Source organism: Blastomyces gilchristii (assembly GCF_000003855.2).
Source record: "Blastomyces gilchristii SLH14081 genomic scaffold supercont1.21, whole genome shotgun sequence".
NCBI classification, from domain to species: Eukaryota; Fungi; Ascomycota; class Eurotiomycetes; order Onygenales; family Ajellomycetaceae; genus Blastomyces; species Blastomyces gilchristii.
Window position 1 is genome coordinate 20,917 of NW_003101662.1, and position 139,020 is coordinate 159,936.

At 37.6% G+C, this 139,020-nt stretch overlaps 24 protein-coding genes across 28 annotated transcripts; 14 read left to right on the forward strand and 10 right to left on the reverse strand.

Annotated features, from left to right (window-relative positions):
* Positions 1-6,441: 6,441 nt before the first annotated feature.
* BDBG_07831 (GTP cyclohydrolase II) lies at positions 6,442-9,337 on the forward strand. Its single transcript, XM_002621567.2, has 10 exons — positions 6,442-7,215; positions 7,292-7,702; positions 7,800-8,156; positions 8,238-8,255; positions 8,311-8,357; positions 8,431-8,460; positions 8,524-8,576; positions 8,638-8,759; positions 8,835-8,905; positions 8,973-9,337. Exons 1-10 carry the CDS (start codon positions 6,843-6,845, stop codon positions 8,976-8,978), a joined length of 1,488 nt encoding a protein of 495 aa, XP_002621613.1. The 5' UTR covers positions 6,442-6,842; the 3' UTR covers positions 8,979-9,337.
* A 63-nt stretch (positions 9,338-9,400) lies between these two features.
* On the forward strand, positions 9,401-11,309 carry BDBG_07832 (40S ribosomal protein S1). Its single transcript, XM_002621568.2, has 6 exons — positions 9,401-9,568; positions 9,682-9,766; positions 9,846-9,871; positions 9,948-10,446; positions 10,556-10,657; positions 10,754-11,309. Exons 1-6 carry the CDS (start codon positions 9,555-9,557, stop codon positions 10,793-10,795), a joined length of 768 nt encoding a protein of 255 aa, XP_002621614.1. The 5' UTR covers positions 9,401-9,554; the 3' UTR covers positions 10,796-11,309.
* On the reverse strand, positions 10,798-12,739 carry BDBG_07833 (alpha/beta hydrolase). The gene is made up of 6 exons (XM_002621569.2): positions 12,495-12,739; positions 12,395-12,434; positions 12,190-12,314; positions 11,928-12,123; positions 11,514-11,817; positions 10,798-11,423 (listed from the first exon to the last, which is right to left on the reverse strand). Exons 1-6 carry the CDS (start codon positions 12,695-12,697, stop codon positions 11,401-11,403), a joined length of 891 nt encoding a protein of 296 aa, XP_002621615.2. The 5' UTR covers positions 12,698-12,739; the 3' UTR covers positions 10,798-11,400.
* Positions 12,740-12,747: 8 nt separating this feature from the next.
* BDBG_07834 (RNase3 domain-containing protein) lies at positions 12,748-14,344 on the reverse strand. Its single transcript, XM_002621570.2, has 2 exons — positions 14,097-14,344; positions 12,748-14,004 (listed from the first exon to the last, which is right to left on the reverse strand). The coding sequence occupies exons 1-2, from the start codon at positions 14,169-14,171 to the stop codon at positions 12,931-12,933; spliced, it is 1,149 nt and encodes a 382-aa protein (XP_002621616.1). The 5' UTR covers positions 14,172-14,344; the 3' UTR covers positions 12,748-12,930.
* Positions 14,345-14,432: 88 nt separating this feature from the next.
* On the forward strand, positions 14,433-15,313 carry BDBG_07835 (mitochondrial 37S ribosomal protein RSM27). Its single transcript, XM_002621571.2, has 4 exons — positions 14,433-14,576; positions 14,626-14,834; positions 14,899-14,948; positions 15,013-15,313. Exons 1-4 carry the CDS (start codon positions 14,538-14,540, stop codon positions 15,036-15,038), a joined length of 324 nt encoding a protein of 107 aa, XP_002621617.1. The 5' UTR covers positions 14,433-14,537; the 3' UTR covers positions 15,039-15,313.
* A 287-nt stretch (positions 15,314-15,600) lies between these two features.
* Positions 15,601-17,367, forward strand: BDBG_07836 (splicing factor 3b; the record flags this gene model as incomplete). Its single annotated transcript, XM_002621572.2, has 2 exons — positions 15,601-15,672; positions 15,727-17,367. 2 exons carry the CDS (start codon positions 15,601-15,603, stop codon positions 17,365-17,367), a joined length of 1,713 nt encoding a protein of 570 aa, XP_002621618.1.
* A 490-nt stretch (positions 17,368-17,857) lies between these two features.
* On the reverse strand, positions 17,858-18,514 carry BDBG_07837 (uncharacterized protein). Its single transcript, XM_002621573.2, has one exon. It carries the CDS (start codon positions 18,375-18,377, stop codon positions 17,994-17,996), a length of 384 nt encoding a protein of 127 aa, XP_002621619.1. The 5' UTR covers positions 18,378-18,514; the 3' UTR covers positions 17,858-17,993.
* A 150-nt stretch (positions 18,515-18,664) lies between these two features.
* BDBG_07839 (uncharacterized protein) lies at positions 18,665-19,627 on the forward strand (the record flags this gene model as incomplete). Its single annotated transcript, XM_002621575.1, has 1 exon — positions 18,665-19,627. One exon carries the CDS (start codon positions 18,665-18,667, stop codon positions 19,625-19,627), a length of 963 nt encoding a protein of 320 aa, XP_002621621.1.
* A 19,212-nt stretch (positions 19,628-38,839) lies between these two features.
* On the forward strand, positions 38,840-41,026 carry BDBG_07840 (ER lumen protein retaining receptor). Its single transcript, XM_002621576.2, has 7 exons — positions 38,840-39,139; positions 39,270-39,328; positions 39,408-39,474; positions 39,548-39,753; positions 39,830-40,080; positions 40,198-40,237; positions 40,304-41,026. Exons 1-6 carry the CDS (start codon positions 39,118-39,120, stop codon positions 40,232-40,234), a joined length of 642 nt encoding a protein of 213 aa, XP_002621622.2. The 5' UTR covers positions 38,840-39,117; the 3' UTR covers positions 40,235-40,237; positions 40,304-41,026.
* On the reverse strand, positions 40,887-46,162 carry BDBG_07841. Of its 2 annotated transcripts, XM_031723277.1 has the most exons (6): positions 43,627-45,003; positions 42,906-43,386; positions 42,711-42,833; positions 42,537-42,591; positions 42,313-42,452; positions 41,034-42,168 (listed from the first exon to the last, which is right to left on the reverse strand). In XM_031723277.1, the coding sequence occupies exons 2-6, from the start codon at positions 43,325-43,327 to the stop codon at positions 41,688-41,690; spliced, it is 1,221 nt and encodes a 406-aa protein (XP_031580411.1). In that variant the 5' UTR covers positions 43,328-43,386; positions 43,627-45,003; the 3' UTR covers positions 41,034-41,687. The 2 variants fall into 2 exon arrangements, with proteins under 2 accessions (XP_002621623.1, XP_031580411.1); XM_002621577.2 differs by having other exon boundaries at positions 40,887-42,168; positions 42,906-46,162.
* A 2,671-nt stretch (positions 46,163-48,833) lies between these two features.
* Positions 48,834-56,546, reverse strand: BDBG_07842. Of its 2 annotated transcripts, XM_031723278.1 has the most exons (4): positions 53,358-56,422; positions 50,973-53,296; positions 50,630-50,829; positions 48,834-50,523 (listed from the first exon to the last, which is right to left on the reverse strand). In XM_031723278.1, exons 1-2 carry the CDS (start codon positions 55,840-55,842, stop codon positions 52,704-52,706), a joined length of 3,078 nt encoding a protein of 1,025 aa, XP_031580412.1. In that variant the 5' UTR covers positions 55,843-56,422; the 3' UTR covers positions 48,834-50,523; positions 50,630-50,829; positions 50,973-52,703. The 2 variants fall into 2 exon arrangements, with proteins under 2 accessions (XP_031580412.1, XP_031580413.1); XM_031723279.1 differs by lacking the exons at positions 48,834-50,523; positions 50,630-50,829 and having other exon boundaries at positions 50,834-53,296; positions 53,358-56,546.
* A 59-nt stretch (positions 56,547-56,605) lies between these two features.
* Positions 56,606-58,698, forward strand: BDBG_07843 (uncharacterized protein). The gene is made up of 4 exons (XM_002621579.2): positions 56,606-56,847; positions 56,909-57,132; positions 57,195-57,501; positions 57,565-58,698. The coding sequence occupies exons 1-4, from the start codon at positions 56,706-56,708 to the stop codon at positions 58,047-58,049; spliced, it is 1,158 nt and encodes a 385-aa protein (XP_002621625.1). The 5' UTR covers positions 56,606-56,705; the 3' UTR covers positions 58,050-58,698.
* Positions 58,699-58,853: 155 nt separating this feature from the next.
* BDBG_07844 (NADH-ubiquinone oxidoreductase 78 kDa subunit, mitochondrial) lies at positions 58,854-62,320 on the reverse strand. Its single transcript, XM_031723280.1, has 7 exons — positions 61,878-62,320; positions 61,741-61,764; positions 61,587-61,638; positions 61,507-61,521; positions 61,411-61,433; positions 59,455-61,342; positions 58,854-59,377 (listed from the first exon to the last, which is right to left on the reverse strand). The coding sequence occupies exons 1-7, from the start codon at positions 62,059-62,061 to the stop codon at positions 59,260-59,262; spliced, it is 2,304 nt and encodes a 767-aa protein (XP_031580414.1). The 5' UTR covers positions 62,062-62,320; the 3' UTR covers positions 58,854-59,259.
* A 463-nt stretch (positions 62,321-62,783) lies between these two features.
* On the reverse strand, positions 62,784-65,790 carry BDBG_07845 (ER to Golgi transporter). Its single transcript, XM_031723281.1, has 2 exons — positions 65,210-65,790; positions 62,784-65,128 (listed from the first exon to the last, which is right to left on the reverse strand). The coding sequence occupies exons 1-2, from the start codon at positions 65,576-65,578 to the stop codon at positions 63,806-63,808; spliced, it is 1,692 nt and encodes a 563-aa protein (XP_031580415.1). The 5' UTR covers positions 65,579-65,790; the 3' UTR covers positions 62,784-63,805.
* A 418-nt stretch (positions 65,791-66,208) lies between these two features.
* BDBG_07846 lies at positions 66,209-72,079 on the forward strand. 3 transcript variants are annotated; one of them, XM_031723283.1, is made up of 5 exons: positions 66,854-67,100; positions 67,164-67,549; positions 67,673-68,866; positions 68,970-69,179; positions 69,266-71,529. In XM_031723283.1, the coding sequence occupies exons 2-5, from the start codon at positions 67,243-67,245 to the stop codon at positions 70,627-70,629; spliced, it is 3,075 nt and encodes a 1,024-aa protein (XP_031580417.1). In that variant the 5' UTR covers positions 66,854-67,100; positions 67,164-67,242; the 3' UTR covers positions 70,630-71,529. The 3 variants fall into 3 exon arrangements, with proteins under 3 accessions (XP_031580418.1, XP_031580416.1, XP_031580417.1); XM_031723282.1 differs by having other exon boundaries at positions 66,852-67,549; positions 69,266-71,467; XM_031723284.1 differs by having other exon boundaries at positions 66,209-68,866; positions 69,266-72,079.
* Positions 72,080-72,190: 111 nt separating this feature from the next.
* BDBG_07847 (pumilio-family RNA binding repeat protein) lies at positions 72,191-76,024 on the forward strand (the record flags this gene model as incomplete). The annotated part of the gene is made up of 7 exons (XM_031723285.1): positions 72,191-72,289; positions 72,375-72,488; positions 72,576-73,724; positions 73,777-74,403; positions 74,482-74,761; positions 74,820-74,910; positions 75,005-76,024. The coding sequence occupies 7 exons, from the start codon at positions 72,191-72,193 to the stop codon at positions 75,219-75,221; spliced, it is 2,577 nt and encodes an 858-aa protein (XP_031580419.1). The 3' UTR covers positions 75,222-76,024.
* On the reverse strand, positions 75,758-77,486 carry BDBG_07848 (uncharacterized protein). The gene is made up of 2 exons (XM_002621584.2): positions 76,790-77,486; positions 75,758-76,715 (listed from the first exon to the last, which is right to left on the reverse strand). The coding sequence occupies exons 1-2, from the start codon at positions 77,218-77,220 to the stop codon at positions 76,205-76,207; spliced, it is 942 nt and encodes a 313-aa protein (XP_002621630.1). The 5' UTR covers positions 77,221-77,486; the 3' UTR covers positions 75,758-76,204.
* A 57-nt stretch (positions 77,487-77,543) lies between these two features.
* Positions 77,544-79,899, reverse strand: BDBG_07849 (transcription initiation factor TFIIH subunit 2). Its single transcript, XM_031723286.1, has 3 exons — positions 79,453-79,899; positions 79,041-79,376; positions 77,544-78,948 (listed from the first exon to the last, which is right to left on the reverse strand). The coding sequence occupies exons 1-3, from the start codon at positions 79,779-79,781 to the stop codon at positions 78,090-78,092; spliced, it is 1,524 nt and encodes a 507-aa protein (XP_031580420.1). The 5' UTR covers positions 79,782-79,899; the 3' UTR covers positions 77,544-78,089.
* Positions 79,900-80,298: 399 nt separating this feature from the next.
* BDBG_17683 (uncharacterized protein) lies at positions 80,299-80,541 on the reverse strand (the record flags this gene model as incomplete). Its single annotated transcript, XM_031725343.1, has 1 exon — positions 80,299-80,541. One exon carries the CDS (start codon positions 80,539-80,541, stop codon positions 80,299-80,301), a length of 243 nt encoding a protein of 80 aa, XP_031580421.1.
* Positions 80,542-80,826: 285 nt separating this feature from the next.
* On the forward strand, positions 80,827-84,301 carry BDBG_07850 (glutamyl aminopeptidase; the record flags this gene model as incomplete). Its single annotated transcript, XM_031723287.1, has 12 exons — positions 80,827-80,861; positions 80,928-81,097; positions 81,190-81,611; positions 81,689-81,914; positions 82,059-82,175; positions 82,235-82,351; positions 82,414-82,439; positions 82,504-82,714; positions 82,780-82,850; positions 82,915-83,348; positions 83,426-83,638; positions 83,707-84,301. The coding sequence occupies 12 exons, from the start codon at positions 80,827-80,829 to the stop codon at positions 84,299-84,301; spliced, it is 2,637 nt and encodes an 878-aa protein (XP_031580422.1).
* Positions 84,302-85,535: 1,234 nt separating this feature from the next.
* BDBG_17684 (uncharacterized protein) lies at positions 85,536-85,914 on the forward strand (the record flags this gene model as incomplete). The annotated part of the gene is made up of 2 exons (XM_031725344.1): positions 85,536-85,549; positions 85,662-85,914. 2 exons carry the CDS (start codon positions 85,536-85,538, stop codon positions 85,912-85,914), a joined length of 267 nt encoding a protein of 88 aa, XP_031580423.1.
* A 315-nt stretch (positions 85,915-86,229) lies between these two features.
* Positions 86,230-87,486, forward strand: BDBG_07851 (GTP-binding protein ypt1; the record flags this gene model as incomplete). Its single annotated transcript, XM_002621587.1, has 5 exons — positions 86,230-86,300; positions 86,489-86,612; positions 86,814-86,861; positions 86,961-87,188; positions 87,292-87,486. The coding sequence occupies 5 exons, from the start codon at positions 86,230-86,232 to the stop codon at positions 87,484-87,486; spliced, it is 666 nt and encodes a 221-aa protein (XP_002621633.1).
* A 1,718-nt stretch (positions 87,487-89,204) lies between these two features.
* Positions 89,205-91,402, forward strand: BDBG_07852 (peroxisomal membrane protein Pmp47). Its single transcript, XM_002621588.2, has 3 exons — positions 89,205-89,894; positions 89,976-90,733; positions 90,832-91,402. The coding sequence occupies exons 1-3, from the start codon at positions 89,773-89,775 to the stop codon at positions 90,942-90,944; spliced, it is 993 nt and encodes a 330-aa protein (XP_002621634.1). The 5' UTR covers positions 89,205-89,772; the 3' UTR covers positions 90,945-91,402.
* Positions 91,403-133,740: 42,338 nt separating this feature from the next.
* On the forward strand, positions 133,741-134,147 carry BDBG_07855 (uncharacterized protein; the record flags this gene model as incomplete). The annotated part of the gene is made up of 2 exons (XM_031723288.1): positions 133,741-133,773; positions 133,827-134,147. The coding sequence occupies 2 exons, from the start codon at positions 133,741-133,743 to the stop codon at positions 134,145-134,147; spliced, it is 354 nt and encodes a 117-aa protein (XP_031580424.1).
* Positions 134,148-139,020: the final 4,873 nt, after the last annotated feature.

Genomic DNA, 139,020 nt, shown 5'->3' on the forward strand with positions numbered 1-139,020 from the left:
CAATTCTCTCAAGATTGATCATCTGCTTCTAGAATCTTGATGTTGAAGTCAGAAATGAATGTTATAAAAGAAGTGTTTCTCTGTTAAGTACTCTGTAATCAATTCAATACTTTCTATTACATAGCAGTGTCTTAGAACAGAATATCAAGATGTTTGATAATATTATCAGATGTTCACAACACTGGTTCACATGCTTTTATTCATGAATGAAACTTCTGTTTTATATGATTCTTCAATTATTTATTGATATATTAATCTTAATTGATTAGTGAACTGATGACATCTTCATCTATACTTAGTTTCACAAGCATTTTCAGTCTTTATGATGAGTAGAGAGTGAGATCAGAAGTATTGAAATATACAGAAGCATCTAAGTATTTCTTCAGTACTTGTATTATATTCATATTCAATTCTATCAGTATTGAAGTTGCTTGTGCAGGAGTTTCTAGTTGAGATAATCATTGAATTTCCTTGTATTAATGTTGTTAAGTCACATGCATATCAGCTATCTGTTGCTGTTGTAATTTCAACATTACTCAGAGTCACTGTGATATTGTATGTATACTTACATTTAAGAGTTCTCTCATATTATCATTAGATATGATTATATTATTTATCAGATGTGTGATATCTGTGAAATCTGAAGAAGTGTAATTATATGAATATCTTATACATCTAGAGTGTCAGAACTCTCAGATCTTTCACTGATATTCTCTTTGTAAGATCTTATTACAGAGTCAGAGTAACTGATGAGTAAGCTTCTATCTGAGAACTCAGTGTTTACTTAACTGTTTAGTTATTTTTTCTATTTCTGACATGTTGTTATATGTTCAGATATCTTCTCAATAAGTAATCATTTTTAATGAGAAGACAATGAACATTTTTCAAGTGTAAGAGATCTACACTGAATAGATTGATATAATATATAAATCTTATAATACAAAAGTGAAAAATGTTAGAGAAGAAAAGAAAGAGAAAGTACAGAAATCAGTAATCAGAGTGAATATTTATATGCATACATAGTAAAGCTTCAGAGTGAAAGAATAGAAATTTCATGAGTTTTTCAGCTAAGAATCAGTGACTGAGAATCAGAGCTTTCAGCGGAATCTGTGAAGTGTAATAAAATAGTCTATATAATTGATTAAGCACAGCCTGTCATAATTAAAAATTTAAACATATTCTTTATCTAAGACTAGACTGACCGTGTGACCGTGTCTGAGACCAGAATCAGATTTTTTGATAGTTTTATTATCAATTTGACTAATCTCATTACACAGTTTTAACACTAGATAGTAGTCTCATACTGTCTCAGTGAAACTTACTGTCTACTCTTATTATATTTTTCAAATAAGATCATGATTTTCACTTCTCAATTTAAATTATTTTTATTGCTTTAAATGACTTTAAATCTTATTTAAGCATTATCAAAAAGCATTACTTTTTAAAAAATTAAAAATAGTCTAAAAAAAACCTTAAAATGTCGAAAAATAGTAACTTTATATCAAGAATGAGACTAAATGAGATCAAATGAGACCACTTTCTCATTTTTTTCAAGTCATGATTTCATTTTAAGATCTCATATATAGTCACTTTGCATGTTTTTTTAATGACTAGTCTCAGTGAAATTCACATCAAGAAATGTATGAGATCAGATTAAATGAGACTAAATATGAAATTTATAATTCCGGCAGTCAGTCTATCTGAGACTAGATTTTTATTTGAAAAGTGAATCTGAGATCTTTAATATTTAAAATAACATGCTTTGAAATTAATGTAATAAACATAAATTATAATCAGAAGTAATACTTTTAAATAATATAATAACTATAAAGTTTAATTCTGATCTCAGACACAGTCACACAGTCAGTCTACAGAGTACATTATCATATTATTCAGATATATTATTACAAAGACATTCAGATATATATAAAGTATTTTATTAATAAAAGACTCAAATACTGCAGAGATATGCCCCGGTGGCTGAATGATTAATGCAGTCACCTGATAGCATCTTGACATGAGAAATCAAGGCACGTGAGTTTGAAATCTGCAGAGAATACATTAAATTCAGAACTCAAGCACCTCAGGTTTCTAATAAGTATAGAGGTGTATAAATTGCTTCAATGAATCACTCTATATTTCTGAGCTGAGAAGTTATTATTGTATGTATCTAATTATCACTTCTTTGTATTTTTCTATGTTCTTGTTATCTTGATGTAATCTCAACATCTGTATTTCCTCCTGTATAATTAACACTTAACCTGTATTTAACATCATGCAAGGACTCATTATAAGCTCCGCTTGTATATAAGTATAATAAAAGAATAATAATAATAATAATAACTGCAGAGATATTAACTAAATTAAAAGACATTACTAGATATTCAAATAATCTCAGTATAGTTCTAAAGATGATCTTTTATTCATTCTCAGACTGTATTTACAGCTGTGTATATATATTAATTATATTTAGTTATATGAATATAACAGCTTCTGTGAGATGATTGATTATATTCTCAATCAGAAATAGAGAGTAGTAACTCTTTATAGTCTTAAAGTTCAGATTAGAATAGTTTATATATAATCTGAGATCTTTATTCTTCTTTTTTATAAATATTACAGAGACTTCTGCAGAGATCTGTGAAGATCAGATAAAGCTATTCTTCAGATTCTTCTTTATATAAGTCTGTAAGATCTCTATCTTATAATAAGAGAACTTATAAATTAATTCTCAGAAGAATTTCTACTCTTCTATTAAATCTATTATTAGATTCTTCTCATAGTGAGATGAAAACTTAACTATCTTAACTGAACTGAATATCTCTGTGAGATCTTGATATTTCTCTGATATCTGAAGCTCAGTTTTTATAACTATAAAGTTCTCAGATATTTATAAAGTTATTATATAGATGAACTTGTCTTCTCTAATTAACTCTATAGTATTAACTGATTCTATCTTTATAAATAAGTTTATTAACACTGATCAGAAGTATAAATCTGACTTATAAACAGCTATATATAAATTATGTCTTTAAAGTTATATAAGTTTCAAGTACATGTTATCTGTAATATCTGTAATAATCACAGTTTCTATAAATCTTCTTCAGATTTCAGAGAGATTTTATAATTCAAAGATAACTCTTATAAGTTTCTCTATTCTCAAGTCTGAGTTCTCATACTCTGCTTATTATAAGAGTAGATTCTCAGTTTTCATCACTCAGTTTATTCACTCTGTGAGCTTTAGAGATATTACAGTGATCTGAGATTTTAAGTTTATTAATACTTCTTATACTGATAAAATAGTAGTACTATAGCACAGTCTCTCTCTGTAAGTATATATTTTTATTAAGAGAGTAACAGATTCAGATGTCAGCTTCAAGACTTTTAAGAAGACTATTACTAACTCTGTTTATAATTCTTTAAATTTCTATTTTAATTTATCTGAACAGTTTGTGTGAAGATATTCTGATTTTAAATAGATAAAGTAGAGACTCTTTTTCTTAATCTCTCTGTTATATACTCTGTTTACAGAAGCTTGTAAAGCTCTTTCTCTCTACTTAGTAGTTAGATATAAATCTCTCTATATCTTATCATCTTTCTCTGATAAATCTGTTCTCTATTATTCTGACTCTTATAAGACTGATCAGTGATCTACTTTCTATAAGTCTGTGACTCTTACAGTGATCTGTAAGTGATAAATAAGAGTTATCAGTTTCTTCAGAGTTAAGAACTTAGAGTCTTACTTAATAAGTTTATTCTATATATTTTTATTCAGTCTCTTTATAAATATTATTATTCAGATCTTATTTCAGAGCTCTGTTTTCACAGATCTTAATTCATATTATAGTTTTATAAAGTACTATAAGTAGTCTTTATCAGATTTCTCATCTCTTTTTCTAATATTAATGATTATAGTTTAGATATTCTCTGTTCAGCTTGCAGAGTCTTTCAACTTATTCTTTAGATAGATCTTGAGAATGAATCAGTAGAATCTCTTATAATTATTCTTTAGATAATTCAGTCAATTCTTAACTTTAATATAGTAGAAATCTGTTATTATATAAATAACAGCTTCTTCATCTTTTATATCACACAGTCAGACTTATAAGTCAATTTCAAATACAAACTTATAAAAGCTTTTATAAATTGTAATTTAATAGATAATCTTAAGTAATCACAGCTTAAGAAAGTTTCTTTTCAGTTTATAAGTATCTCTAAAGATTAATTATATTTAGAGACTCAGTTTGAAAATGTTTATAAACAGTAAGTATTTCTTATGAAAAAATAACTTAATTTTATAGAAGATACTTAAGAATGTTCTTTACTAAGATTAATTTATTTATAAGTTTATAGAGTTTCTCTGTCACAGATATAGAGAATAGTGTCTTATAAATAATTAATAAGTTCTTTGAAACTTTTTTTATACAGATTATTCATAATTTAAGTAACTACTTCTAAGTGTCTACAATAGAGTGTATAGAAATTAAAGTATATAAGTTTCTAGTTCTTTCAGTTCTAACAGATAGTTACTGACTGACAGAGTTTGAAATGTAAGAATAAGTACTTATAGATAATTATTCAGGTATTTACAGCTTAGCATGATATATACTATTAACTACTAGAAGTATTCACAATAGAAAGATAAAATATAGAGATTAAATATATAATAGTATTCAAGCTGAGTTATAAATAGTAGTCACAAACTTTAGTCTATATAGTTATGTATAGTCAAGAGCTGCTAACTCTATTAATTATACAAGAGATAGAAATAGAGGTAAAGAATTCGCGAGAAGTAAGATTTCTTACACTGCTATTTTATAACTTACTACTTCTTCTTATTATATTACAATTATTAATAAGAGACAGTGTATCTTTTGAATCTCAGAATACTTAATATCAGACATACTTCAGTTAATATTCTTTATTACTTAAAAATGAATTCTCTCTACAATTACTACAGTCTCTCAACAATGTATATAATAAATATAATATATTAGAAAGTGACTTAACAGAGCTTGAATCTATTAATACTTCTTTAGAATTTGAGATCACTGATACTGATATCAATATTTTATAAGTTTATTTATAATTAAACTGCTGTGACTTACAGCATCTGTCTATAATATCTTATAATTAATAGAAAAGATGATTGAGATTATCTTATATTATCAGAATATTATAGTAAAATAGTTAAGAAATAAAGATTTTTATAGAGACTTAAATTCAGAGTTCTGATATCTTAACTTATTATTATTATTATTATTATTATTATTATTATTATTATTATTATTATTCTTTCATTATACTCATATGCAAGCAGAGCTTATAATGAGTTCTTGCATGATGTTAAATACAGATCAAGTGTTAATTATACAGGAGAAAATACAGGTGTTGAGATCATGTCAAGATAACAAGAACATAGAAAAATACAAAGAAGTGACAATTAAATACATGCAATAATAACTTCCCAGCTCAGGAACATAGAGTGATTCATTGAAGCAATTTATACACCTCTGTATTTATTAGAAACCTGAGATGCTTGAGTTCCGGATTTAATATATTCTCTGCGGGTTTTGAACCCACGTGTCTTGGTTAATAATATAGTATTTTTATAAAATAGTGAAATATATTATATTCAGCACTTTTTAAAGCAGAGATATTTAATAATAATTAATATTATACTATCTTATTTAAATAGAAGCTGAAATATCTTATTAATACTTTCTTCTTTATAAAATTTAATTATAATTCTGATCTAAATATTATTAACTTTCAGACTGCTTTTAAGATTATTCAGATTAATATATTAATCTGATTTAATTTACTTACTTCTATTTTAAAAAATATACTCAGTGTTTTGACTAGAGTCTCTGATAACTGAATAGATATTTTAATAGTAAGATTAAAATATTAAATAACTAGATATAATTATAATTGAAAAATTAGTAAATTATTCTTATATTTAAAATCATAGTAGCAGTTTTCAATATAATACTTTATACTCAGAATATATATATTTTTAGATAAAAATTATATTAATTAATAGAAAATAGAAAAATTAATTTTTTAAAATAATAGAGAAATAATCTATAAGTAATATTATATAGTAATTCTATCTTAAATATTATAATTAAAGTAAATCATTCTTATATTACTAATAAATAGAAACTGTTTTTTCTTAGATACTCTGTGAAGAGTTTACTGAGAATATTCTATTTAGGTTTAGTATAAGCCCTGTGACAGTTGATTGACTCAGATGTTAGCAGGACTTGGCAGAAAGTAGCAGTAGTTCAGATTGGGTTAGCTCGGAGTGGAGTGGCTGAGTTTACTGAGATAAGTAGCCTACAATATTATATATGAGATCACGTGCAGGCGGAGCGATCGCTACGGCAACGTCACTGGGGCGGGCGCTGCTACATGTCACGCGCTTTGGACGGTGTGGCGGTTGCGGGGCTTAGTCGCTGCCCGGGAACAAATGTCACCAGGTGCAAGCCTCCGCGTTCGGCCGCCGTGATGTCCATGATGCGCTGAGAGTCTGAATTTCGTTTTATTTCGAAATTCACCATATGGTAAAGGAACTCTTATATTCAAAGGTACCTCGCCTACGGGATCCTGTTGGATGATTCATGCATGCAGTGCTGTTTTTGGCTATTCCATCATACATAGTAGCTTGGTTGCTACACCGCTGCTGAGGTGGGGTTAACATTCAGGTGCCCAACCGATATTTATTTCTGTTGGAGTTCTCCGCATAGCGGGCTTGCGTTCTACCTTTTTCTCCGTATGCATCTCTATCACTTTTCACCCCCCTCACACCTTTTAAGGCTCCTAGCACACTATTCGCAATGGCAGCTTCCCTTTCCGGCCCGGGCAACGACTTGAGGGGAATCCTGGCGGCCCTCGAAAAGATACAGGTTGACAATTCCCACTTGTCCAGTTCCGTCGAGGAAATAAAGGAGAAAGTTGAGTTACTAGCTACCCATGATGATATTCCTGAGCCCGACGCAAAGGATGAAGCTCAAGTGCTCGGGTCTGCGCCAGCCCCAGCAGGAAAATATACTCCGCGTAAAACTTCTGGAACCTCTCGCATTATTCTTACCACTTACCCCGGCCAATCTGGGATAAACCCCATAGTTATGGACTGGGGGAACTCTGATCCAATCAAACGAGGACCAGTCGTAGTGAGCAGACACCCTGACACGGTGAAGAAAAGAAACGGTCAGTAAGGACAGTTTTTAGCCGACTACAAAGTCAACAAGAGAGCATCATTCATTACTGACAACGTCATTCGAAGCGATCGGTGCTCATGGTGGTTCCTATTCCATATACTACGCTCTTGCTGTAGCCAGCAAAGATCTCAATGTTGACCACCGCCCCGATTTCACTAATACGGAGCCTCCCGTCAACATTGGGCCTTTCCCCCAGTGGACAGATCCGAAAAAGATAGTTTCAATGGATCCATGGGGCCATCGTGCTCCATTCGACTTCACTGAGATGATCAAAAAGGGAGGCGTGGATATTCGGCCCACTATTGCCGTCACAAAAGCGCATATGAAATTGCCCGAATTGAAGCAGAGTGTCGAGACCGGCAGGTTGAAGGTGGACGGGAAAATATGCCTGAATGAGTCCGGGGAGCTGGCTGTGACGAAGATCGCTGTTGAACCAGTCTGGTACCTGCCAGGCGTAGCGGAAAGATTTGGCATCGGTAAGCAGATATCCTCCGTTTAACGATGGCGAATTAAATAGTAGAACGTTTACATACATACATGATTCTTACGGCTTGCTGAATTCATGACCTGTAGATGAAGGCACTCTGCGCAGATCACTTTTCGAAAATACAGGCGGTTCATACCCAGAGCTTATCACCAGGGGTGATATCAAGCTGTTCCTTCCACCCATTGGAGGCTTAACGGTGTACTGCTTCGGCGACCCTGCCAGGATGTCCGACCCAAATGTGAAATTGGCTCTTCGAGTTCATGACGAATGTAACGGCAGTGACGTTTTCGGATCTGATATCTGTACCTGCCGCCCTTACTTAATCTTCGGGATAGAAGAAGCTGTCAAGGAGGCTCAGCATGGGGGGAGTGGTGTTGTCATTTACTTTCGAAAGGAGGGTCGGGCCCTTGGAGAAGTCACAAAATACTTGGTCTACAATGCCCGTACGTTTTGTTGCTCTTGCCTACCTCCAACTTTTTCACCTGTATCTCTGATTTATCTGACCTTTTATCCTCTTTATCTAGGGAAGCGAGGATCTGATCGTAGGTGCCATCATCCTAGAATGCGAGAATAGCCCATCTAATCTAGAACATGTAGGTGCCAGTGAATATTTCAAAAGAACTGAAAATATTGCTGGAGTCAAGGTATGTTATCTATCTAGCTACAAACCCCGTTTTCTTAAATCATTTTATTTCAAAAGCTGATATTGTGACATAGGACATGCGCTTTCAAGCTCTTATGCCAGACGTACGTAGAACAGACACATGGTCGACAGTATTCGCTCTGTTAACTAACTTTGCTCATATCTAGATCTTACACTGGCTGGGTATTACCAAAATCGATCGCATGTTGAGCATGTCGAAGTGAGTGGATTCATATATGGTAACAAATCACCGCGTTGCATAGAACTAACGAGGTGCCCAGCATGAAACACGATGCAATCGTTGAACAAGGCATACCGATCCATGAGCGAGTCCCCATACCAGATGATTTGATTCCCGAAGACAGTCGGGTAGAAATCGATGCAAAAATCCACGCTGGTTACTGTATGCTAATCCCTGGAATTTTCTCTCGTTTCGATATTATTCTTAGTATTATTTTAGTCTAACATCGATGGACAGTCACTACCGGCAAGGTCTTGAGTGCGGATGAGCTTTCCAAGGTGCAAGGGCGCGCGTGGGAAGATGTTGATGTAAGTGATATTTTTTTCCCTTTCTTCATCTAGTTTGAGTATGTCTTCATACTGAGCATTAGACCAGCATTGAGAGGGAGGTTGTCGGGCCCCGTCCATCATAATGGGGATAAGCCACTTCCGGGAAGGTGTCGCAGAATGAAGTACAACGCCAGTAACGAAGCCGTGAGGCCATTTTCCTCGTTTCTTCTGTTTTCCCTTGATGATCCATATGGCGTAGTTTTACTAGAAAGTTTCAGGAATACATACTCACTATCTAATGTAACATGGAAATGTTTTATTTAAATACCTGGTCATCTGGACAATTGAACTTGCTAGCCATCATCCCCTGGGCTTAGGAACACAAATGAGTAGAGAAAAACCAAGCCTGAGCCATACGCATGCGATTGCCCCATATTTCCGCCAAGACATTCCGGGCGTAGGGTTTTCTGGCTGGAGTGGGCTGACATAATACATATAACTAACTCACTAACCTGTAGAAGCTAGCGTAAAGGGCTCGCTTAGCGGGAAATTTGTGTGGGATTCCATTTCGACATCACACTGTGGACCAACCGACTCCAAACGCTTGACCTGCTCTCTCTATTCAAGGCCTTCGGATGCGATAATCTGCCTCTCTTTCCCAGCTGCAAGATAGGCCCGAAGCGCAAATATGGCTGTCGGAAAGTACGTCGCTCCTTTTAGTCCCATCTTTATTTTCCTCCGGTTGATAGGCTGCTCGGAATGAAGCAGTTGATTGAAGCTATACATCGCCAGAATACTAACTGAACTATTAACAGGAACAAGCGTCTGTCGAAAGGTAAGAAGGGCCTGAAAAAGCGGACTCAGGACCCTTTTTCGAGGAAGGATGAATATTCCGTGAAGGCATGTTATTTCGTGCGATTGGAGGTTGGAGTTGGTTTGGTTATCCATGATTCAAATGCTAATATCTCGTTTTCCTCAGGCTCCCTCGACCTTCGCCATCAGAGAGTACGATATCTATCCACCTCAATGTGCAAAACGCGGGCTTCGGAATAGAAAAATATGCTAACTCGGGGGAAAATAGTGTGGGGAAGACATTGGTCAACCGAACGACAGGTCTCAAGAACGCCAACGACTCTTTGAAGGGCCGAATCTTCGAGGTTTCGCTCGCCGACCTGCAGAACGACGAGGACCACGCATTCCGCAAGGTCAAGCTACGGGTTGACGAGGTGCAGGGAAAGAACTGCCTGACCAACTTCCACGGTCTGGATTTCACATCGGACAAGCTTCGATCGCTGGTCCGCAAATGGCAAACTCTGATCGAGGCCAACGTAACCGTCAAGACCACCGACGACTACCTCCTCCGCCTATTCGCCATTGCTTTCACCAAGAGACGACCAAACCAGATCAAGAAGACCACCTATGCCCGCTCCTCCCAGATCCGCGCCATCCGCAAGAAGATCACCGAGATCATCCAGCGCGAGGCTTCCACCCGCACCCTCGCCCAACTCACCAAACTCATTCCTGAGGTCATTGGACGGGAGATCGAGAAGGCTACCCACGGCATCTACCCTCTGCAAAATGTTCGATTGGAACCCCGCCTTTTCCTGTCTTTTCCTCAGTTGTCCTCTTTTGTCGCTCGTTACGCTTCAGCTGTAAATTTCTTACTGACCACGCGCTTCGATTTTACAGGTCCATATCCGCAAGGTCAAACTCCTGAAATCCCCCAAGTTCGATTTGGGCGCTCTGCTCGCTCTGCACGGAGAGTCAAGCACTGATGACAAGGGCCAGAAGGTATATGTGATAGATCCACTTCCGAAACCACACTCCTTCCTACCTAACCCATGGTATATTGTATATCCTGCTAACAATTGCGTTTTTTTCCGATAGGTCGAGAGGGAGTTCAAGGAGCAGGTTCTCGAGTCCGTTTAAACGCGGCTAGGGAATGAAATGAATGGGGCGTTGGAGAAAGGGAATTAAAATCACCTCGCTTCTAGTTTTACATGTGCTGGCTTTTTATTTTAACGTGGATTATGGTTAAACTACTGTTTTTATTTTTTCTCTCTTTCCCTTTTTTGAAAACAAACCGTGTATCCCATTGAACAAGAATAGAATCTGAAAGCCACACATGTCTAGATAGCTTATATTTTCGATTTTCTCAAATGGGTAACACACGGAACTGATAGTATCTTTTTTGAACTTCAGATGCTTTCCAAATCCCTTGCTCCTTGTTTCCCCCTCCCCGAGTTAACAGCTCGATTCATTTAACTTTGCCTTTATAAGTGGGAAACAAGCAGCTGCCAGTACTTGGACGTGCGACTGCTGTATAGTTCACCAACTTACTAATAGCATGTTTCTCCCGCGTCGTCTTGCAAATTGACCAACCCTTGAAAATGTTTTATAATAATAGCATTCTTGCGAATTGAAGTGATTCTATGTTGGCATATAATCTAGGCCATCTTTAAGTGACGAAGTACTACTAATCCAGGAGGTAATCTATCAAAGCATAAGCACCCCACACCACAGGGCGGATTAAATTACCGAAGGAACTCAGTAACAGCTATGTACAGCACGCTGTCAGTTTCACTGCCAACGTTTCTTAAACGAGGGAGGAAGAGGAAGTTGGGGGGGCCCATTAGGAGAAACGAACCGTTTTTGAACGCCTCCGGATTCTCTGATATTACCCAGTGACCGGCGTCGACATCTACTAGTCGGTAATTGGGGAAGAAATGCGCAATCGTTGGCAAGGTTTTATCTTGGACATAGCGGCTTCTGGTTCCTCGTATAAAAAGCGATGGGCCTTCAAATTTGACGGTGTTAGAAGGGCTAAACGGGAACCCTGCCAGTTCACCCAAAGATTCGCCGAGCAGTTTTACAGGGACACGGAACTTGAGAACATTGCTTTCTTTGGATCGAATAAGGTTGGTGAGGAGGAATTGGCGGATTGGTAGGGACTGTATATTAGTGCGTATTTGGAATTAGCCCGTTAAGCTCCAAAGAGAAGGGAAGGGGGGTCTAGAAACAATGGGAGTATATGGGTAAGATGTATATGGGTAATACGAACCTCTTCATATTGCTGGAGGATACGATCCGCATCACTCTGCTTTGTGACATTAGCACTCTCAATTTCCTGCATGGCCTTTACATAATTTGCGAATGGGCTGCCTAGCCTCGCAGAAACGGGAGCGTTGTCGACTGCAACGAAGGAAGATATGAGGTCAGGAGACCGCAGCGCAACAGTCATCGCAGTTTTCGCGCCCCTATATTTTCCCCAGCAATGTCAGAACGGATTTCCATTTTCACATGGGTATGGGAACAGAGATTACATCGAGTGGCCAATTAGAGTAGGCTTTTCGAGCTTCAGGTCATGAACAAATTCCTCGACGTCATCCGCCATCGCAGTGTAATTGTGCTCCTGGAAATGCGGCGAGTCGCCATGGTTTCGAAGATCCTTTCCAGTGTTAAAGAAAGTTAGGCGTATGCGGGTCATATCGAGCATTGTTCGAAATGCAAAGAGGAGGGAACCCTTACAAGCGCATAGATGCGAGTTTTCAGATGGCTCCCGAGAGCTCTGCAGCCATGTCAGTGAACATGTTTCCGAAGAGAACGGAATATTTTGGCCTCTCCTTACTTACTGATACTCCTATTATTCTGTTTGGAGCCGAATAGTCCATGCATAAATATAATAGGGCTGCGGCTTTCGTCGATTGGCGCAGAGTCACCTCCAGCCGGCCAAGCTTGATAGGCCAGTTGAGCTCTGCTCCTCACAGGTGATGTTCTGAAAGATCGGTAGGAGACGCGGGATAAGCACCCACGGAAAATCGGGGAGCCCATAGTTTCTACGAGCTTCAACCAGTGGTAGCGCGCGGATCAGAGAGAAATAGAAGAGATGATTGCTAGAAATTGGGAGGCGGAGACGGGTTACGTCACGTGATGATATATAGAGTACCTAGGTAGGTAGGTATCGGGCGGCATTAAGTAGCTGTTCTAAGGAAGTTACAGGACTATTTACGCGCTTAAATGAATATGCTTGGGTATAAACTACATAATATGTGCTGTATATGCTATCACAAGGGATGTCCGGCCGCCACCTTGTCTTTGGACTTGGCTGCATGGTATGCCTGCTTTGCGGCCGCAGCCTGCTGCGTTATGGGGTTTTCCAAAGCCTTCCTGGCTGCTTCGTTTCCGGCTATAACTTTGCTAAGCCCCATCCCCGACCCTAGACATTCTTTTTTATGGCCCCAACCGGTTAAGTAAACGCCAATAAAAAACGTTTGTAAACCCCCAGGATGGTTAATGGCTTTTTTCTCATCCAAATAAGATAGTCTGATTCCTTTGTCCATGATTAGTTTCGCAAGCTCCTCCTTGTATCGAAGCACAGGCTTTTCCTTCTCTATTTGCTCAAGCTTTGGTATCCAGAGCTGCGTCAGCCAATCCTCGACCAGCTGGACGCCGTTGTCACGGTTAGACAAGATGACGGCCGCAACGTATGCTTCGAAAAGGTCTCCTTTGACTTTCGTCCATGTTTTTGCTTGATTCCGAATTTCAGGCGGCACCATCAATTTTTGATCTAGGCCATAAAGAGTGGTGTATTCAGCCAATGTTTCGTTTTTCACTAGGAGTTCCCTGATCTGGGAAAGACGCCCCGCTGGGAGACGCGGAAACGTATCCCAGACAAGCCGGGTTGCCATAATCTCGATGTAGGCATCGCCTAGGAGCTCCATCCTTTCATAATTTTTCTCAGATAAAGAAGCGGTGTTCGGATTATGGATGCCTTCGTGAGTGAGCATCGCAGTGTGTAGTTGTTTATCCAGAACAAGTGGGAGAGGCGGCAGTTTCTTCTGAGCATGTAATTGTAGCGAAGAGGAGTGCAGTCGATCCCGAGAAGATTGTGAATAATACAATGACTCCGGTGCGGAGTTTTTGGGGGATAATGCTTTGTCAAGCTCTGCCAAAGCTACTACCACGTCAGGTTCGGATCCATCTAGGAGTTCTTGAACTTGCTCCGGGCGGCTTAGAAGCTTGCTGGTGAGTTTTCTAAGTTTCTCCAGACGAGATTTGGCTTTAATTGTACGTTTCTTGGCCCCTGAAGAAGTTTGCGAGCTTGTAGAAACGTTATCGGGTTCCGGGTCGGGTAGTGTCTTGTAAGGAGTATCACTATTAGCTAACCATCAAGCGGGAACATAACGTGGAGGAGTTCGCAAAATACCGTCTGGATGGCTTTCGCACTGACCTTGCGCCTTTTCACGGCCTTTCCTACTGTAATCCCTCCGGAGCTTTCGAGCTCAAGTTTCCTCTTCGTATCCATTTTCCTTATTTTCTTTTTGATATATCCGAGAATATGGGGTGGGATGCGTTTGAATAGAGTTTTTTCTTTTCTTTTTATTCATTTACTTATTATTATTATTATTTTGTTTTTTCGAAAGGACGTTGAGCGTAAAGAACAGGACCGACGCCAGGTAGCTAGCGCAATTAATGAAGAAGCATCTTTTCCGTTCAAATATTTTGCAGAGGTAGATGTGGAAGCGCACGCAATCCTAAAAAGGACTAGCGGCAGAGCCTCCGAAACCACCGATTTGCGCTCGTCAGACGACGGATGTCACCACCAAGACTTCATCCTCGACGATACTCACGGCTCCAACGAAGACCTTGGTGACAACAAACTACGGGCAATATGTCTGTTCCTCGTTCTAGAATTCTAGACCTTGTTAAGGTTGGTCTCGGCTCTCTACACTATCATTGATCTCACTAACTTTTCAAAGGCCCAATGTCGCATTTTCTCCCACACCTACAACCCCGAGCAACAACGACTTGGGAATAAAGTTTTGCGCCAGAGATTACGAGGACCAGCACTAGCAGCATATTACCCTCAAAGAATAGGCACTTTGAATGAACTGGAGGAAGCCTACGATGCTCTTGGGCTCCGGTTTGTGGATTATCCTGAGGGAAAGCGGCTTGGTGTCATAGAAAAGTACGTAGTGCGGTGTTCTTGGATATCTGCGGACATTATTTGGTAACTCACGGCAAAAATACAGACTTCAAAGCCGTGGGAAGGGGAACCCCAAGAAGAGACGCACAGCAGCAGGTAAGAGAGGCTTCCCGTATCTTCCTCCTGCGTTTTCGCGGCTGACTGATCTGTCCCGTTACAGAGTCGAGATCGGCCAAGAGGAGATAGTTCAGCTCCCTACCTTTATCTGTACTTTTATATGCGTGTTTCAGTGGACCATTCATATACCTAGATTGGCTTCACCATGGTTTCTTTCTGGGCATTCTACCAAGGGTTTTTACGTTTGGGTGGTAAGAAGGAGTTGTTTTGGTTTTTATTGAAGCAATTGTATTCTAGAGGGTTAGCATTCATAATTATAAATAAGACCTTCATGACATCCCCTGACAAGTGTTTCCTTCACCATCGTCAATGCCAATTATCGACTCTGGTTATTCCTACTTCAGCACACCCGCGTAGCTCTTCTCTCTGTTGAGATATCTCACGTGATTTGGGTTTAGTGAGCCCTTGTCTCTCGACGTATGTTCCACGCGCCACTTTTAACAATCTTCCCTTCCCAGCCATTCCCAAATCATCGCATAGTATAGGCATGTGTTAACTTATATACTCGCTCTGTCTGCTTACCTGCTTAACTGACCTACCTATTTGCGTCGACTGAGCTGAGAGTTGAAAGGGCTCATCCGGCGCCCGAATCTCCCGGTGTCCCTGATCCTGTCAACGGTAATTCTCCAAAATGCCAGCGGTAACTACGAAACCCACTAAGAATCAACTGAAGAGAGCTAAGCGCAAAGCGAAAAAGAATGAGGTATGTTGCACATAGTTATTGCCTGGGTATATACGTCTGCTGACTTCACTACAGTTGAAATCTAGCACGAATTCTCCGGCTCCTCAAGCCGATCCGGATGTTGCTGAGACGAAGGACGAGCAAAATGGGACTCCATCAGAGGCTCCTCCTCCTCAGGAGCGTAAGAACGATGCGAGCGACCCTGAGAATCTCTATGATTCCGTCGACCCCTTATTTGAAATGTATAGAGACGTGATCGGCAAGTTCGAGAAACGCGAAAACGAAGAGTCCGCATCCAAAGAAATTGACAAACCCGAGGTCTACTTCGATGACGATGATGATATTCCTGATGAGGAAGAGGAAGCTTCCGGGCCTAAAATATCGAAAAAGAAGCGAAAGGAAATGAACAAACTGTCTGTTGCAGAGCTGAAGGCGCTGGTTCGGAAACCGGAAACAGTTGAATGGACCGATACGTCAGCATCAGATCCGCGTCTACTTGTGCACATCAAGGCCTATCGAAATGTCGTTCCTGTACCAACTCACTGGTCATTAAAACGGGAATATTTGTCGTCAAAAAGAGGTGTTGAGAAACCACCCTTTGCCTTGCCAAAATTCATACAGGAAACTGGAATCGCTGAAATGCGAGATGCAGCTTTGGAAAAGCAGGATCAAGCAACTCTCAAGCAAAAACAGCGCGAACGTGTACAGCCTAAGATGGGGAAATTGGATATTGACTATCAGAAGCTCTACGAGGCCTTTTTCAGATTTCAAACCAAACCAGAGCTGACTCGCTATGGAGAAGTCTACTACGAAGGCAAAGAGTATGAGACTAACCTACGACACCTCCGACCCGGTGAACTGAGCGATGAGCTGAAAGAAGCACTCAATATCCCCCCCGGAGCGCCCCCACCATGGCTAATAAACCAGCAACGATTCGGGCCTCCCCCGTCATACCCTGCCCTGAAAATTCCGGGTCTAAATGCTCCACCCCCGCCCGGCGCAATGTGGGGATACCACCCTGGCGGATATGGGAAGCCTCCCGTCGATGAACACAACCGGCCGTTGTACGGGGGTGATATTTTCGGTGTGTTGCAAACGCAGCAAAATGTACAACAAGGGGAGCCAGTGGAGAAAGAACTTTGGGGAGAACTACAACCTCCAGAGGACGAGTCCGAAGAAGAAGAAAGCGAAGAGGAAGAGGATGAGGGGGAAGATGAAGAAGGTGGAACTGGGTTGCAGACCCCAAGTGGGTTGGAGACTCCTAGCGGGATGGTTTCCACAGTCCCTTCAGAATTCGGAGGTGCAGAGAGTGTCGTGGGCGAATTCGATGTCCGAAAGCATCGCGGGACAGAAACTGAGGAATCAGCGCATCCTAGGTCTGCATACCAGGTCATCCCCGAGCACCAGACGCAAGTTCGGGGCTTTTTCGGTGGCGATCGGGCTTATGATCTTAAAGCTGCACAGAGTAATATTCCGGTGCTTGGTGCAGAAGATCAAAGTCGGAAAAGAAAGAAGCCTGGAGATGTGGATGTATCCGTTGACCCTGATGCGTTGCATGATGGAATAAATAAGGACAACTTGAAAGACCTCTATGAAGCCCAGCGAAAACAGGAAAACAATCCTAATTGGGGATTCCAGGAGGACCTGAGTGATATGATTGCCAGCGAGAGCCGGAAGCGATTAAAGAAAGATGAAGAGCGGCGGGCCAAGCGGTAATATCATAGTTGACTGCCCACAGCAAACATATCAAGGAGTTGGGAGTTTCATGATGGGTTTGAAAAGGCTCGGGGAAATTCTTTGTAGCAATCTCTTGCTCTTCTACTTTCTGATGTAACTATGCAATTAATCTATATGATCCAGTTTTCATTCCATTTTCCATAATTACGCGCCTAACCAACCTATAATTTTTATGTTACAAAGTCCCGTCACGTGACACAATCCAAAAATTTCCCAGCGCATTCTTTCTTGAAAGGGTTGGCGGAACACGCGCTGAGCAACCTCGCGGGGACAAGTCGAGTGAGTGGAACATGAGCTGTCAGCCAATATTTTTTTTACATTGCTACGTTGTAGCCCAACGATAGCTTTCTATTAGCATATTTCTATGCTATGGTTGGGTGATGAGTTAATCACTGCAACCCCTCGTATCTCCTTTCCTGCGACGCTTGAGATCCAGATAAGCGCCCTTTGCGAAACATCACGATGGATCGTGACAGAGATAGAAGGTTTGGGAACTCCTTTTTAATCAGTCCCATTTCTGGGCCAGTTGGATTAATAGCTATCGCTTGAGCCAGCCCAGACATATTGTGACAGCCTGGCTAATGGTTGTGGATATTTGCGACCTTTTAGATACGATGATGGGCGTCGTTTTGGAGAAAGCTACCGGCCTTCAGATCGAAACCGTCGACCTTCTCCTCGTGGTGATATCCGCTATGGTCGCTCGCCTCCGCTGAGGGCCCGCTCTCCATTAAGACCTGCGGCTGATACCTGGGCTCCTGATCGCGGGAGGGCTCGCAGCCGGTCACCGGGTGCCTTCCGGCGCCGTTCAAGAAGCCCGCTTTTTCGTGGTAGAGACCAGGTTTCCAGTTACAACCCCAGAGGCAGGAGACCGTCGCCCGGCCGTGATATTCGTCGGAGTCCCCCAAGACCCCGACGCTCTCGAACCCCACCCCGATATCCGCGGGAACGGAGTCCGTTTCCTCTAAAGCGGACTCGAGACCCTTCGCCATTCAACAGTTATCACCCGCGCTCTCCAAAAAGAGAGCGCGTCGCATCTCCTGTACGACCAAGATATGAACGACCGCGATCGCCGTCGCTCTCTGAATATGCGCGGGGGCTTCCACGTGCGCGTTCACGCAGCCTAGAACGGCGCGAACCGCGGCGAGAAGTTCCTGGTGAGCGGTCATGGCGACGCCGGTCACCCTCGCCTCCGATCGCCCTATCTGGCCACAACTCTGGTCAAATTTCGACAGTTACGTCACGAAGGTCGTCCCCACCGTTACAAACAAATGACAGAATGAGCCTGCCACGGCCCGGGCAAGTCGCACGTTCACCTGCCAACGTACCAACACGAACTCAATATGAAGCCCGACACCCGGCACCATCTCCTTCCCATCCCATCAGATCGCCACTGCGACCAGTCGAGCCGCCGCGGGGCCCTGCTGCTGGACCACCGTCTCCTCCTAAAGGGCCCGGTAGGCGCGGACCTTCGCCTAGATTACCGGATAAACCTTTGAGGCCGAGTCCCGGGGGGGATAATGAGCGTGTTGAAAGCCAATTGCAAAATATAAGGCCACAGGGCCCCTCGGGTCCCTCTTCGCCCGGGCACCAGAATGGCGCGCAAGCGTCAAGAATCCCCAGTCAACCCCAAGCTTTCAATAAGCCGCACTCTGTAACTCCGCTGTCCGCCCCTTCGCCTGTCCAGCCGCCAACCGGCCCTCAGGCTCGCGGAACGAACATGTCGTTACTTTCCGTACCAACGCGGCCCAGAGGTGGCCCTCCTCCTAGCTCTGCGAGGGACGGCCCCGGTCCCCGCGAGGGATCATGGCCAGGGCCAGTTCGACACAACTCCCCGCCGATGTATCATAAAACCCCTACTGGACCCCGTGCCAACTCTAATTATGAGTCCCATAGCCCGTCTTCGTTTCGGCATAGTAGTAGCTCATCCACCCCCTATTCCCACACCCGTCCTCCACGTTCTACCAACTATCTCTCAGGGCTACCTCCAATAGTGCCTGGTGGGAAACTGCTGCCGTCCGGCTTGGATCCCAGCCGCGAAAAGCGCCTAGCACAACTAGAACTCGATAAAGAGAAACTCCTAGAGCAGATTGAGGAAAAGCAAAAGGCCAAGCGGGCGGGACTGAGGGAATGGGAGAAGCTTAGTAGAGAAAGTTCTACGGGTGCACTGAGGAGTGAACTTGCCGAGGGCCATTTACAACGAATGACAGAGGGAGATGGGTTGGGCGGATCTGCTTTTTAATAGTGAATTTCTTTTTTTTAAATTACGATAATACTCTTCTGTGTCGTGTATTCTTTTCGGATTTTTTTTTTCCCCTTGTTTTGGCGGTATTTCATTGTTAGTCAAGGTGTTACTGAAGAAAATACATCGAGTCATGGGGATATTGTTCTGCAAGCGACGCACATTTCTCTTACGTTTATTAAGATTAGGTATTAGGATCAGGTCAATAAACATATTGTTCAATTGGATTTAACTATCAAAAGGGGTCATCTAGTGGGATAAGCAGTGGATTTGCGTCGGGACCGAGATACCAAAACAACATAATGCCAGGATTATGGATAACTGCAATGCACACCAAGCAGCGACATATATTTATTCTCCAATCTCCCGACTATATGTAAAATATCTATAGACAACCTGCTTGGTTAACTTTGTAGCGCTTTTCCCCTTACACAGACAGTCCAATAACTTATCTCAGCAAGCTCAGACGCTTCTCCAGATATTCATTGCTGTTTTAACACTGGATTGATGATTATGTCATGAGCTAACCTCAAATAAGCAATAAGCTAATCCAAATAGTAAAATCAGGTCATGTGAGTGATAATATCTTACAAAGCATCTGAGAAGAAACTGTAGAATAGTTGAAGGTTGTATTGATAGATCTATCTACAAGAACATAATATAGTGGTGGGTCACATGATCTAGTGGGATCACTAACCGCAACGGCCGTAAGAGCCAACACCTCCTCTTGAGATAACAAGAATCACATACAAAAACACCCAAATCACCAAGATAGTCTGTCAAAACCAAATACAAATGTAAAATTAAACATTCTCAACTTTTACACCTGTAAGACCTAGTAAAATCATGAATCACACAAATATCATAGTATCTAGAGATTTAGTGAGTTCATTCATCATTATCTGAGTGATGAAAATGTATTCTAAATCAATAACTCTCTGATTCAACTGTCAACATAAAAAATGAAAATATGTATTAATATACTTACTTCAGACTGTAATAACTGTTATCTTTGTAAGATCTATGACATTCTTATTATCAGTGAGAATCTATATTAGAGATGTAGTAATGAAGTCAAGCTCAATCATAAGATTCTGAATTCATGTTATCTCACAGACTGTCTTACTAAGAGTCATATATTCAATCTCATTGAAACTTAGAGATACACAAGATTACTTCACTGAATGTCATGAAATCAGATCATCTGTAAGCTTAAAAACATAGCTGAATATCAATTTTCTATTATTATTCAAGAGACTGACTCAATCAGAATTCAAGTAACTGAAGAGTAGATAGAAATCATTAGAGAAATCAGAGAGAATGAAAAGATTAATAGAAACAGATCTCTCATACAGACTGCATTCATAGAAAATACTCAGATTTATAGTCTCTTTCAAATAATATATAACATGTAATAGAGTCTTTCAACATTGAGATATTAAATCAACATTTCATTGAGTAAGTAGTAAGACAGTGTGAGTGATATCAGAATATGTTTTAACTGCAAGATATTATAAGCAATTCACATCATGTTAATATCACTGAATTGTGAAATCAGTCTCTTTCTCAGATATAGAAGAATTATTAATACAGAATTCATTCTTTATTGATATTCTGATAACAGCTGTATTATCAAGATAGAAATCTTTAATAAGATATTTAATATATTGATAATATATTAAATTAATTCTCTTGTCTGAATAATTGATCTTTATATTCAAATACTTAATTGACTGATATAGATTCTTGACTTTTAATTTCTCACTGAGTATACTTACTAGTCAATCAGTATTCTCAGAAACTTCAGATATAATATTAAGATTATTAATATAAATTGTTATATAGAGATGATATCTGAATGTATAATATCAGAGTATCAGATCATAGATATTGACTGTAAATTCAAGATTACTTAACAGAGTTATTAAGTAATCATATCAGATCTTCACTGCAGAGTTCAGACTATATAGACTACTCTTAATTATACAGACAAGTATCTTCAGTGAATCTGTCTCAAATTCAGTGAATTGTCTTATATAGATCTTCTTAGTGAGATACTCATGTAGATATATTATCACTATATTCACTTAATAAAGTATTCAATCATGTAGTACTGCTATTATAAAAAGAATATGATTAATAGTATTAATAATGATAGAAGTATAGATCTCTTCTCTAGAACTCTTCTTAAGTCAGTTATCATAAATTATTTAACATGATTTTCTAAGAATATCATCAGAATCAGTATTCAGATCTGTGAGTCTATCTTTCTCAAGAAACACTCAACAGTCTGAAGCAATCAGTTCATCTCTCAGAATATTAGATCTAGAAATCAAACTTCATATATTGCATCTCTTCAGGTCAGTAATCTCATATTGTATGAACTTCTTTCAATAATCTTCTACTCTCTCTGACTGTAATGTGACATTCTTGTAGAACTTCAGAAGATTACTCATAATAAGACTTGAAGTATATATAGTCAGTAATTTCACAGGCTGCAATCATGTGAAATTTAGATTATTAATATCAGAAGCATCTTCATCATCAATCAGATGAATATCAGATTTCAGTTTACTGATATTATTAATAAGTGTCACAGATGTGACAATCAGTTCAATAACATGATTAATAAGTTTCACAGATGTAATGACTGGTTTTTCAGTGATTGAGAATCTCACATCACTACTGACAATAATCTTGTCAGATTCAGAATGTTATAGGCAATATATTAATATGTCACTGAATTCAATGATATAATACAAATCAGTATGTGAAGAGAGCTTATCTGCGGGCCACTGAAATCCATGCAAGTGAATAAAAACCTCTACACTTAATCAGTGAAAATGCCTTATATTTGATGAGATATTCATAAGTGCACACTAAGAAATCTTATATGAACTTGAAATCACAGAGATCTCTGTAGTAGAGAGTCAAAATTTCAAGTTATAAAGAACTGTAGATGTAAGAGTATTATTAATTATTGCAATCACTGTCTCTAAAACATCTGTTCAGAACTTCTTAGAGAGATTATCTTTCAAAAGAGCAGCTCTAACTCATCTCATAATAGTGCAGATCTCATGTTCAGAAACATCATTCTGATGTGATGAATGTAATACTGTTGATTCTCATTTGATATCATATGAATTTATAACTGTGTGCATATGTGTGAATTGAAAAACATTATTAATATCAGTCTGTAGAAAAGCAGGAACTGTATACTCAAGATTATTCATGAATCTGAGTCATAACTCAAAGTATTGAACAGCCTCATTCTTGAACTTTAAAAAATATACTCAACAGTAGCAAGTTACATTACAGATAATAAGTATTCAGTATTTGATTCTCTGATGAGACTCTAAGAGATGATCAGAGAGGTCTTTCAATGTACATTCATCATCTACAAGGTTAATATGAACCTTCTCAATAAGTTAAATAGATCTAGGCATTGATGTTTTCAAATAATCTTATGTCATATCTGTCTTAACACATTCTTCATAAAAGAACTTAGTCTTAGAATCTTTAATTATGACTTCAGTATGAGAATTCTTGATCATAGTAATTATAGCATCAGTGTGAATGTGACTGAGGTCATAATATCAATTCAAAAAAGTCTTTGATATCTTTGATATCTGTGTTTTTATGTCTACAGAATTAATATTATTAACAGTAGTGACAGCAGTCACAGAAAGATCAACTTTTCAGTTAAAATTGTACTTATATGATATTGTAATATACTTGACTGCCTTGTTCAGATGATTGAGATTCTCATTGAACTCTCATTTATCAATCTTATATATGTTGTTCTGAGCAGTCTGAACTGTATGAAAAATAATACTGTTTAAGACTCTGCAAATAAAAAATGAGAGAATAGTGAAAGATAATATAAATTGAAATCTCTGATCTTTAAGCTTTATAAATGAGAGCAGATTAACTGTAATATTAAAGATATAGTGAACATTCTGCAAGTTAACATCATCACTCTCAATCTTCAAGATGACAGTCTCAATCTTCTTGACAAACTCAGTTTTCTCAGTGACAGAATCAACAGAGATGTTATTATTAAAAGATTTAATGTTTGAAAAAGAATGAAGCTCATTCATTATATTCAGGCTTGCACATGTGTTCAAATATCAAGATCTAGAGAATGATTTTCTGGTGACTGTGAAAGAGAAATAGAACTCAATCTTTGTAATTACTGCATTTACTGCTGATTGAGAACTTATCAAGTTATTCTTCTTCTCTTTCTTCTTGTCATTCTTCTTATCATCCTTCTTTTTCTTTTTATCAGAGTGTAAGATGAAACATCTGTCAACAGTATGTTCATGTCTTCTGCAGTGAATGCACTTTTATACAGATATGCTTTTATTCTCATCTTTATTCTTGTTCTTTTTCACAGTCACAGAATTGATCTGAGACTACTTTTTTCACTCAGTGATAATCTTCTTGAATGTATGATTGATCAGTTGCTTCATCAAATCATCAATATCAATGTTGACAATGAGTTTCTGATCAGTGGAGAAAAACTCATTCAAACATATCTTGACAAACAGTCTTTGATAATCTTGTAGATTGTTGAGAAAAAAATCATGATATACATTCTCAGTGCTCTGACAGAGCTTCTTATAACAGGTAACAAGATAGTGAAAATATCTCTGAAAAGTAAGATAATCATTCTTCTTAACTTATAATTTTGTCAATTTCTTGAAGATATTAACTCATTCTTCTGTCAGTGATATTATATATTTAACATTGATCTTGTCTCACAGAGCTGCAGCATTGTCAGCTTTCAAGGTTTCAATAGTGATTCAAATGTTTTCAACAAGACTCAATAGTATACACCTATATAGAGACTTGAAATGAATTCTTCACTTCTCAGAGTTGATATGATGTGTAAAAGAGAATTCTTGTTAAGTTCTCAATAGAATGTCAGTTTCATCAATAACTTTTATATCAGTCAACATATCAATACATCAGGCTTCATAATTAGAGTCATTAAATGTGGTCACTGATTTGATATCTAGTGTATATTTGACTTTCTTCTGATATTTCTGTAACTCATCTCTCATAGTGTCTCTTTATGCAGAAACAGATATAGTGAGATATTGAGTGATTTCAGCTGTAGTCATTTAATTTCATAGTATCATCTGTATAAGATTCATAAGATTGCCTGCGGTGTAATAGATAGGTTGATTCAGATCATCATTAAAAATCAGCATTTCAGAGATAAGAGATGATGAAGAATTTAATAAGTTGAAATAAACAGATTCTGCAGATGAATGTTAACTCTGCTTTTCTTTATTCTGAAGTTTCTTCATTGTCTCATCATCAAATTTCATACTCTGATAAAAACTGATCTCAGTCTCATCTTATAAGTCAGAAGTCTTCTCATAATAAGTGATCATTCTATTAATGAGTCATCTAGTGAAGTGTGTGATTCTGAGTCTTGAGCTGAACTCTGAAGTAACAGATGTATCACTCATATCAAGATATGTAAAAAAAATAAAAAAGTGATATTCTTCACAATGAAGAACACACTTTCTCAAAAATATAAAGTATATAAATCTGCTAATTAGCAGATTCAGAGAAAATGAAATATCTCTAATAAAGAGTGAGAGTCTTTCTGAAAAAGATGAACTATCTGTGTCAAAAATGTTGATACAACATTCTAAAAAGAAAAATGTGTCATTCAGACTATAATCTGTAGAATAGTTAAAGATTATATTGATAGATCTATCTACAAGAACATAATATAGTGGTGGGTCACGTGATCTAGTGGGATCGCTAACCGCAACAGCTGTAAGAGTCAACAGAAACAGTTCCTGATTGTTAATAACACAGAAATGATTTACTCAGTATTCTGAGTATGAAAGAGAATTTCAACTTAACTTCATAGATTCATCATTTCTGTATCATCTTAGAATCTTAGAATAATAATATTCTCATGATATATCTGATTTTTCTATTCATATCTCAAGTTCTTAGAATAGAAGTATCATCTCAAAGTTAATCAGTGTGTTTTTAAACACAGGAATTTTAATTCAATTTCTCATATAAAAAAAAGCTCTTAGAAATTCTGAGATTAAAAAATATGATCATTTTTAAGAGTATACATCTATTTTAAATATAGATTTTTTTAAAATATTAAAGAAATATTTCTATTCTTCTTCTTTTTAGCTATAAGCTAAGGTGATTTTCAAATCTCAAAGATATGTGAGTATATAGTAATAGAAAGTCAAAGTTGAAGAATCTGAAAAATCCTTGTAAATCTTGAAAATCTTCATTAAAGATGAAACTGTTTCTTCTCAGACTCTCTGATGAGAATTGCTCTGAGTACATGACTTGTATCAAAAGTAGGTTAGTGTCATGCTGAATTAGTTAATAATAATGCTGCAATCTGTTCAAACTGTTGATAATTACTACATCTACTCTAGTCACATGTCATCTCGATCTATTCATTTAGTGTAACTCGCATAGATAGATTACATATAATATAATATAATAACATTATTCTTCAAGAGATTATAAAGCTCTTTACAAGCAACAAATAATTATAATAATGTGCTAACTACATCTTCATATATCATTACACATGTTTAGATGTTTTTTATTAATTAATTGAACCTATGATTAATCTAAGATCTGAAGAGATGCCTGACTTAATAAAAGAATACATGTCTTCAAGATAAAGAAATGAGAAAACATCAGAGCAGTAAACACAAGATCACAGATCACTGTCAACATCAATAATAAATCAGAAGATGACTCTCAGAGTATTTAAGCTGAATAAAATCATCACAGAGAAACAGTCTGATAAGTTCAATAAATACAAAGACTCAGTTAAAGATATCAGTGAGATGTCAGATAATACAGAGAGCTTAAGTAACTGAAATAATAATAGCTCAGTAAGTGAGAAGACTTGCATGAGACTAGAAATTACAAGACTTCAGTATAAGATTGAGTAGATAAAGACTAGTAGAGATGACTCTGCAGATGATAAGATAAGAGTAAATCTAATAGAATATCTTCAATAAAAAGAGAAGACATCTGTTATAATAAAAGTTCTTAAAGAATTCAGAAGCTAAGTAAGACTCATTAAAAGATTAATAGTTCTCACTGAATTCATTAACTACTTAATGTGAAGAGAGAAAATTCTTTTAACTGTAGAACAGTCTGAAACTGATGATATTCTTGAAGATAATAATCTTGATAAGAATATTATCATGAATATACAATGTTTCTGAAAAGAATACAATCTTTGATTATATAATTACATGTGATCTGTAATTATCTTACAGATCAAGACTCATTTCACTATACTTAAGAAATTCAAGTTGTCTGCTTATACTTTATAAACTATTATAGAGAATAACTTTTCTGAGAGATCTGCTATTCACAGAATCTGTCTGTTTAAGAAACTGATTAGTATGACTACTAAGTTAAAAGACTCAGATTATACTTTAATTGAATATCTAATTATTATAAGAACTGATTATATTCATCTAGAATATAAGATCTCAGATGTTATATTTTTCAACAGACTGCTTACAGAAGTTAACAGAGATTGAGTCTCATTCATAAGAAATTAAATGAATTAAATTGACAAAGATAATACTCAACTCTTAGAGAATGATTTTATAAGCCTATGTTATGATATTCTTTTACAGCTCTCTACTGCAAATGAAGTAAATACTGATGTATCTAGAAATTCTATCAATAATATACAAGATAAGAATAAGAAAGATAAGAATAAAGAGAAAGACAATAACAAGAATAAGAACACTGAATTCAAACCTGAATGTAGAGATAATAACACAAGAACCTGCTATCATTATTAAAAGATTGATTATATTCAGACTAACTGTTGAAAGAAATATTCTGAGAAATATTCTTCAAACTTCAATATAAATAGAAATAAGAATAAAGATAAGAATGCAGAGAATACAGATACTACTTCTGTTCACAATATTATAAAGTAAGTATTTTGCATCAAAGAAAAGACCTATGTAAGTGACTAGACAGAAAAAGATATCTGAATTCTAGACTCTGAATCAGACACTCATATCACACCTCACAGAGATCTTATCATAATAAAATCTAAGAAGGTAAAAGTAATATTGAAAATGATAGATGAAATAGTAGTCTCTGCTAAAGCTATAGAAGATACAAAGATTTCAGTGAAAGAAACAGATATGCTATTAAATAATATCTGCTATATTTCAAAGTTAGAAGTGAATCTTATGAGTATGAGTAAGCTTGTATATCAGAGTTATATCTATAAGTAGTTAATATATAAGAATAATTATATTATATTGATTATATCTTCTGACTGCATGTTCTCATTTACAGCAAGATTAAATGAGAATAATATCTATGAGATGAAAAGACTGATTATATACAGAGACTTGATTCAGTTTACTATACTTAATAATGATTTTGAATCTGTAAATATATTACAGATAAAAGATGACACAATATTAATACTATCTGAAAGAAATAATATAAAGATTATAGAACTTACAATGATACAATGACATTAAAAGCTAGAACATCTAAATCTTATGAATATTATAAAAATGATAGCAGATTTATATTTAGAGATGAGAATTATTAATTAATAAGCTTTATCATTCTGCAAAGTCTGTATTCAGATAAAAATAACACATTTAATCTTTATATCTATAATATAAGCTGTTAAGTCAGTAATAAGATTCTTCATTGATCTGACAGAGAGTGAAAAAACACTTTTCAACAGAAATGACACTCTCACTAGAGAAGATATAAGCTACTGATTGAGTATAACAGACAATACAATCTGTTATAGATGAGTAATTCTTATAATGAAAAAGAAAGAATCTACTACAAGATTAATGAACTTTATCACAGATATTAAGATAATTATATAATATTAAGTTGAAACTCTACACTGAGATGATGAAGAAGAGTTTAAAAGTCAAGAACTTAAGATCTACTGTCAGAGTAAAAAAATAATGTATAAAATGACTATATCTGATATATCACAATCAAATGACTCAGTGAAATGTATGAATTGAATAGTTATAGAAAAGACACAAAGTCTACTATTTAATAGTGAATTAGAAAGAGATTTTTGAAGTAAAGTAATACAAGTTATAATCATGATAATTAACACATTCTCAATATTAATAAAGATATTTAAATGTAAGAAAGAAATATCACTTATATCTTTTAAAGTATGAACTGAGATACAATCTTCTATTCATTAAATACAGAGATGAGAGTGTAAGATCTATAAGAAGAATTTAAAAGTATTGAATAAACTCATAGATAGAATTGATAGTAAGAAATAACAGCTGATTGAATATTAAGAATTATATCAATATTATATATGAGATTCTATTACACATTGTCTTGAGATTGTATGAGATGTCATATTTGATGAAGCTCTTGACATAGATGCAAATACATCTGTGAATACAGTGAGAGAATTCAATAAATTATCTAATAAATTGAACATTCTGAATGTTAGAGAGAGATGACAGCACTACTTACTATAACACCTAGTAAAGAAAAAGTCAGATATTTTAAAGATAATTATTAATGAGAACTTAGAGAATGTAATTGATTTAATCTATCTTCTAGATAATGAGACACAGCTTGTTATGAATGAAGAGTCTGAAAATCTTATTAATAAGAATAATTATATTCTAAGTATTCTAATAGACTGATCAACTACACTGACAGAAGTTAAAAGAAGCTCAGACTAAAACTATTAACATGAGATAATGAAAAAGAAGATTAAGATATTTGAATAGAAGAAGATATATATTATTATTAAGAAGGCTCTGAAAATGAATATTCTTATAGATAAATGAGTATATAATCAGAAATTTAATAATAAGAGAGAAATTATCTGCTTTAGAGCTCACTGAGTGATTAGAGAGTTCTTACAACAGCAGAGTATTCATTATATAAGATTATATACTGCAGTGATATCAGGGTCTACATCACACAGTCTATTCACTATATCAACTGTCAAAGAATGAAAGATCAGATCAATTGACTATATATCTGCATTTTTAAATGAGATATTGTCTCAGAACAAGATAATATTTATACAACTACTCACAGAAATCAAGCACAGTTGTGATGAATTAGTAGAGCTTGTATGTCAGAGCTTATACAGAATGAAACAGACAGTAAGAACATGATATTTTCTTACAACAGAACACTTGATAAATCTAGAATTCAAGATCTTATCTTACAATGATAAATTTCTTTATCATTTAATTCATAAGTTATTCTTGACACTACATGTCAATGACTGTCAAATCACAGGGCCTGAAGAGAGTGAAATTGAGTGAATTTTAATAGAAATTAGAAAAAGGTTTGAGATAAAAGAAGTTGAACAGAATAAATCTTATCTGAGAATAAAGATCAAATGTCAGAGAAATGATGATCTAGCAGTTATACAGAGTCATTATATTGAGAAGATTCTTGAAGATTTTAACATGAATAAGATGAATTCTGCAGAGACTTCTATGATGATAGATATATAACTGAAATTTTCATCTGATGAGAATGATGAATTGAATGATAACTTTACAGCTATAAGATATTGTCAAGAATTGAAATTATTACAGTATTTGATCTCAAGCAGCTGATCAGATCTGGCATTCACAGTCAACTATCTCTCATATTTTAACTCATATTCACACAAAGCATGTCGAGTAGTGTTGAAGCATGTTCTATGTTATGTCAAGAAGATGAAAAACCATGACATATTGTATAAGAAGGAGATAGAAGATGGCCTGAGTTCTGTGATATACTGTGATTTGAACTGAGTGAGGGTGAATTCTCAATACAAATCAACTATCAGCTACATTATATTGATTAATGAGTCACTGATCTCATGGCAGTTGCAGAGACAGACATCTATTACTAAATCAATTATGAAAGCTGAGTATATTGCAGCTAGTAAGACAGCTTATGAGATAATCTGATTAAATGATATGTTATATAATACTGAATTGATAAATGATGAAAAAGTGAAAATATACTCACATCTATAAGTTGATAATAAGGGAGCAATTGATCTAGCAAAGGAAGAATTCTTAACATGAAGATTGCATCACATTAAGATTAGATATCATATTCTCTACAATTTGATTGAAAAAGGGGAAATCATGATGGAACATGTTGATTCTACAGTGAACATAGCTGATGACTGACAACGAACTGGCCAACCGCAACACCACGAACTCGCTCGATTTTTCGAATAAGAACCCGCCGATAGATCCATCGAAAAGCCCTCGATCATACGAGCATTTTGACCCCATCGCCGACTGCATACCCCGTGTGGTGGTGGAGTTATCCAGCCAAACGTGAACCAGACGTCGTTCGGAACTCCTGCGTGGGATTATCCCCCATTCTCCCCTACCACACCACAACCCCGGGCCAAATTGCCATACAAATTGTAAGGTGAAGAGACCTAGCTGCATGCACCAATCTTCTCGATTTTGGAAGATCCCCGATCTGTAGTTGTGGAGATATCTGAGGAGCGACCTCCGCGAAAACCCTGTCCATCTTTGATGTTCCAAAACACCAACGCCAAGTCCCACCCTCGTACCGCCCTTCTCAATCTGGCCCATCCCCGGCAGAAAAATACAAAACGATACCTTGACAATAATATCAAGCACATAATCAATGAACAATGAGTCAACAGCACATCAACAACTATAAAATCAGTATATCCCAAGGTCTGACTGAGCCTTTGATCCCTGCACAGTGAGATATATTAAATCTAGTTTTAATATCTCAATATTCAATAGATTCTGCAAGAGATTGAGAACAGCAACACTAGATTTCTATTGAATTTAAGAATTAACTCTATATTGATATAATCATTGACAAAGTCTTCTATTTTGAGATATAAATAATCAGTTCCTCTACATTCTGCTGACAATATTTATATTATTATATAGAAACAGACTTATATTCTCTATAATATCAAGACTCTGAAGAGAAAAAGTCTTGATAGAGAGTATACAGTAGTGTATATCTTAGCAGTTTCTATCTCATTCTTCTACAGCAGTCAATGCATAAAAAAAAAAGATCTTAGAAATAGTTTTTTACTTCTCTTGAAAAAGTAAGATGTTTTTCTCTGAGTTTTATACAATATTCTTACAAAGAATTAAAAACAGAGCTGTTTTCTATCATAATTTCATATTCTTTTAAGTAAGAATTACTTTTTCAGTGACTGAAGAGCTTTTATTAATACTTAATTCTTTTTTACACTCTTTATTAACTGATTTGAGTTGTACACTTGTTGTGTGAGAAGAATTGAATAATTTAGAATAAAATTGAATAGTTTTAATCAATTTCTCTGCAAAAAATTGATTTATTTTTTGTCAGTTTTTCTCTCAAAAACTGTCATATTATCTGATTTATTATCAATTGATATCATACTTTTTCTCACTGTATCTCAAGAAAGAGATTGTAAAGATTTTATTGATTTATCTTAAAAATCAATTTTAGTTTATTAGATTCTCTTCAAAAATCTAACCTAGTTACTGAACTAGTGTGAAAAAAATCAGATATTTTATACATAAAAGTCTTTTATTCTTCTTTTAAAACAGTCTGATCAACTTTTCAATTGAAAACAGACTTAGAAATATCTCAATTGAAACAGTCTAATCAACTTTTCATTGAGTGAAAACAATGAGTTTAAAAATACACTTAGTTGATATGAAAAAAGATGCTTTCTCAAATACTATTTCTGAGATTGAAATTCTGAAGAGAAGAAAGAAAGAAGAAATAGAGAAATAACAAGTTCTTGAAATACAGAAACTTGAAAAAGTAAGCAAGATTCTTGAAAAGCAGTGTCTGAGTGAGATGAATAAAGAAGTTCTGTTAATTCTTCATACTCAGACTAGACAACTACAGAAGATGATCAAGTTCAAACTTAGAATCTCAAACACAGTTCAAAAAACATTGAAAATTCCTAGTATAATCACTGACTCTTTATCTTACTCTTCTTTGTTCTTTTTTTCTACTTCTTCTTCTTTTTTGAATCAGAAGAAAATATATGCTCAAGCAGCTGAATCTGCTATCTCTAAATCTGCTGTCTCAAAACCTGCTCAAAATTCTGAGAAAACTGAGAAGAATACTGCTCATGCCTCTATTCATAGAAAAGTGAAAAAGAAAATGTAAAAAGAGAAAAACTTTCAAATCTTCAGAAATAGAAGACTTATTCTCAAAGTCTCAAACCAGGATATTCTGCAAAGAAACAAGCTAAACTCAAATCTCATTTTCAGAATCAGAAATAAAATTAATCAGCAGTTCTTTTCTCAGTTGATGACTGATATTGAAGTTCAAAAATCAGTTATAGCTTCAATTGAGCTATTATTCTTTGAAAACTTCATCATTCTGATTACAATGCCTGAATTCAGTACTGAATTTCTTATTCAGAATGAGAATCTCTGAAAGTCAGCAGTAGAATCTTTATTAAACACAATAATTCTATCTGAAAGAGATGAAAAGTGAAATAAATTCATTCTTTATAATATTTCAGTTGAAATTTTTGACTGTGAAGAAGAAATGCTACTTCTCAAAAATGAATTGAAAGAATATAACTCTATTCAACTGAGAAAGAAGTCTGTATGACTAAATTCAATTAAGTTCAGATAAAGCAGGAGAAATGCCTCTATTCTAGTATATATAAAAACACTTGAACAGTCAAAGATCTCTGAAGTAAGAGTAGCAGGTTTGAAAATGAGAGTTCATGAATACAAAGACTCAAGAATGAATCTCAAAGCTCAAACACAGTGTTCAAACTATCAAAGATATAAACACTTTACAATCTCATATTTTAGAGACTTAAAATGTGCATTCTGTGCCAGAGATCACAAAACTAGTGAGCATAAATATGAAACATGCTTAAAAAGAGATGAAATTTATCAATATACTCTGCTTAAGTGCTCTAATTACAAAGAAAAACATGTATCTAGTTCAAAAGAATGTATATTTACTTCTAGAACTTAAAAGAACTGAAGAAAAGATAAAGCTCAAAGTCAATCTAGAACTGAAGAGAAGAGTCAAGTCAGTAGACTTATAATTACAAGCTTAAAAAGAAGAAACTCTTAACTATCTCAATCTTCAAACTCTAATTCTTCAGCTAAATGTAAACAGAATTTGAATTCTCAAACTTCTGTTAAGATTAGAGAATTGAGAAATGACTCTGATATTAAACTAGATATAATGTAAACAGTTGAGATTTCTACTTTTAAGAATAGTTATAATCTACTATCTGATGATAGTGATTAGATTCTACTCTTCTCTCTTTTAGTATGAATATACAATAAAAACAATAAAAAAAGTTTAAAAACTCTTCAAAAATCACATTTATTTAAAATAATGTGAATAGAAACTCAAATTGTATTTATTCTTGTCTTCAAATTGTATTTGAATAAAAAGTTGATTTTATACTACTTCAGGAGCTGGATTTTGATGCTGAGTAAAAATATGTTATTTCTCATTCAAGCTACTACTGCTTTTTACCTCAAAAGTCTGAGATAAAGTCAAGAGTAGTAATCTATGAAAGAAAGAGATCAAGATATCAATTTAATCTAAGATTTAATATTATATCTGACTTTGATATTCTGGTGAGTGATATTATAGATAAAGAAAATGAGTTTAATACTATACAGCTCAAAAATATCTATAATGAAAAGTTATTAAAGAAAAATAATAATATCTGAATAATTAATAGAGAATTTCTGAACATAACTTCATCAAGAAACTCTATAATTGTAGAAGATTTCAATGCATATCATCTCTGATGAAATTCAGAATGCAAGAGAGCAGTGAGAGCTGATAATCTAGTTAAATGAATCTTTGAGTATTCAATAGATTTGATTAATAAGTCTGATTAATAAACATTCTTTAGAAAAGATATGAAACAGAAATCTATTATAGATCTAATCTTCATATCATAAAATCTAATGAAAAGAAGACTTGTAAACTGATTTATTAATTCAAATAAGACATTATGATCAGATCATGAGATTATTCAATTTGAGATTGAACTGAGTAAAAAATAAATGAGTGAAAATCCTCTTCTCTCTAATCAGTTTAACTTTGAAAAAGCTGATTGAAAAGCAGTTGAAGAAAGTATAAAACTGTTAAAATCTGAAAGACAGAATGAGCTATATTGAAATTCTGATCAAGATATCTCAAATGAAATGCTTAAGAATAGAGTGAAGCTTATTACATCTATTATTCTAATAAGTGTGAGAGATAATATTTCAAAGAGAAAATCTTCTGAGTATTTAAAACCTTGATGAAATGAGAATATCTTATCTAAAAGAAAAGAATTAGCTACTGCTAGAAGAGATTGAAAGAATGATGTAATATCTGATAAAGAGTTCAAAGCTATCAGAAATGAATATTTTTCAGATATTAAAAAAGCTAAAACAGACTGCTGAAATAAATTTCTTGAAGAAGTATAAGAAAAGAAAGTTTTTAAAACTTTTAACTATACTAAAATAAGAAGTGTAGCAAAACTTTCAACCTTAGAATATAAGTTTCAGAATGAATCATATACAGCAAACTCTTTTGAGAAAAAATGTCAAGCTTTTATAAGAACTCTCTTTCAATACTCATCAGATTCAGATTCAGAGAAAAAGAATATATTACTTTTCAACTATATTGATAAAAATAACTGAGAATGACCTGATCTTACTCAAGATAAATTAGAGTCAGTTATTTTCTCAAGTTCAGTTAAGACTGCTGCAGAGCCTGATTTAATTAATTACTTAATTATTTAAAATATATACTTCTACTTAAAGAATGAATATTTTGAGCTCTTTTTCAATCTCTTGAAAAATGAATATTATTCTGAATGCTGAAGAGAAGCTACTGAAGTGATTCTTATAAAGCCTAATAGAAAAACTTCAATTTCTAAGTCATATAAAGTAATATCTCTATTGAACTGTCTAGAAAAGGTTTTAGAAAAGATAGTAGCTACTCAACTATCTTTTATAAGCTCTGTCAGTAATTCTCTTTTATTCAGTGAATAAATGAGAGATAGAAAACAGTGTTCTGCAATTGACACTGTTCTCTCAGTTATTCATGATATTTAAATAGCAAAGTATGAAGATCTGGTCTCAACTGCAGTTTTTATTGATATAAAAGAAGCATTTGATCATATTTCAAAGTCAAAGCTAATTCAGACATTGAAGATGTTAAAACTATCACTTTCTCTAATAAAATGAGTTAACTGTTTTATATCTAAAAGAATTATATAACTTTTCTTTGATGAAATGAAATAAGATAAGACTGAGATAAAAATAGAAGTATCATAAGAATTTTCAATCTCACTTATTTTATTTATAATATACACTGCATATCTATTCAAGAATAGAAATATAAGAATAGTGAGATCTCTGAGTTATATGAATAATATTGATCTAGTTTATAGCTTAAAAACTATCAAAGAGAATTTAAAAGTGATTGAAGAAGCTGTAAAGAAAATCTTTGTTAAAGCAGATATCAATTAAATTCAATTTAATATGAATAAAACTGAGTTAATTCATTTCTTTTCTAGATTCAATGAGAAAGAACTGTCTCTATCTCTTTTAAATAGAGAGATTAAACTCAGTGTAAATATTAAATAATTAGAAGTATAATTAAACTCTAAGTTGAACTTTAAATATCATATTTAACAAAGAACTGTTAAGACAGAAAGATTATTAAACAACATAATCAGACTATTAAATACAGAGAGAGATCTATTCTTCCAGGCTATGAGATAGTTATATATAGCCTGTATTACATCAGTAGCTGATTATGAAGTTTAAGTTTAATAAAATAATTAAGAGAATTTCACTGAACTCTTTCAAAGTCTGTAAAACAGAGCCTTGAGAAGAATTCTGAAAGTATTTAAATCATCTTCTATTAAAGTAATGAAAATTGAAGCTTTAATTCCTTCTTCTACTATTAGATTTGAAAAGGTCTGTATGAACTATGCTCTGAGAGTTATAAAGATGAGCTTAAATTATATAATCAGAGAAAGAGTCTTGTCTTCATTTCTATCAATTAACTCTGAAAATGAACTGAATTGAAATAGATTTCTTGATTGAAATGAAAATAATTCTTTAAAGAAAATATCTTCTCAACTTTACAGACTATACTCTCTGATTAAAAATCAATATTCTTCTTTAAATATTGAAAAAGTGAATCATGAGAAGTTATCTCTCTGAAGAGAAAAGCTTGAATCTCTTATAGACTTATAAATAAGTGAACTATCAAAAGAGAAAGAATATAAACAGTATTTGAAGAGAATTTCTATAATCAATATAAAAGACTCTATTCTGATTTATTCAGATGACTCAAAGAATGAGAATCTGAATAGATTAGATACAGACATTGCTTATACTGAAGATAATATCAATTTTATCTCAGATTTCTGAAATCTAGACTGTGAATCTGAAGTCTTTGATACTGAACTATTTATAATAGTGAAAGCTTTCAAACTCATAGAAATAAAATCTTATAAAAGAGGAAATAGTTTGAAAGAGATATAAATATTCTCTAATAGTCAAGCTGCTTTAAAAAGACTTAGAAATAGTCAGATTTATAATAATCAAATGAATCTTGAACTGATCTTAAACTCTGTTTTGAAAATTCAAAAGAGAAGAATATCAAAGCTGATAATTCATTTACACTGAGTTCCTGCTTATATGAATATTTATGATAATGAATTGACTGATTCAGCTGTAAAAAAGAGTGCAGAATTAAGCAGATCTATGTAAAAAGTTATATTCTGATCTTTTATAAAGAGAAAAATAAAAGAATCTTATTTAGATAAGTGAAATGAAAGCTGACAGAAATAAAAGAAGAGTATACATTATTCAAGATTTAAAACAAAACCTAAGTAAAAATCTTATTCAATTAAATGTAAAAAGAAAATATTCTCATCTATAATACAGCTGAAACTAGAATATAACTATTTCAAATCTTATATACAAAGATTTAATGATAGATTTGACTCAATAGAATACTCATTCTGCAATGTAAATGAGAATTCTAAGTATATTGTAATACACTATATATTATACAATAGTCTCAGAGTCAGATTGAAAGAGAAGTATAATCTAAATCAATTAAATATAAGATTCTTATTCTTAACTGAGACAGGAATTAAATATTTAATAGACTTTCTATCAGAAACTTAAGCAGCTATAAGAAAATGACTAAATTCAGAATTATCTGAATATGAAGAGGAGAAAATTAATCAGATATAGTCTGTTAAAACAGCTATATACTATCTTTTAATAATTTGTTTTATTACAGTCTTTCTTTACTTTATCTTTTTCTTTCAATTTCTTTCTGTCTATCTATTTAATATATCTATCTTTAAGACTGTATTCTCTTTTCCTTTGTCATGATATTGTTAAATGATTTCAAAGTATCAGAAGATGTTAAAACACTGCAATTTGTAAACAGTTTTTATATTCTGAGCTGGAATTTTCTGATTTTGCATATCTGAAATTGATGAATGTATAATAGTTAACTTTACAGATATAGGAAAAACTCTGAGAACTAAAAGTTCTCAGGTAGATGTCATAGTCTCTGACTGTATACATCTATAATTGAAGAATAATAATAATAATAATAATAGCTGATGACCTCACCAAGCCACTGGCGAAGCCTGCATTTGAAGATTTTATCAAAAGGGTTGGCATTCAGGAAATTGAGAAGAAGGAATAATTGAATGATAATGATGATACAGTGAATCAATGGATTTTGCATGTATTTCTTGATTTTTACAGTTATTGCTGTACAGACACCTTTCCTAATGAGGAAATCAGGGTCTGATTCATGTAATTAATTATTATTGCATTTTTGAAAGATTTGAGGATGGGGGAGGCCCCGGGTGGCGGCTTATTATAGGCCACGGTGTAGCAAGGGGGGGTGTTGGTGATTACTACACCTACCCTAGTCACGTGCCACCCCAACCTATCCATTTAGTGTAACTCGCGTAGATAGATTACACACAACACAACACAACAACGTTATCATCCTCCAAGACAAACCGAGCCAGAGGGTCTGAGCCCGCTGAGATAACCAATAACTTCAAAAGATATGCAAGTCACGTGGTATTCGGATTAAAGAAAACCCGTTCGCCGGCTCCCTGGCGCGATCCAACCGCCGCAGCCAAACCAAAGATCGCCGTGGGTTAAGAGGCTTCGTGTCAACAAATCGAACTTCAAGAACTGCGCTCTCCGCTCCCGAAGCGCCCTCTGCACCGTCAAATGCCCAGTTTCATATGGCGTTCTCTGCCTCTATAGTCCTCCTAGAGAATCCTCAGACTCAAGAGCCTTCTTTACCTCGGTGGCCCTGTTGCCATCGCGCCATATACAATTTTTGATTAAAAGCTTACTGCCAATTCCCCCTGTATTCCCCGATCAAAACAATTAGCTCCGAAACCTTCGCTATCCCTCGCCGCCAACATGAATATCTTCAGGTTGTTAGGTATGCGCCTACCATATGTCGCAAATGCTTTTTTATTAGAGCCCTTCGACCGAAATTGTGCACCACAATTGCTCTAGACGGATATTTAATCGCGTCCGAATGGCTGACCTTTGAATTTTTATACTCGCAGCGGATTTCTCCCATCTGATCTCCATATTGATTCTTTTGCAAAAAATGAAATCATCCAGCGTACGCATACCTCTACCCCCGTGAGATTTACGGCAAATCCACGATATTGCTACCATTGCGGCGGCTGATTTGGGTTTAGAGCTGCTCTGGAATATCGTTTAAATCTCAAGCATTATATCTTTTCGTCTATATTACGCGATACTTAGGTATGTCTGGTTTTAGATTGCTCAATAACAGAAGGGGTATCGTATGGTTATTAACGTTGTTCCCATCAAACAGATCTTTTTTGGACCTTCACCGATTCCGCCTATAATACCGTTTTTAAACTCCTATTTATCTCTTCCTCAGCCTATACGCTATATCTCATGGTCAACGACTACAAACCCACTCACGACCCAAACATTGATACGTTTAAAGTGCAATACTTGTTAGGCGCAAGCGTTGTGCTCGGTGTAATATTCCCGCCAAGATATGAATTTGCTGAGGTATGACAGTCACCAGATTTATACCGCTCCGTGTATGTCAACCTCCGTTACTAAGTATTTCACTCTGCTGTTTTAGATCCTCTGGGCATTCTCAATCTGGCTCGAATCCGTAGCAATTCTCCCACAACTCTTCATGCTACAACGCACCGGGGAGGCGGAAACGATCACGACACATTACCTCTTCGCTTTGGGCATTTACCGGGCGCTATATATTCCCAACTGGATATATCGATATTTCTCGGACGGCTTCTTCGAACCCATTTCGGTGATTGCTGGTGTTATTCAGACTATTCTCTACTCGGACTTCTTCTGGATTTACTATACCAAGTTCGTTTTTCCTCCCTTCTGTTCCTTGCATATAACATTTTATCTTCGGATATAATTGTCTCCCGGGCGTATTTTTGAGCGAGTTGATTCTAACCGGTTTTTCTTATTTGTGTATAGGGTTCTAAAGGGCAAGAAGTTTACGCTGCCAGTATAAAAAGTGAGTTCTTAAAGGACATGTAAAATGCACTTTGTAGTATCTGAGAATATTATTAACATTTTAAAGAAATAAGTAACAAGGTTTCACAAAAATAGGGGCACTGCCATTGTTAGGCGTGAGAGGGGAGATCTAAGCTCTACAAACTTGTATCATCAAAAACAGTTCATTGTTTTTCACTCTCTGTTCAGCTTTCTTTCTTTCTTTCTTTTCTTTTTCCCCATTTGTATCATCTGGGAAACTCATTTCTTTCTCCCCCATCTTTTTATATTACTTCTATATACTGTTCTTTGCTTCCTTACCTTTTTTCTCTTCTTGACGACTTCATTTGCATCCACCCTAGAAGGGTTGGACGGCAACCCCCATTTTGTTCTATATTTTTTACTTTAATGACACTAATGATGGGTTTATCTGACGCCATTATATCGCATTAATATCGCGGTCTGGGTAATGACTAGGAAAAGAGAGCTATATGGGTTTAGGAGTTTTTTCCTTTTAGTTAACGGCTAAAATCCCAAGCAGCTGTTCCTACTATGCTCACGGCATAAATAATTCATCGCAGGAACAGACCTTTCTTTTGAACCATTTCTTCAACAAAATAAGCACATCCGCCGGGCAATGCTGCAAAATTCTTTTATTTTATTCGTGATTGATATATACTATACCCGTGAATAGTCTGACTAATCGTAGAAAGGGCTCCTTATACAACACAGGAGAGGAATGGAAAAAAGGGGGTGGCAAAATAAAAGCAGGACGCAAAGTTTTTTTAGCCACACGGAAAAACACACAACAGACAAAAGAGTATATGAAATATATGAAATTAATAGGATCTATGAGACAAATCATTGGATTGGAGAAGAAAAGGAAATACAGTGAGTTATATAGCTTGAAAAAACACAACTCCTCTCAATTTAGTTAATTTTCTGAGCCTTTTCAAAGTTTGCAAATTCTCCTGCTGGCGACCCCTGTTACTTTTCTTTCCCATAGCACCCATCCCATGTATTATATGAACTTTTCGTAATCGGACAACTTAGGAGAGAGAGAAAGAAGGCTTGAGTGATAGAAATATGAAAGTATTTTGTTTTTTCTCCCTCTTGTAGCGTAGCTTTTGTATATTTTTCCGCAAACAATAAAAATAAAATAAGATAAGAAAGTAAAAAAGAAATGATGAAAATATTATAGTTCCTACTCAAGGTCAAAGGAAAAGGGCCTGAACATTTAATGGAGGAAAAAAATGGAATAAACGAAATAAGCAAAGACAAAAAAGGAAAGTCAACTACCATACCGAATACCCATATCATGCCAAAATGCCAAGTGACAATAATCCCATTATCGATACCAATTACCAAATGCTGAACTCGATAAAATAAACAAGCTGCTCTTAGTGATTATCTGTTAACGTACTCCTAGCCCACGTATATCGGGTAGCCGGCCCAACAAAGGTTGTGTCCCATCAATATTGTGACTCGGGAATCCCATGAGCTTCTTCATACGAAGTATGGTAATCCAGATGCGGCAAATGCATTCCTCCTCCCGCTATGCCTTCTGTGGTGCTCGAAATGGACCTGGGAAGCGTACCTAGCCCAGTCGGAGCTAGCGGGTTGACATGATGTTGGTACTGGCTGCTGTGATGCAGATGATGGTGACTACCATGGCCATTGTGGCTGTGACTATGACCGTGGCTATTGCTATGGCCCCAGCCAGCGCCTTGGATGTGGTGGGAATACTCGCTCTGCATTCTTCCATTTGCAGCGCTGGAACGGCTGATTACAGAGTCGCGTCGTGAGCCTGGTGGGGAGAGAAGTTGAGGATTCGGTAAGGTTGTTAATTTTGGAGAGCCCCTGCGGGAGTTCGGAGGGGTTAAACGTGAGCCCCGGCGAACCTGGCAAGTTGGGCAGATTTTAACGAAACGGGAGATTAGTTCTTTGGGGACCCTGTTTGTATATATATGGTTAGATTTATCTTTTTCATTCTCCTTTCGCCCTGTTCCCTGTTTATCATTGCCATTATATATATGTCTTTTATCTCTTCCAGGTTGAGTGCGCTTCCCTCTTTCTGCTCTAATGCAGCAAACATACCAAGAATATATCCTCCGAACCTGAGCCGAGGTCTTGTCTCGACCTCCGTGTTGGCATTGTTGATGTGCTCTTGTCAAAATTTTGAACAATTTCTCCCGAATAGCAACTGGTTTCCCCTCGTGGCAGATCAACCGTTTCGACTGAATAGGGCATTCATCTAATCAGTGGGAAAGCCTATCTATATATTTGGAGGATTCACTTTTAAGAAAGAAAGAAGGCCATACATCAGGTGTTCTCCCATCGTTCGGTTCAAGTTTGAACATCTTCTTGACCCAAAATCTAGAACGCACAGGTAAGTCAGCATATGCAAAGAATCGTAAAGGGTTTTGATAGGTCCACGCCGTGAAAAATAGCAAATGCCTGCGTCATCCTGCAAGAGAGAAGAGAGTGTGTCGTACCGAAATTGTGCCGACTCAACACCCGTATTTTTAGGGTCTATGAGCACCGTTCTGATGTTTCGCGCCCTTCTTGAGTGTATCAAGGCTTTATCTTGCTTTTTGACCGACAGGTCCTGGACGTAACTTAGAAGCAGGAAAGATATTCTGTCAGAAATAGAGTTTTTATCTGTAATAGGGAGGAGGTGAAATAATCACCTAGCCACAAGTTGGTCGAATTCTACAACATCTGGGAAGCCTTCCAAGGGTGGTAGCACTGGCTCAGATGCCATCGATTGCTCATTACATGACTCTTGCCTCTCAATCTCGACATCCCGAAGCGGGTCTGGAAAGGCAAGGTACCTGTGGGGAGTAGGGTATCTTGGGTGGGCAAGATACTGAGGGGGGTAAGGGTAGCTGCTAGTCAGGGAAGAATGCTGTTGCGTTTGATGATACATTGAATGCGATGTAGCATAGTGGGGACTTAAATGGGAGCCTTCGGAAGAAACCGACGAGGTTTGGCTGTACGGAGAGAGAAGGTGAGTCGAGTATGAATGCAAGGACGGCTGCGAAATCCCATATTGGCTGCTCGGAGTGTAGGTGTAGTCCTGCTCTTCGCTAGGGGAATAAGTCTGGCTCATCGTGAGATAGGTCGGTTGATTAGGCGGGCGATTGGTCGACAGCAGCAGGTTCCTCCTTCCTGTAAACGCACTATCATCAGGGGGATTCTAAAAACGCCCAGTCACAATAATGGAGCCGAAGCGGCGTCCCAAGAACCACCTTTCTATATGAGGAGCTCTAGTGGGGGACGGGGCGGGTGATTTGATAGAGAGGGGCAGGGCCACGAGAAAAGCCTGGCACTTTCTCTCAGGAGTAGGCCGAACCAGAACCTGTAAGATGCGGAGCACCAAAAACGAAAAGAGAAGAACGAGAGACTAACAGTAGAGGAATTTTGGATTGGGCTTTTCCCCGGTTCATAAAAGATTCGGGAATTCCTCAGCCCTGTCGAAGAAATATCGCAATCAATCGGCTGGGATAGAATTTTCCTGGAAGATAGCAGAGGAGGGGGGTGCGACGTTTGTTCGACTTCAGCACATATGGATAATATCAAGAAGGAATAAACAGAGGATCGTTTCGCTTCTTATATAAACCGAAGGCACAGCGATGGAATGTTCTCTGTAGAGACGGGCAGGGAGTTGATTTAATAGTAATTGAGAGCTCTCGCGGCTGAACTGAGTCCGATGGTGCCTCAGGGGTACAGCCAGCAAGGAGGACAGAACGAGGGGGTATTTATTTAGAGACAGCAAATGAACCTATGGGATACATACATCCAGAGCTCGAGGACATGGAGGATAGTACTGGGAAGAGAAGACGAAACAAAAGGGGAAAGGAATGGGGCAATAATGGCGGACCAATGCCGGCGATGTACCACGAGCTGATTTGCACGATAGGAGCACAAGCGGATATCCAGCGAGGGGCATCTAATTATTGGTAGACAGATGTGCAGTACATACGTACTTGGATAGAAGTGGTGGGATGGTTGAACCTCCGTCAAGTGTCTGCCGCCGAATGAAGCATTTGTCTGGTCGCAATCGGCACCTTCCGAGCCGGATATCTATATATATAGAGCGTAATATAAATATTTTCTGTTGCCTTTTTTTATTTTTATTTATTTTTGAAAGTGGAAAAGAAGACCAGACCCAACTAACTGGCTGTTTCCACGCGGTTGGGAGGGATAAAGGGCTCGCTGTGTGCTCACAGTGAGTCCCAAAGCAGGGCGGTTTCGTCGTCTTTGGTTCCCTTGTTTCTGCAAGTCATACCTCCGACGACGAAGCCCGCAGGGCAGGGATGCCGCGGCGGGCTGAGGTGGACTCGCAGAAGAATTATAAGTGTAAATATATCATAGGCCATGGCAATCACTGCTCGTTATAGCGTATGGCCGGGCTTGCGGGAGACAGCCACGTTGAGACCTGCTCACCCAGGATGTTTCCGGAGCCTGGCTGGCAGTGAGTGTAAGCGGTATAACTTAACTAATACCTGACTTGAACTTGACTGTGACGGACCCAATCGAGGACAGCAGAAGTTGGCGCTGTCAGTTGTCACCAAAAGTGTCTCATATAGTGTGCTCGGAGTGTCTAGCGTGAGGGTGCGAGATGACAATCACCGTTAGCGGCCAGACTCGATCTCTGAAACCTACACCAGGAACGCCTTGGTTGGCCGCTGTGACGGGGTGGATAAGGAGCCTGTTGGCGCTGGCTGTACCCCGTACACACGATCTACGTGGAGGGGAGTCGGCGAGGGTAAAGTAAAAAATAAATATAAATATATAAAAAAATGATGCTGCCATAGAGCCAGTCATTCGTCTCTGACCACATACACAGTTGCCAATTACAACCTCACAATGCGCCTTTCCGTTCCATGAGAGCTGCACAATGACCTACAAGCAAAAAACCTTGTGTAATCTTCTTGTCTGTTTTCATGGGCCCCTCGAGAACAACAACAGCACTTCCTTATCCAGTATGATCCTTTTTGCAGTCGATATACGGAGTAGTTAAGCTAACTCCCAGAGGCGACTACACGTATATAATAATAATAACAACAGAAGCAGGAGCAGCCGCAGCAGAAGCCTCTAACTACCTAGTGTAATGTCTGTATACATACGCACACACACACACACACACACACTCTCTCTCTCTCTGCTTGCTGACCAACAACTCCGATCCAGCATTCCGCGTGCAGACTTCAAGTGCCTTTGTGGACACGCATAAATAAATAAATAAATAAAAATTGCTGTGAGTGCGGGAACCCGCATCTGAACCAAGCTCTGCTCCCTCTCTCTGCTCTGACCGGTTGAAGCTGCTGATGCGTCCCCGTAGGCACCTCTGGACTTCTGCCGCCCCCTCGACGGATTGGCGGGGGGGGAAAGCAGCCAATAAAGCGTCGTATGGCGCGCATCTGCTGGCCGTTCTGTCTGTCCCCTCCAGCAAATCCCACTGATCAATCCGTGCGTCCTTGCCTCGATCTGGTGCCGGGAGATGGGGGCCATGGAATGTCTATCCGCCTTATTTCTATGGCTCAATATATGCCTAGACTTTAGACCATTATAACCTGGTCGTGCCGAAACGATTGAAAGGTGAGAAATAGGTAGGAGTAAAAATAAGATATTACCATGTTAGCCGCATGATCACCGAGATATTGGGGCGTGGAATGGTGGCTCTGGTTTCTTGCTTGCTCTTGGTTGGGATAGGGTGAATGAGAACCCTTTTCAAAAATATACCCAAGATTGGCTTACTACCGACCTGTACTTTACATCCTGACGGAATTACGAAATGTGGGATCCTTAGGGAAAGGAGGATATGCGGGATGTGTTGGGTGAACAGCGGTGTACAATACAGCTTGGAGAATATGATAGTTATTTATGTTTGTCGACATCAAGCTGCATAGAGTTACGGAGCAAGCCATTTAACTTGAAAAAGGAGAAAAAAAAAAAAAGAAAAAAAAAAGGAACATCCAGCATTTGCATCGTTAACTAGCCTCTGCTCTAACTAGTAAACTAGTAAACTAGTAGTTAGTTAAACTGGGGACGCTGAGGATTTCTTTTTTATGGCGCTCGAGATACAGAAGAGGATTTAAGCGCGGCTCTGGCTCTCAATAACGACCGAACTGTTTTTTGCAATAATATTAAAAAATAAATACTAAATAAATAAAAATTCATAAGCTGCTCATATGCAACTGCATTGAAATATTTCCGATGGCTCTTCTCACTACCAAAATACCCAAAGAGCGCTGTCCAAGTATTTCTTTTCCGTTTGCTTCACTGATTAGACTGAAATTCGCATCAGCCTGTGGAGGCTTGTTGGGCACGAAAAGTGACTTGCATTTTGCCAGCATTTGCTCCAGCTGGCCAAGTACCTCGTTTATCATCATCCCCCCCCACTCGCCCGGAGTGCTTGCTTTTTTGTTTTTTGTTTTTTTTCTCTTGATTTTGATTTTTCTTTCTCCCGTCCGCCTTTCTGAGTCAGCAAAACCATTCCCTGTACATTTGTACTGTACATACATCGCATCTGCTGGTGTTGTTGTTGTTGTTGTTGTTGTTTGTTGTCGTCGCAAGGTGTTGTTTGTTCGACTAAACAGTTGAGTGAGCTGTTGTGTTGTTGGTGTTGTCCTTTTTCCTTTTCCTTCCACCCTCCCCACATCAACCCTGGGCCATTCTTCTCGACCTAGCAAACACAAGAACACAATTGTTTGGGCTTCTTTGCCTGGGTCCAGGAGCGAGACAGAGAGCGCAGATAGATAGAGTCCAACTACTGTGACTGTGTTTCCTTGAAAGGGAACTACAGCGTAATAACTGGTGGCTTGTTCTGGACGGGGGGCGAGTCCGCGCGAATCAACATATTTAGGCCTGAAATGCCATCTCCAGCTCCCTCCCCTTCCTCCCAGGAGCTATGTATGTACTATACATAACTCCCACCATCCATCCACGATTCCAACAGCACGCACAGTCCTTGAAACTGAGGTTGTGCGTTGATGTTGTCGTTCAGGCCAGGCCGTAGGACCTGCATCCCCCCAATATCGGGACCTCATGCATGGGCGGCATCCGCTGAAGACCCAGAATAGAACCACTTGAAACTGGCCTCGATATAGCGGAGTCACAGAACAATAGAACCAATTGCAGCCAGCGTGGCTTTTCCTGACGATTTCCTTCTTTGGTGCCTGGCGTTGCAGGCATCTGGCGCCTTGGTCATTGTGCGCCTCAATAATACGTTTGTTCTGACGCAACCAGAAGTACCGGGGAGTACTTGTGTGTGCTGTCCTGTTGAATCGTCTGCTCAAGGTTCCCACGTCTGTTAATAAAAGATGTATCTATTTCATCTAATTTCTATATCTATCATCTATTTGACTCGCGCTGCAACGGATGGCGTTAGACAAGTATTCATTTTCATCCACCGATTGATGATCAATCTCTGCTATGTCTTGTTCATTATTCCCAAGAAAAAGCCAACAAAACAAATTTCAGGCGCCCTGCAGCTGGGGGAAATCTTATACATAACTTCTATCAGCAAATCGTCCGGGCGACGATGGTTCAGACCATCATCATCTGCAACAGTTATATTTTTGCTCCTCCTCACCTATATTTTCCAATTCGTTCATTGGCTCCTGTTATCTCCGCATCATTTGCTAACTACTTATACAAACGGCCAGAAAATATATTCTATTCTGGGAATTCTGACATTTATGTGGAACCGTGGCGGGCTTGTGTTTCGTCGGTATGCCAAGTGTATTTAATATATAATTTAAATATATGAGGCATAGTTACATATAACGCTCGCTCGGCCTTTTATTAAGAAGCAAGAGGGGAACTCTGCAGCTTCTGTTCCAAGATTCCAGGCAACGGAGGCTCGGGTTCTTCTACCCTTCACGGGACAATTTTTTTTCTTTTTTCTTTTTTCTTTTTCTTCAGTGTAACTACCGCAATGCACCATGCAAATCTCACCCTAACCAAGAAATTGAAAAACCTTCGCGGCCTTTGGAAGACGCATCAACATCGGCCCATCTCGACTACCTGAGCCCCATTCTCGAGATAATTCCCGATAATCCGTATTGCCTTGAGCAGTTCTTTCTTACCGTTTCTTCAGGTAATTGGCTACCACAGAGGGTTTCAAAAGCTTACAATTTTCCATACTCTCTGAAGGCTTCTCAGAGAATTTAGACGACACATTTGAATCTCTACAGTGGAGTCTGTCCATCGCATCTACGACGCCATTCCGTATTTAGCGCAATATACCAAGTGCCAGTGATCTATCTGCATATCCCTTGAGAAATCCCGCTACGCTGCTCACGCGCTGCTAACAGGGAATCTCTCAACAGTCCTTTTGACATCTGTTGTTATCTTCTCCCCTTCGCCTTCTCTATAAAAACAAATTTTTAACGACACTTTTTGCCGATGATCTCATTGGCTTTTTATGCCAGGCACACCTATTTGTGTAATGGGAGGCTCGGTTGCCTTCAGTTGCATCTTGTACTAGACAAACTTCTGCAATGTTTTACCAGGGCTAGATTGGCCGCTCTGACTTCTCGGACCTAACGTTCTTTGAGGTCTGACAAAATATACTAACAGGGCATCTTTGCAAAGATATCCTCTGGGGGATGGATATTCAGTGGGTATCCTTGTTTATTGATACATTTCTCAAGCTATTTCGAGCTTTCATCAGGCCCTTTATTTGTGTCCGCCTCTGGTGGCAAGTTTAAATCTATCAACACTGCCGGATGAGATCCTCTAATCAGTTTCACAAGAAGGCGGGTAGATTTATATGTGGTCTTATGTCACACGTCTTGATTGACATGACGCAACAAGGTGTTTTGATTAAGAAGCTATTATGAGGCTCTCTAACAGCATTCGGATGCTCGGGACAAAGAAAGAGCAAGACAATAAATGGGCCAGAAGACGAAATGGGACTGGCTATAATGCATGTCATCGTCCTCATCTAAATAGCCACTCCCTTCAAGGATTCTTCATCCAGAGACTCAAAATTCGGCATTGGACGGTTTTTCGATACAGTTGGTGTTGTGAAACCCAATCAGCAGGCGCCATTCTATGTTTTTTTTTCGCCATCGACCTACCTTGCCAAGCGGGGAATCATTCTCGAAAATCCGATCTGCTGCTATCCTAGATCTGGAGATTGGAGATCCTTGAAAACTGGGGCCTGCCTGCGAATTACGAGACCTCATATACTACAGGGTTTCTCAAGCTACAATCACTGCCCTTTCACCCAGGCTACCCTCCAGGTTGGGTGAAAACAGAATACAAGAAAATACAAAACAATCCCCCTATCAATCAAGCTGTAGGTAGGTATCCTTGCTCTCTCTCCCGGACCGTCTCTTTTTATCTTTCTCTACCAGCATGGAAGCCTCTAGTTGTGTTCTTGTGTTGCAAAGGGGGCGCTGCTCAAATTTCAATTCAAGCTCAGCGTCATTGTCCAATGGCTTAAGGGAAAGCACCTATCCATCTCCAAGAATGCCATTCATCTCCCCAGCCACTGTCAAGACTGAAAGTGGATCTTCCCATCTTTACCAGGGGCACCCCTGTCCCTGGTCACTCAGTCCCTCTATCCACACACACACACACACAGACACACATATATTCAATCTCAACGGATTAGTTAGCGATATCGAGGTGACGAATTTCAATAACCCCCCTCGTATGGGAATTTGCTGCCTCGAAACCAATAAATGCTCAGCAAGCGGCTTTACAGTGTTGGTTACGATCTGCCAACGTCTACAAATGGATCGAATCGATCAAAAGTGGATGGGAAGGGGGGGGTCGTTTCCATGGGACTACGCAAGTCCAAATCGAAAGGCCTAGTCCAACCTTGCCCATGCCCAGTGCTTCGGGGAGCATCAGACTTCTTACAGAATGGACCACTCACTAGCTAGCCAAGCAGCCAGGAATCCAATGGCATCGTTTTCAGATCAGTTGTCTTTTTCCCCTTTTGCCCCCCGCAAGGATGGGGCGCAAGTGGATACAGCTGACAGTTTACCCCTTCCATTTTCTGTCGTTCCTTTTCTTTCTCGCTCTGTTTTGCTCTTGCTGGAAAGGAGATGCTTTTTATGGTATTGTTTTTTGACGGCTATGTAATGGTGTGCGCAATTTTACACGTCGAACCAGCATCTAACATATTTCCAATGGACGATACGCTTTATGCAAATAAGTCCAAACTAACCCGCGCGGAATCAAGTGCTGGCCGTCAAATGGGCCTTCAAACGATAGGAAAGCAGACTGAGAAAGAAGTTGATTGTCCGCAGTGGGAATTCTTCTATTGCTTCTCTCGGCTTCCCGCTGGTAGGACCCTTCCATTAGCTTCGATATAGCTATTATATTATATTTCTCATGGAGATATATGTATGTAGGAACCCTTGCATGGAAAAAACGTGCGTGGACGTACTTTTGAGTTACTCAGTGTCATTCTGCATAGTCTGTGTATAGTAGCGGGTACTTTAGCATGAAAGGTATGATGAGCGCATCCTGCTTTTGTGTCGTGTGGGAGGTTGTACCAGGTACTTTTTCTTTTACACAGATATCATCCAATGTGCAACATTGCACAAAAACTTTATCTACCTCATATGACACCAAGGGAGGTTGGATCTATCGAAAGAGGAGGCAATATTAGAATATAGATCTATCTATCTATCTATCTGTATATATCTGAAAGGAAAAAAGTGCGTGTACATCAAATAGATACGGAAGTAAAAATTACAAACACGCATAAAAAGGGGAGGGGAGCTCACCGTCCTAACTAACTGGAATGAGAAAAGAAAGAAGCAAACACACTTCCCGCCACAGCGCCCGAGAGATGTGTGCATTACACCTAGCATGCCGTAGCTCGCAGTAACCGGTCCAAGACCGAATGCAGCTTTTCTTTTTTGAGTTGGCTCTACGTGTGCCTGAGGTACCTAATTTATTTCGATTGAGCCTGGCTCTCACGCGCTCACTGTCACGCTGCAAACTCGAATCCCCCATTTTCCCCCTTCCCTTCCCTGGTGTGCTTTGCTTTTGGAAGCCTGGCCCAGTCGGGAGTATACTGTTATCCATGGATGCAATGCTGCTGAAAAATGCCCGTATATAGCGTTATGCGGGGGTGCCCGCGATAGATTCAACGATCGCTTTTCTGTCATTTGATCCTTTCATGTGGACTTGTTGGAAGCGAGAGGATGCGGTTGGAAGGGAGTGGCGGGAAGAAAGAGGGTCTGAGGGGGAAGTCGGGGCCTAATGGGCATAGGTTTCATAGAACTTGATTAACATCCAGATCTTGGGGCGTTCTTCTTGCTTGTGGCCTAGTCTGTAGAGGAAAATACGCAGCATTTCGTCTGAGTGAGGTATTAACTCCAGAAGGTGCTCAAGACAAGGTAAAAAAAGATATCACATCCATTACCTGCAAGCAGGCGCAAGCATACATGACGCTCATTATGCAATAGACATGTATGCTTACGCCTGCAGTGTTTCCGGCCTTTCATCCACTGAGGCTGTGTACGGGAACTGCGTTGTTCCTGTGCTGTGAGCATAAAAGAACGGAAGGAGGCCGGATATTGTCCCATGCCTTGCCAAGTCGGCTTTTGGTTTCAGGACATGTAATCGTCATCCGCCTGACTAACCCGCCCTTCGCCGACAGTCGACCACAAGGAATAAAGAAAAGGCAACTCAAGATGTCTTACCGATGTAGACGTTCAGAGGATCGGGAATCGGTATGTCACTGCGAGCGGCATTCGATATCAAATAGCTGTTGGTCGAGGAACCGGAAGTCTACTGCCACGTATCTGGAGAATGAATTGAGACGTAGTGTTGTTTGCACCCCCGTCCACGGCTTATGGTGAAAGTAATTTAAGACAGAAAAACATTCTGGACAGGCGAGGGTAGACGAATAGCGGTAACCGAGAACATCTGAACATTCTATTGTAGTAAAAGCAAAAATGAACAAACTCAAATGGTCGGCATAGTTAAATGGTTACTAAGTACAGACAATACATGCATCGGTAGGTGAGAAAGGGTGCGTGAGCAAAAGCAATGACAGGGAAAGGAGCACAAGAGGGAGCAACGGAAACTAACAAAGCCAAGGGATACATATATAATAGGAAACTCGTTCAGGGGGCAACATTGATAGATAATACACGATTGTCAAGCGAGGACAACTTTTGTTCTGATTTTTGGGGATTTCGTAAAGTCATCAAGGGCATGCATGGCATGCAATTAGCCCTGGGCAATCATGGCGGCATGTTCGTCGTAAATGCTCTATCGTAACCAAGTACAAGAAGAGGGGATACAGGAAAAGGGAAAGAGCTCATGGCCAAGTCATCCGAAAATACTACAGAGACGGTGGCATGGGTCTATTTCGCCTATAAAGTGGGAATAATAAAAAGAACACGAAGCGAAATTAGTGTACGCCATTGAAGTCTATGGACGATGTCTGCTGCGACAACAGCAGCTCATTATAGGGGGTTTTTCGAGGAAATTAAACGGAACAATTAGTTTCTACCCGTCGAATGGGTACTCGTGAGATCCGATCTTACCATATCTCGAATCGCCCATCTCCATCCATCACCATGCGCTGTGCGGTCTGCGGTGACCCACTTGCTCACCTTCCGTCTCCACTTTTCTTCTTCCGCACGCTGCCTCTTGATGAACTCTGGGCCAACATCGAATTCCTCCGTAATTGGCCATTCATCGGATGATTCACCAGCACTTTTGTCTTCTAGGTTAACGATATTATCCAGGGCCGTCATATCGCTCGAGGTCTGCGCTTCTCTCGGGACATTATATGACTTTTGCGGACGTTCTTGTAGATCATCTAGGCCTGCTAGGACTTCTTCCTCGTCAGGAGCGAGTGTGATGTTCTCCTTGCCAGATTGGGTCGCGGCAACTTTTAACCAGCACATGCGCTGAGGATCAAATACCATTCCCCCTACGATTTGGACGCCAGATGTAGCCCCAACATGAGTGATGAGGGCAGGTGCGGCTCTGGGGGATCTTGGCGATGGGATTTGTTCAAATTCAACTGTTGCATTTTCATTACCTTCCCATTTGTACGTTGCCGGATTGTATCGCATTCCCTTGATGGCTGGACATGGCATAAGTTATACGAGTCACAGAAAATGTGACATTGGATATTGATAACTTACATTTTGCTTCATGGACGCCGGCACCCATAGGTTTTATAAGATGGGGTTTATGGTCACCTGACCCCTTTCCACGACGATTCTTTATGGAATTATGAGGCGGAGGCCGTACAGGGCCTGGGGATTTCCAGTTTGTACTAAGAGGGACCAACGGTGTAATCTCACGATTTTGCGCAAAGGTCATTGAAGCAATTCGCTGCTCTCTGGCATTTCTCGAGGCATTGGTGTCTCGCGCAAATCGAGGAGTAAAGTCGTGCTTTGTAGGGCTGGTATGGGGGCGTGGGATTGGGTTGTGGGCCATGGGGGGAGGTACAATATGGTACTGGCTAAGTCTGTTTCTCATAGACCTGGGAACACCATACTTTATCGGATGTTTGACAAACTTGCTCTCTAGGGAAGCTGAGGTTGGAAGATCATCGAAAATGTCCAACTCTGAGCCATCGCCAAAATTTCTGCGCCTGTTAGGTCTGGTAATCGTTTGTTTTACGGTAGCAGCTAAAGATTCTGGGCCAAGATCAAATCGAAAACGCCCTGGAGTTTCCGGATGGTCACGGTTGGAGAGTCCGGATGTTGAACGCGGGTTCGAAAATAAGTCTGCCGAGCTGTCCGAATCGGTACGTCGATAATGTCGGGGAGTTTTAACGTTAACATGGTGGGACTTATTGTGCGCTGCTCCAGCTGGGAGAAAAGGAACAGAGGGGCGACGGCCGCTAGCCAGGCGAGATTCAGCGGTGGGCGTTTTAGGACGAGACGAATTTGAGGGCCTAGTGGTGCAATCTTGTCGAGAAGGGGGTCGTGCAATGGGTGTTATCCCGGATTGTACGTTACGCAACGCTGGTACGGATCGCTTTGCTTTCAGGAGCTGGGCATTGGTAGTAGTGGGTGGGCTCCGCAACGTATCCCCAGATGTCCTGTTCCCTAACGATCTACGGCTCGGAGTCTTTTGAGGTGGAGACATTGATGGTGGACTGGGAAGAGGGATACTTGAGAGAGACGAATGGGTACTCTGGGTACTGTGGCCACTTAGACGCGAATGTGGCCGTCGATACTTGGGAGGTGGCGCCCCACTTTCGGAGACTGGCTCGAGGTGGGTAGAATGAGGGCGTTCATGGCCGGATAATCTAGGTATTCGAGTGGTAAGGGGTGTTGGAGGTTTGTTGGTGAATGTGATGCTGGTGGCGGTACGCCTCGCTGGGCTAACAGGCCTGGTAGTTTTGAGTTTGATATTACGGTTCAGAGTCAGTTTACTCGAATCAAAAATCTCACCATCACCGATTTCAATGCCAGAAAAGAAATCCTCATTAGGCGGGGCGGCACGCTTTGGGCTTTGTTGTGGCGCAGAAGTTTGAGGCGAATGTGACAACTGATATTGCTGCCTCCTCTTGATAGCCTGCTCAAGATCCAACGGGCCATCTGGCAATAGGAGGCCATCAAGTCCATCATCTTCACTTTCAGCAGTTAAGCAACTCGAGACACTTGGACTCAGTACTGAGACTGTGGAGCTACGATTAGAAAATCCGTCTCTCTTTGTCCCACCAAAACGCACTCCAATGCTACCCTCCGCCCAATCAGTGTCAAGGTCATCAAGGGAAGGTTCTAGAGATTTAATTCTGTCTTTTCTCGTGGAGAGTTTCAAAGGTTCACCATCAGGAGGGAATTCCAGATCAGACTCAAAGTTTTCATCGTCTTCAGTTGGTTTTGCCGTAGGTGTTGGGAGGATGGTCTGTTGCTGCCGTGATTTTGCAATTTTGATAGTTGGAACATCGTGGAAAGAGCTGTCGTCCTCCGTATCACGAAACCGATCTAAATTGGTAAAGTTCCGTTTCCGCGACGGTGAAAGATTGCTATTGTCAGTGATAAACGGATCGGAATCCAAATCTCGAGATTTCACAGGACTGAAGTCAGCAGGTGACCCAAGCTGGCGTAGCGAATCTGGGAATATCTCATCGAGATTCAATTTCAGTTTGAGGTCCCCCTCAACACCAGACAAGTCGAGATCTTCTGACCAATCGTCTCCTAGGGTCTTTTTGATTTTTCTGCCACCAAGGCGCTTTATCGTGCCACCTAGCAAAGCCGAGCTGGGTACATCAGCAGGAAGCGGAATGCCGGCACTTTTGGCAGAGGCGATTGCGTCCTTTGTTGCAGCCTCATCATTGTCATGTAACAGCAATTGCCAATCCTCCTCATCGCCACCATTAGAATCCAGATCAGATCTGCAGGAACGACGAGAAGATATAGAGTCACGATGGCCGGATGGCCGGAAGGAAGACGATCCTGCCACAGAGGTACCGGCCGAAACAGTACGGAACTGGATATAATCATTACACTGTAGATCTTCGTCGTCATCCCAGCATTCGATTGCTTCGCCCGCTTGAGATTGGCGCAGCCTCAGGGGAGATGTGTCCATACTGAAGGAACCTCCAGCCGGATTGGCTCGTCCGTAGCTGTTGTAGTTCGTGTATCCAAGAGAATCTAATTCTATCTTCATAAGATAGTATCAAGTAGAACTTCTTGTGCCTGTTGGTGAACTTAGACGTTGACCTCGGCAGACACGATAGAAGGGAGGATGACAAGTCATTCCGTGTTGGCCTCGCCACCTGACTGATATTAATAGGTTTCGGGTAGGTTGGAGGTGGCTGGGCCGAAATCAAAAGAAAGTGTTCGTTGATGGTGTAATTTTTTTTTTTAAGGGCTTAAGCGGTCGATCTTTGGAATTTCAACGAGCAACAGACGAGAGCTCTCAACCTGGCTCTCTTCATGTAGAGTAGATAAAACCACTGTGGACAAAACTCGATTAAACAGGTTATACAAGGTCGGCCCAGATGGTTGAGCTTAGGCGGAACTTGGATATTGGGCAACTGACCGGGACAGCTGGATATAGTTGGGATCGAAATTGTTGCGAGTTGAAAGGAAGAGGGCGGGACAATGGCTGGACGGTAAAGTAGCCTGAGAAGCGGTAATGGAAGTGCAGCTGGAGGGTCGAACGGTGAGACTCAATATAGCATCCTCGTCGTCGTCCTCGTCGTCGCTCGTTGTCGGTGCTTGATGCCAGGGCAGGAGGAGGTTGGGGACAAGCGCGGAGTCCAAACGCGCTTAGGCGGCTAGTCCGGAAATGGTTCTTTAAGCGAAGGACCAGCGCCGCGGCGCGTCGGCCCCACGCGTAACCCTGGTTCAGTATCACGTGCGTATATGGTACGTTTGGTAACTTTGATGGGTGTTATGACGATACCAGTACCCGCTGATAATTCCATCACTGCTGCCTTGCAACATGCCATCTATGCCCACAAACAAAACTTTCTTAATCGACCAAACCACTTTTTCTATGTATAATCTCACCTATATATATAAATCATGGCCAAAGAAACGATTCTGCGCATACCAAGAAGTGATAGTCCTGGAGACTTTATTTTGGTTAAGGTAACTAGGCCAGGTAGCTCAGAGCTTGACCTCAAGCTGGTTGCCACAGAGGGGGAAGCTCCGTATAGAGGTTCAGGTATAGATAAACTATTGACATTTATTAACGGCGAATTTATAGCTAATGTCCATTAATGTAGTAAAATCCGCTCAAATCGACAAACTGCGTGCCAAAAATTACCATGGCGCTGACGACGAGTGGACGGGTATTCTTGCATACGCGCTTGGGCAGAAGCAGTCCGCATCGGTGCCTGAAGAGCATAAGTCTGGGCTGGAAATTGCAGCCACTGTGAAGCAAGACGAGGATGATGAGAGCGAGAAGGATATTGTCATCAGTCTGAGGAAGAGAATAGATACAATCACGGTATAGAAACTCTCACCCTTACCCTTTGATCTGATCAGTTCTGATACTCTTCCCTCCTTTAGCAAAGATTGGGAACCATCTCCCTCAAGCAGGATGACGATCAGGCCATTCAACTTTTCGACTGGACTGGGATGGCGGTGGCGCGAGCGGATGGGCTGGAGGATGAACTGGCCTCCTTAACTGCGAAATATGATGCCCTAGAGAGCACCATTAACAAACTGAATTCACAATTGAAGGAACTAATAAAGGCCAAAACGGAGCATGAAGATCAGTTGATCGCCAAATTTGCCCAGCTATTAAATGAAAAGAAGTTGAAAATTAGAAATCAACAACGCTTGCTCGCGTCGGCAAAGATTGATCCATCCAAAGGTTCGCAGAGACATATTCCAGTTTACTCGTCTTGTCTTGTCTATACTAACATATTGTGTCTAGTGGATGAGATGAGCGCTTCCGCTCCATCAGAAACTGGGAGTACAAAGCGGCGCGGTAAGCGCAAAGCCGAAGAACCCGCCGTATCGTCAGAGAGCGAGGGTGGTTTTGATACAATGGATGTAGACAAAGCTAGAAAACAGGGTAAAGCTAATAGGGATACTGAAAAAGAGGATGAAGGAGAAAACGAGGACCTCCTTACGGAATCGGACGGGCAAGAAACCCCGGATCCACTCGAAGATGAAACTGCCACTGAAGACGAAGCAGATGAGCCAACAAAAGCACCCAGCCCTCCCCCAACAGTGAATGGTGGAAAGAGAGCTACACGTTCATCGTCCAAACAACCGACATCGTCGACAACAACGACGAGGAAAACGACAACATCGAGCCCTCCGCCACGCCGGGAGCTTCCATTTACCAGGAAGAGGGGACCTGTGAAACCTACTCCTGTGGTGGGCGATGATTCTGACGAGGATGATGAATTGTGATGATTTTTACGGTGGACATTGAGCCAATGGCACAAATTTCCTATCTTTGCAGCTTAAGGCCAAAGTTAATATGGTATTAAGGTAATAAGCGCACAATCGTGACAACTCGCGGAAAGGCCCGTCTATATCAGATGACGACGACGATGATTTAGTTGAGTCCATGGCTGACTTCTTACCTGGTTCTTCAAATTCTTATTTATTTCCATGATTGGATAAATGATTTACTCTTAAATGTTGCAGATGGTTAAAAGCGATAGATACCCTTCTACGACTGTGTACCCAAATTCCTGCTCTTGCCCCACTTCTTGGACTGTATCATGATATCAAACAAACCCCTATTGTTTTGCTAGAGAATATCCACGTATCTTCCTCAACGAAAACTTCAATAGAAAGTCCAATTTAAGTCTTGTACTCCCGCATAAGTAGCAAAAAGACGATTTATGTATTCCTGGCTCATTTGTCCTATCGTGCCCTGTTCCCTGAACAGCTAAGAAGGTGTAATGAAGCATTGAGGAATACGACAACGGGGAGAACAAGACATGCAGACTATAGTAAACCCCGTACGGAGCACATGCACATCCATAGTTCGAGTCAAATGATCTCCTTTCCGCGCTTATTCTCACTCTCTACTTTATTTACCACCAGTTCGTGGGCCTTTTTTTTTTTTTTTTTTCACGTCATGTATTTCTTACATCCCCTTTGTTGAACAAAATATCTTCTATCATCAAGTTATCACAAATTCAATCGTATATATACACGAACAGCTACACTACCTATTTTATATCTAGAAACCAACAAAGAGAAAAACAAACAAAAAAAACAAAAAAGTGGGTGAAGGAGAGGGATATAGAGAGAGAGCGAAACTTATCATCCCGGATAAACTGGCGTGGGAGAAGGGTCACTATACATTCCGTAGGTGCAAAGGGAGACACTGATGAACCAAAAGAAACAGCTTAAAGTTAAACGATTCAACCGAAGAAACAAATGCTAACAAAGGGGGAAAAAAAAAAGGGGAAATAGCTTGCTAATTTGTTTGTTTTGTATTGTATTGTATTGTATTGTATTGTTTTTGCTTTGCTCTGCTCTTTGATTTTGTCTCAAACAAAAAAATGGAATGGACTGGACTGGAAAGTAATAAAAAAAAGAAGATAAAAAAAAATAAAAAATAAATACAGTGAGAAAAATGGGGGATGGGACCTATATTACCAGTTTATGCACTCGACGCACCGCCAAGGCGCTGTTGCTCCTCCACCGCACTCCCAATCATGAAGTTATTATCTGGATTTCCGGTCTCCTTGGCAGCTGAGCAACGCGCCATTGTCGGGGAGCTAGAATAACAGTTAGCATAAACCATCATCAAACGAAAAGAGAATAGAGGGCGGCGGCGTTCAAAAAAGAGTCTCACCTTCTCGATATCGAATCCGTAAAGTAGAAGTTCTCAATAGCTCTCTTAAATGGCTCGTTCCCTGCCACGGCACCCTTATTCTGATCCACAAGCTGCACTTTACTCAACGCACTCACGCTAGCAGAGGTGTTCTCCACAACATCATACCGACGCAGCGCGGGCGAGATCATCTCCATCCGATCCCGTAGCATCTCTACATCGTCGTACGGTAGCGGTGCGCCGAGGAACTCGCTGGCAGCGCGGATGATCTTCCAATCATCGCGGGCCGCGCCGGGCGGAGAGGTGGCGGCCCGTGTCATCTGGACTCGACCCTCGGTGTTGACATATGTGCCGGATTTCTCGGTGTAGGCGGTACCAGGGAGGACGACGTCGGCAAGCTGGGCGCCGCGGTCACCGTGGTGGCCCTGGTAGACGACGAATGCGGACCTGGGGATGTCTGCCTCAGCGATCTCGTCGGCACCAAGGAGCCAGACCATCTTTGGCACTGTGGCGGCGACGTCTGGAGAGGGCGTGGTGAAGCCGACTTCGTAGGCACCGGCACGCGAGGCGGCACGCTGCAGGACGTTGTAACCTTGCCATTCAGGGGTGTTGAAGGTAGCAGCATTTTTGTCGACGAAGCCACCGACGGTTTCGAAGATAGCCTTTGCGTCTGGGTGTTCGGCGGCAGCGGAGCCGACAATGATCATAGGTCGCTTAGCGGCAGCGAGGGTCTTGCCGAAGGGGCCTGCGAGGGCGGATTTGAGATTTGAGGCTGCGGTGCCGAGATGCTCGAAGTCAAAGGTGCTGTCGAAGGTTTCGCCGACGAGACCGATTTGGAGGTCTGAGCGAAGGTACTGCTTGCGGATGCGGGCGTTGAGGATAGCAGCTTCGTGGCGGGGGTTGGTGGCGACGAGGAGGATGGCGTCGGCTTCTTCTATACCGTAGATTTTGGAGTTGAAGAGGTAGTTTGATCGTACATCGATGCCGTGTGCAATGGGAGCGCTGCCGCCCGGTTGGTCAAGAGCCAGATTATCGGATCCAAGCTTGTTGGCGAGGTCCTTCATGGCAACCAGGGACTCGGTCTCGACAAGATGTCCGGCGACAGCTTTGAATTCATTGGCCTTGGGTGCAAGCCGGCGGAACGCGCCTCCGATCTCTGCCAGGGCCTGCTCCCAGGTAACAGGGACGAATTTGTTATCTTTCCTGACCAAGGGAGTGGTGAGTCGTTGAGTTCGGAGTCCATCACAGGCAAATCGAGTCTTATCATTGATCCATTCCTCATTGACATCATCGTTCAATCTGGGCAGAATGCGCATGACTTCCATTCCACGGGAATCCACACGAATGTTCGATCCCACAGCATCCAGAACGTCGATAGATTCAGTATGTTGGAGCTCCCAAGGTCGGGCTCGGAAGGCATATGGTTTCGACGTCAGAGCACCGACAGGGCACAGATCAATAACGTTACCAGATAATTCCGAATCCAGATTCTTTTCCAAATAAGTGCCAATCTGCATCTCATTTCCTCGGCCGGTAGTTCCTAGTTCCGGGGCACCAGCTATGTCATTTGCAAAGCGGACACAGCGTGTGCAATGAATACACCGGTTCATCGAGGTCTTGATCAACGGTCCAATATTTTTATCTTCCACAGCGCGCTTGCCTCCTACTTCGTGGAATCGTCCACGGTCTGCGCCATATCTCATTGATTGGTCTTGTAGGTCGCATTCACCTCCCTGGTCACAGATTGGGCAGTCCAGGGGATGGTTGGCGAGGAGGAATTCCATGACACCTTCTCTCGCTTTGTGTGTGAGGGGGGAATTGGTCTTGACGACCATTCCTGGTTGGACTGGCCATGCGCATGATGCGACCGGTTTGGGTGCTCGCTCGACCTCGACTAGACACATTCGACCTGTTTCTGGCTATTAGCATGGCATTCTTTTCACTCCATAGGGTAGTCACAGGTAGTGATAAACGCACAATTTCCTGCAATCAAGAGTTTCCTAATATTTTATTTAATAACCTAGTTCATCCGAGGGGGATAGGAGTGGGAGGGAAAAGCTGCATAAAACTTACTCATGATAACAATATCTGTACATTTAGTTAGTCAGGTAGACCAAACCAATCAAGGGTGCAAAGCCATTGACTATACATACCGAGGAATTGTGACACCCGCCTTCTCACACGCTTGAATCAAAGCTGAACCAGCTGTTTTATACCAACAGAGTCAGCATAGCTCATAACCCATCTAATCCCAATCCAATTCACTCCGGCATATAAGACCCCGGGGATCCAAACAGCACTACTAACCTTCTATCGAGACCTTCTTCCCATCTGTAAAAAAAAAAAAAAAGAGAACACAAGTCCAAGTCAGTCAATCAACACACATCCAACCCATATTTATATATCAATCCCTCCCTCATCCCTTTCAATTACGATCCACGCACCAATAGTAAGTTCCACCTCCGCCGGCCGCGGCGCTGTAGTCGCGAACGACCTTGACCTCCCCGCCCCCGCCGCACAGCTGTTGGAGCCGTAAATGTAACCGAATCTGCCGCACTGGTGGCGCGGGGAGGGGGAGAGCTGCTGCCTCCTCGATCTGGCCGCCCCACGGAGGAATTGCGGCCGCATCGTTTTTGACGGTTTATTTGTGGACGTTCCAAATCAAGTTAAACAAAACAAAGAACGCCAAAAAAAAGGGCAAAACGAGGCAATGGATAAAAAGGAAACGAGTAGTGGGTAGTGGTAGGAGGGAGGAAGGGAGGGAGAGAGAGGGCGGTTGTAAATGTAGGACCCCGCCGTCGTCAGGGCTCAATTGATATCCGCAGTATCTCTCTTGCTGGTCCCGTCTCTTTTCTCTTGGGATGTCGTCTACCGGGAAGGAGCGAGCCCACGTGATGTGGAGGATTACCAAAGCCAAATATCCCCGCCGCTGATTGGGCAGGCTGGAACAACCCCTTCTCCGGGGCTGAACAGCCGAAAAAATAATAAAACTTTGCTTCTGCAACCCGTTTCCTTTCTTCTCTTTCTCTTCCCTTTCACATAAAAATTATACTCATTACGGACATGATTTATTGTAGGAGGAAGGGATATACGTATATATATAGATATATATATATACTCCTGCACCCTTCTTCCTCTACAGTATGCTCCCAGAGAAATATAACTGGCGCCGTAGCTGGAGCGGCTTAGGGATTCTTCTTTTCGAGGAAGCCCCCATGAGGATGTTTTCTGTTCCTTACCGACGGTTGCTACATGAACACATAAATGTATATCTATATATATATTCTGGGTGGTTGGTGGGCGGGTGATGGACATTAGGGTTTTCGGGATTACGAGGACGTCAGAAAAGCGCCTAGATGAGCTCGACACAGAAAATATATTTCTTTTTCCAGACTTTTGGTTCTTCTTGAGAACGATGCGTTGGTATTTAAAATTCTCTAAACGGACACACGTGTCATTAACAAATTATTTAAAGAAAAAAGTACTACTATACATTAAAGCAACCATCTTGTAATAATTCTCTGATCTTTATGTACCTTCCCACCTTATTACCAATGTCTTTCGGTGTCCCAGCCTCAAAAGCATCTATACATAGATCTATGACAAGGTCTCTAGGGGAGAAACGAAAAAGCAAAGAAATGGCATGATACACAATAATACACAAAGGACACAAAAGCACATCAGAAGCCAGATAAAATGGCCGTGTTGAAGCAGAATGAAGAGGAAGAGCAGCAGCAGAAGGGAAATCAAAAATATGGCAGAAGACGCATTAAAAATGGAACAAAATAGAAGAAAAACAAAATAGGGAAATACATATCTATCCAGCAGTTGCTCTCGTACATAGCATAGTTTAAAAAATAAGAGGACAGTAGCCCTGTAGTTTGGAAGGTATATAGTAAGTATGGGTGTAATGTGCAACGGTTCCAAGGTTCAAGGTAACCGTGTAACATAAAACAAATCAAGAAGTAGAAAAAAGCCAAAAACTCCGCCTTCCTTTTTAGTTTTAGTTTCGTTCAGTTGATCTTGGTCCGCCCGTAAGAAGAAGAATAAAACGAAGAAACAAAGTAATAGAGGTATGATAAAAAGGAGATCCTGGCACCTTGATGTAATCAAACTGGGGGTGGGAAGTGATCAATTAAATATATCGAGAGGAAGACGAGATAGGAAGATGTGAATAAGGCGAATGACAAAAAGAAAAGGGGAAAATGCACCCTCATGTTTATGTTGTCTCCGTTTTAAAACAGAACGCCAAATGGGGGAGAAAAAGAGAATCTGTGCATCGTTAGAAAAAACACACTGTTTAAACCGTTTCGAGGAGAAAGAAAAAGAAGAAAAAAAAAAAAAAAGAAATGTTAACAAAACATTAGTTCTATCAATTTTTTGATGGCGTCACTTGGGAATCACCCTCCTGCCACGTCGACTCCTGCTTCGTCCCCGGAGGCAGCCAGACAGGACTCGCTTTCCTCGCATGTCCATGTCGGTTGGGTGACGCATCATCCTTCTCCTTCTTCAAACTGTGATGGCGCGGAGGCGGCTTCGCATACTCTGCTTGCGACTTTGATATCGACGGGAACACGTACCCGTTTGAGTCCCACGGTCTGCTGCTGCTCGGGCCTGAGACGCCACCAGCACCACCGTTGCTGTTCGTGTTCAGCGGTAACAGAGGGTTCTTATTAGTATGGTAGAAACGGTCAGCGTTGGCCCGGCGGTTTGCAGCGTCGTCGTGGCTGGTTCGGTCGTAGAGGTAGAGACCTAGGAATGTGAGGCCGATACCGAATGCCTGTACAGAGGTTGTGGAGCTGCCGAACCAGACGATAGCAACGACAATGACGAAGACGCGTTTGATGAGGGAGGCGACGGAGTAGGAAACGGGGGAGATCATGGAGAGAATGATGAAGGCGAGGATGTTCTGCGCGAAGTGGGAGACGCCGTTGAAGACGAACTCGAGCATGAGAGGTCCGTGGTCCAGAGTGCCGGACTTGGTGGATAGGTTTATGGAGAAATCATGCAGGAAGTCTTTTGTTAGGTTGTAGCCTTCGAAGACGAACCAGATGGGGAGGGTGAGGAGGAAGGCTTGGCCAGAACAGTAGTAGAGGAGGTTGAGTTTGTCGAGTTTGCGGGGACCGCCTGCGTGGTCTTCCGTTTCAGCGCGGTTGGATTCGTTGAAAAGTTTCTTCGAGAAGATGTTCTGGGAGACGAAGACGAGGGCGGCGCAGAAGGCGCAGAGTATACCAAAGAAATTGGTAGAGAAGCCTGAAGAGCAGGCAAGCATCACGCCGGTTGTGAGTGGGACGAGGGACAGATACGTTGCCCTGGCATACTTGATTCGGAAGATGATGCGGTAGGCAAGCACTGTAAACAGGGGCGACAGGCCCTTAATCGTATGGACCATGGAGACGGGTATTTGAGATGTGGCCATTGAGCTGAGGATGTGTCCTAGAACCTGGAAGACGGCCAGGGGCAGCGTGGTCCTTATGACATCAACGGATGGCTTCTGCAAACCATTTTTTAGGGCGGGGATAGCTCGCCGCAGGGCGGGGAATAGGGAGGCGAGAGTGGCGAGGACGGAGCACCATATTGATACGAAGGCAAATTGGATGATTGTAAGAGTAATTGGTTTTGAAAGCGTAGTTAGGATGGACTTGGAGGAGGTGTTGGTGAGAGCGGAAGTCATATACCAGATGATGCAGAGACCCTGTTCGAGGAGAAAACCACGACTTGGGTTAGTTTCGATCTCCAAAAAACGAACTCGGGAACCCAAAACAATGAAACGTACAATAAGTCTATATGAGACAGGAGCTTTTAAAGCCTCCGCCAGCTCCTGGGCATTGACACTGACACTCGTGCCACGATCTCTAAAGCCCCCGATGGCCTCGCTGATACTTTTGCGCGGGCGCTGTTTACGGCCAATGGGGGAGAGGGAAGCTTGTTTCCGCGGTAGCCATCTGGTAGGTTGCGAATAGCGCAGTGACTGATGGTTGTTGAGGCTTTTCTGGTCGGTGGACGTGGGCGCAACGGTGTCGTCGAAGAGCGGGAATTTATCCAAGGGCGAGTGCGAGTTCTGGGAGGTTGTCATTTTCGGTTTCCAATTGGGCAACAACACAGAAGAATGCAGGCCCGTGCCAACGACTGTCGTGGTGCTCATGCTCAGACCAGGGCCGGGCTGAGAAGAGACAGTGTGTTGGAGGGGGGTGGAGGTGGTTGTTGTAGGAGAGATCGAGAGAGTGAGATATCGAGAGAGAGGAGAGAGGAGGAGGGGACGGACGGTTGTGGTTGAATGTCCAAGCCCTGGATGACGACGAACGGGGGTGGGTGAGCTTAATTCGCGGACAGGCGAGCGTGGGTCTAGCCAGGGCGGACTTGGTGTTCGATTTTTTCGATTGTCTGCCGGAAAAACTACATACCGTCCCACGTGATCAAACTCCCATTAAAACTACTGGCACTACTCCGTACACACACCACACTTCAACTCTCCAGATCGTTCTACAAGATTGAATAGTGATCTTTTTGAATGCTTTTGCCTCTTATTAACTACTTCCGTAATTATTTATATAGTTTAACTTAACTTAGTCCTATAAACGCCAATTTCCTCTGTGCCTAGTCTTGAAAAGCGGTGAAAGGAATTAGTAATAGACGCCAAGGACATCGTTTGTGTACTTTTAGATGGGCAGCGGGGAAGTTGGCTCTTTCTCCCAACCCTAATTACAGATATTAGAACCATGTTAAACCCCGCTGGACCTAGGACCAACCAACCTTCACTTTCTGCTTGAGCTAGAAGAGAACCAGCTTGGCAAGACGGACAGGATAACGCTGGTGATTGGCCTGCGCCTGCTGAGATTCGACTGTCATTTTAAAATAAATTCTTTCTTGTCTGGCCAGATATACATAGCATCATAATGCTTTCTGATTTCTGCTGTGTCAGTTCATCTCTATTTGATATCAACATATTTCTCTTTGTCAACAACCACCGCTGGTAGTTAAATGAACATCCACCCCCGGAGTAAATATCATCCCCGAATTAGAAAAAAGCCCGGCAAACTACTATGATAAACCCTCCCAGGAATCTTCCTCTTAACGGACCTATCTACATGTAACTACTAACTACACGGGGGGTTGGTTAGAGTGTAAGAGAGGCAAAATATGTCCCACAGTTTGCTGGAGAAGAGGAAAAATATACGACAAGCACTTCGTACCTGGCAAAGGCTTGCAAGAAACAACTTTTTGCCGCACACATGCCCTGTGTTCAATCTCCTTCTACTACGCAGCGTAGAGGCACAATCTGTGTGCATCGAAGCTCTGTTGGCGTTTTTCTACTTGGTTCGGAAAAATCCTGGAGAATAGTTATGCCGCCCCCGGATAACCTCCTCGCTTAGGGATATTATATTCTTCTCTTCTGAGTTGAAACCTCGAAACCACCATTTTGTCCGCTATTAATTAACTCTTATTAATTTCGGATATGCCATATATTTTCTCATTCAATGTTCAATAAAGCATGCTGGTTCTGGCCACACCAATCCTCTCTATATATCCCCTAAAAGCATAATTTTCCGTGCAAAACATACATATACATACCTGCCGAGGTGCCTAGCACTTGACACAGAGATAAGCTTGATGTGGAAACCTCGCTATTCATGTCTATCATTGATTGGTCATGTATTGCACGCGGAGTACTTTATTCTACCCTAACTGACACCTAGATATGGTGGCTGATATATGATCAAGGAATTAAGTCATACAAATGGTCGCGAGTCCCCTGGCATCTGGTTTTTGTAGCTCTTACCCCATATCGCCGTATCTGGAATTTCCTAAATGATCATGATGATGGTGATTGTTGATGATTATGGAAGAACGGCAAATGAAATGAAAAACAAAACAATGTATAGCCTGTGGAGAGCCTATCCGTTCTTCATCCATGTTTGTTTGTTGCTACCATCCTCGTCATTCCTATTATTCCTGCTTCCTGATGCACTGGGCGCAGACATAAATGTAGCACCATTGCTTCTCCCAGCCGAGGAGGGGAAATGGGATATGGATATGGATGTGAATAGAGCCCTAGCTTCCATTTCCATCTCGAAAACATGGCATGTTCTTGGACCGTTCAAAACTGGTACAAGAGGTCAGTATATCCATTTCGTATACCTGAACACTGCATCAGAGCATGCAACGCAAAACAGCAACATCAACAAATTGACCATGGTTGCAAACTGATTTTTCCATTGTTCCCATGAAACACCTACAGAAGCAACATGGGGCGCAGATCCGCTCGAGGTGCTCGGTGGATTCCGCAATATGTCCTATACCAACGATCCCGCTGCTAGATTCAGCAGCGCCCTGGGCGTTAACGGGTCCGTTGGTTGGTCTATCCTGGAAGCGACGGAGCCTGAACGGGACGATTCTGCATCTACCAGCGCAAAGGTCACCCTCGACGTCGGCTTTCCGGACGTGGACTGGGAACTTCTCCGGTCGTTTTATGGCTGGGCGGGACTACAGTATCAAGCCTGGGCGCGAGGACATTTTAATGTGACCACGCGGACTGTTGCTGGTGGTTATACGAGTAGTTCTACCGTGGCTGTGTATACGGATGGATTGCTGGAGGTATGGATTGACGGAGAGTCGTTCTTTGGCGGCGATTTTTATGCATATCGACGGGCGCCGGTTACTCTGAAACTGGCGGCCGGCTCGCATGTTGTTGATTTGAGGTTGGTGAGGGATGTGCGCGCGTTGGGTGGTGTGGGAGAACCGAGAATACGGGCTGCCGTGGAGGTTCAGTTGATCCAGCCTTCTTTGGCTGGTGACGGTACTGGCAGTGATGATAATGATGAAGTGGTGTTGGGCTTGAAATTGGATGCGGGAAGTGTGCTTGTTGCAGACGTCGTAGAAGGGAAACTTGCTAGTCCCTTTGCTTCTGTTATCGTGCGGAATGAGCATGATGGATGGGCGGAGATTACGGACATTAAACCTGTTCGCGATATAAAATCTACTAGACCGATGGTGGTATTGATCGATAGCCCGATAACGCTGGCTCCGCACCAGTCGCGCCCAATAGGTTTGAAAATCGATTTTGATGACCAGGCTCCCTCAAACTTCTCCTTCCAGCTCGTCTATACAATCGAGTCTGCGGGCAAACAGCGGAAAACAAACCCGGTGACTGCAACTGCGGTACCGCGCAAGATATCAGATCCGCAAAAATATACCTTTCTCCACCCCAGCGGCATCGTATCCTACGCCATTTTGCGGCCGCCCTTGAACGCCTCCTGCAATTCCGCCGCGGCCAGTGGCGATGAACATAGACTTCCCATTCTAGTTGACCTGCACGGCGCGGGCCTTGAAGCTGGTAATGAACAGGTTAGGCATATGCTGGACGATGCGTACGGGGTATGTTCATGGATACTGTTCCCGACGGGTGTGACACCGTGGAGTGGGGATGATTGGCGTAAGTTCTACTTCCGGCTCCCTGGGATGGAAGAGGTATACCTATATATATATATATATATGTGTGTGTGTGTGTGGACAAGTCTTGCTCACGTGGATGATAGATACTTGGGGTGCTGCGGACGTGCAGGCTGCGGTTGATGCTATACCGAACTGGATGCAGTCGGTGGCGTGGGAAGGGCTGGGAGCGGCTTTAGATGATTGGCTTGTGTCCGGTCATTCGAATGGAGGCCAGGGAACGTGGTTCTTTCTCACACATCAGCCTGATAAAGTTATCGCGGCTGCTCCAGTTTCGGGATACTCGTCGATTGAAAGTATGTATGACCAGCACTTCTGGCATCATAAATGCGTTTACAAAGCGGAGAGCTAACTCCCGATTTTCTTTCCTCCTTCGTTTCAGATTACGTGCCATTTACCATGTGGCATGATGGACAGGCTACTATCGCGAGCGTGATCCAGACAGCTCGGCAGAGCTTCAAGCACGAATTGCTAATGGGGAACTTTAGAGGAATCCCCATTCTCCAACAACATGGATCTGCAGACGATAATGTCCCTGCATACCACTCACGGCTGTTACACCAGCTAATCTGGGAAAATGGCTGGCATTCTGAATACCATGAACTCCCAGGAAAGGGGCACTGGTTTGATGGCGTCTTAACCACGCAACCACTGCTGGACTTCTACTCTCGTCATACCAGCAATTCTTCTTCCTACGACCACCTCCTCCCGGAACGCTTCTCCTTCTCTATACCTAACTCAGGAGATATGGGATCCCGAGGTGGCATCATGGTAGACCAGCTATCGTCGCCGGATAAATTCGGACACATCCAAGCGACCCGAAAAGAGGAAGGCGTGACTTGGCATCTAAAAGCACGTAACGTGCATCGTTTCCATCTCCTACCGTCTAGGATGCGTGTAGCGGTATATCCTAGGGTGATTGTAGTGACGGATGGTGATGGGGGTGGCTCTGAGTCCACATTTCTAGTCCCAGCTGCGGACCAAGCCCACTCAAAATGGTTCGTCAAAGACGAGATTACGGGCAGCTGGACCGTCTCGAACGATGGATCCTGGCAGGACGATATCAGACAGCGGTACGGCCGGCAGAATGGTGCTATGGACGCGATCCTTCGCTCAACGGGTAGATTTACGATAAGGGTCTGCTCCCGGGACAGTGATGGAAGCGAACAGCTTATAAACGTGGCGCTGCAGATAAGTCGTAACTTACTTCAATATTTCGCAGCGGACTCACAGCTTCTGCCTCTGCAAACTGCCTGCAACAGCAACAGCAACAATAGTCACAGTAATAATAATGATCACATCATCGATGACCAGGAGGAAGAACTACGCGGGCCAGGAAACCTCATCACCATCTCAATCGGAAACGATCTACCACCACCACCCGCCTCCCTCGTCACCACGTTCCCCATCCACATAGCCAACGACCACCTGACGATCCGCACCACAACCTCAAACCTGCACACAACCACCCCAACCACAAAATCCTACCCCTTCGAACCAGACCTAGGCGCCATATTCCTGCGCCCGCGGCCACTTCCGCACCAACGCCTCGAGTTGGTCGTTTGGGGCGCCGACTTGGGCGGGTTACGGCAGGCGAGCCGGCTCGTACCGCTCCTGACTGGGGTTGGGCAGCCTGATTTTGTTGTTTTGAGTGAGCAGTGTCGATGGCGGGGGTTTGCGGGGGCGTATGCTGCTGGGTTTTTTGATTTTGGGTGGCGGGTTTCTGCGGGGTCGTATGTTGATTGATTTCGATTGGTTTGGTTTTCTAATTCCTTTTTTTTTTTTTTTTTTTTTTTTTTTTTTTTTTTTTTTTTTTCCTTCTTTTACCATCCCATCCTTCCTCAGCCTTTTGACTGCTTTTTTAGGAGTGGGGAGATGGGTTCTGAGCCTGAGGCTTCCCGGACGCTTGTTCCCTTTATATACCACCGTCGCTGATGGGAATAGGCTGATACCCACGAAGTGATTGGCAAATGATGATGGTCATCTGGATATTCGGCTAGCCATATCTACCCTAGGAGGTATCTAGAAAAGGGTGTCACACTCAACATCCCTCAAGTTTGTTCTTTTTTCTTATTCTTTCTCAGCTGCTACCGCTCGTAAGCAGTGCTCAAAAGGGGAAGGGAAAAAAGGGTCATCTCAAGGGCTCTTCGTACTTCTGTTTCTTTCCATGGAGCGGCTAGCTGTGAAATATATCTGCTAAATATCGCACAATATACCCCGCTGCTTCTCCTTTCTTCCATCATGCAGTTTTTCTCTGCATGTCTACTTAGTTTGGATACCATTGTTCTGAGAGGAGTGATGTTTCTCTCACCCAACTATCTCTATAGCTCTGAAGTATAGAAGCTGCTATGGTCAGGATTGGTCAACACCCATCAGCCTTTATGATTCTCTTCCATACTGTATTAGTGCCAAAATGGAGTTGTTATCATCACCAGTGCAACTTCTCACTGCTGTTCACTCTTTGCCGGTATATCATGATATCCCTCAGGAGGTCCAAACCCTAACCCAGCTCAAAGCAGTTAAGGCATGCCTTCCATCTACACAAAAAAAAAACTCGATGCTTCTTTCTTACTTATCATTCCTCTCCTCCTTTTCTCATCAACTTCTTTTTTTTCTTTCTTTCTTTCTTTCTTTCTTCATCATCTTCTTCTTCTCACCGTCGTAATCTACGCCTCTCTTTCCCTCAGTCTGTCGTTCTCTCTCTCAGTCTCTCTTTCTTTATTTAATCTTTCTATCATCTTCTTCAGTCTATTGCTCTTTCTCTTACTATCTTTGCTCCATCTCTTCGTCTATTTTCTCGCCATCGTTTGCCATTCTGTCTTGCTTCATCTTCTGCTTCGTCTTCGTGTTCTTCACAACCATCTTCTTCTACCATTTTCCCCATCTTCCCCATCTTCTTCAGCTTCTTCAGCTTCTTCCGTTCTGTCTGCTACGTCCTCAATACCACACGTGTTTGCTGCCCCTCTCAGGCTTCGATTTGACCCCCTGAAGAGACACAAGAAGAGACGCGTCAAGTTCATCTACTGATTCTCCCTACGCGTATTCTTTGTTTGTTTATTCCCTTTCGATTGCTCAAAAACAACCTATCATATCTTGCTTTGTTTGTGCTTCGCCTGCTCCCATATCAGATATATCTTTGTTATCTTATCTTCCAATTGGCTTGTCTTGTTGCTGAAAACTGTGGTGGTGTCTTACCCCCCTTAATTTACGTCAAATCTTGCTTCTCCTGTGCAAGACACCTCCTGCCCAAATCCCACAAACGCGACAACGTATAGAGGGATACAAAAAAGAGATTACTTCTGTCAAGATGTCATTCCCTGTTACTGGCTCTCCTGAAGCAGCGCGTAAAGCATCGATGCCGTTCCAGGGTTATGGTGACATTGGGAGTCATGGGCGTGTTAGCTCGGTGGGGACCTTCTTTTTTCCACATACGTGCCTCGATAACACATATTTTTCCTTGACGTTGAATACTAATACCTTCTTGTTTGTAGGCCTCGAAATGCACAACCTCTGGCGATGGCGGGCCCAACCCACTGGTTTCGTCAAAGCTGGGTAATATCCAGCCAATGGCCCTGAACAAGGATGAGGCCGGGCCTTCTAATAAGGTCAGATATAATATCTACAATATCTACACCGAGGCTCTCTTGCTCCCGACAATGATCTTGAAATATTTTAAATACTGATAATCATAGAAGCAGAAAGTGGAGCACGCAGGTTCTGCCCCTCGTACGGAGCTTCAACCATCTGCCATGGATCAGATCCTAGCAAAGTTGTCTCCAAAGGGAGGTGTTTCTGTGGAACAGCCATCCGTCAACGATGAGATTCTGGCCAAGCTGTCTGAGCACCAAACCATGTTGGAGAAACAGCAACAGATCCTTATTGACAAACACATGCGTTCTACATCCCAGAACGAGGGTGCAAACACCTCGACTCCTCACTTGAGTTCCGGTAATTCACCCAACTCAGGGGACAATACTTCGTCCAAGTCTAGCGGGGATAACGTGGATAAAGTGGATGCTATTGAAATGCTTCGTTTGAAACAAGAACTGGTTGCTGCCAATTCTCGTATAGCTCTTCAGGAACAAGAATTGGCTCAAACACGTGTAATCAAGCACACCCTGGACCAAGCTCTGGGTCCCCCCTCTGAGGCTGACTTTGGTGGCCGCGAGATCACTGAGCAGACTATAAGCAGTTTGCAAAATGCTTTCAATTCCTCTACGCGTCCCTTTAATCAGCGTCAGGAGACGTGGGTTACTCAAGACGACGCCCAGTCTGACATTTCGGATGCGCTGTCTGCTGGTGCTTATAACCGTGCTCGTGGCATCTGGAATAGTGGTCACCCTTCGTTCGTGATGAACGCTGCTGGTACCAAGGACACCCTTTATCGTGAGCATGCCACCTTGGGTAGCCCAACCATTACCCCGGACCCTGGTCGTAACTGGGCTGGTAGGCTGTCCCACCCGGGTTTTGGAGGGCATCATCCAGGTTATGCACCCAACCAGCGTGTTTTATCCGGTCCCGGGTCCCCCACCCTTGGGTTTGATGGCCGTTATACCGCCGAGCAAGCGCAGTATCTGCAAGGCCCTGGAAATCGGCACTCTTCGGCGAAGCTAAACCGTGGCGGGTCGTGCTTCCCACCACAAAACTCTCCCTGGGGAACCTTTTCTACAGTGGCCCCTGGTGGACCAACGACTCGAGCAGTAAGCAACCAGCACGCAGGGCCCTATCCCGGAATATTTCCTGGACCTGGTCAGTATCAGCCACGGCCCATTGGGACCCCTCTGTCTCCAACTGCAGCGGAGTTTACTGTTAATTCTGCTCCTGACACTTGGAGCACATCGGTGAGTAAGCTGTGAACGTTGTTTTATTTCAATTTTCTACTAACAATTTCAGTCTGCCTCTGGTGCGGTTCAAACCTATGTCTCGCCTCTTGAGCCGCTGAACTATCGTCGTCTACTTGACAAGAGCGTGTCCTGTGACTGGAAATACATTGTAGACAAAATTGTCTGCAGCAATGACCAGCAGGCGTCTATTTTCCTTCAGCAGAAGCTCAAGGTTGGAACGGCGGAGCAAAAGTATGAAATCATCGAAGCAATTGTTAACCAGGCATATCCATTGATGGTCAATCGTTTCGGAAACTTCCTTGTTCAGCGTTGTTTTGAACATGGTACCCCTGAACAGGTCATTGCCATCGCCAACGCTGTTCGTGGAAACACATTGAGCCTGAGTATGGATCCTTTTGGCTGTCACGTAATTCAAAAAGCGTTTGACTGTGTGCCGGAGGAGCACAAGGCAGTCATGGTTCATGAGCTACTACGTCGTATTCCGGAAACGGTCATTCATCGCTATGCTTGTCATGTCTGGCAGAAACTCTTCGAACTTCGTTGGAGCAACGAACCCCCTCAGATTATGACCAAGGTCAACGAAGCACTCCGTGGAATGTGGCACGAGGTTGCTCTCGGTGAGACCGGAAGCTTGGTCGTGCAGAATATCTTTGAAAACTGTGTGGAGGATGAAAAGGTGCAGTTCTTCCCTTTCCATTGGATTTTGTTAAAAATTGCTTTTTACATACTTTTTTTTTACTAACAAGCACCACAGCGTCAAGCGATTGAGGAAGTTCTTGCCAAAATTGATCTTCTCTCTCATGGTCAGTTTGGTAACTGGTGCATTCAGCACATTTGCGAACACGGTGCACCTCATGATAAAAGCCGTGCCATCGAGCATATCCTCCTTTGGGCCACTGACTACAGCATGGACCAGTTCGCCTCCAAGGTTGTCGAAAAATGTTTGAAGATTGGTGGCTCTGAATTTCTGGACCGTTACCTTACTCGCGTTTGTACCGGTCGTCCTGACCGCCCTCGTATGCCCCTTATCGACAGTAAGTTTTGATGGTACTTTTATGGTTGATTGATATGGAAAACTAATATTTTGCTTAGTTGCTGGAGATCAGTATGGCAATTACTTGATCCAGTGGATCCTTATGAATTCTGCTGCTCATCAGCGAGAAATTGTTGCTACCCACATCCGGTCCGTTCAATTTCCGTCCTTTTTTTTTTTTTTTTTTTTTTTTTTTTTTTTTTTTTTTTTTTTTTTGTAAACTTGTCTAACTTCTTCTACACAGCAAACATATGGTTTCCTTGCGCGGTTCCAAGTTCGGCTCTCGCGTTGCAATGCTCTGCTGCAACCCCAGCCATGTTACTCGTCCAGGCCCAGGAGCAGGAGTCCAGGTTAACCGCTTCTCGAACCCCGGAGGAGAGGATCGCTTTTCTGGAAGCCAATCATCCGGACGGTTCAACCGCGGTGGCCAGTGGAGCGCCAACTACCCGCCATTTCGTTGACCATATCTAGACTATCATCACTAAAAGCCTTTGGTTTCCATGACATTACATCCAACATTTGATGCCCCGAACCCCGGGATGCTGGAGCAAGATCACATATCGGAATGCACATTTACAATTATCTTCATCAGTCTAGGATTCTCGGATGCGTGGATTTTTCTGCTTGGTTCGAGCTTTTTTTAAAAAAGAAATCCTATCATCTGCTCTTGGCTTGTTGGAGCTGCTACTTACAACCAACAACCATTCTGATTCAAATTTCTCTTAGATCCTTCTTCCTTTCCTTTACGTTTTTTCCCCGGTTTTCTAAAACCCCAGAGCTACACCCATTTCATTCTTTTAATTTGTCATATTTTTTCAAAAATGATTTTATCCTAAGATAACTAATAGGCGTGGGTTTCCCCAGTGCTTTGGTTTAACAGAAAAAAGCAGGTTCGAGTTCACCTTTTCTCAGCTACCTACATGGGAAAGGTTTATTTGTTTGAATTTCGCTATCAGGTACAGCTTAGCTTTATATTATCCCTCCATGGCGCAGGTCTTCTTTGTGCTATTAATTGCCGCCAATATGTTTTGATTCTCGGGCTGGATGGACATTTGCAATTTTGAGACTGGAGGCAACCGCAAAGCTTGTCTAACGAAGGGCTGGCCGTTGGCATATAAAAAAAAAAAAAACCCCTATTCTTTTTAATCACGGGATTAACAGTGTATTTTAACCACGATTCGGACAAGAATAGTTATCGTTTAATAACATAATTGCGGGGACAACATGATAATAAAATGACTGTGGTATCTAATATAATACGTGGTGTAGTTATGTATATCTATATATATATGAGTGTGTTTGTATCTGAGGGTGTTTGTATGTAAGTGGGTTCAATGTCTTGTTTATTAATTCCTACCCAGCTTTCGCCTCTTCATAGCTTTTACCATCTACTGAACCGCCATAACAGCGGAATCTCCCTCTCCACCCCCACAATTGTCAATCATCATTGAAGCTGCTGCTGCTGCTCTTCCACCTCGCCACCTTTATCCTCCTTCTCCTTCTCCTTCTCCTTACCCACTCCCGCACCATCCCCACCACCCTCAATACTAGTACTTCCACCATCAGCACCATCATCGGGGGCATCGGAGGCATTAGCAGCGGTAGCAACCTCCCACGGCTTCCGCCGCCGCTCAGCAACGCTCGGTTTATCTTTACCCGTCAGAACCGTGTCTGGGATCTCCTGGATGCCGGGGATTGGCTGGTTGGTTGTGATTAGGTTTACGATGTGGGCGAAGGGGGTTGGGTAGGTTGGTTCCCTGTGGGGCTGCGGGGGGGTGGCTGTTGTGGTTGTGGTTGAAGAAGGGGGTGGGGGAGGAGCGGAAGATGGAGGGAGAGATTGAGGGGGGAGTGAGGAGGAGGATGGGGGGTTCGGGTTGGGGTTGTTTTTTAGTTGTTGGAGGTAGGTTATGTAGCCCTTTGGTGTTAGGGGGGTTGTGGTTGTTGAGGGGAATTTCCTGGGGGTTTGGGGTGGGTTGTTAGCTTCTATATATGTATATATATATATGTATACATATATACAATAACTCACTTCGCAAAATAAAACATCTTCGCCTTCAGCAGTAACTCGCCGCCGAGCGCTGCGTACTCATCCCCATCCCCATCCCCGCCATCGCCATCGCCATCACCCGTACGAGTCCCCGTCACCTCATCCTCCGTCGCGGGCGTCCCCGCCGGTTTTCCCAGAATCACGCCGAGACCTAGTTTGAACTCCGCGTCTGTGGCGAACGGGTATGTGTGGAAGGCTTGATAGGGGGATGGGGACGCTGATGTGGTTTTGGTTGTGGTTGTAGAGGAGGGCGGGGGGGCCGTTGTGGTGGGGATGTTTTGTTCGGGAGATGGTAGTGGAGGTGATGTTGTTGTTATAGCGGGCCCGGAGGAGGAGGAGGAGGAGGAGGGTAGAGCAGCAGCAGCAGCAGGGGTAGGAGGAGGATCCTGGTTGGGAGGTGTTGTGGTGGACATTGCGGTGTCTGTGTCTGTGTCTGTGTCGCTGTCGCTGTCGCTGTCGGTATAGGGTGCGGAGGAGGCGTGCGGGAGCGGGGGATCGGGATAGGGGGGATTGCAAGTATTAGTATTATTATTATTATTATTATTATTATATGCCTTCTCTTATTTTTTCTCTCTTTGTTCTATTTCTTCTCCTTTTTCCACAGCAGGTTGAAGAAATCGGATAGTTAATTGAGGTGGTGATGGGATTGATACCGAGCCGATGGAAGAATGCGGGGAGCCAATACCGACTAACCGCCTTTTTATTCTGCCGCTGTTTTCTTTGACCCCTTTCCCCTTTTTTCTCGGAATGATATTGATTGATGAATGGTTGGTTGTGTTTTATTTCCAGTGAAACTGTCGTATTTCAACAATGAGATTTCATTTCTTTTCATTTCTGTATCTATTCCTCATCACTTATTGTTTTGCAAAAAAAAATCTAAGCTCGTCCAGATCTCTACATTCCCGTTAACACCCACCCCCCCCGGCTTCCTCTTTTTTCTAGAAGAAAAATGCTTGCTAAACCACTGTATCTGGAAATCCCTTCCAAGCTATATCATAGCAGTAAAAACTAAATGTAAATGAATAACGCCAGAACCATGCATGTATGTTGCATTGCGCCATGAGTACCTGGTACAGATAAAAAAAAAAAAGGAAATTTAAAAACAGGAAAAGAAGAATGGTAGGCGAAATGGCGGGTAAGGAAAATGGTAGGGAAATGACGGGAAATAAGAAACGCAACCGCCCCCTTATTGGTTTTCCCAGTTCCGTTCCATTTCAGCTCAAATGCCACCTCTACCCCGTATCCATCTCATCAGCCACACCATTCTCATTCCCGTTCCCATTCAACTGCTGCTGCTGCTGCTGCAGTTGCTGCACAACCCCACTCTGACACCCGGGACAATTATGCACAACCTCATGCGCAAACACATCGCAATCAATGCAAAAATGACACTCGCAAACGGGACACTCATAGCGCCCACTAACGCTAATCCCAGATGGCCCCTTGACCGTCTCCCCTTCCCCTTCTCCCTGCTCCTCTCGGCCCCTCTTGCTCCCCCCCGGAAAATTGCTTTACGACCTGCGGAAACCCAACCGCACACGCAAAACAGCTGGCACTCCTTTTCCTCGCAGCGGGGGCCCCGGACACCTCGACCCAGTTCAACAGCGGAAAGAGGTGATGGAAGGAGCGGGCGAGGTGGTGAGAGGAACCACGGGAGGCCCCCGCAGGGGCAGGAGGTGGGGAGGGTGCAGACTTTTGCGCCGCAGCGGGAGCAGAGGTAGCCGGTGCGCGAGGGTTTGGAGTGGCAGGCGCATAGAGTTGGGGTGGTGGTTGGGCTGAGGGTTCGGGAGGGGAAGCCCATCATCAGGAGGGAGCTTGTTGTTGTTTGTGACGTTTTTGTTTCTTCTTTTGTTGTTGTTGGTGTGGGAGCGACGGTTGTGGCGGGTGGGGTTGTGACGTTCATGAATAGTTCGCGGAAATGCTGCTCATTGAGGGCGACGCCGTAGCCGCTGTCGTCGCCGTTGTTTGTGCGGGCGCAGATGTCGCGGCAGATAGCGACTTGGGCGGCGAGGCCGATGATGGAGACGCGGATTTTGTCGGCGACCAGGGTGTTTATGGTTTTGTGGATGTCACCTGGGTCGGAGGAGAGGAGGGCGCCGAAGATTATGAACACTTCGCGGGTGCCGTGTGTTGGTGTACGGCTCAACGGATAGAGAAGTATTAGCATTGGTTTCTTGTGCATCATTGGTGCTTTAAACGGAAGAAGAAACAAAAAAAAGGGAAAAAATCATACAAAAGCGCACCACGGGCCATCTCTAAGGTATTCTGCAGAGATGGCATGCCCTTGGGGTCCTTTGGGCGGAGGGACTGGATAGCTAGGATATGATCTGTGGGGTTCCCGCTCATATCGCTGATGCGCACGGCCAGACCGTCGCGCATGCCTAGCACGCCGAGCTGGGAGATGGGGTTCTGTTCGAAGAACTCGAGGACAAACTCCTGGGCGTAGCGGAGGGTTAGGAGATAGCGGGTTGGGCGGAGGTCCTTTTCGGCCATGGCAGAGGAGAGGTCGAGGACGAGGATGAGATGTCTAATGATGCCGCGTTGGAGGGGGGTGGTATCGCGGAGTAGTCTATCATCCGGGGAGAGGAATTTAGTAGTCCATATGGTGAGAATAGATATATCATGAAGTGTATGTTGATATATACCTCTTCCTCTTCCCGGCCTCCAGCAGACCCTCTACTGTCGCGCTGATGGTGCCATCCGCGCTTTCAACGAGCGACTCCCAGGTCCTGGACACCTCCCACTCGGCGCCTCCACGGCCCTTTTTCTTCTTCTTAGCATCTCGCGACGATTGCGCTGCTGCTGTTGCAGCTGCTGAGCTTCCTGCGGCCGCTCGACGGCGCCGGGGCCCGGAGGCGGAGGAGGCAGCGGGACCGGAGTCTATGTCATCGTCAACATCGTCGTCGTCTTCTAAGATCTCGTCCAGATCGTGATCTGAGGCGTGGGCGATGTATTCATCGTCTGAATCGGACATGCTCGTGAGGGTATAGGTATAGAGTAAGTGGTGGTTACTCTGTGGAGTGAGTAGTATGGATGGTTGGAATAATAATAAATAGGTGAGGGAGGAGTGGAGGAGAAAGAAGAGCTCCCGAGCTGCAACTAGTTAACTTATTTCCCGCCCACGAATGGAAGCCAACAACAACAACGATCAACAGCCAATTAACTATTCATTTTATTCTTTATTTCCCCAGTCCCAACTAAACTAACTAGTTAACGGTTAGTTTAGTTGTTTTAGTTTAGTTAATTTAGTTTTTTAGTTGATTGGCTAGAACTAAACTAAAATTCCAAGCTATTTAAGTAAGATCCGTGATAAAGGGAGAGAGAACAACAAGTCAGTTCTTTCAGAAGGAAAATATCCATCCAAGGTCGAGCAGTCACTCATTATTCAATTATTGGCATTGTGTAGCCAGTTCCATATGCATAGCTCTTCCACATACACACAGAGAACTAGCCGATAAATATAAGCGTATATAGAGATGTTTGCCCTTAGCTCACGGGCAAGCAGAAGCATACCTAGGTACGCAGTAAGCAGCAGCAGCAGCAGCAGCAGCAGAAGCAGAAACAGCGGCCACATCGCCAACAGGCCCATGCCCGCTATTCGAGGCTTGATGCGTGCCGGCAATAGCAGCAGGTACATGTACAGCAGCACCAGTAGCGGTTATAGGAGCCCTTGTACCGGTACATCCACCAAGGCTACTTCTGCTACTACTGCGGCGGTATTTTCCCCACGTCATGGTTCCTCCGCCTGCCGTCTGCTGCCCCGCTCCCCGCTCTCCTCCCCCTCCCCTGCCCCGCCATCTGCTGCTACTACCACTACTACTACAACAACAACTACAACAACAACAACAACAACAACAACAAGAAGAAGATCATTCTCTTCTCCTTCTTCATCATCCTCTTCCTCCTCTCCTCTGCTGACAACCCGCCGTATCCCCCCATCTGTTGCTTCTTGTCGTCCAAGAACTAGAACTACTCTGTCGCCTGTCTACCGTCGTCACTGTTCCGCAGAATTCCGCAACATGAACCCCAGCGATAGAGAAACACTGCCCGATGTGTATGTCCATTGATCGATTGTCTCTTGTCTATGTTATTATCCCCCATTACTAACTCAATATTCCAGGGCAAAACCAACCCACTACGACCTGTCCCTCTTCAACCTCAAGCTCGGTTCCTCCTGGGCCTACAATGGCAAGGTCAAGATAGACACCCAGGTCTACCGCCCAACCAACGAGCTCGTGCTCAATGTCAAAGAGCTCACCGTTGACAATGCTGAGATATCTTCTTCCGCCGGTATGTCTTCCATCCAGCCCCCTAGATACTCTCGATACTCTCTTGTTCCATTGATTTACTATCCTTAATCCCGTATTGACTTTGTATTACAGGAAATCCCCTCAAGGCATCCGATATCTCATACGACAAGGTCTCCGAGCGTGTCATTCTCAAATTCCCTTCAGAAATCCAACCTGGCCCTTGCCTTCTCACTGTCGATTTCACTGGCACCATCAATAACCATATGGCCGGCTTCTACCGGTCCAAGTACAAGCCTATCGGGACTCCCAATTCCGGCACCCCCAAGGATGCAGACCACCACTACATGTTGAGCACCCAATTCGAAGCCTGCGATGCGAGACAGGCTTTCCCTTGTTTTGACGAGCCAAATTTGAAGGCTACCTTTGACTTTGAGATCGAGACTCCCAAGGATCTGGTCACCTTGAGCAATATGCCTGTGAAATCAACCCGCGATGGTTCCTCCCCGAACTTGCACTTCGTCAAGTTCGACCGCACCCCGATTATGAGCACCTATGTTAGTTCAATATAAAAATCCATATTGTGATCCATCGTCACACTTCTGCTAATTACTTATCTACCGTTGATCTATAGCTGCTCGCATGGGCTGTGGGTGACTTTGAATACGTCGAGGCGAAGACGGAACGCAAATACAACGGTGCCAGCATCCCCGTTCGTGTATATACCACTAGAGGTCTGAAGGAGCAGGCTCGATTTGCCGCTGACTACGCCCACCGCACCATTGACTATTTCTCCGAAATCTTCGATATCGATTATCCACTGCCCAAGGCCGACTTACTTGCCGTCCATGAGTTCGTGAGTCTCCGCAATTTTCTTTGGATTTTCTTTTTCTTTTTTTTCTTTTCTTCTTTTTTTTTTCTTTTTCTTTTTTTCTTTCTTCCTTTTTTTTTTTTTTTTTTTCAAAAAAAAAAAAAATGCTTTTGTAATAGAATTTCTCGTATAGGGCCATGGGGAGCTATGGAGAACTGGGGTCTTGTGGACATACAGAACACCGCTGGGCTTTCCAGAGGCAAATCGGATAATAAATATAGGAACCGTGTCGCTTATGTTATTGCCCACGGTATGAATAGAACACTCATCCTGTTGGCATTTATTTTGTTGAACTAACCCATTGTCTAGAACTCGCTCATCAATGGTTCGGAAACCTTGTCACCATGGACTGGTGGAACGAGCTCTGGCTGAATGAAGGCTTCGCTACATGGGTTGGCTGGCTGGCTATTGATCACTTCCATCCCGGTAGGCAAATATAACCCTCTTTCCCCTTTTTAAAAATGGGTACATACTAACAAATTGGTTAGAACGGAATATTTGGTCCCAGTTTGTGGTACGGAATGCCAGAGGTACCTTGTAATATGTGACTTCCAGTTTGTTTGTTAACGACTTCATAGGCTGAGGGACTCCAATCAGCGTTCCAACTCGACTCGCTCCGGGCATCGCATCCAATTGAAGTCCCCGTGAAGAACGCTCTTGAAGTCGACCAGATATTCGACCATATCAGTTACCTCAAGGGTAGCTCCGTCATTCGAATGTTGAGCAGTCACCTCGGGCAAGAGACTTTCTTGCGCGGAGTGTCTGACTATTTGAAAGCTCATGCATATGGTATTACCCATCTGTTATACTCCCTATTGAGTGGGATCATGGTAGCTAACATTCAAATCCACCAGGAAACGCCACCACCAACGACCTTTGGTCAGCCCTAAGCAAGGCTTCTAACCAGGACGTGACCGCATTTATGGTTTGTAGCCCTACTTTCCTGTCGTATCTGAAGTTGTTTTGGCTAATATGTACATAACAAATAGGACCCATGGATTCGCAAGATCGGCTTCCCCTTAGTCTCTATTAAAGAAGAGACTAACCAGCTCAGTGTCTCTCAGAAACGTTTCCTTGCATCTGGAGATGTGAAACCCGAGGAAGATGAGACCATCTGGTGGATTCCTCTGGGCATCAAGTCTGGGGCGACTATTCAAGAGCATAAGGGTCTCACGACAAAGTCTGATGTTATTCAAGGCATCGACAGCAGCTTCTACAAGATCAACAAGGATCAATGCGGCTTCTACCGAACAAACTACCCTGCTGACAGACTTGCGAAGTTAGGTAAATCGCAGTATCGCTTGAGCACGGAAGATAAAATCGGTCTGATTGGAGACGCTGCGGCATTGGCCATATCTGGCGAGGGAAATACCCCTGCCCTCCTGGCACTTATTGAGGGTTTCCAGAATGAGCCGAATTACCTGTAAGATTATTCAAATTCCAGCATCAAAAACTCTGTGTCTACTACAGCCCTAACCTTTTGCTTTTTGTTGTTGGTAGTGTCTGGTCTCAAATCGCCTCGTCTCTAGGCAACCTGCGCTCAGTGTTCTCGACAAATGAAGCTGCTGCTGCGGGCTTGAAGAACTACGTGAGGGAACTCGTTACACCTGCTGTGGAAAAGATTGGATGGGAATTCAAACCCGAAGACGACTACCTCACCATCCAGCTCCGGCATTTGCTCATTTCGATGGCAGGTAATTCCGGTCATGAAGGGTGAGTACATTTTACGTGGACCCTATAATCTACATTTTTTTTTTTCAATTTACTAAATCGGCCATTAGGACCCTTGCCGAAGCCAGAAGACGCTTTGACCTGTGGGCATCCGGAGAGGATAAGGCAGCCATCCACCCTTCGCTCCGGTCCGCCGTGTTCGGCATGACCGTCGCGGAAGGCGGCCAAAAGGAGTACGACCAGGTGATGGAGGAGTACCTCCGCACCGACTCCATTGACGGCAAGGAAATCTGCCTCCTTTCCCTCGGCCGCACGAGGAACCCAGATCTGATCAAGAGCTACGGCAACTTCATCTTCTCGCCCAACGTGGCCATCCAAGACCTGCACACGGGTGCCAGTGCCCTGGCAGCCAACTCCAAAGCGCGCCTTACCTTCTGGAACTTCGTCAAGGAGAACTGGACGATGATCGAGGGGCGGCTGACGAATAACAAGGTCGTGTTTGATCGGTTCTTGCGGATGGGGCTGTCGAAGTTTGCGGAGCATGCGGTGGAGATGGATATTGCGAAGTTCTTTGCAGATAAGGATCAGAGCGGGATTGACCGGGGCCTAGTTATTATTGCGGATACGGTGAGGACGAATGCGAATTATAAGGAGAGGGAGGAGGGGGTTGTTGTGGAGTGGTTGAAGGCGAATGGGTATGCGTAGAGTAACTTCTCAACTTAAGAGTATTTTTTTCTTACAGGGGTAGGAATCAGGTACTATATTGTTGTCATCGTTTGTATGATCATGGGTTTGTTATAGGAATAGGAATGGGAATAGTCATATTGATGGTCAGGTGAAAGGATCAATGATGGCCACGAGAAGAGTCAGTCCTTGGAGACAGATGACATTTGCTGGATATAACTGAAACTGCAATATTTTACTCTATATTCTGAGACGGTAAGGTACAGATGAACTCCGACATAGGGAAATGAGCTTTTCCCATCGCTGTATATCCTATCCACCATCTTTATACTGTACATAGTGACTTCAGCAGCCCATCCTGGATCTCATCCATTCAGCTGGACTCCATGTCACGTGTTAGCAGACAAAATCACATGAGCATCCGCGCTAAACTTGAAATGGCGCATGGAAACTTCCACGAGGCCCGGCTGCAAGAGGAGGTAGTGCTAGGAGGGGAGAGAGGGAGGGAGAGAGAGAGAGAGACAAATACTCCGTACTCGCCTTGGAGTATAATAGAAGGGGGAGAGAGGAGGGTGTAATTTGTTAATTATTTATATTTGAGCTTGGTAAGGCGTGGGTGGGTGGTTTATGGGAGGCATAGAATCGAATCAACTAGTAGCGGAGAGAGGGTGACGCACAACATACATACCATACGCTATATATATATCGCCTCAACACACAGGTAGTTTAATAGAAATTGTCGCATGGTTATCTGCCACGGGGTATAAATTATTTTCTTGCCTGAATGATACCAAGTCTACCTTACCTTCGTCCTGCTGTTAAATAACTAATAATAAAGCTGCAGAGGTAGTAAGTTTCATATCATAAGTGGTGAGTTTTCCTCCTAGCGGACAGACAGAGAGCAGCCAACCAACCAACCAACCAGCCAAACCCCCAGCCTAGCAGCCCAAGAACAACGTCGAAACATCGACAACCACCACCACAACCACCGTTGCTTAAACATCACAACCTATTTATTTACCTTACTTACCACCACTAACAACAACAACATCTACAAATCTATTTGAAAAATTCCCCCTTCCCTCTTCTCTTCATCCACATCGAAAACCCTCCACGCCGGCAAAACAAATTCCTACGTTACATATCCATCCATCTATCTCTGCTTCCTTCCGTCCCCGTCTCCTCTCTCTCTCTCCCTTGATCGTCTATCCCATTCCCATTCCCATTCCCATCATCAGCCAACAAGCCAGCCATCATGAATCCTGAGTGGTAAGTTTCTTTTTCTTTCCCCCCTTCCTTGCTCTCGACTTTTCTCTCCCCCCTTCTCCCTCGTCCCTTCGCCGTCCGTTCGTCAGCTTTTGCTTGCCCTGCTTGGCTGCAGGTTACTACAGGGCTGCGTCGGACTGGGCATTCCGATGTTGATGTCGTGGCGATGGCTCGCGGATCTAGACATGGACATGGATATGGATATGGATATGGATAAACAAGGACGAGTATCGGTGTCAACGCCTGCTGCTGCTGTTGGATGTTTTATTTATCCTGCTGCAGTTCAGCTCAGCTCAAGCTCAGCTCAGCTCAGGTCCCAGCCAACCAACCAAACTGTGTCCATGTCCATCCGCCCAGCTGCGGTCTAGTGATACTTGGAGAAAGAAAGAAAGAAAGACAGAGAGGAAAATAAAAAGAGAGGAAGAACGGAACGGAGGAACAACATTGTCTTTTCTTTTTCTTATTCTTTTACATTTCTTGCTAACTTTAGATGTGCGTGCGGTGCAGAGTTATCCCCTTCTTTTTCCTCAAATCATCAGCTTCCATCCCCTTTTTTCGCTCCCTTATGTCCGCTGCCTCTCTATTATCTCTGTTTCGTCGAGAGCTTCCCCCCGTCCCTCCCCGACTATATAGTGATATAGGCTCTGGTTGTGACCTAGTCTTCCTCCTTCCTCTGCTCTGCGATGGCCCCCCGTCGATATGCTGCAACCAGTCCGGTCCAGTCCGATGCAGCCCGGGTCAAGGTAGGGCAGGGGTAGGGTAAGCCTGGGTAGAGGTACCCGATCCATCGATGGACTTGTCGTGTTTCAAGGCCTTTTGAACTTTGCGCTACGGGATGATGGGCGATGGGACGACCAGAGAACCTATATACACACAAATTTTAACAAAAAACCCCACCGAGAAATCAAAATACATTACTAAAACAGATGCAAACCACAATAGATACGACTACCTCTTCAAGCTGCTCCTCATCGGCGACTCCGGTGTGGGCAAATCGTGTCTGCTCCTGCGGTTTGCCGATGATACGTATACCGAGAGTTATATTTCGACCATTGGTGTGGATTTTGTGAGTACTTTTCATCGTGCTTTTTTTTTGATATATCTTGGGATCCGGGTGATTTGGCGAGTTGGCTATATATGATCATAAGGACCTGCAATGGTCTGCTCTCGGATAAGAAAAATCAGGATGAAATGATTTTGGAGTTTTTGGCGACGTCATACAAAGTGCTGAATGCTGATCTTGTTGTCTATTTTTTTCTCTCCTCAGAAAATCCGAACTATCGAGCTGGATGGCAAGACCGTCAAACTTCAAATCGTATGCATTACCAATTCCCCTTGTCCCTTTTCCTCTCCCTCCCCTCATGATCCAACATTTGACTAAACCCTATCTCTTTTCCGCTTTGTCGCTCTGCAGTGGGATACAGCCGGTCAGGAACGTTTCCGGACCATCACATCTTCCTACTACCGCGGCGCACATGGTATCTGCGTAGTCTACGACGTGACAGACATGGACTCCTTCAACAACGTCAAACAATGGCTACAGGAGATTGACCGCTACGCGACCGAGGGCGTGAATAAGTTGCTTGTGGGCAATAAGAGTGATATGGAGGATAAGAAGGCGGTTGAGTATACTGTTGCTAAGGTGGGTTCCCTCCCTCGGGGGCTTCTCCAGATATTAGCTAGGTATTCATTCCATGTACATATTTTGCTAACGTCGTTTTACTTCCCGCTTCAAAAACGAATAGGAATTCGCCGATAGCCTTGGAATCCCCTTCCTCGAGACATCTGCCAAGAGCGCATCGAATGTCGAGCAAGCTTTCTTGACCATGGCTAGACAGATCAAAGAGCGGATGGGCACAGCGACTGTCAATAACAAGCCTACTGTGCAGGTTGGACAGGGACAGGGCGTGCAGTCCGGGTCTGCGGGTGGATGCTGTTAAAAAAGAGATATGTCCTAGCTGGTGTTGGTATTGGTGTTGGGTAGTCGGTGTTGTGTGCAGGCGGGTGACGGTGTCCACTGCGTGATATCGGTAATGCGGTGATGGGATATATACGGGATGAAATGATTGTGATATGCTGTCCTATGCTATGCTCTGCTACGTCTTTTTTTTTTTTTTTTTTTTTTTTTTTTTTTTTTTTTTTTTTTTTTTTTTTTCTTGCCTTGCCTTGCATTGTCATTTCATATCACATATCATTCCCCCATGGCGTGAGATGGGAACAGGAACTGGACCTGTACCTGGATCCGGAAGCCTTCTGGTCCATGGAGGAAAGAAGAAAGAACTAAAAGCAAAAACGGCACCTTTTCGCTGGTCTTGTTGCCAACATATAAACTCAGGGATTCGAGGAGGTTTGGCTTTTGTCGTTTGTTTTTTAAATGGGATTAGGGGAGCTTTTGATCATAGGGTCAACGGGGCAAGCTGGCTTTTTTTCTTTCTTTCTCTCTTGGTCTTCCTTCCCTCTGTTGGCTTATTTCTCCGCCCAGGGTTCCTCGATGTCGAACATGTCCACACCGAACCACCATCACCTGCCCTCCGCCCGCTTTCCCTGTGCCCATTTTACTTCCTGCCTTCGCCTCTTCATGAGATAAACGATGCACGCCATCCATGCCCACAATCACATCCCTTGCATTGGCCCAACAACTTGGCTTTTTTTCTCTTTCTGTTCCGTGTTGCAAGGATTGGAGGCCCCGAATGCTCCATCGTCTGCCTATCTCTACTTGAATTTCACTTACCCCTGCTCTCGTTCTTGCTTTGTGTCTTTGTCTATTTTATTGCTCTACTTTTTAGTTTTTCATGTTATCCAACTGAAATCTCCTTTTTTTTTTTGCCAAATCCTGTTTGTTGCGCCTCTTCTTGTTCTTGTCGCTGTTACTACTTAGTTGGTATTTTTCTTCTTTTTTTCCTAGCTCCTTTTCACCCGTGGAATTTCCTCTTCCTCTTCCCCATCCCCCTCACCCCCCCCCCCCCCCCCTTCCCTTTATTTATTTTTCAAAGGCTACGTTATGATATATTTACTATTGATGTTCATTAGAATGTTTATTTTATTTTCACCTTATTTGATATTATGCTGCTTTCTTCTTTGCCATTGTAACCTTCTTCAGCCGGGCATCAAATGTGTCTAAAGCTAAACGTTGTGATTGTGTGAATTTTTTTTCTTCTTTTCCACTCTTTTGATTTGGCTGGAGTGTGTGTGTTTTGGCATCTTCATCGCCCGCGTTTGAAGAGAGAGATTGTGCCGATATAATCTTCAAGTAATCTCTCCTTCTACATTACCTCTCCTGTCCTGTCTGTCACCTTATTCACCCGTGGACAGGAAAAGACGACTCCTCCTACATTTAGTAATTTTTAATGGTTCATCTTGATATTTATGAGCTAGAGGCGGGCGGGTAGTGGGTAGTGGGTAGTGGGTAGTGGAGTGGTTCTGTTTTCAATTCTCCTCTCTCCTTTTTTTATTAGTTTGATCAATCAACATAAGAGAAAATGAAAGATTTACCACATGATATTCAGTATCTCTGAGCTTTGTAATTTCTTTCTGTTCATTTGAAAATGTCCTTGTGAATCTTCTTGTTGTTCACTTATTTTTGCGATCACATGCAATTGTTATCAAACTTTCTACCACGTCATAAAATAACATTCGCTCTGGCTTTTCTTCCCATATCATTCATACGGAGTAACTTACATAGTTACCCTTGCTCTCCGTTTTATTTTCATATCTGGCGATTTTTACGAGAAGAGCGACTTCCTAATTCTTGACCGTTGAAATAAATTTAACCTGAATGGATATTTCCTCTGTGTATATAAAGTAACTCCGTAAATTATCAGTGGCTAGAAGTTCTGATGATTCCCAGCCGAGGCACAGTTTTTCCGCTGCCCGGCAAACTGTCGTCATTCTGCGGTTAACTTATATAACAGATCTCACAGTTAGTTAACTATATGGGGCCATTCATTCTCGTCCCTTGGAATTATAAGGAATTATAAGTAAGGGAGTAATTAAAGAAGAAAAATATCGGATTGGTAAAAAAGAAAAAGTGCACTAACCATTTAAATATCTATCCACATGCTCGCATTCTATTCTCTTCTTGTACTATTTAACTACTTCTTCCACTCTTTAATTTCCTCGCCTTATCCCCCCCCTTGCCAACGACGGCGAGACCTCAGCATATATATAATTCGCCCACAAATCTAAACTCCCCCTGAAATTATAATATACGTGGAAAGCCTGCAAACATGTCCCAGCCGGTACCCAGAGAGCAGCAAAAGGCGGTTGTTGCCGCCGCCGCGCAACAGAGTGATAACATCGCCCATGCCCTCGCAGGCGCCGGAGGTGGCATCCTCTCCATGATCTTAACGTGAGTGCTCTCCTATATATCCATGTACCAACTTAAACCGAAAAAAGAAATATCAAGATAACACCCCCCCCCGAATTACAGCTACCCTCTAATTACACTCTCCACCCGCGCCCAAGTAGAATCCAAGCGCGCCCAATCCTCCGCCCTCGATGCCATCCGCCACATAATCGCCCACGAGGGCATCCGTGGCCTCTACGCTGGCCTTGAATCCGCCCTCTTCGGCATCTCCGTCACCAACTTCGTCTACTACTACTGGTACGAGTGGACCCGCTCCGCCTTCGAGAAAGCCGCCGTCAAAGCCGGCCGGGCGTCCAAGAAACTCACCACGGCCGAGTCCATGATCGCCGGCGCCATCGCGGGCAGCGCGACCGTGCTGCTCACCAACCCGATCTGGGTGGTGAACACGCGGATGACGGCGCGCAAGTCCTCGGAGGACAAGGACGGGCTCCCCGGCGGCGGTGCTACGGCGGGCGAGGCGAAGCCCAAGTCCAAGTCGACGCTGGCGACGCTGATGGAGCTGCTGCGCAAGGAAGGGCCGGCGGCGCTCTTCGCTGGCGTCCTGCCCGCGCTGATCCTGGTCATCAACCCGATTCTGCAATATACGTTCTTCGAGCAGTTGAAGAATGCGCTTGAGCGGCGCCGCCGCATCACGCCTACCGACGCCTTCTATCTAGGGGCCCTGGGCAAGTTGCTGGCGACCACCATTACGTACCCGTACATCACGGTCAAGAGCCGGATGCATGTTGCCGTGAAGGAGGAGAAGTCGGGCCAGAAGGCGAGCTTGAATGAGAGTATGATGCGCATTGTACGGGAGGAGGGCTGGGGTGGGCTGTATAGGGGTATGTGGATTTTATATATCTCTTCAATTTTGGTTCAAACTTTTTTTTTTTTCCTTTTTGGAAAAATTGCTCTGGTAACTGAACTGACATCTTCTCAGGCATTGGACCCAAGGTCAGCCAGAGCGTGCTCACCGCCGCGTTCCTGTTTGCATTTAAGGATGTTCTGTACGATAGTATGGTCTCCCTCCGCCGACGGAGCTTGCGCAAATGATTCAGGTAACAGATATTGGATCTCCAGGACGGGAAAATCCGTATCACTTCAGAAAGCAATGAGGCATACTTGCTTTAAGGTAACTAACTGACTAGGCATATATGCCAGTGATGGTCGCTGGCTTTTTATTTTTGTTCCGTGCATGCACTATAAAACAGCATAATCTTCTTACATTTCCCATTCCCACCTGCTTCTACATGTATTTATATGTGGGATATAAAATCGATCTACACAATTTGGATTGCAGTCGAAATTATCTATGAGAAGTTTGAGTTGGATATTTATCTCATTTGTCCTTTTTCTTTTTTTACTATTAATCTTTCTTTTCTCTTTCATGTATATAACTAGGCGTGTTCAATGAGGTTGTTATAAAATGAGATCATTTCAGTTTTCTAGACAGAATGATGTGAGGAAGATTGAATATATATATACATATATTTGTCACTAAATATGCCAACTTAACTACTATTTCTTCATCAGTTGGGCGGACGTGCCCCCCCTGAAAATTAGTAGCAAATAGACTAACCGTGTGACCGTGTCTGAGACCAGGACCAGAATATTTGATAGTCTCATTACCAATTTGATTGATCCCATTACACAGTATTAAGATCAGATAGTAGTCTCATACTGTCTCAGTGAGACTTACTATCTACTCTTATCACATTTTCAATAAGATCATGATTTTCACTTCTCAATTTAAATTCATTTTATTACTTTAAATGACTTTAAATCTTATTTAAGTGTTATCAAATATTGTTACTTTTTAAAAAATTAAAAATAGTCTAAAAAAACTGTAAAATCTCTAAAAAATAGTAACTTTATATTAAGAATAAGACTAAATGAGATTAAATAAGATCACTTTCTTAATTTTTCTAAGTTATAGTTCTATTTTAAGATCTGATTAATAGTTACTTTACATGTTTTTTTAATAATTAGTCTTAGTGAGATTCATATTAAGAAATGTATAAGATGAGATTAAATGAGATTAAATATGAAATTTATAATTTCATTAGTCAGTCTAGATATAATATTAAATCTTAGATTAAATTAATATCTTAATCTTTTTCTTTTATAAATTACTACTCTTGATTTTATCTCAGATTTTTCAGGAAAAAAGCAGTAATAACTTGAATGAGAGATAATGTACTTCTGCTCAGTATCAAAATTTAATTCTTGAATAAGTATAAAATTAACTTTTTATTTATATGTAATTTTGTAAGGGGCCTACGCCGAATAGATCGGTATTATATTGATAGGTCTTATATAACAAAGATAAAAACGTTAGAGAAGGAAAGAAAGAGAAAGTGCGAGAATCAGCGATCGAGGTGGATATTTATACGCGTATGTGGTGGCGTACGCGGTGGAGCTTCGGGGCGGAAGAATATACGCGCGTTCGTAGCGGCCGAGGATCGGCGATCGAGAATGGCCGAGGATCGGAGCGTACGTGGAATCTGTGGAGTGTAACGGAATAGTCTATATGATTGATCGGGCGCAGCCCGCCACAAATTTAAAGATAAGAATAAATACAATTTGAATTTTTATTCATACTGTTTTAAATAAATATGATTTTTAAAGAGTTTTTAAACTTTTTTTGTTATTTTTGTTGTATATTTATACTAAAAGAAGATAGAGATTAAATAAAATCTAATCACTATTATCAGATAGTAGATTATAACTATTTTTAAAGATAGAAACTTTAACTACTTTCATTCTTTCTAATTTATCAGTGAAATTATTTCTCAATTCTCTAATCTTTACAGATGTCTGAGAATTCAAATTCTGTTTATTTTTAACTAAAGAATTTAAGTTTGAAAACTTAGATAGTTAAGAATTTCTTCTTTTTAAGCTTGAAGATTTAGTTTTATTTAATTAAACTTAAACTTCTTCTTTTCTTCACTTCTTTTATATTTTTGAAGTAAAAGAATATTCTTTTGAACTAGAAACATGTTTCTCTTTACAGTTAGAGTATTTAAGCAGAGTATATTAATATATATCATCTCTTTTTAAGTATATTTCATATTTATACTTACTAGTTTTGTGATTATCTATACAGAATTCATATTTTAAGTCTCTGAAATAGAAAACTATAAAGTGTTTATACTTTTAATAGTTAGAGTACTATGTTTAATATTTAAGATTTACTCTTGTATCTTTGTATTCATGAACTCTCATTTTCAAATCTGCTACTCTTACTTCAGAAATCTTTGACTGTTTAAGTGTTTTTATATATATAAGAACTGATGTATTTTTTCTATTTTATCTGAACTTAATAGAGTTTAATTATACTGATTCTTTTCTGAGTTAAATTGAGTTGTATTCTTCTAATTCATTTTTCAAAAGTAGCATTTCTTCTTCACAATCAAAGATTTCAACTGAAATATTATAAAGAATAAATTTTCCTGCTCTGATAGCTGAATAATTAATACAGTCATCTGATAGCATCTTAATATAAGTAGACTGACTGTGTGACTGTGTCTGAGACCAGAATCAGATTTTTTAATAGACTCATTATTAATTTAACTGATTTCATTACACAGTTTTAATATTAGATAGTAGTCTTATACAGTCTCAGTAAGACTTACTATCTACTCTTATTATATTTTTCAAATGAGATTATGATTTTCACTTCTCAATTTAAATTATTTTTATTGCTTTAAATGACTTTAAATCTCATTTGAGTGTTATCAAAAAGTATTACTTTTTAAAAAATTAAAAATAGTCTAAAAAAAACCTTAAAATGTCTAAAAATAGTAACTTTATATCAAGAATGAAACTAAATGAAATCAAATAAAATCACTTTCTCAATTTTTTCAAGTCATAGTTTCATTTTAAGATCTGATATATAGTCACTTTGCATGTTTTTTTGATGACTAGTCTCAGTGAGATTCACATCAAGAAATGTATGAGATCAGATCAAATGAAACTAAATGTGAAATTCATAGTTCTGGCGGCCAGTTTAGGTGTGAGAAATCAAGACATGTGAGTTCAAAACCCGCAGAGAATATATTAAATCCGAAACTCAAGTATCTCAGATTTCTAATAAATACAGAGATGTATAAATCACTTCAATAAAATCACTCTATGTTTCTGAGCTGAGAAGTTATTATCACATGTATTTAATTATCACTTCTTTATATTTTTCTATGTTCTTGTTATCTTGATGTAATCTCAACACCTGTATTTTCCTCCTGTATAATTAACACTTGACCTGTATTTAACATCACACAAGAACTCATTATAAGCTCCGCTTGTATATGAGTATAATCAAAGAATAATAATAATAATAATAATAATAAATTTTCCTCATTTCTTATCTCTTTTAAATAAGACTGATGTATTCAGTATGAGCTCTACAGCTGATTTTCAGATATATTCATTCTCAATTAGAAAGTATGTATTGAAATCAGGTATTATAATTAGAATAATTAAGTTTTCAAAGAAAAATAACTGAATTAAAGTTATAACTAATTTTTGAACTTCAATATTACTTATTATCTGACTGAGAAACTGCTAATTAATCTCATTTCTCAGTTTGAAAATGAGATTTAAGTTCAGATTCTTCAGACTGTCTTTATCAGAGACTTTCAGAATGAGTCTTCTATTTCTAAATACTTGAAAATTCTTCTCTCTTTACAGTTTTTTCTCTTTCTTTTTTTAAAGAAGATGAGTAGTTTTTTCATGACTTTGTTCAAATTTTTAAGCAGTCTTTTGAACAGTATCTTGAGTAGTTTTTTAAGCAGGGTTTTAAACAACTTTGTAAACAGCATTTTTTACTGCTTGAGTATATGTTTTCTTCTGATTTGAAGAAGAGAATTCTGAGTTTGAGACAGAACTTTTGAGAATGTTATGAACTTTTAAAATTTCAAGCTTTAATTTGATTATTTCTTATAACTGTTTAGTTTATATATAAAGAATTAGCAGAATCTCTTCATTCTCTTCTTTCAGACACTGTTCTTCAATTATTTTACTAGCTCTTTTAAGTTCTTGAATTTGAAAAACTTGTTATTTTTCTATCTCTTCTTTCTTTCTTCTGTTTAGAATTTCAATCTCAGAAATTATATTTAAGAAATTATCTTTTTCAGTATTAACTTAGTTTAGCTTTAAACTCATTTTACTTATTATTATTATTTATTATTATTCTTCTATTATAGATAGACTGGCCGCTGAGATCATGAATTTCACATTTGATTTCATTTGATCTGATTCTATACATTTCTTGGCGTAAATCCCGCTGGGACTGGCTATCAAAAAAACATGTAAAGTGACTATATATCAGATCTTAAAATGAAACCATGACTTGAAAAAAATAAGAAAGTGATCTCATTTGATTCCATTTAGTCTCATTCTTAGCATAAAGTTACTATTTTTAGACATTTTAAGGTTTTTTTTAGACTATTTTTAATTTTTTAAAAAGTAATGCTTTTTGATAACACTCAAATGAGATTTAAAGTCATTTAAAGCAATAAAAATAATTTAAATTGAGAAGTGGAAATCATGATCTCATTTGGAAAATGTGATAAGAGTAGACAGTAAGTCTCACTGAGACAGTATGAGACTACTATCTAATGTTAAAACCATGTAATGAGATCAGTTAAATTGATAATGAGACTATCAAAAAATCTGGTCCTGGTCTCAGACACGGTCACACAGTCAGTCTAATTATAGATGTATGCAGTTAGAGACTATAATATCTATCTGAAAACTTTTAGTTCTCAGAGTTTTTCTAATATCTATAAAGTCAACTATTATATATTTATCAATTTCAGATATGCAAAATCAGAAAATTTCAGCTCAGAATATAAAATCTCTTTATAAATTACAGTATTTTAACACCTTCTAATACTTTGAAATTATTTAGAAATATCATAACAAAAGAAAAGAAAATAAAGTCTTAAAGTTACAGAATAAGATCTCTGCAGTTTACATCTCAAGCTATATACATATTTCGACACTCTATATAACTGACTGCTGTCTCTATTCTCTCAAACTCACTTCAGAAATTATCATTCTCTCTAAAGAGCTACTGCTCAGCTAGCTTCTATAACTAGCTTACTTATAAGTGAGATTCTTACTAAGAATAATATCAGAGCTACTCAATTCTAGTTAAGTCTCTAATCTTTCAGCTGTCAATCTTAGTATTCTAGCCTATTAATTAACTGTCACAGTCTTACTTACACTAATCATCTATTAAAAGTATCTAGATATTATCTTATCTAAATTCTTACTAGACTCAGAGTGTTCTAATCAGATAGTTTCTAAAGCTCAATTCTCTGAAAGTAAGTATTTAGAGTGAGAGAGATGAGATCTGATCAGTTAAGCTTAATAATAATTTACTATTCTGCAGATACTTTAGATCTCAATCACTCTAGTACTGATCTAACTTTAAGTATCTGAAAGACTGTTAATTCTAAGATCAGTGAGAATTAGTATCTGAAAACTCTCAGAATGAACATCTTAAGCTTGATAATAATTTATTATAGTGCATCTGAGAGTCTCTGATACTGTTTTATAACTTAACAGTGAAAGCTATAATTAAGATAACTCTTATAGAGTTCAAACCTACTCTCTCTTAACATTTATTCCCCGGGGAGAAGGCTGTCAATTGAGGCTTTATAATAGTGTAGTTAATCACTATGTCACTGAGTCACTCATTTTACTTTCTTAATAAACAGTTGATCAGACTGTTTCAAGTAAAAGATTTTTTCAGTTTATTTTCAAATGAAATGTTGATCAGACTATTTCAAATGAATACAAGACTTTTTATGTATAAAATACCTGATTTTTTTTTTTACTAGTTCAGTAACTAGATTGAATTTTTAAAGAGAATCTAATAAACTAAAATTGATTTTTAAGATAAATTAATAAAATCTTTACAATCTCTTTCTTGAAATATAGTGAGAAAAAGTATAATATCAATTGATAATAAATAAGATAATATAACAGTTTTTAAGAGAAAAACTGATAAAAAATAAGTTAATTTTTTACAGAGAAATTAATTAAAACTATTTAATTTTATTCTAAATCATTTAATTCTTCTCATATAACAAGTGTGCAACTCAAATCAGTTAATAAAGAGTGTAAAAAACAATTAAGTATTAATAAAAGCTCTTTATTATTATTATTATTATTCTTTAATTATAGATGTATACAGTCAGAGACTATAACATCTATCTGAGAACTTTTTAATTCTCAGAGTTTTTTCTATATCTATAGAGTCAACTATTATACATTTATCAATTTCAGATATGCAAAATCAGAAAATTTCAGCTCAGAATATAAAAACTGTTTATAAATTACAGTATTTCAACACCTTCTGATACTTTGAAATCATTTGAAAATATCATGACAAAGGAAAAGAGAATATAGTCTTAAAGATAGACATATTAAATAGATAAATAGAAAAGAACAGAAAGAAATAAGTATAGTAAAGAGAGACTATAATAAAATAAAATTATTAAAAGATAGTGTATAGCTGTTGTAACAAACTATATCTAATTAATTTTCATCAGTCAACTGCTTCACCACGAACTCGCTCGATTTTTCGAATAAGAACCCGCCGATAGATCCATTGAAAAGCCCTCGATCATACAAGTATTTTAACCCCATCGCCGACCGCATACCCCGTGTGGTGGTGAAGTTATTCAGCCAAATGTGAACCAGATGTTGTTCAGAACTCCTGTGTGGGATTATCCCCCATTCTTCCCTACCACACCACAACCCCGGGCCAAATTGCCATACAAATTGTAAGGTGAAGAGACCTAGTCATATGCATCAATCTTCTCAATTTTGGAAGATCTCTGATCAGTAGTTGTGGAGATATCTGAGAAGTGACCTCTGCGAAAACCCTGTCCATCTTTGATGTTTCAAAACACCAATGCCAAGTCTCACCCTCATATCACCCTTCTCAATCTGGCTCATCTCTGGCAGAAAAATACAAAAAGATATCTCAGTGATAATATCAAGCACATAATTAACAGTCACTTCTGAAGTGTAATCTTCACAGTCTGTCTTCAGTGTATCTAGACATTAACATCAAGTCTCACTCTCATACCACTTCTCTCAATCTGGCTCATTCTCAACAGAAAAGTACAAAAAGATACCTCAGCAACTATACTTGATATATAATCAGCAGATATAACAACTATAAAATCAGTATATCTCAAGATCTGACTGAGCCTTTGATCCCTGCACAGTGAGATATATTAAATCTAGTTTTAATATCTTAATATTCAATAGATTCTGCAAGAAATTGAGAACAGTAATACTAGATTTCTATTGAATTTGAGAATTAACTCTATATTAATATAATCATTGACAAAGTCTTCTATTTTAAGATATAAATAATCAGTTCCTCTACATCTCACTGATAATATTTATATTATTATATAGAAACAGACTTATATTCTCTATAATATCAAGACTCTGAAGAGAAAAAGTCTTGATAGAGAGTATACAGTAGTGTATATCTTAGCAGTTTCTATCTCATTCTTCTGCAGCAGTTAATGCAAAAAAAAAGATCTTAGAAATAGTTTTTTACTTCTCTTGAAAAAGTAAGATGTTTTTCTCTAAGTTTTATACAATATTCTTACAAAGAATTAAAAACAGAGTTATTTTCTGTCATAATTTCATATTCTTTTAAGTAAGAATTACTTTTTCAGTGACTGAAGAGCTTTCATTAATACTTAATTCTTTTTTACACTCTTTATTAACTGATTTGAGTTGCACACTTGTTGTGTGAGAAGAATTGAATAATTTAGAATAAAATTGAATAGTTTTAATCAATTTCTCTGCAAAAAATTGATTTATTTTTTATCAGTTTTTCTCTCAAAAACTGTTATATTATCTGATTTATTATCAATTGATATCATACTTTTTCTCACTGTATCTCAAGAAAGAGATTGTAAAGATTTTATTGATTTATCTTAAAAATCAATTTTAGTTTATTAGATTCACTTCAAAAATCTAACCTAGTTACTGAACTAGTGTGAAAAAAATCAGGTGTTTTATACATAAAAGTCTTTTATTCTTCTTTTAAAACAGTCTGACTAACTTTTCAATTGAAAACAGACTTAGAAATATCTCAATTGAAACAGTCTGATCAACTTTTCATTGAGTGAAAATAATGAGTTTAAAAATACACTCAGTTGATGTGAAAAAAGATGCTTTCTTAAATACTATTTCTGAGATTGAAATTCTGAAGGGAAGAAAGAAAGAAGAAATAGAGAAATAATAAGTTCTTGAAATACAGAAACTTGAAAAAGTAAGCAAGATTCTTGAAAAGCAGTGTCTGAGTGAGATGAATGAAGAAGTTCTATTAATTCTTCATACTCAGGCTAGACAACTATAGAAGATGATCAAGTTCAAACTTGGAATCTTAAACACAGTTCAAAAAACCTTGAAAATTCCTAGTACAATCACTGACTCTTTATCTTACTCTTCTTCTTTCTTTTTTTCTACTTCTTCTTCTTCTTTAAATCAGAAGAAAATATATACTTAAGCAGCTGAATCTGCTGTCTCTAAACCTGCTATCTCAAAATCTGCTCAAAATTCTGAGAAAACTGAGAAGAATACTACTCATGCCTCTATTCATAGAAAAGTGAAAAAGAAAATGTAAAAAGAGAAAAACTTTCAAATCTTCAGAAATAGAAGACTTATTCTCAAAGTCTTAAATCAGGACATTCTGCAAAGAAACAAGCTAAACTTAAATCTCATTTTCAGAATCAGAAATAAAATTAAACAGCAGTTCTTTTCTCAGTTGATGACTGATATTGAAGTTCAAAAATCAGTTATAGCTTCAATTAAGTTATCATTCTTTGAAAACTTCATCATTCTGACTACAATGTCTGAATTCAGTGCTGAATTCCTTATTCAGAATGAGAATCTCTGAAAGTCAGTAGTAGAATCTTTGTTAAAAATAACAATTCTATCTGAAAGAGATGAAAAGTGAGATAAATTCATTCTTTATAATATTTCAATTGAAATTTTTGACTGTGAAGAAGAAATACTACTTCTTAAAAATGAATTGAAAGAATACAACTCTATTCAACTGAGAAAGAAGCCTGTATAACTAAATTCAATTGAGTTCAGACAAAGCAGGAGAAATGCCTCTGTTCTAGTATATATAAAAACACTTAAACAGTCAAAGATCTCTGAAGTAAGAGTAGCAGGTTTGAAAATGAGAGTTCATGAATACAAAGACTCAAGAATGAATCTCAAAGCTCAAACACAGTGTTCAAACTGTCAAAGATATGAACACTTTGTAATCTCATATTTTAGAGACTTAAAATGTACATTCTGTGCCAGAGATTATAAAACTAGTGAGTATAAATGTGAAACATGCTTAAAAAGAGATGAAATTTATCAATATACTCTGCTTAAGTGCTCTAATTGCAAAGAAAAACATGCATCTAGCTCAAAAGAATGTATGTTTACTTCTAGAACTCAAAAGAACTGAAGAAAAGAAGAAGCTCAAAGTCAATCTAGAACTAAAGAGAAAAGTCAAGTCAGTAGACTTATAACTGCAAGCTTAAAAAGAAGAAACTCTCAACTATCTAAGTCTTCAAACTTCAATTCTTCAGCTAAATGTAAACAGAATTTGAATTCTTAAACTTCTGTTAAGATTAGAGAATTGAGAAATGACTCTGATGATAAACTAGATATAATATAAGTAGTTAAGATCTCTACTTTTCAAAATAGTTATAATCTACTATCTGATAATAGTGACTAGATTCTACTCTATCTCTACTCTCTTTTAGTATGAATATACAATAAAAACAACAAAAAAAGTTTAAAAACTCTTTAAAAATCACATTTATTCAAAATAATGTGAATAGAAACTCAAATTGTATTTATTCTTATCTTCAAATTATATTTGAATAAAAAGTTGATTTTATACTACTTCAGAAACTGAATTTTAATACTGAGTAAAATTACATCATTTCTCATTCAAGCTACTACTGCTTTCAACCTCAAAAGTCTGAGATAAAGTCAAGAGTAGTGATCTATGAAAGAAAGAGATCAAGATATCAATTTAATCTAAGATTTAATATCATGTCTGACCCTGATATTCTGATGAGTGATATTATAGATAAAGAAAATGAGTTTAATACTATACAGCTCATAAATATCTATAATGAAAAGTTATTAAAGAAAAATAATAATATCTGAATAATTGATAGAGAATTTCTGAATATAACTTCATTAAGAAACTCTATAATTACAGGAGATTTCAATGCATATCATCTCTGATAAAATTCAGAATGCAAGAGAGTAGTGAGAGCTGATAATCTGATTAAATGAATCTTTGAGCATTTAATAGATTTGATTAATAAGTCTGATCAACAAACATTCTTTAGAAAAGACATGAAATAGAAATCTATTATAGATCTAATCTTCATGTCACAAAATCTAATGAAAAGAAGACTTGTAAACTGATTTATTAATTCAAATGAGACATCAGAATCAGGTCATGAGATTATTCAATTTGATATTGAACTGAGTGAAAAATAAATGAGTGAAAATCCTCTTCTCTCTAATCAGTTTAACTTTGAAAAAGCTGATTGAAAAGCAGTTGAAGAAAGCATAAAACTGTTAAAATCTGCAAGACAGAATAAGCTATATTGAAATTCTGATCAAGATATCTCAAATGAAATGCTTGAGAATAGAGTGAAGCTTATTACATCTATTATTCTAATAAGTGTTAGAGATAATATTTCAAAGAGAAAATCTTCTGAGTATTTAAAATCTTGATAAAATGAGAATATCTCATCTAAAAGAAAAGTATTAGCTACTGCTAGAAGAGATTGAAAGAATAATGTAATATCTGATGAAGAGTTCAAAGCTGTCAGAAATGAATATTTTTCAGATATTAAAAGAGCTAAAACAGACTGCTGAAATAAATTTCTTGAAGAAGCATAAGAGAAGAAAGTTTTTAAAGCTTTTAACTATACTAAAACAAGAAGTGTAGCAAAACTTCCAGTCTTAGAATATGAGTTTCAGAATGAATTATATACAGTAAACTCTTTTAAGGAAAAATATCAAGTTTTCATAAGAATTCTCTTTCAGAACTCACCAGATTCAGATTCAGATTCAGAGGAAGAGAATATATCACTTCTCAACTATATTAATGAAAATGACTGAGAATGATCTGATCTTACATAAGATGAATTAGAGTCAGCTATCTTCTCAAGTTCTGTTAAAACTGCTGCAGGACCTGATTCAATTAATTACTTAATTATTCAAAATACATATTCCTACTTAAAGAATGAATATTTTGAGCTCTTTTTTAATCTCTTGAAAAATGAATATTATTCTGAATGCTGAAGAGAAGTCACTGAAGTGATTCTTATAAAACCTAATAGAAAAACTTCAATTTCTAAGTCATATAGAGTAATATCTCTATTAAACTGTCTGAGAAAGATTTTGAAAAAGATAATAGCTACTTAACTATCTTTTATTAGCTCTATTAATAACTCTCATTTATTCAGTGAATTAATAAGAGATAGAAAACAATGTTCTACAATTGACACTGTTCTCTCAGTTATTTATAATATTTAAATAGTAAAGTATGAAGATCTGGTCTCAACTGCAGTTTTTATTAATATAAAAGAAGTATTTAATCATGTTTCAAAGTCAAAGTTAATTCAGACTTTGAAGATGTTAAAAATGTCACTTTCTCTAATAAAATGAGTTAACTGTTTTATATCTAAAAGAATCATATAACTTTTCTTTGATGAAATGAAATAAGATAAGACTGAGATAAAAATAGAAGTATCACAAGAATCTTCAATTTCATCTATTTTATTTGTAATATACACTGCATATCTATTTAAAAATAGAAATATGAGAATAGTACAATCTTCAAGTTATATGAATGATATTGATCTAGTCTATAGCTCAAAAACTATCAAAGAGAATTTGAAAGTGATTGAAGAAGCTGTAAAGAAAATCTTTATTAGAGCAGATATCAATCAAATTCAATTTAATATGAATAAAACTGAGTTAATTCATTTCTTTTCTAAATTTAATAAGAAAGAACTATCTCTAACTCTTTTAAATAGAGAGATTAAACCAAGTGTAAATATCAAATGATTAGAAGTATGATTAAACTCCAAGTTGAATTTTAAATATCATATTCAACAAAGAACTGTCAAGGTAGAAAGACTATTGAACAACATAATCAGACTATCAAATACAGAGAGAGGTCTATTCTTCCAGGCTATGAGACAGTTATATATAGCCTGTATTACATCAGTAGCTGATTATGAAGTTCAAGTTTGATGAAATAATCAAGAGAATTTCACTGAACTCTTTCAAAGTCTGTAAAACAGAGTCTTGAGAAGAATTCTAGAAGTATTCAAATCATCTTCTATTAAAGCAATGAAAATTGAAGCTTCAATTCCTTCTTCTGCTATTAGATTTGAAAAGGCCTGTATGAACTATACACTGAGAGTTATAAAGATAAGCTTAAATCATATAATCAGAGAAAGAGTCTCTTCTTCATTTTCATCAATTAACTCTGAAAATGAACTGAATTGAAATAGATTTCTTAATTAAAATGAAAATAATTCTTCAAAGAAAATGCCTTCTCAACTTTACAGACTATGCTCTCTGATTAAAAATCAATTTTCTTCTTTAAATGTTGAAAAAGTGAATCATGAGAAGTTATCTCTCTGAAGAGAAAAGCTTGAATCTCTTATAGACTTATAAATAAGTGAACTATTAAAAGAGAAAGAATATGAACAGCATTTGAAGAGAATTTCTACAATCAATATAAAAGACTCTATTCTGATTTATTCAGATGACTCAAAAAATGAGAATCTGAATATATTAGGCACAGGTATTACTTATACTGAAGATAATATCAATTTTATCTTAGATTTCTGAAATCTAGGCTGTGAATCTGAAGTCTTTGATGCTGAACTATTTGTAATAGTGAAAGCTTTCAAACTCATAGAAATAAAATCTTATAAAAGAGGAAATTGTTTGAAAGAGATATGAATATTCTCTGATAGTCAAGCTGCTTTAAAAAGACTTAGAAATAGTCAGATTCATAATAATCAAATGAATCTTAAACTGATCTTAAACTCTGTTTTGAAAATTCAAAAGAGAAGAATATCAAAGCTGATAATTCATCTACACTGAGTTCCTGCTCATATGAATATACATGACAATGAATTGGCTGATTCAGCTGTAAAAAAGAGTGCAGAATTAAGCAGATCTATTCAAAAAATTATATTCTGATCTTTTATAAAGAGAAAAATAAAAGAATCTTGTTTAGACAAGTGAAATGAAAGCTGGCAGAAACAAAAGAAGAGTATACATTATTCAAGATTTGAAACAAAACCCAAGTGGAAATCTTGTTCAATTAAATGTAAAAAGAAAATATTCTCATCTATAATACAGCTGAAACTAGGACATGACTATTTCAAATCTTATATACAAAGATTTGATGATAGATTTGACTCAATAGAATGCTCATTCTGCAATGCAAATAAGAATTCTGAGTATATTGTAATACACTGTGTATTATACAATAATCTCAGAGTCAGATTGAAAGAGAAGTATGATCTAAATTAATTAAATATGAGATTCTTATTCTCAACTGAGACAGGAATTAAATACTTAATAGACTTTCTATCAGAAACTCAAGCAGCTACAAGAAAATGACTAAATTCAGAATTATCTGAATATGAAGAGGGAGAAATTAATCAGATATAGTCTGTTAAAACAGCTATATACTATCTTTTAATAATTTGTTTTATTACAGTCTCTCTTTACTTTATCTTTTTCTTTCAATTTCTTTCTATCTATCTATTTAATGTGTCTATCTTTAAGACTGTGTTCTCTTTCTCTTTTCCTTTGTCATGATATTGTCAAATGATTTCAAAGTATCAGAAGATGTTAAAACACTGCAATTTGTAAACAGTTTTTGTATTCTGAGCTGGAATTTTCTGATTTTGCATATCTGAAATTGATGAATGTATAATAGTTAACTTTACAGATATAGGAAAAACCCTGAGAACTGAAAGTTCTCAGGTAGATGTCATAGTCTCTGACTGCATACATCTATAATTGAAGAATAATAATAATAATAATAATAATAATAACTTCTCAGCCCAGAAATATAGAGTGATTTATTGAAGTGATTTATACATCTCTGTATTTATTAGAAACCTGAGATGCTAGAGTTCCGGATTTAATATATTCTCTGCGGGTTTTGTGGTTCGGAAGAACGTACGACCGTCGGATAATAACGCGGCCGCTTCCGAACTTGCTTACGAGTGTAAAGGGGCCATAGCGGCCACTAATTAATTTAGTATATAATATATAAGAAGCCAGTGTACATCTGTAATCATACACTGACTCAAGCAATCTTTGAAACACATCTGATAGCATGTTTAAAAATCAGTGAGAAGTGCAGACTTCTTCAGAATATGATAATTCTATCTATAAAGCAATTCATAGTTATCATACTAGTGTGGTTCTAGAACATCTTAAAAGATAGTGTATGAAGAGCAGTGAGTGAAAGAGCATTTAATTAATACTGCTTCATTTATAGAGAAAAAACTCTATATTCAGACAAATGCTATATATGATATATAAACAGATAAGATGTGAGAAAGAAAATGAGAGCAGTGAATGAGATTCAAAGAAGTTCACTTTCTACTTAAAAGAAGAATAAAAGAAGAGAGTGATCATCACTGAAGTTATACAATAATAATAGAAATTATATAATGATATAGTAATATAATAATATAGTGATATAATAATATAGTAATATAATAATAGACATTGTACAATCAATGAGAAATCACTGAAATGAATATTTTCTCTAATTAATATAAATAACACTCTTCTCTGCTATCTGAACTGAAAGATATGCAGAATCTCTCAGAGAGTTTACTTAAAACAGTAAGAAAAATAACTGAAATCACTGAATCAGAATTGAAGCTCTGTATATATACAAGAATTTCAAACAAGATTGAGATCTTATATACACAGTGACAGACTAAGATAGAAGTTAAATAATAATTAACATTTACTGTAGATTAAGCATTCACTATAAAGAGTTTCACTGATGCAATTATCATCATTAATAAGAATAGAGAAAATCAGATCTTAGATCTGTAGTGAGAGATTAAATATTTACATAGATAGATAATTACACTGAATCTGAAGATCTTATCATAATTATTCACAATCTCTTCAGAAGTGTACACATTATCAGAAATCACTATGCAGAATGAGAATTCAAGTATAAGATATATTAAGTTAGAAGATCTGCTGAAGTTATTAAGCTTTAATAATAACTGAAAAAATAATGCTGCAATCAGCTGACTAAGTTAGATATAATTATATTATTGAATTGAATATGAACTCACAGACAGATAGTTAATAAAATTTTAATAAGTCTTAAGATCTGCTGCATTTCTATATGAAAAAGTAAAGTCATTATAAATAACTGATAAAAAGATAAATCTCACAGATTCAGAGTGATATTCATTCTTATAAATATGAAATGAGTTTTTCAAATGAATCTTATACAACTTTGAGAAAGTGAATATATAAGATAAGTATTATAAATACTTTACTAAGTGTAGATAAGTGAGTAATCTTATATTATACTTTACACACTTCAGCTTACACTATCTTATATTGAATGAAGAGCTTTCAATATCTTTCTATTTACAGATCTTCATTTATGATCTTACACTCAAGTTAAGAGTAGAATAAAAATACTTAATCTCACAGTTAGATACAGTGAAGAAAGCATATAATATTCTCATTGTATAGAAATAAGTGAGTCAATTATAACAGAAAATACTGTAATCAAGTATATCTTAGCAGAGAATGAGTAATTAGACTTCTATAATATAAGTTATACACTCAGATATAACAAATCTAGATCTGAATATCATTGCTAAAGCACTGAATTCTCTGAAAAAGAAATTCTCTAGATGAAAATCTTGATATTATAAGTATTAAGCTTACTTCAACTGCAGATATCAAAATCATAATATAAAAGATTACACACAGTGTACACAGTTAAGAAAAGCAAGAGAGTTAAAAAACTAGCAGAATCAGTGAGCTCAGAGACACTCACTGATATTCTATAAAAAGTCTTCAAAGTGAAAGAGATGTCTGTGTTAGAAGACTCTCTGAATTCTGTGAATATTAAGAGAAAACAGGCTTCTAACTGAGATGCAGATAAGAATGAAGTAAACACTCATCTCAATGTCTTGAGATCTGAAATATTAATGTATAAGAGATACTTGAGTAAGAATTGAGAGATAACTATAAAAGTGTTAGCAGATACAGAAGCTTCTATACAATATATTAATAATTATATAATTTAAAAACTGAAAGAAATTCACTGAGTGAAGAATTTCTGATGTATAAGATTATCTAATAACTGATATTTGATATCATCTGTAAGAGTAAGAGTTCTCTTGCACTTCAAAGAATAATCTTACTATATTTGAGTGTGAGAGCTGCAGAACATGAAATACAATCTTATTCTTAAACTTAATTAGTTTCAAAGATTCAATCTGCAGATTCAATGACATACATATCATATACAGTTGACTGATAGAAAGAAAACAGTTCATATAATTCTATTAACTGATATGAGAAGAACATTTCACATCTCTGATATAGAAGAATTAAATCTGCTTATATATTAATAAGCAAAGAGAATGATTTATAAGATCTCATTCAAAAGCATTCTATATATTATACAGGACTCAGAAGCAGAGAAAATCAAGATAAAGAATATATAAGAGAATAAGCATATGAAGAAGCTTCTGAAGAAGTATAAGAAGATCTTCTGAACAGATCTTTCACTGAAATTGTTACTGAAATGAGAATTTATACATGAGATTAACACAGAGAATGTAAAATCAGTCAATCAGAATATGTATTCTCTGTCACAAACACATCTCAAAGAACAGAAGTATCAGATCACAGACCTTCTAGAATATGATTTTATATAACTCTTATCAAGCATATGAGACTTTTCAGTTCTATTCATGAAAAAGACAGATGAGAAGTAATAAATATGTATTGATTATTAAGCACTTAACAAGCTTATAATCAAGAATGAATATTCACTGTCATGAATTCAATAACAGTTGAATACAGTTGAAAATATCTGATATCTATCAAAGATCAATCTTCTCTCAGAATACTGACAGATCTGTGTAGATAAACTGTCAGTCTTATAAATCACATTTAATATATAATGAGAGAAGTTTGAATTTCTAATAATATTATTTAGTCTGATAAATGTATCTATCATCTTTCAAATAATAATGAATATGATTCTTTATAAACAGAATAAAATCTTATATCTTGTATATCTCAATGATATTCTAGTCTTTTCAAACTCATACAATGAATATCTGAATTATCTTGATAAAGTGCTTATAACTCTGACAGAGTATAAGCTCTATATTAAATCAATAAAGTGTATATTTGAAATGAAAGAGTTGAAGTTTATAGAATATGTAGTGAGTGATGACTGTATATATCTCATCTCAGAGAAATTGAATATTATAGTAAATTAGCTGCAGCTAAGAAATGTATATTATATATAACAGTTTCTTAAATTAATCTTATATTACTGTAGATTTATCAAAAATTTCACATGAATATCTGCATCACTCTCAGATCTCTTAAGAGAAATAGATACAAATCTGTGAAAGAAGAAGTTTTATTCAATTATCTGAAATACTATGTGTGAAGAGGCTTTTCTCACACTGAGAGAATGTGTAATAACATTCTCAGTGCTTATTTAATCAGATTGTAATAAACCTTTCTATATTAAGACAGATGTATTTAAATAAGCTATCAGAGACACTCTTCTACAGATAAGTAAGAATAGCAAGCTGTATTTAATGATGTATAATGATAGAAAACTATCAGATACTGAGCTTAATTACTCAGTGTATGAAAAGAAATTGCTAGTGATTAAGCATATACTGATGTTATGAGATAGATATATTAACAACAGATATATAATAATGATAATTATAAATCATGAAAGTCTTATCTATCTATAATTAATAATAAAACCTTTCAAATGCTTAGTATGTTGAATCTCAGAGTTTTAAGTATACAATCTTTATATTAAATACTGAAAGAGATTGAACACTGTGATGTCTGATATAATCAGTTATAGATCTGATTTCATAAGTGAGAATTCTGTGAATCAGATATAAGAGAAGCTTATATTAAACACACTAAGAGAGTGTAAGAAATCAGAATAAGTGAATATCATGATCTCTCACTTGAAGAATAATAAGATGTCAGATGATAAGTGTCTTGTAAGAGTAGTAGAAAAGATGCTTCTAAACTTTAAACTGAGAAAATTGAAAAACAATGTTATACTTTATCATAATCTAGAATATACAGAAGCTCTCTATCTAGAATCTTCATTTAGACATAACTTGATGACTCACATGCATAAGGAATTCAGCTACTTAGAAAGCTCTGAACTCATGAGTGTACTTGAATTAAGAGTATACTGATCAAGCATAGTCAAGGACATTCAGACATATACTCACAAGTGTCTGAATTATCAGGTTATAAAAGAATCTAAGAAAGAGTTAGAATATAAGAAAGTATAATATCAGATGAAGTGTATAATACAACTGTTTAAACAATAAGAGATAAATCTCATAGATATATTACTGTGAACATCAAATGAAAATCAATGAATAATCACTGCTATTGATTACACTACTAACTGGTCAGTCATGAAAGCAGTTTCAGAGATGATAGAGAAGATAATAGTGAAGTTTCTACATAATGAGATCTATATTAACTATGAAATGTCATGTGAGATTCTAACTAATAATGATATGAATCTTGTGAGAGAAGCAATGAGGCATTTCATGAGTCAGTTATAGACAAGATATTATAGAACAATATCATATCATTCACAGATAAACAGGAAGATAAAACACTTGAATGAAATCTTAGATAATATGCTGATAAAATATCTAGTAAGCAAGTCTATGAGACTATGAGATGAATATTTCAGACAGATGCTATTAATCACACAGATTTGACAGCATGCAGTCTTCAAGTGTTCATTATTCTATCTGTTGTATGAATTGCATCTGCGCATCCTGAAGAATGCTTCAGAAAAGATGAAGAAGAGAACAGCAGTTACAGATGCAACAGTTATAAATACAGCAGAAACAGCAGTTATAAATACAGCAGTAGCAGTTACAGATACAACAGTTGCAGATACAGAATCAAGATTGAAAGAGATCAGTCACACACATATAAAAGCTAACAAGTTACTTCTGAACTGAGCAATTCAATTGAAAAGAATACAAGACTCACTAGTTAAGAAATTGAGTCTTAAGATAGAAATATAAGTTCTTATATATAATAAGAGTTCTGAGAAGTTTCAATCTAGATGATTTGAGTTATATAAAATACTCAAATCACATTCTCTGAGAATATACACATTGAAAGAATCAGAGAAACAGATCTTACACAACTTAATAAATAATTCATAACTTATGAAAGTAAAGATATAAGACTTGAGTAGATTATAATTATTCACAGCACTATCATCAGCATTGAAAAAGAAGAGACTTATAATTAAAAAATCTCATGAAGTAAGAGAAATCATAGATACTTATAAATCAGATGATCTCACTTATTATAATCTTTTCATGATTATAAGAAAAGAATGAGAAGTAATGAAGAAATCAGATGAATATCACACTTTAATAAGTGATGAGACTGTAGCTGATTGTATAATAACACACTGCAGATAGCAGATATAACACAGTAAAGAGCAGTCTCAAAGCAGTAGACTTATACATGAGTCAGATTACAGAAGAAAAAGAAATTCAGAGTTGAATTTGACTGTTTATATCAGTTCAATCACAGAGATTACAGAGAATGAAGTATCTAAAATATCTGCAGACACATGAGATCAAGTCATCTCAATCTTTAAAAATGCTCAGAGATCAGATGAGATTAGTTTTGATAAGTTATTCACTATAGTAGTCTGAGTGAGTGAAGAGAGACAGTATAATACATGAGACAGAATTATAAAAGATGAAAGCTGCTGAACCTAGTCACTGAACACTGTATTATATAGAGATTATATAAGAGTAGTAACTAGCAGATAAAGAAAAAGTGTAAGAAAAGAAAAGAGATAATAAATTGATTATCAACTGTAAGAGTCAGCTGTAAAAGATAAATGTTATCATATACACTTCATTTATTTTCATACATCACATGTTTAATCTATTTTCAATATCATATCATCTGAAAAACACTAAAAACAAAGAAAATCTCAACACTTGAGATTTACAAGAGATTTAAGAGCTGTAAGCTGCTCTTATAATAATATTACACATGTCTCTGATTTCTCTACTGCTCTGTATATCACATTAATGTTATTTATCACAAGATTGACTGAAATGCTAATATAGAAATGTGTACATGTATGCATAGAAAAATTGAAGAAGAGTACAGAACTCACAGAATCAGAAGTCAGAATAGAGAAGATAAAGATAGAAGAAATGAAAGAAGAAGAAGACACAGAATCAGATAAATAATGATGAGAGTCACTCAGAGTTAAACACTTATAACTCAGTGTGCACACAACCTTCTCTGCAGAGAAGAAAGAGAAAATGATGAGAGAAGCTTGAGAATGAAAGAGAGTAGTCTCAGCAGTATTATTATCTTTGATTAGAATGATCTCTGACACTGAAGTAACTAAGAACTATTATTAGTATATGAAAATCATAAAATTAGAGATAAGAACAGTTATTGAATAAACACTCACTGATCTTAGAGTTGTACATGCAATTACAACACACACAAGACTTCTCAGAAAGAGAGAGAGAGACATGAGAGAATACAGAAAGCAGAACATAGTGTATAAACAGCTCATTTTCATAACAACATCTCAGACAAGATGTACAAGTCTCACATCTGTGAGTATAAAAGAGTATAATATTCACATTTCTGTTTCTGAAAACATGAATATCTTTTACCTGCATTACAAAGTCAGATAATAAATATCAGAGAATAGGCTGATACAGATCTATTATTCTGAAGAAATTCATTAGAGTAGATATCTCTACAATATTGAACTTTATAGTTATAAAAAGTTCCTTGATATCTGTGAATATCATAACTTTATATATAATAAAACTCATAACAATTTTCTCTAAGAACAGGAAAATCAGTGTCAGAAAGAAAAAGATGAAAAGAAAAAAGACTTATAATCTCAACACTGTTGAAGAGAGAAGTGATTCTCTGATATAAATAAACAGTTATCTTATCATAAATATTTAAAATAGATATAATAATCAGCATCTGCAACTGAGCTTCAGATAGTCATGTTATATACTATCTTTATATAATTAATTATTCTAGAGATCAGTAAGAAGAGCAGAAGTGTACACACTGAGAAACATAGTTTATTAAGTCTATACAACATCTTCTTGAAACAGAGAGAGCTAGTAACAAAGGCAGTAGTGAGAGCAAAAGTAGTGAGAGTAGAGATCACAGAAACAGAGGTAGTGAAAGTGAGAGAATCAGACACAGAGACAGATGTAGAAGATTGAAAAGAAGCAGTAGAGAAAGAAACAGCAGCAGAAGAAGTAGAAAGAGACATAGAAGACTCAGTCACACATGATATAAACAATTTCTTTATTATCACATTCTTCAAGTTCTCAATCAATGATTTAATATTGAGTTCACTATCATCAGCAGACACAAATCTGTCAATGCATGAAGATTCTATATAAATAAAAACAAACATATCAGCATCTGCATTTATACAAAATTGTGCCAGAAAATATGATTAGAAACCCGCTGAGAAGAAAAATAATCAAGAGTATATAAGAAAATGAAGAAGATATATCATTCATGATAATATATTCTGATGATTGTTAGAAGATAAAGAAGTTCTGATCACATTTTATAACATATTACACTTACTGCTAACAAACTGCTCAGTATGAGCACTATGATGACACTTGTTATAAGAATAGAGAGTCATTGCCAGAAATATATATAATATAATAGATGAACAGATAGAACGAGTTGAACAGAAGAAGAAATAGAAATCTTGAATAATAATAATATTCAATAATGATAATGATAAAGAAGATAATTGAAGAATGAGAAAAGTTTAGTAAATAAGAGATGTAATATAGTGAAAGTTTCTTTGTGAGAGTGTATACAGAATACTAGCTGAATCAGAGATAGACTATAAAAATTATAAACACTAGTAATGTGCTAATCCGCATGAAGCTAGAATAGATATTATAATTACATGAGTGTGATTAAATCTGATAAGAGAGAATGTGATTCAGAAGAACATATAATTATCAGATAATAACACAGTCACTTCTGAACTTGCTTACAAGTGTAAAGGAGTTATAGCAGTCACTAATTAATTTAGCATACAATATATAAGAAGCCCGCGTACGCCTGTAATCATACACTGGCTCAAGCAACCTTTGAAACACAGTTTCAAACTCATGTGTCTTGATTTCTCATGTCAAGACACTATCAGATGGCTGCATTAATCATTCAGTCACTGAGGCTTACTGAATAAGTAATTCTTACTTAAAAGAATGTGAAATTATAATAGAAAACAACTCTGTTTTTAATTCTTTATAAGAATCACTGAATAAATTAAATGAAACTGAATTTGATTTTCAGTTTTAATTTTATTCTGAGAAATTACTTTCATTTCATTATTTTTAAATTAAATCTGATTATTTTTCACATTATTTCTGAAAAAAATAATTTATTTTCAGATTTTTTTAATGCTAAATTCTGATGAGACTCATATTAAGAAATATATGAAATCAGGTTAAGTAAAATTAAACATGAAATTTATAATCTTATCAGTTAGTTTATTCTCAATTATATAATATAAAAAAGTTTTAAAATCTTCATTAAACTGAATATTTAATTAATATTTCAATTTTAATAAAATATGTAATATAATTTTTAACTTTATATTATATATTAAATAGTATTCTTTAATAGTTTCAAAATAGTAAAAATTTTATTAAATTTAATATACAGTGATTAAATAGTAATTAATACTCTGTATAATTTTAATTAAACTGATTATATAACTGTGTCTGAGATCAGAATTAAAATATTTAATAATTTTATTATTAAATTAATTAATCTCATTATACAGTATTAAAGATTAAATAGTAATTTCATAAAATTTCAGTGAAATTTACTATCTATTCTTATTATATTTTTAAAATAAAATTATAATTTTCATTTCTTGTCAGATTTCCTCTCTACAGGCTGATTACTTTTACATAAGTAAGGTGTTTGCTAATTACTCAGTAAATACTTATTATATAGAAAAGACTGTATAATAGCTAAATCTTAATAATATAATTAATCACTCTATAATATTATCTTTATCAGATTATGTCTCTTCTTGTATATAAGAATCTGCTAATTCTTTAAAAAAATCAAATTCTTACACTTCATACTTTTAAATTAAAGATTTAATTACATTTCAAAACACTGTATTTGTAAGAAATCCTGCTTCTCACGGATTCTTTACCTTTATTTCTATCTCTCGCGTAATCAATAGAGTTAGCGTGTAAGAGGCCTACGCTGAATAGATCAGTATAATATATATAGATCTTATATAACAAAGTGAAAAACATTAGAGAAGGAAAAAAGAGAAAGTGCTGAAATCAGTGATTGAAGTGAATTTTTATATATATACACAGTGAAGCTTTAAGATGAAAGAATAGAAATTTCATGAGTTTTTCAGCTGAGAATCAGCAACTGAGAATCAGAGCTTTCAGTGAAATCTATGAAGTGTAATAAAATAGTCTATATAATTAATTGAGTATAGTCTGTTATATTAGCTTCTTCTTCTCAGAGATGAGATTGTGTATAGTTCTTATCAGTCAAGAGCTGCTGTTTCAGATAATACAGAACTTAGAGTTCAGATCAGATAATTATAGTTAGCTTATTTTATAAGATATTATTAACTCTAGTTATAAAATCTCTTATTAAGAATATCTTCAATCTCTCACTTAAGTTCATTATCTTCTTCTATAATCTCTGATAACTGTCAGTCAGAATGTGATTCAAAGGTTGCTTGAGCCAGCGTATAATTACAGGCGTACGCCGGCTTCTTATATATATTATATTAAATTAATTAGTGGCTGCTATGATCTCTTTACATTCATAAGCATGTTCAGAAGTGTAAGCATGTTCAGAAGCAGTTATATTATTATTTAGCAGTTATACATTCTTCTGAATCACATTCTCTCTCATCAGATTCAGTCATACTTATATAATCATAATATACATTCTAACTTCATGCAGATTAGTGTGTCACTAGTATTTATAATTATATAGTCTATTTCTGATTTAGCTAGCATTCTGTATACACTCTCACAAAGAAACTTTCACTATATTATATCACTTATTCACTAACTTTTTTCATTCTCTAATTATCTTCTTCATTATCATCATTATCAAATATTATTATCTTATTCAAGATTTCTGCTTCTTCTTCTATTTAACACCTTCTATCTGTTCATCTATTATATTATACACATTTCTGACAATGACTCTCTGTTTCTATAATAAGCATTATTATAGTACTCATATCAGGCAGTTTATTAGCAGTAAGTGTAATATATTGTGAAATATGATCAGAACTTGTTTATCTTCTAATAATTATTAAAATATAGTACTATAAATAACATATCTTCTTCATCTTCTCATATACTCTTAATCTTCTTTTTTCAGTGAGTATCTGATTATGTTTTCTGATTATATTTTCTAATCATTTTATATAAATGCAGATACTGATATATTTATTTTAATTTGTATAGAATCTTTATATATTAACAGATCTATATCTGCTAATAATTATAACTTTAATATTAAATTATTAATTAAAAACTTAGAGAATGTTATTATTATTATTATTATTCTTTTATTATACTTATATATAAGCGGAGCTTATAATGAGTTCTTGCATGATATTAAATACAGATTAAGTGTTAATTATACAGAAGAAAATACAGATGTTAAGATTATATCAAGATAATAAGAATATAGAAAAATATAAAGAAGTGACAATTAAATACATGTAATAATAACTTCTCAGCTCAGAAACATAGAGTGATTCATTAAAGTGATTTATACATCTCTGTATTTATTAGAAACCTGAGGTGCTTGAGTTCTGAATTTAATATATTCTCTGCGGGTTTCGAACTCACGCATCTTGATTTCTCATGCTAAGACACTATCAGGTGGCCGCATTAACCATTCAGCCACCGGAGCAACTTAGAGAATGTGATAATAAAGAAATTGCCTATGTTATGTATAATCAGATCTTCTGTATCTCTCTCTACTCTCTCTGTTTCTTTCTCTACTGCTCTCTCTCAATCTTCTACATCTATTTCTGTGTCTGATTCTCCCGCTTCTACTACCTCTGTTTCTGCAATTCTTACTTCTGCTTCTACTACTTCTACTCTCTCTGTCTCTGTCACTTCTATCTTCATTATCAGCTCTCTCTCTTTTAAGAAGATATTGCATAGACTTGATGAATTATATTTCTCAGTATATACACTCTTACTCTTCTTATCAATCTCTAGAATAATCTATTATACAAAGACTGTATATAACACAACTATTTAAAGCTCAGTTATAAACACTGATTATTACATTCATTTCAAATATTCATAATAAGATAATTATTTATTTATATCAGAGAATCATCTCTCTTTTCAATAGTATTAAGATTATAAGTCTTTTCTTTTTTCTCTTTTCTTCTAACACTGATTTTTCTAGAGAAAATTGTTATGAGTTTCATTGTGTATGAAGTTATAATATTTACAGATATTAAGAAACTTTTTACAACTGTAAAGTTTAATATTGCAGATATATTCACTCTGATAAATTTCTTTAAAATAATAGATTCATATCAGTCTATTCTCTGACATCTATTATTCAACTTCATAATACAGGCAAAAGATATTCATGTTTTCAGAAATGAGAATATGAATGTCATACTATTATTATTATTATTATTCTTCTATTATACTCATATGCAAGCGGAGCTTATGATGAGTCCTTGCGTGATGTTAAATACAGGTCAAGTGTTGGTTATACAGGAGGAAATACAGGTGTTGAGACCACGCCAAGATAACAAGAACATAGGAAAATACAAAGGAGTGACAATTAGATACATGCGATAATAACTTCCCAGCCCAGGAACATAGAGCGATTCATTGGAGCGATTTGTACACCTCTGTATTTATTAGAAACCTGAGGTGCTTGAGTTCCGGATTTAATGTATCCCCTGCGGTTTCGAACCCACGCGCCTTGGTTTCCCACGCCAAGGCGCTACCAGGTGGCCGCATTAACCATTCGGCCACCGGGGCATGAATGTCATACTCTTTTACACTTATAGATGTGAGGCTTATATATCTTATCTGAAATATTATTATAAAAATAAGCTGTTAATATAATGCATTCTGCTTTCTGTATTTCTCTGTATCTCTCTCTCTCTTTCTGAGAAGTCTCATGTGTGTTATAATTATGTATATAACTCTAAGATCAGTGAGTGTTCATTCAGTAATTATTCTCATCTCTGATTTTTACAGTTTTATATACTAATAATGATTCTTAGTTGCTTCAGTACCAGAGATCATTTTAATCTTTAAAGATAATAATACTGTTAAAACTACTCTCTCTCACTCTTAAGCTTTTCTTATCATTCTCTCTTTCTCTTCTGTAGAGAAGATTGTGTATATACTGAGTTATAAGTATTCAGCTCTGAGTAGACTGGCCGCTGGAACCATGAATTTCACATTTAGTCTCATTTGATCTGGTTTCATACATTTCTTGGCGTGAGTCCCATCAGAACTAAGCCTCAAAAAAATCTGAAAATGAATCATTTCTGAGAGAAATGACATGAAAAATGACCAGATTTAATTCAAGAACAGTGAAATAAGAGTAATTTCTCAGAATAAACTGTGAAAGATGATCATTCTTTCAAAATCAGAATGAGACTGAGACTGAAGATTAAAATCAGTCTTATTCAGTTCATTCAGTGATTACTTATATAATGAGAATTTGATAATAATTATTAATAATACTCATGAAATAACTAAATATATTCTTGTGTAAGTTTATTCTTCACTTTCTCACAAAAACTACACTTTTCTGATATACTATGATCAGAGATATTAAACTGTCTGATAATTCTATGTTTTACAATCATGAGTTTCTTGATTGTTTCTTCTTGTAATTGTTCTCAGTAATAGTAATAAATATCTCAGCTTGAGTTGAACTTTCACTTCATTCTCATCTCTGTCAATGAAATTGTTAGAATATCATATGTTATCAGTGCAACAGTTGAATATATACTCTCAACAATTTTTTATAACTCTAGAATTGATTTAATGTATAAATTTGTTAAATTATCTTGAAGATAGCAGTTAAATTCAGTTTTATAAGTATGTAGTTTTATCTGATTTTTAGTTGTAATCAATGTATGCAAGTTCTGTTTCAAAGTTAGTATTATAGTTCTATATAATATGAAGTATTATCAAAGATCATTACTTACTAGAGAATTGTATTTCACTGTCTTTACATTTCTAATATCTGCTCATTTAAATCTCTGATAGTTGACATTGTAGTAGTCTTGAGTTAATTTGACATATGAGTCTCATTTCTCCTCTGTTCAATCTTGAGAAGTGTAGATATTAATTTAACAGAACAGATCTAGTAGAGCTGCTACAGCATAGTACTCTGTAAAAGATTGTTCAGTTTTCCTGTAGTAATATACTAGTTTATTTCTTACAGTAATAATAGTCTGTGCTATAGTATCATCTCAGACTGAATTTCTTTTTGAGTGATTCAACTGCTTCTCAAGATAAGTAAATAAACTGTTATACACTTATCAGACTGACTGTAGCATTGATGTATAAGTGATGAAGACTGTCTAGACTGGCCGCTGAGATTATGAATTTCATGTTTGATCTCATTTGATCTGATCCCATACATTTCTTGACGTGAATCCCGCTGGGACTGGCTATCAAAAAAACATGCAAAGTGACTATATATCAGATTTTAAAATGAGACCATGACTTGAAAAAAATGAGAAAGTGATCTCATTTGATCCCATTTAGTCTGATTCTTGGCATAAAGTTACTATTTTTAGACATTTTAAGGTTTTTTTTAGACTATTTTTAATTTTTTAAAAAGTAATGCTTTTTGGTAACACTCAAATGAGATTTAAAGTCATTTAAAGCAATAAAAATAATTTAAATTGAGAAGTGGAAATCATGGTCTCATTTGAAAAATGTGATAAGAGTAGACAGTAAGTCTCACTGGGACAGTATGAGACTACTATCTAATGTTAAAACTGTATAATAGAATCAGTCGAATTGGTAATGAAACTATCAAAAAATCTGGTCCTGGTCTCAGACACGGTCACACGGTCAGTCTAAGACTGTCTTTATTATCTTATAGAACTGAAACAGTAAATTAATTACATATTTCAACTGAGTTCACTTCATATTAGAAAGTTTCAATATCTGAATCTTTTTTCAATCAGAGTATTGCACTTAATAATTAATCATCTGATGCAATCAAAGAGTCTGAATAGTTATCTTATATATTGAACTCTATTATATTCTAACATTCTGTATTATATTCAGTGATGTGACTGATTTGTTTATTTATTGAATATTATGAAATCATTGTTATTATTTAGAGAAGATACAAATCATATTAATAATGTTTCAAATCTGTGATATTTAAATTATTAGTCAATCTATTCAAAATTAATAGTAGTATTATTAAAAAGCATTATTAAAAAGCAATATTAAAAAGTATTGTTAAAAAACATTATCTTTTGCAAAGTGAATGTAAAAGTTACTTGAGTAATCACTTTCATCTTATTCTCATCTCAAGAATCAGTTATCTTATTATTCTTTATCTCAATGTTAAGATTCTTTATCAGTGTTTGTATTACAAGTTAAATCACATGAGTAATATAGAAGATATGACCTTGTTTATCATTTCAGAAATGCAAAGTCAATTTTTGCTTTAAGCTGTTCATTATAGTGTAGTTATTTGCAGTATTATCAGTTATAATTGTGAGAAGACTGAGACTAATATCTCAATAGTCATTTTTAATCACAGTTATTAATATCTCTGTTATATAATTCTCAGTATGACTACTGATCAATGATTCAAATTCAATTAATATCTCTTGATAAGTTCAGTTCTCATCAATGTAATAACATATAACTCTTATAAATGTAAGATTATTTGTACTAGTTTATACATTTACTGTAAGAGATACTCTTTAATGATTCTTCAACTCTGATTCTAGATATTGTATATTAACTTTGTAGTATATCTCAAGATTGAACTGAAGACAGAATTAATATAAAATATGAAGATTTGAATTAAGTATTTGAAGAAGTATTCAGAGTTCAGAATTTTCAATTGATCAAAGAGAAAGATTCAGAGATATACATATATAAAGTAATTATTCACAGAAGTTATCAGATAAGAGTTATGAAATCAGAGTACTAATACATGATCATTTTCACATGATTTTCTTCAAATTAGAAAGTTAGTATTATCAAAAATCATTATCTAATAGAGTAACTTATCAGCTCAGTAGTAATTTTCTGATTATTTTTCTTTTATTGTCTGCATTCTGATGACTTCAGATGTCAGAAAATTTCTTCAGAGTTATAATCAGTTTATAATAAATATTTCTGAATGAAGTTGCAGTGATTACAGTAGAGAGATGACTCTTCAGTAATCTGTAATACAATCTATTGATAATTATTTCATAGTTCATCTCAGTATTTATATTGAGTTTTTTATAAATTTCATGACCTGAAATCAGATGTGAAGAATGAAGTAATTATTTATTATAATTGAAAGAGAGTATTCTGTATTAAATTATAAATAATATAGACTTTGTAATTTACAGTGATTTCTTGAAGAGTTTATAAATCTTCAATAGAAGTAAAAGAAGTGAAAGAAGTGAATTCAGAAGATATAATAATAATTTAAGAAAGATAATAATTTATTTTTAATAACTGATCACTGATGTGTGTAAGAAGAATTAATATAAGAGAAAATAATCTTCTTTCTTAGCTTAGTTATAATTTTAGTACTAACTCAGATTGAATATTATCAATGTATAAAAGTAAATAAATAATCTTGATTAATCTCTGTTATATTTCTTGAAATATATTAATATTATAAAAGAGAGTGTTATCAAATTATATTATCAGATAATATCATTAAAAATATATTAATATTATAAATATCAATGTTGAAAAAATGTTGATACTTATACATTATAGTGATATGATAGTTGAATATATATATATATATTATTTCTGATATTGATAATTGATTCCAACTTATACAATAATTTTTGAAAACTTAAAATTAATTTTAATTATTAACTAATAGTTATGAACTTATAACTAACTAATATAAAAAGAAAAAAACTTTTTCTACTTATTATCTTTCTTCTCTTTCTCATTCTTCTTATCATTTTTCATAATTCACTTCTTCTTCTTATTCTTCTTCTTCTTCTTCTCATCTGAGATGATAATCATTTTAAAATCTCTCTCTGCTATCTTCTCAGAGAAGAGTTCTTACTGCTCTCTCTCAGTCAGATTAATCTGTGTCTCAAAATCTCACATTTTCTAATCTGCTGTCTCAGATTTCATCTCAGTAGTAAGCAGATTAACATGCTCAGAGAGCAGAGCTGTCTTGTTAATATTCTAAATTATGAAGTGCATTCAAGATCTAAACAAGGTCTTAATTCTCTTCTTCTCTGTCAGCTTCTGCTAATTAATTAGAGAACAGAAGTGTTATCAAAAATCATTATCTCTTAATAAAAAATTTATCAGTTTTGACTTCTTTGTCTTCTGCTTTAATATCTTCTCAATCTTCTTCTACTGTTACTTATTTATAGTAATACTCTTCTTCTCTCTCTCTCTCTTCATCTTAGTCTTAAATCATTCTCAGAACTTCTTCTAGTCTTATCACTACTGTATAAAACTTTTCACTGTCTTCTTTTTTAATCTCTTACAGACAGTGTTATTTACATTATTTCTATACTTAGTTCAGTCTAAATCTATTAGAAGTATTACTTAAAATTATTATTATTCTACTCTCTTACAGAGTCTCTTCAAGATATTATAATATGTCTTACAATCTGTCTTCTTATACTTGAACACCTTCTTCTTCTCTCTCTTCAATCTGTAACAGCGCTCACGCGTCTTGATAATTCACAGAATCACAGAATATTTGAAGAGAGATAATATAATTGATTTTAATCAGTGTTGAAAAGAGAGTGAAGACAGAGAAGACAGCTAGCAATGATATAATAATAATGATAATAATGATAATAATGATAATGATGATGATGATAATAATGATAATAATGATAATAATAATAATGAAAGAGAGAGTGCATCAGAATATATTATTAACTTATCAAATATAAAGAGATAAAGAAACTATTAACAGCTTTCAGAGATGTACAGAAACAGCTACAGTGTTGTATAGAAATATTATCTTCATTTAATACATGCACTATTGATATTCTTTGTATACATTTATTATATAATCTATATCAGAGATACATGTAGAAAACAGATCTTTATTACTAGAGAGAATGATTACAGTGATTCTCTGTTTTCATATTATAAAGATAAGTTATTCTTATTTCTTTCTTCTCTCTTTTCTCTTCTTCTTCAACTCATCACTAAGTTCAAGCTGATATGAAAACTATTAAAACACTCTTAGAAACCCTTAAATTGAAGAGTATAGACTAATCAAATTTTAAATACAGATGAATTAAATTATATTTAATAATACTAATTATTCATTCTCTCTTTAATAAAATAATAGTTGCATCTTCTCTTCTTCTTCAAATAAAACATAGCCTGTGAAAAGCAAGTATCATGTCAGATTATAATAATCAACATGATCTCAGCATGCAGAGCTGTATACACACAGTGTGTACTGAACTGAGAGACTGTATAAGTTACAAATTAACAGCTGTATCTCACAGAGAGCTGTGTAGTATGAAAAAGCTGTAACTCTCAGTCATATGTGCAGAGAGTGAATCACTGCAGTAAGTGTATATATATTATATAAAAGTAACACTTTTTAATAACACTCAGTCTCTGATATTATGAAAATAGAGTCTCTTCATGAGATCTGTTTTTATCAGAAGTTAGAAAATCTTATATTTTTCAAGATTATCTTTACACATCTTGTCTGTGAAATTGATGAGAGAAATCATTGATTTCAGCATTCTGTTCTTAATATTATTCAAGTGATAGCAGAGTTCACTCTGATCACACTTTTTAAGTGTATATTTTCTAAATATTCACATTTATACAGATATATACTGATTATTTGTTAGATAATGTTAAAACAATAACTCATCACAGTTATGTTATTCTCACTGTGAGAGATACACAGTTAGTAATGAATATTATAAAGACTCTGAGAAGTGAGTATTTTGAGAGTACTGTGACTCTGTAATCTTGATTTTTTTTATTTTTATTTTTTATTTTTTTTCTTTTTCTTTTCTTTTTTTTTTCTTTTTCTTTGTTTTTTTTTTTTATTGTGATTTTTTCTTGTTTTTGTTTTATTTTTTATTTTTTATTTTTTTTTGTATTTTATATTTTTTTTATAATTAAAATTATATGAATTATAATGTATATTCAGAAAAGTAATAATATTTAATAATACTCTCTGTTGAATTTTCAACAAATGAGTACTATGTTATAATATTATATAAGTGAGAAATGATTTCATAATCTCATTTAATACTACTCTCAATAATGAAATCAGAATGAAAATGTAACTAAGAATTCAAATATATTCTTTATCTGAAACTAGATTTTTATTTGAAAAGTGAATCTGAGATCTTTAATATTTGAAATAACATGATTTGAGATCAATGTAATGAACACAAATCATAATCAGAAGTAATACTTTTAGATAATATAATAACTGTAAAGTTTGATTCTGATCTCAGATATAATCATACAGTCAGTCTAGCTCTGAGTGACTTCTATTATTATTTATCTGTAGACTGACTGCTGAGATCATGAATTTCATGTTTAATTTCATTTAATCTGATCTCATACATTTCTTAGCATGAATTCTGCTGAGACTGACTATTAAAAAAACATGTAAAGTGACTATATATCAGATCTTAAAATGAAATCATGACTTGAAAAAAATAAGAAAGTGATCTCATTTGATCTCATTTAGTCTCATTCTTGACATAAAGTTACTATTTTTAGACATTTTAAGGTTTTTTTTAGACTATTTTTAATTTTTTAAAAAGTAACACTTTTTGATAACACTTAAATGAGATTTAAAGTCATTTAAAGTAATAAAAATAATTTAAATTGAGAAGTGAAAATCATGATCTCATTTGAAAAATGTGATAAGAGTAGACAGTAAGTCTTACTAAAACAGTATGAGACTACTATCTAATGTTAAAACTATGTAATGAGATCAGTTGAATTAATAATGAAACTATTAAAAAATCTGATTCTAATCTCAGATATAATTATATGATTAGTCTATTTATCTGATTCTATATTCTCTCTTTTTTTTATTTCTTTTATCTCTATTCTTTCTGCTCTGACTTCTGATTCTGCAGGTTTTATACTCTTCTTTAATTTTTCTACATGCATGTGTACATATTTCTATATTAGTATTTCAGTCAATCTTGTGATAAATAATATTAATGTCATACACAGAGTGATAGAGAAATCAGAGATATATATAGTGTTATTACAAGAGCAGCTTTATTATTATTATTATTATTACTATTCTGTCATTATACTCATATGCAAGCGGAGCTTATAATGAGTTCTTGTGTGATGTTAAATACAGGTCAAGTGTTGATTATACAGAAGAAAATACAGATGTTGAGATCATGTCAAGATAACAAGAACATAGAAAATACAAAGAAGTGACAATTAGATACATGCGATAATAACTTCTCAGCCTAGAAACATAGAGTGATTTATTGAAGTGATTTGTACACCTCTGTATTTATTAGAAACCTGAGGTGCTTGAGTTCTGAATTTAATGTATTCTCTGCGGGTTTCGAACTCACACGCCTTGGTTTCCCACGCCAAGGCGCTACTGAGTGGCCGCATTAACCATTCAGCCACCGGGGCTCAAGAGCAGCTTGCAGCTCTCAAATCTCTTACAGATCTTGAGTTTTGAGATTTTCTTTATTTTTAGCATTTTTTAGATAATGTGGTGTTGAAAATAGATTAATATATAATATATAAAAATGAATGAAGTATGTATAATAATATTTATCTTTTTATAACTAACTCTTAAGATTGATAATTAATTCATTATTTTTTCTCTTTTCTTACACTTTTTCTTTATCTACTAGTCACTACTCTTATATAATCTTTATATAATACAGTGTTTAATAACTAGATTCAGTAGCTTTTATCTTTTGTAATTCTATCTTATGTATTATACTGTCTCTCTTCATTCACTTAGATTACTACAGTGAAGAGATCATTAAAACTAACCTTGTTTAATCTTTGAGTATTCTCAGAGATTAAGATGACTTAATCTCATATATCTGCAGATATTTCAGATGTTTCATCCTCTGTTATCTCTGTAATTAAACTGATATAAACAGTTAAATTTAACTCTGAATTTCCTTTTCTTCTGCAATCTGACTCATATACAAGTCTACTACTTTAAGATCACTCTTTATCACATTGTGTCTGCTGTCTGTGATGTATTATTATATAATCAGCTATAGTCTCATTATGATTCAGAAGAACGTACAACTGTCGGATAATAACACAGCCGCTTTCAAACTTGCTTACGAATGTAAAGGGGTCATAGCGGCCATCAATTAATTTAGTGTACAGTATATAAGAAGCCAGTGTATGCCTGTAATTATACACTGACTCAAGCAATCTTTGAATTATATCTGATAGCATGTCTAAAATCTGGTGAGAAGTGCAGACTTCTTCAGAGTGTGATAATTTCATCTATAAAGTGATTTATAGTTATCATATCAGTGTGATTCTAAAAATGTCTTAAAAGATAGCATATAAAGAGCAGTGAGTGAAAGAGTATCTGATTGATACTGCTTTACTTGTTAGAGAAAAACTTCATACTCAGGCGAATGCTATATATACAAATGAATGAGATGTGAGAAAGAAGATGTAAGCAGTGAACCAGATTCAAAGAAGATTACTCTCTACTTAGAAGAATAAAAGAGAGAATAATCATTATCAGAGTTGTAGAATAATAACAGAAATTATATAATGATATAGTAATATAATAATAGACATTATATAATTAATGAGAAACTACTGAAATGAATATCTCTTCTAATTAATATAAACACTCTTCTCTGCTATCTGAACTGAAAGATATACAGAACCTCTCAGAGAGATTACTTAAAGCAGTAAGAAAAGTAGCTGAGACTGTTAAACTGAAATCAAAGCTCTGTATATATATGAGAATTCTAAACAAAATCAAGATCTTGTATACACAGTGACAGACTGAGATGAAAGTTAAACAATAATTAACATTTGCTATGAATTAAGTATTCACTATAAAGAGCTTTGCTGATGCAATCATTATTATTAATAAGAATAGAGAAAATCAGATCTTAGACCTGCAGTGAGAGATTAAATATTTATACAGATAAATAACTATACTGAATCTTAAGATCTTATCATAATTATTCATAATCTCTTCAGAAGTGTATATATCATCAGAGATCACTGTATAGAATGAGAATCTGAACATGAAATACATTAAGCTGAGAGATCTGTCAGAGCTATTAAGCTTCAATGATAATTGAAAAAATAATACTACAATCAGCTGACTAAGTCAGATGTAATTATATTATTAAATTAAATATAAACTTACAGATAGACAGTTAATGAAATTTCAATATATCTTAAGATCTGCTATATTTCTATACAGAAAAGTAAAGTTATTATAAATAATTAATAAAAAGATGAATCTTACAGATCTGAAATAATATTCATTCTTATAAATATGAAATGAGTTTTTCAAATGAATCTTACATAACTTTGAGAAAGTAAATATATAAGACAAGCATTATAAACACTTCACTAAGTGTAGATAAGTGAGTAATCTTATATTATACTTCACATACTTCAGCTTATATTATTTTATATTGAATGAAGAGTTTTCAATATCTTTCTGTTTACAGATCTTTATTCATAATCTTATATCTGAGTTAAGAGTAGAATGAAAATGCTTAATCTTATAATCAGACACAGTGAAGAAAGTATATAACATTCTCATTGTATGAGAACAAGTGAGTCAATTATAATAAAAAATACTGTAATTAAGTATATCTTAATAGAGAATAGATAATCAGACTTCTATAATATAAATTGTATATCTGAACACAATGAATCTAGATCTGAATATCATTACTAAAGCACTGAATTCTCTGAAAAAGAAATTCTCTGAGTGAAAATCTTAATATTGTGCGTATTGAACTTACTTTAACTATAAACACCAGAATCATGATGCAAGGAATTACACACAGTATATATAGTTAAGAGAAGTAAGAAAGTTAAAAAACTAGCAGAATCAGTGAGCTTGAAGACACTCACTGATATTCTATAAAAAGTCTTCAAAGTGAAAGAGATATCTGTGTTAGATGACTCTCTGAATTCTGTGAATATCAAGAGAAAGCAGGCTTCTGAATAAGATGCAGGTGAGAATGAAGTGAACACTTATTTTAATACCTTAAGACCTGAAATGTTAATGTATGAAGAGCACTTGAATAAGAATTGAGAGATAGCTGCAAAAGTGATAGCAGATACAGAAGTATTTATATAATATATTAATAATTATATGATCTGAAGACTGAAAGAAGTCTACTGAGTGAAGAATTCTCAATATATAAGATTATCTGATAATTAATATTTAATATCATCTGTAAGAGTAAGAGTTTTCTTACACTTCAGAGAATAATCTTGCTATATTTAAGTGTAAGAGCTGCAGAATGTGAAATATAATTTTATTCTCAGACTTAATTGATTTCAAAGATTCAATCTGTAGATTCAATGATGTACATGTATCGGAATAAGTATCACGGATGAATATGTTAGAGATATATGAATCTTATATGTATCAAGATCTGCTTGTTATATTATTCATGCACTATCTTATATATCTATTTCATACAAAAGATAGAGCTATCTATAGTAAAATATATGTGTGAGTCAAGAGAGCTAGTATAAGCGAGTATTAGATGAGCATTGTAGTAAGCTGATAATGATGAGAAATATAGTAGTAATACAATGTTGATGATGTTCAGTAGTATATAACCTCTTTTTTCTGACACACCCTCTTCAGTGAATGTAACATGTAAAAGAAAGTGTAAATGAAGCTGCATGAAAATAATCAAAAAAGAGTGTAGATAAATCTTTAGAGATTACATTAAGATAGATTATTTATTCTGCTTATGTCTTGATAATATCTGATATATCAACTAGGCCTAGCATCTTGACAAATTCTGTATGTTTCTGTCATGACAGAGTCTTAGTGAGGTCATTCACTAGCATCTGAGCTGTAGGCACTCAATCAACTGTAATATTGCTGAATTGAACATGTTGTCAGATTGATATCTTTCATCCGAATTCTTTCTTCAGAATAGAATGGTGATATCATTCATATAGAAGACAATTAATCAATTATTTGAGAAGAAGCAGCAATTCTCTGGCATAGAGATGAAGCCTAGCGTTCTCAGTTTCTTCACAATGTGAGTGTTTTTTAACATCTGTTCAGTGGTTCAATGAATCTGGCAGTTGAGATCTATGAATTCTTGAAGTTAGTATGAATGCTGTCGAGGTAGATGTATTGTTAATAACAGTGAAAACAGTATTAGAAAATAAATTTTGAGACTTGTAGAAGTCTGTGTGTGAATGAGAATGAGAGAATGCATCATTGATCATTTGAAAAGAATTGTCTTTGACATTTTCAACTGTTATAAGATAAGCAGCTCTGTGATTTCAAGTTCTGCAGTCTTCAATGATATTATCTTCATCAAAGTTAGCACTGATATTATGAGCTCTAGATGCAATGTTTCATGTACAATCATCTATTGCAGCTGATTGAGTATTAATATCAACATCAGTGTTCTGAGTACGATTAGCTATTGAAGCTGATTGAGTATTAATATCAATATTGAGACCTGTTGACTCTGGCATAGATTCAGGTGTTGACTGACCGTGTGACCGTGTCTGAGACCAGGACCAGATTTTTTGATAGTTTCATTACCAATTCAACTGATCCTATTACACAGTTTTAACATTAGATAGTAGTTTCATACTGTCTCAGTGAGACTTACTGTCTACTCTTATCACATTTTCCAAATGAGACCATGATTTCCACTTCTTAATTTAAATTATTTTTATTGCTTTAAATGACTTTAAATCTCATTTGAGTGTTATCAAAAAGGGTTACTTTTTAAAAAATTAAAAATAGTCTAAAAAAAACCTTAAAATGTCTAAAAATAGTAACTTTATGTCAAGAATGAGACTAAATGGGATCAAATGAGATCACTTTCTCATTTTTTTCAAGTCATGGTCTCATTTTAAAATCTGATATATAGTCACTTTGCATGTTTTTTTGATAGCCAGTCCCAGCGGGACTCACGCTAAGAAATGTATGAGACCAGATCAAATGAGATCAAACGTGAAATTCATAGTCTCAGCGGCCAGTCTAGTGATAAGCTTATCTGCAGCATCTTCTTAATGAGTGATTTGAATATCAGTTGCATCATTTGCAAGATTTTAAATGACGATTTTTGAAGAATGTTCTAAACTCTTATATCATGTAGACTGAGAAGTGATAGAGATCTTAGGTTTTTAAGAAGGTTTTATAGAAGTTGAAGAATTTGAAGATATCATTTTTTTAGATATAGATGAGAAAACAGTTATATCACTATATTCTGTAACTAGCAACCTCTTAAATACTTTAACACGTGCAAAGATTATATTATCTGCGCGTTTTCACAATCTGAAGTCTTTTCCATCATAATAGATGCCTTCTATATGGAAACACGGTTTTCATGCAATGATATTTGTATGGAAATTCGGGATGTAAGCCGCATTGATGAGGTTGACATTGAACTGCTTTTCTGCTTCATTTATCATAATAGTTCTAACAGTTTCATAACCTTCAACTTTAGTGCTGAAATCACCTGTATAGACTTCTGCATTCACAGGTGTAAAGAATAGGAAACATGTTCAATTATTGCATATATGCTGTTCTGCGCCAGTATCAAAGATCCAGGAGTTTCAGAGATAGAAGTATGAATTTGAAGAGTTCATTGATATTTTTTGAATCTGCTAATTGATAGATTGATTATCAATAGATTGAGAAACAATAGATTGAGAATCTGATTGCTTCAGAATCATTTCTTCTAGAACTGCTTCATCTATTATATCTGTATTCATGAATGAATCTCTAGATATCACATGATCAACGCGTCTCTTTAATTCTTGATTCTTAAGAGCTTAATCAATCTGAGTTCTCTTCTCTCTGTTTTTCTTTTATTCAGATGACTTTCTTAATGAATTGAGATAGTAGCACTGAGTGTATCAGTGATGAGCTCTGTAGATACAGTTTCTGAATGTCACTGATAATGAGAATTACTGAGGTCTTTCATTAAGAGTAGTAAAGTTCATAGATTTATCTTCTTTGAGAATACTCATTTCTCTATACTGTTTCTTGAAGTTCTTAACTAACTCTATTAAAGATATGATATCTTTATCATATCAGACATTCTTAGCTCATGCTTGTGTATAATCTGCATCAATAGCTAGGTTCACATTTAAGAAGTCTTTCTTCAAGTTAAACTGTTCAGCTATATTTATCTCTTTAATATTATCTTCAATAAGAGATCAGTCATTTAATCACTTCTCTATATCTCTGTTTTTCAGTGCTTTGCAGAGATCATGATATCAGATTCTCATATTATCTTGATAGTCTGTGATCATAGAAGAGAGACAATCTCTTAATAAACAGATAATCTTCTTCACATCATCATTCTCACTGTGTACATATCATAACTCTGTAACATTCACTGTTCTTTATATAACATCTCATATCTTTATCATATCTTCATTCAATTTCTCATATTTCATATATTTGATTTTTCACACAGTAATCTTGATATCATATACTATCTTAGCCTCTGTGATGACTTCTTCTAAATACTCAGGTTTCAGAGATTCTTCTAGTTCAGAGAAGATATCAGGTTTATCAAGATTGATGAAGTCTGATACCTTCTTGTTCTTTGTATATTCTAGTATATACTTGTATCAAATTTTCCAATCTTCAGAAACACTAAGATGTACTGTTGTACTAGACATTGTCTTGTCTGTTATATCAGTTATATTGAATGAATTGAGGAATTGATTCAAGTATTTGAGAATAGATATGATCAGAATTCAGAGTGTATAACAGTTAAGTATATCAGAATGTGTATGAGTGAGAATCTATCATCTCAGTTCAAATGATAGTTATCAGTTTGAATGAGAATTGAGATCCGTGATCAATCATCTCAGTTCAAATGATAGTTATCAGTTTGAATGAGAATTGAGATCAGTGTATCGCGCTTCTCTTCAGATACTGCTTACCGGGATTCAGTGTATAACGGTTGAGTAGATCGGACCGTATATGAATGAGAATTAATCATCTCAGTTCAAATGATAGTTATCAGTTTGAATGAGAATTAAGATTGATGTATCGCACTTCTCTTCAGATGCTGCTTATCAGAATTCAGTGTATAACAGTTGAGTAGATCAGACTGTATATGAATGAGAATCAATTGTCTCAGTTTGAATAATAATTATCAGTTTAAATGAGAATTGAGATCAGTGTATTGCACTTCTCTTCAGATGCTGCTTACTGAGCTCATAACTGTTGAAATAAGTATCACAGATAAATATGTTGAAGATATATGAATCTTATATGTATCAAGATCTGCTTGTTATATTATCTGTGCACTATCTTATATATCTATTTCATACAAAAGATAGAGCTATTTATAGTAAAATATATGTGTGAGTTAAGAGAGCTAGTATAAGTGAGTATTAGATGAGTATTGTAGTAAGCTGATAATAATGAGAAATATAGTAGTAATACGATGTTGATGGCGTTCAGTAGTGTATAACCTCTTTTTCCTGACAACATGTTATATACAGTTAACTGATAGAAAGAAAATGATTCATACAATTCTATTAACTAATATAAGAAGAACATTTAAGCCAACTGCTTCACCATGAACTCGCTCGATTTTTCGAATAAGAACCCGCCGATAGATCCATCAAAAAGCCCTCAATCATACAAGCATTTTGACCCCATCACCGACCGCATACCCCGTGTGGTGGTGGAGATATCCAGCCAAATGTGAACCAGACATTGTTCAAAACTCCTGTGTGGGATTATCCCTCATTCACCCCTACCACACCACAACCCCGGGCCAAATTGCCATACAAATTGTAAGGTGAAGAGACCTAGTCATATGCATCAATCTTCTTGATTTTGGAAGATCTCTGATCTGTAATTGTGAAGATATCTGAGAAGTGATCTCTGTGAAAACCCTGTCTATCTTTGATGTTTCAAAACATCAATGCCAAGTCTCACCCTTGTACCGCCCTTCTCAATCTGGCTCATTCTCAGCAGAAAAATACAAAAAGATATCTCATGTAGAATCGATCTTTGAGGGCTACGACGGCCGAAAGTGGAAGGTGGTTGCGCTGCTTTCTGCCGCTATGGCACCGCGGATTCGCACCCACACTAAGAATCACTATACCTATTCTGGAAGTCATCAGTCGCCGCTTTTTGGGTGCCCATTAACACATGGCCTCACCTTTCTGCTCCCGCGACTGCTTGCGAACCGCTCACCCCTGTCCCAGCTCACTCATTTGCTCAAGTCGCCCAGCTTGAAGTGCTCCATTTCTGGCGCTCAAGTATGATGGCTATCTGGATATTCATGGCTTCCCCATTCTATAAATACTATCATGTCTTCCTCCCCTCCTCCCTCTCTTTTCTCCCTTTCCTACCTTTCCTCACTTTTCCTTCGGTTGCCGTTGGTTCCTCTTCAAGCCATTATATCCTTGTTACCAGTTCCCTCTCCCATCCGCCGCAGCTCTCTTGCAGATGGTTGGTCAACTCCGGTCTTCCTCCATAGAATCGCTTTTCTATCTACCTATGCATCAGCGACAGTCTGACGCGCCCACCTGAATGGTATGCCAGTTGGAAGATTCAAAGTGCTGAAAGCTGGCAGATCATGCACTGCAGGTTGACTGACTTCACCCAGAAAGCCAAACTACAAAGCTATATTGAAACAACATGATGTTGCTGGTCACACATCCAGAATCTACTCTGCAAATGCTGAGAAAAGCAGATGAACAGTTCAGTAGAAGCTTCAGTGATAAGTGATGATCTCTGTGAAGAAATTGAATTTAATCTTCTTACAGAGATAAGCTTCTGCTCTGCTGAACTCAAGACTACAGAAGAGGAGTTCCTTGAGAATCTGACAGCAGGCTGAGTCAAGACATACTTTGACTGGCTCAAGAACACTCACCAGGACAGCATCAAGACAGCATCAGTCTTCAACAGTTACTGACAGCTCCTGAAGACCCTGTATGTGGAGCACACTGGTCATGGCATGGACAATGGGATGGTGCACGATTGTCTGAATGTAAGATCACCAGAAGAACTGATATGGCCCCAGCTGACAAGCGTCCTACACAGTATAAGAACATTGTTATCAAGAGATGGGGTCTCCGGCGACGAGCGAGGAGGAAGCCATCTGGCATCAAGGACAATGTGTACCACATTCTCCATGCTCATTGGACGCGGTGTACAAAGGCGTATGCTGATGAGAAACAGCGACTCTACATTGCTGCAGGCATCCTCCTGTCCTTCATCTCCAGTGGGAGGCTGGTCTCACTGTTTGACACCCGGATCAAAACAGGTGATGAGAAAGCTGGGGACAGACTGTCAAAGGGAGTGTTGCACACTGTCAGCAAGGGCTCAAAGCGCAAGACCAACCATCGCCATCACCATCCCTGAGGGACAGGGACCCCCGGCCTCTACTCGAAGACGGGATCACGGATCAGCCAACAAGATAACAGACCCATAGCATCAGAGAAATGCAAGAGGGCTCATTCTGATGATGACAACAAGGAATATCATGACACAAAGAAGGCATGAATCATGGCTTCTCAAAGAAGCTGTTGCTCTGTCTGAGATAAAGTATTCTATGATAACTACAGAATGTGTAGTGAAGACATTATGTACAATACTCTGAATAGTGATCTGAATAGTCATATAAGTAATGATACAGACTTTGACTCAGAGTATGTTAATGCAGAAAGTGACAGCACTGGCAGCAATTCTGAAGAATTTCTGTTTAGTAAGCTTGTGTGAGAAAATGATACTGATACTGAGTTAAGTGTAGAGTCAGTGAAAAGTGACTACATCAGTGACATGTTCACTGATAATAACATCAGTGAACTTGACTGTTTTATAGAGAATGTAATGAATAATAAGTATAATATAGATCTGAAGAAGACTGAGACTCTTATCTGACAGTATATTAAATTTTATATTATTCAGAGTCTCTTGACTGATCAGCTGAACATTCTTCTGATTAAGATTACACTTCTTCACATGAAGAGTAAAGATAAGAAGCTGTGAGTGTAAGAATCTGTAACTTTCTCTCTTTTCAATCTCTGTACTATTTTATACTTCAATAACTGACTGACTGTAGAAAAACATTTATTATCAGTTATAACTCAGAGCTGCTTCTAAATCTTCTAAGTCATCTTCTCTCAATGATAATAGATGATGAAATCTTCATATCTGAATTTAAAAAGCTTAAAAATATCTACTGATATCTCATCATATTATATCTAAGCAGTATGAACTTAAAGATTAAGATAGAGATGCTGAACTTATCAGTAGTCTATCAGTCTGAATACATAGAGAATGAATACTGAATATCAGAGAGAACATCTTTTAAAAAATCTATATAAGTACTATCTCAGATATCTTAATCTGATACTGAGTTTAAATATAATCTGACTTAGTATGTCTGATGATGCTCTCTTATTAATATTATTAATAGTATATATCTTATTACTTTTTTTAATTCTCTCTTCTATCTTCTCTTTCTTTTCATTCTCTCTGATCAGACTGTTTACTAATCTACTGAATTTACAGATAAAGCTTCATTCTCTGTTCAGAATTAAGTCACTGATTATAAATTTAACACAGTACAGTACTATCTAGATATAGTCATCTAATTTAATCTGAAAGTTACAGCTATAAAGCTCTTATTTAATGAAGTGATTTAGAAAGCAGTTCATGAGCTGTTCTTAAACACTGATATCACTACTCTCACAGAACTTATTAATAAGTTGAAAAGAAAAATCACTGATAACTCAAAGATTAGAGAGCTTATCAAGTGTAGTAAAAAGCTGACTGAGAAGCTGAGAATGATGAGATTTCATTTTATATCAGTAGTATGAGGCAAAACTTCACTGTATAAGAAGAAGATAAAGACAGTTAGACTGACTACTGAGACTATAAATTTTATATTTAATCTCATTTGATTTGATCTCATACATTTCTTGACATGAATCTCACTGAAACTGGCTATTAAAAAAACATGTAAAGTGACTATATATCAGATCTTAAAATGAAATCATAACTTGAAAAAAATAAGAAAGTAATCTCATTTAGTCTCATTTAGTTTCATTCTTAATATAAAGTTACTATTTTTAGACATTTTAAGGTTTTTTTTAGACTATTTTTAATTTTTTAAAAAGTAATGCTTTTTGATAACACTCAAATGAGATTTAAAGTCATTTAAAGCAATAAAAATAATTTAAATTGAGAAGTGAAAATTATAATCTCATTTGAAAAATGTAATAAGAGTAGACAGTAAGTCTCACTGCGACAGTATGAGACTACTATCTAATGTTAAAACCATGTAATAAGATCAGTTGAATTGATAATGAAACTATCAAAAAATCTGATTCTGATTTCAGACACAGTTACACAGTCAGTCTAAAGACAGTTTCTCAGTTGAACTGTAGCAAAGTTTATCTTTACTTCAAGCTTATCAAGTGACAGAGACAGTGACACTTTTAACATGCTGATACAGAGTGATTTAATCAGTGACTCTGTAATAGTATAGTCTGTGATTCTCTGAATGAGTGTCTGATCTTATCATCACTTCAGATTCTGAAACAGAGACAGATTGTTAAGTTAATATACACTGACACTCAGAAACTGACTGAGAATAAGCAGCTTATATACTGATATACATACATCATTGTCTGATTCAAGCTGCAGTATTGAAAGAAAATTCAGTATCAGAATTATCACAAGAAATAGCAGCTGCTGCAGTGATATTTTCAGTATGATCTGTCTCTAGACATTATGCAGATGAAAGAATCTATTTCAGCAAAGCTGAGTGAAAAGCAGTACTCATTCTGCATCACTGATATCTTATTACTCTGAGAGAAGTGAATAAAGATCTGAGAGCATATAAACAAGTTCTGAAATCATATTAAGAGCATTTATTACAAGCAGCTGAAGATATACTTCTTCAGATAAAAACTCTGCAGAATCTATAAAATACAGAGCATTATCTTAATTTCACTCTGTCTTATGAAATTCAAAAGTTATACTCAGAGTGTACACAGCTCTCATCTACATTTATAGGTTTTTACAGAGAATGTTTAATGATTAAATCATATTCTTATTATTTCTAATCTTTTCTTACTTTTAATACTTTTACTACAAAGTATTCTGCCGCCAATTCATAAACACAGATTATTAGATAAAACCAAACAGGAATAATGTAAGTTATGAGTGTAGAAATGTGAAAGAGTAGATTTATTCACTGAGAACTCTTGAAGAAACTATGAGATCACTTTTTCTCTAGAAATGATATCTGTCATGATCAGACACTGTTCTTAGCTTATTCATATTTTCTCATCTTTTACTGAAATCATTGAATTTAATATTAATAGATCTGTTTTTCATGAAGCTCTGAACTCATCTGTGTACTATCTGAGAAATTCTCATCTCTCTGAGCCTGGCCTTCAATATGTCTTTATTTACCTCATTGAAGACCTCTTTGATATCAAAGAAGACTAGGGTCAGAACTCTACTATGTTTTCAGACCTGATTAATGACACTGATCAGAATTAGAAGTGTCTGTTTCATAGTTCTGTCTGATCTGACTTCAAATTGTGTGTTTAAGAGAAGGTTATATTTCTCTGTGTAGTATATAAGACATTTCATAATCACTCTCTTCAGAATCTTTCTCAGTGTGTTAAGAAGTGAGATCAGATGATATGCTTCAGAGACTGTGTAGTTCAGTTTCTCAGATTTCTGTAGTACTACAATCACTGCAGTCTTTCAGCTTGTTAAGTAGTGTCTCAGTCTGATTGATACTTTGAAGATTTAGTGTATAAGTTTTAACAGATATTTTCATAGACTCTTTCATATTAATGCTAAGAGACTGTCATTCTCAGAAGCTGATTTGCTTTTAATTCTCATCAGTGTTGCTATAATTTCTTTCTCTGTAATTGACTCTTAAGACAGTTTCTTCTGAGTGAGGTTGAGAGATTCTCTCAGTGAGAATGTGACTGAAGAGAAGAAGCTGTTCAGTAATATTTAAGCTTTGTCTTTGTTGTCTGCATATTCAGTATTCTTAATTATCAGAGAAGAAATGTTTGTATAATTGTCTGAGAGACTGATGTATTCTGCTGCTTTTCAAAGATGATTGTCAGTACTCACTTTATCAAGATTTTCTTTTCAGTGTTCTCACTTGACTTTCTCTATTATTCAGGTTCATTCCCTGTACTTTCACAGTGTGTCTGTGTGTAGAGTCTGAGTAGCTGAGTGATTACTTTCTCTTTCAACACAACTGATCTATTACCTTCTTCAGCTTCTGTTACACTTGAACTGCTGTATTTTCAGGTCTCAGCTGAATCAGCATTTGATGTAGAGAGATAATCTTATGTGTGAGATATGCTTGTCTATTTCTGCTGTTGTTATTGTGATTAATCTGTCAACTATTGCATTCAGCTGAGCTGTTGATTCAATTCACAGTATATGATTTGCCTTCTTAACAGCTTTGTCAATTTCTTCTCAGTTCACTTGATTGAAAAGTCTGTGTGACTGACTTGAATCTTTCTGTTTTAGTTATAGATTCTATTCTGAGTAGATTGCTAGATGATCAGAGTCATAGTTATCTCAGTAGAGATGATATTTAAGTAACTGATATGAAATGTTACTAAGTGTGAGATTGAGTGTGAAGTATGTATCTGAGTGACTCACTGATCAGTAGATAGCAGTATCAGATAGAAGACAGCTGTGAAGTTCTTAAGTCTGTATGAAGTTCAGAAGATCTTCAGTATCTCAGACTTATCTTTAGTTCATCTGAATTTCATCTCACATCTGATAATATCAGTTGAAATTCTCTGTGATAATTAATATAATTGCAGGTGAGAGCTGAATTGTCTGATTGATTTTATTTAAGATCTGATATATCAGATTGTCTACTGAGTTGAATAATGAGATATATATGAAGAAAATCAAGATCTGACTTTCTTCTATCTGAAGCTCAATTGCTATAACATCTGAGCTGTGACACTGTCTTTGTCAGTATACTGAGGTTAATATGTACTTATTAACATATATTAGACTATACTCTGTGACATGTGTTTTAGTGCATGATGTTTGAAACACTCTTCAATATAAGTGTTGTATTAATGTTATATAATATGTGAAAGAGAGTTCTTGTATAAGTAGTATCTTCAAATCTTTAATTTTACAGTCATTGAGAAGTGCTTTTATAATAATTTGAAGAAAGTGTTTTTTCCCTCTTTGAGTAAGACAGGCAGCAGTCTCTTTAGATTAGTAG

Coding starts and splice junctions, on each gene's coding strand:
- BDBG_07831 (XM_002621567.2), top strand. CDS start 6,843: ATGGCAGCTTCCCTTTCCGGCCCGGGCAACGACTTGAGGGGAATCCTG. Junction 7,703..7,799: donor AGCGGAAAGATTTGGCATCG/GTAAGCAGATAT, acceptor CATGACCTGTAG/ATGAAGGCACTCTGCGCAGA. Junction 8,760..8,834: donor AAAAATCCACGCTGGTTACT/GTATGCTAATCC, acceptor ATCGATGGACAG/TCACTACCGGCAAGGTCTTG.
- BDBG_07832 (XM_002621568.2), top strand. Junction 9,872..9,947: donor TCGACCTTCGCCATCAGAGA/GTACGATATCTA, acceptor GGGGGAAAATAG/TGTGGGGAAGACATTGGTCA. Junction 10,658..10,753: donor CTGATGACAAGGGCCAGAAG/GTATATGTGATA, acceptor TTTTTCCGATAG/GTCGAGAGGGAGTTCAAGGA.
- BDBG_07833 (XM_002621569.2), bottom strand. CDS start 12,697: ATGGGCTCCCCGATTTTCCGTGGGTGCTTATCCCGCGTCTCCTACCGA. Junction 12,435..12,494: donor AATAATAGGAGTATCAGTAA/GTAAGGAGAGGC, acceptor ACATGGCTGCAG/AGCTCTCGGGAGCCATCTGA. Junction 12,315..12,394: donor AAACTCGCATCTATGCGCTT/GTAAGGGTTCCC, acceptor AACACTGGAAAG/GATCTTCGAAACCATGGCGA.
- BDBG_07834 (XM_002621570.2), bottom strand. CDS start 14,171: ATGGATACGAAGAGGAAACTTGAGCTCGAAAGCTCCGGAGGGATTACA. Junction 14,005..14,096: donor AGGCCGTGAAAAGGCGCAAG/GTCAGTGCGAAA, acceptor ACTCCTTACAAG/ACACTACCCGACCCGGAACC.
- BDBG_07835 (XM_002621571.2), top strand. CDS start 14,538: ATGTCTGTTCCTCGTTCTAGAATTCTAGACCTTGTTAAG. Junction 14,577..14,625: donor GAATTCTAGACCTTGTTAAG/GTTGGTCTCGGC, acceptor AACTTTTCAAAG/GCCCAATGTCGCATTTTCTC. Junction 14,949..15,012: donor GAAGAGACGCACAGCAGCAG/GTAAGAGAGGCT, acceptor GTCCCGTTACAG/AGTCGAGATCGGCCAAGAGG.
- BDBG_07837 (XM_002621573.2), bottom strand. CDS start 18,377: ATGGCGAAGGGTCTCGAGTCCGCTTTAGAGGAAACGGACTCCGTTCCC.
- BDBG_07840 (XM_002621576.2), top strand. CDS start 39,118: ATGAATATCTTCAGGTTGTTAG. Junction 39,475..39,547: donor CTATATTACGCGATACTTAG/GTATGTCTGGTT, acceptor CCCATCAAACAG/ATCTTTTTTGGACCTTCACC. Junction 39,754..39,829: donor CAAGATATGAATTTGCTGAG/GTATGACAGTCA, acceptor CTGCTGTTTTAG/ATCCTCTGGGCATTCTCAAT.
- BDBG_07841 (XM_002621577.2), bottom strand. CDS start 43,327: ATGAGCCAGACTTATTCCCCTAGCGAAGAGCAGGACTACACCTACACT. Junction 42,834..42,905: donor TTCGACCAACTTGTGGCTAG/GTGATTATTTCA, acceptor CCTGCTTCTAAG/TTACGTCCAGGACCTGTCGG. Junction 42,169..42,312: donor GTTCGGAGGATATATTCTTG/GTATGTTTGCTG, acceptor ATATACAAACAG/GGTCCCCAAAGAACTAATCT.
- BDBG_07842 (XM_031723278.1), bottom strand. CDS start 55,842: ATGAAGATAGAATTAGATTCTCTTGGATACACGAACTACAACAGCTAC. Junction 53,297..53,357: donor CGGCGTCCATGAAGCAAAAT/GTAAGTTATCAA, acceptor TGCCATGTCCAG/CCATCAAGGGAATGCGATAC.
- BDBG_07843 (XM_002621579.2), top strand. CDS start 56,706: ATGGCCAAAGAAACGATTCTGCGCATACCAAGAAGTGATAGTCCTGGA. Junction 56,848..56,908: donor AGCTCCGTATAGAGGTTCAG/GTATAGATAAAC, acceptor CCATTAATGTAG/TAAAATCCGCTCAAATCGAC. Junction 57,133..57,194: donor AGAGAATAGATACAATCACG/GTATAGAAACTC, acceptor TCCCTCCTTTAG/CAAAGATTGGGAACCATCTC.
- BDBG_07844 (XM_031723280.1), bottom strand. CDS start 62,061: ATGCGGCCGCAATTCCTCCGTGGGGCGGCCAGATCGAGGAGGCAGCAG. Junction 61,343..61,410: donor ACTCTTGATTGCAGGAAATT/GTGCGTTTATCA, acceptor AGCCAGAAACAG/GTCGAATGTGTCTAGTCGAG. Junction 59,378..59,454: donor ACGGATTCGATATCGAGAAG/GTGAGACTCTTT, acceptor CTGTTATTCTAG/CTCCCCGACAATGGCGCGTT.
- BDBG_07845 (XM_031723281.1), bottom strand. CDS start 65,578: ATGAGCACCACGACAGTCGTTGGCACGGGCCTGCATTCTTCTGTGTTG. Junction 65,129..65,209: donor CTGTCTCATATAGACTTATT/GTACGTTTCATT, acceptor CTCCTCGAACAG/GGTCTCTGCATCATCTGGTA.
- BDBG_07846 (XM_031723282.1), top strand. CDS start 67,243: ATGATCATGATGATGGTGATTGTTGATGATTATGGAAGAACGGCAAAT. Junction 67,550..67,672: donor GTTCAAAACTGGTACAAGAG/GTCAGTATATCC, acceptor AAACACCTACAG/AAGCAACATGGGGCGCAGAT. Junction 69,180..69,265: donor GGGATACTCGTCGATTGAAA/GTATGTATGACC, acceptor CCTTCGTTTCAG/ATTACGTGCCATTTACCATG.
- BDBG_07848 (XM_002621584.2), bottom strand. CDS start 77,220: ATGTCCACCACAACACCTCCCAACCAGGATCCTCCTCCTACCCCTGCT. Junction 76,716..76,789: donor AAGATGTTTTATTTTGCGAA/GTGAGTTATTGT, acceptor CCAAACCCCCAG/GAAATTCCCCTCAACAACCA.
- BDBG_07849 (XM_031723286.1), bottom strand. CDS start 79,781: ATGTCCGATTCAGACGATGAATACATCGCCCACGCCTCAGATCACGAT. Junction 79,377..79,452: donor GAGGCCGGGAAGAGGAAGAG/GTATATATCAAC, acceptor CCCGGATGATAG/ACTACTCCGCGATACCACCC. Junction 78,949..79,040: donor ATGGCCCGTGGTGCGCTTTT/GTATGATTTTTT, acceptor CTATCCGTTGAG/CCGTACACCAACACACGGCA.
- BDBG_07852 (XM_002621588.2), top strand. CDS start 89,773: ATGTCCCAGCCGGTACCCAGAGAGCAGCAAAAGGCGGTTGTTGCCGCC. Junction 89,895..89,975: donor ATCCTCTCCATGATCTTAAC/GTGAGTGCTCTC, acceptor CCCGAATTACAG/CTACCCTCTAATTACACTCT. Junction 90,734..90,831: donor CTGGGGTGGGCTGTATAGGG/GTATGTGGATTT, acceptor ACATCTTCTCAG/GCATTGGACCCAAGGTCAGC.